This window comes from Lygodium microphyllum, chromosome 14 (genome assembly GCF_053477565.2).
Source record: "Lygodium microphyllum isolate KBCC chromosome 14, Lygodium_microphyllum_v1.1.10, whole genome shotgun sequence".
Classification (NCBI taxonomy): domain Eukaryota; kingdom Viridiplantae; phylum Streptophyta; class Polypodiopsida; order Schizaeales; family Lygodiaceae; genus Lygodium; species Lygodium microphyllum.
Window position 1 is genome coordinate 25,358,972 of NC_141148.1, and position 144,179 is coordinate 25,503,150.

At 39.4% G+C, this 144,179-nt stretch overlaps 2 protein-coding genes and 1 non-coding gene across 3 annotated transcripts; 1 reads left to right on the forward strand and 2 right to left on the reverse strand.

The window, feature by feature from the left end:
- Positions 1-19,522: 19,522 nt before the first annotated feature.
- TRNAR-CCU (transfer RNA arginine (anticodon CCU)) lies at positions 19,523-19,595 on the forward strand. The gene has a single exon. It is a non-coding gene; the product is annotated as a tRNA-Arg (tRNA).
- Positions 19,596-21,329: 1,734 nt separating this feature from the next.
- Positions 21,330-26,005, reverse strand: LOC148025428 (pentatricopeptide repeat-containing protein At5g27110-like). The gene has a single exon (XM_087692556.1). The coding sequence runs from the start codon at positions 25,879-25,881 to the stop codon at positions 22,765-22,767; it is 3,117 nt and encodes a 1,038-aa protein (XP_087548682.1). The 5' UTR covers positions 25,882-26,005; the 3' UTR covers positions 21,330-22,764.
- Positions 26,006-40,527: 14,522 nt separating this feature from the next.
- LOC148025429 (26S proteasome non-ATPase regulatory subunit 1 homolog A-like) lies at positions 40,528-77,305 on the reverse strand. The gene is made up of 14 exons (XM_087692557.1): positions 76,999-77,305; positions 59,828-59,891; positions 59,639-59,744; positions 59,065-59,176; positions 58,816-58,984; positions 58,489-58,623; positions 58,038-58,399; positions 57,655-57,790; positions 57,245-57,493; positions 56,932-57,152; positions 42,185-42,443; positions 41,863-42,095; positions 41,221-41,752; positions 40,528-41,134 (listed from the first exon to the last, which is right to left on the reverse strand). The coding sequence occupies exons 1-14, from the start codon at positions 77,142-77,144 to the stop codon at positions 40,814-40,816; spliced, it is 3,045 nt and encodes a 1,014-aa protein (XP_087548683.1). The 5' UTR covers positions 77,145-77,305; the 3' UTR covers positions 40,528-40,813.
- Positions 77,306-144,179: the final 66,874 nt, after the last annotated feature.

A 144,179-nucleotide genomic window follows, 5' to 3' on the forward strand; every position in this document is an offset into this window, starting at 1 on the left:
TAGGTGATCTCCCTACCCATTGGGGGGGGAGATGACAAGGTGGATGGTGGTGTCTCGATGATGTCGTGACATGGATTTGTGAGGTAGTCCTATCCCAAAGAGGGGATCTTTGTGCCCAATTTGAGATGGTTTGTGACATGATGCATGAGATCTGATCCCTGGGGATATATATAAAGTATATATACACATAAACATACATACATACACATTGTGATGTATTTTATATTTATACACACACATGCGCACACACAAACAAACATATATACATATTATGACATATCCAACAGGAAAACTAAGGAGTAATGTTTGCCCAGTTGCTCATCCTAAGCAACACTACCTAGGTCCCATGGAACCTACAAGCTTAGTCAGTTAGGCCCTTTTAGGGCTACCTTGTAAACGAAAGCACCTAGCTTGACCCACATGACCAACTTGGGGCTCCCAATGACTTAACTACAATTTCCTAACAGTAATCTAGCTTCAAGCTAAGAGAGACATTTTTTTATCAGACAAAGCTTGCAAGTTGATTCAGTTAGAGTGAGAAATGAGGGGGAGTAGAGCATCAACCCCTCTACCCATAAGGCATAGTCACACCCCAACCCCTTAAAATGATGTTGTGCTAGTTCTAAGATATGGATCCTAGGATGGTCACCATTTCAACTCTAATAAATTCATTATATTCAAGAAACACCTAACCAATCAAGTCCACCCATCCATAGGACACTCCTATCAAGGGAGTAGTCCACCTATTGCACTATGACAAGAAGACAATTGAATACATTCCTTTATTTCAAACAACAGGAAATACATTTTTTTTGTCTGCAAATGATTGATGACAAACAATGGGAATTACCTCTTTTAGGATCATTAGACACTAACCCTTCCTAGACATCACAGTAGTTCCTAGCTTTGTTAATCACTATGGTTCGTAGGGAATTGGTTGTGTTTGTAGAGAGACCTTTTGTCTAAGATGTTGACCCTAGCAACTAGGATCATTTCGGTGGAGAAACTAGTAGTATGCATGGAATAGCCATCATCACTTCTCATACCATCTATACAGTAACTTCTCATACAAGTCCAAGTCAGACAATGTTTTCTTTACCTTATGAAAATAATCCTTCGGGAAGATAGCCCTTCCCAAGCATGCTTTTCTTTAACCTTTTTTACATTATTATGAACCAAAACAAGTACTAAATATCTACTTAACTTAATTGAAAATTCCCCTTGTAAAGAAACCTTCTCTATTTGTAATGATTGTTGCAATAATTAAACAAGGCTTATACATATAATATACATGGTTGCATCACTTAGCCAAGTTGAAATTTTCTGGCAAAGTTTATTCTAGTTTCCTCCTTTAGAGATCAATGGATTGTCTACTTTACATTATATTCTTCTCATCATGAAAGGATTCTAAGTGCTTCAATTTCAAAATTAAGAACCCTTTTAAATATAACATTTTTTAAAACTTAATGTCATATCTTAGTGGCTCATTTTCTTATGGACTTAATTCGATTCAACTAAATACAATGTATCCTTAAATTGTTATGCTAACAAGGGTTAGCTATTATCATATGCATATTTTGAATCATTAGTTAAGATGACATCATTTTAACTACTTAGAGTTTTCATTCTTATCTATCAAGGATTAAGTCTAAACAATAGATGATAATTATACATGTCGCTATATGACTATTTTCCTATCAGTTGCATTATTACTCGATTAAATTCTATTATAGATGAGATACCTAATGAACTAAAGGTGGAGGTAGAAGTTGTATTAGCAATAGTTTGCTCCATTACCATTGTAGTCGAGACTTTCTCAACTATTATGACTCTTATTTTGGGTACCATAGCAAATTAAGCATTCCAAAATACACTCCCATTAGATGATTTACTCCAAAGGTCATAGAAGACTTGCTAATCCTAAGTGCATGCATATGGTACTTTTACGGGTTTGCTAGCTTGTATAAGAGATAAATGTGATGTTAAACACTCTAGGACCTTTCAAATTTACACTCTATTCACTCTAAAATAGGGTTGGGATTTAGAGATCAAATAGGGGGAAATCATGGGATGTATTAAAAACTTTTGGGTATACTACAAGTATGATGGACTAGTTGGATTGGACTAAGAAGGGGGCTAATTTTGAACCACAAGGCTTACTAGAAATAGAGGAGATTTAGAGGGTTTAGCAATGCAAAAAAGGATAGGTTGACACTTTTAGATATCATGTGAATAGACAAGTGATCAAGCAATATGGGTAGAGTTTTGAGGCAATACAACGCAAAATAATGGGGTATGGACTAAGTAGGACAACATAGGATTAAGTTTGACACTTGTATCCAACTATGGGGGCTGCCTTGTGCTTATATAGAAATGGGAAAACCCTCTTTTTATCCAGTTACAATAGTTCAAAGGTAGCTCTAAGTGCTAAGGACTGATTTAGATCACTCAAGTGAAGTTATGAGTGGTTATGCTTGGTCCACACCTGGGTATACTACTATATATTGTCGTTCACTACTGTGGACATCATGCTTCTCTTGTCTTTTAGACTCCAATTCATTTTGTTTCTCTCATGGAGCTACTCATTGGCCTATTTTGTGATCAATTTACTAACCTTGGAGGTGATCGAAAGTGGGAGAGGTGAGAGAAAATTAAGTTTGTGGTAGTCATGAAGGCCTTGAGAACCCTCCCCAAGCTTATTATGTTGTGTTTGGAGGAGATATAAGGTTATTACATTATGCATATACTTTTCTTTATTTAGTCAATCATTCTTTCTTTAAGGTTTAGAATTTATGTGGGATGCTTTCTAATACTTGCAAATATTAATATTTTATCATTAGACTATTCATGTTATTGGTATTTCACACACAATATTGAAATTACTATTAGTTTTCTAGTAGAAGATGAAATTAAACTATTGGAACAAAGTCATGCAAAAAATATAATAAATTCATGTGGCTATTACCATAGTCAAGTTTGGTTAGAATAAGTTTGGGTATATGTGGACAATGCATTCGTTGTTGGGGGTCTTTAAAGGCACCTCTGCCTAGCCCCCCATGTATTACTACACTGACAGTACCCGCTGTTGCACACTGCAGGTGGTGGGCGCTCGTCACCGTCACTTTATTCTTTATTCCTTTAGTGACAGTTTGAATAAAGGAAGGCATGTTCACACATTGTGACTGTAGGAGTTCCCATTTGGTCTCTCTCTCTTTCTTGCTCTTACTCTCCCATCATAGCTCTTCCAAGCAAGCTTCGATCCTTCTCACCTTTCAATTGGTATCAGAGCATGGATTCATGACTACTCGAGCTTGGTTCATGGCATCTTTAGGTTCCTAATGATTACCTACACTCATTGGGTCTCCTTCCTATCAGCCATAGCCGGCTCTCCCGAGCTCCTGTCACTCCTCGACTTCCCGAGCACCTACCTGGTCCATTTGGACACCCTCAAGGCATTCCTTCGAAGGTATTGGAGCCCTCTTTTTTGTTATTCTACTTCAGTCCACAAGTTTTTTGAAGCAGGGAATTCATGTCCTCTTGCTTCTTGTGATGCCTACTCTCTACCAGTGACTTTGCCCTTCAGGAGGGAGCTCCTGGGGGCCTTGACTACTCCCCCAACCTTGCCTTGACCTTGCCCAACCCTTCCACAGACCCCAGATCAGTTTGGGCTAGCTTGAAAACCTACAAAAAATTTTGCTTTTTACTTCAGCCCTCCCTTGGCACTCATTAGCAGCTTGAAAATACTTCAATTGGCACTTGAGAACACCCCCTTGATGCTCAACATTAGTGGTTATCATTGGGATTGATTTGTGGATTGATTTACCTCAATCTAGGATTTTTTTCCATGGTCCACATGCAGCCACAAATAGTGTTACATCGGCACTTTATATTTATGATTGGTTGGCATTTGACATTGGTTGCTCGATTTGGTCCCAAATGCTAGGGAAATGTATGATGTAATATGAAATGCTTTTGCAGTTGAATTTGCTTAGTCATTGGGATCTTCATCTCTAATGTACTTATGGCATGTACTTTGCTTATGTCTGACCGGTTTTGACATGCTTGGCCTATGCCACTACTACATGCCCGTTACATTGTTTAGAGTTGGATGCTACTGAGCCTTGTGCTCTCATTGTACCTGGCTATAAATTATTATAGCAAGCAGTTATGCATGGACTAATGTGGAATTTTCATGCTGGATCATCCTGATTTTATGTACTTTTGATGATACTTGGTAGGCAGCATCATTAGATGTCAGTTTCTGGTCATTTTGCCTTGGTTTTGGTGGTATTTTGGATGTTTAAAGTAGAAAACAACAAGCAGTTTTGAACTATCTGCACCATTTTGGACTGCAGTATGACATCTTCCATTGACAATGCTATCTTCAACGTCACTAAGCTTGATGGCACGAATTATGCCTATTGTAAGAGCTAAGTTTAGCAGGTATTGGTGCAGAAATCTCAAATCAAGCCACTAAGGATGTATGGCGAGTAGCTTGAAGCTATGACTGATGATGAATGGGATAAGCTTGATGAGTTATGCAAGTCCACCCTCATCTTGTCTCTCATTGAACAAGTGCACTACAATGTGGGATAAAATTAAGAACTTCTATGACAAGAAAAGTCCAGCAAGTCAGATGTATTGGCTGAAGCAGCTTATGGACCTATGCATGAAGGAGAATATGACAATGTCTGCTCATTTGAGCCAATTCCATGCTATTCTCAAAAACTTAACTTCGCAGGGCATTACCTTCAATGATGAGGTTACTCCATTGTTTTTCTTGGGACTCTGAGTGAGTCATGGGATGTATTCCGCATTGCCTTATGTGGTCCTGCTACTATTTTGAACTTGTCTGATGTAGAGAGTGCTCTTCTGCAAGAAGAGATCAACCGTAAGAACTTGGATGCCTCTCGTCTGCTGCATGCTTTGACTGTTAGAGGCAGAGATAGTAATGGAAAGAATGACTGTGGGTATGGATGTGGCAAAGACTCGCAGACGTTTAGGTCTAAGTGGTGTGGTAAGTCGCGCAGCAAGTCTCATGGGAGAAATGCTAATGTGACATGTCATCATTGCAGCAAGAAGGGTCATATGCGCCCACTATGTAATGAGTTGCACAATGAGAAGCGCAAAGAGAAGGGGAAAGACAAAGTACATGAAAATTCCTCTGATCATAGCATTATGCCTCCAAAATCTAGTGTGAAAATCGAGGAGATAAATGACATGCAAATTGATGACTCCGATGGGGAGTACATACTTGCAGGTAGTTCTTGTGATGCTACGCCATTGACCGAGGTTCACTCAATGTATGCGCAGTGCTGGCTTTTGGATTATGGTGCTTCATTTCATGTTACACCATGTTGTGAGTGGTTCCATTCCTACCGCATTGTCTCTGGTTGAGTTCACTTGGGTGATGACAGGTCACTTGCTATTGTTGCCATTGGGGATGTACAGAAGCAATTCTCTACTGGCAGTACTTTTCTGTTACAAGATGTACGTCATGTACCTATGCTTACCCGCAGTCTTATGTCTGTAGGAGGGCAACTTGATGATGTTGGATTTCGTGTTTCATTTGGACATTCTACCTGGAAGATCACCCATGGTAGACTTGTGCTTGCTAGAGGTACCAAGATTAGTAGCCTCTATCCTCTTGTAGTTGATGGATCCCCTGTTGACCATGTTTTGTCAGTCAGTTCCATCCCACATGTATCTCTTTGGCATGCCCGTTTGGGCCATATGTCCTTGAAGGGAATGAAAATATCTCTTTGGGCCATATGTCCTTGAAGCGAATGAAAATGTTTTTTGGTTTTGCAGTACTTACCGTCTCTTAACTATGCATGTTTTGATTCATGTGACCATTGTCTTTATGGCAGACAGACTAGGAATACGCATAAGAAGTCTGATAGGACATGCATGAGTGAGCCCCTAGCATTGGTACATTCGGATGTCTGTGGACCCATGCCCTGTCAGTCTATGGGTGGTGTAAAGTATTTTGTGACATTCATTGACAATTTTTCACGTAAAGTCTTGGCTTACCCCATTAAGCTTAAGTCAGATGTCTTGGTTGTGTTTCAGAGATGGCCTACATTGGTTGAGAACCAGACTGGGCATAGGCTGAAATGCCTTAGGATTGACAATGGGGGAGAATATGTGTCATGTGCCTTTGAGCAGCTGTGTGACAAGAGGGGTATTAAGTGTCACTTGACCGTCCCCCTACACCCCATGAGAATGGTTTGATTGAGTGGATGAATAGAAACATCCAAGAGCGTGTACGCAGCATGCTTAGCCATGCAAGCCTACCACAGAGCTTTTGGGCTAAGGCAATCATCAATACAACTATGCATGTCATAAATAGATCACATTCCAGTGGTTTGGATTTCTAGCTTGCAAAGGAGGTATGGACCGAGAAACCTTTATCTTATGCACATCTACATGTCTTTGGATGTGAGGCATTCTGCCATGTGTCCAAGGACAAGCAGACTAAGTTGGATCCTAAGAATGACAAATGCATTTTCCTTGGCTATGGAGATGAAGGCGAGATGGGTTACCACCACTGAGATCCGCAAGCACGAAAAGTCATCAATATCCATGAAGTAGTCTTCCATGAAGACAAGATGCATCGGCAGCCTGAGAAGGTGGTAGAGATATGCATGGTTATATTCCAGGAGGAGCCACGTGCTCCCGCACAACCAGTTGCACAGCCTACAGTAGCAGTTGGTACACATGGCTAGGGTGTTGGACAGGCAATAGAGCCTACAGTGAGATGGTCTACTAGAGCTAGACATACACCTGATAGATTTGAGCCTTTGATGCATTATGTCTTAGTTATAGATGCAGGAGAGCATGTCACCTATGATGAGGCTATACGTAGGGGTGACAGTCACTCCTGGGAGAGGTCTATGCAATCTAAGATGGACTCCTTGCATAAGAATATGACTTGGGATTTGGTTTCACTACCTCACAACATGAAATCTTTGCCATGCAAATGGGTGTACAAGTTGAAAAGTACCCTTGGGCACCCCAAGATGGCTTATAAGACAAGACTTATTGCTAAGGGTTTTAAACATGAGCATAGAGTTAACTTTGATGAAGTATGTTCTCCTATGGTCAAGATGACCACCCTACACTTGGTTTTGGCCTTAGTCGCACAACTTGACTTGGGCATGTATCAGATGGATGTCAAGGCTGCACTCTTGCATATATCACATGGATGTCAAGACTGCATTCTTGCATGTATCAGCTTGACCTAGACATGTATCAGACGAATGTCAAGACTGCATTCTTGCATGGGGATTTGCATGATGAGATTTACATGAAGCAACCTAAGGGCTTTGCAGAACCTGACAGGAAGCACCTAGTGTGCAAGTTGAAGAAAAGTCTTTATGGCTTGAAGCAAGCACCTAGGAAGTGGTATCATAATTTTGATGCCTTTATGCAGTCACAAGGCTACAGCAGGAGCGCTATGAATCCGTGTCTTTAAACTAAGACAATTTGTGATATCTCATTGCTTATTTTTTTACTTTATGTGGATGATATGCTAATATCAGGGAAAGCTCATGATGAGTTGGATGCTCTTAAATCTCAGCTAAAGAAGAGCTTTGAGATTAAGGATTTGGGACAAACCTTTCACGTTCTTGGTATGCGCATTAACCATGATAAGCATCAAGGACTACTCTGCCTCTCACAAAGGGAGTACATTCATAAAGTCCTTGAGCGTTTCTGCATGCTGGACGTAAAGTCTATTGGCTATGCATTACCTTCTTATGTGAAGGTTTCACATGTCGATTATCCACAGATAGATGAGCATAGGGCTGAGATGGCTAAGTTCCCTTATGCATCGGTTGTGGGTAGTTTGATGTATGCCATGATAGCCACTTGACCAGATATTGCCTTTGCAGTTGGTGTTATGGCACGCTATATGGCTACACCTGGCAAGAAACATTGGGATGTCGTGAAGGGTATCATGAGATACACAGCAGATATGTATATTTTCTATGGCAGCCAAGATACATGAGTTGTGGGGTACACAAACTTCGATTATGCACAACATGTGGATAGTAGGAAGTCCACTTCTGGCTATGTATTCGCCTATGTTGGAGGTGCTATCTCTTGGATGTCCAGGGTTCAAAAGTGTACGACTCTCTCTACCACTGAGGCTGAGTATGTTGTAGCCAATGAGGCTTGCAAGGAGGCTATATGGTTGGGCCATTTGGTTCATGACCTTGGGATTCATTCTATACCTACGTTGCATTCGGATTCTATGAGTGCTATTCAACTAGCCAAGAATCCGATCTTCCATGTGAAGAAGAAACACATTGAGGTGAGGTATCACTTCATACGTGAGGTCGTGGAGGACAAGTCTGTTGACTTTTCCAAGATCTCCACTAACAAAAATCATGCCGACCTACTTACGAAAAGCCTCACTACTGAGCGATTTGCCTTCCTCGGGAGATTGATGGGCATTGGATGAGATGACATTTTTCCTCATCATGTTGTACATGTATACATTGTATTGTCTTTTCTTTTTCTTTTTCACTCCTCACTAGGGCATATTCGTCTTTAAGTGGCAGGTTGTTGGGGGTAAAGGCGCCTCTACCTAGCTGCCCGTGTATTACTACACTGACAGTACCTGTCACGGCACACTACAGGTGGCGAGCACCCGTCACCGTCACTTTATTCTTTATTCTTTTAGTGACAGTTTGAATAAATGAAGGCCCAGTCACACATTGTGAGTGTAGGAGTTCACATGTGGTCTCTCCCTCTTTCTTGGTCTTGCTCGTTCTTACTCTCCTGCCATAGCTCTTCCAAGCAAGCTTCAATCCTTCTTACCTCTCATTCATGGCACCAAAAGGCATAATGACCCATTCATATTGTTTTCTAAATCTAGTCTTGAATACATTAGCAGTACCCATTCTAATTTGGTAGTACCTAGACTTTATATATAGCTTGCTAAAGATTTTAGCTCCCTTTAGCTTGTTTAAGAGGTCATCTACCCAAGGAATAATATATATATTCTTAGTAGTAACTTTATTTAATGTCCTATAGTCAATGCATATGCAGTATATTTTATTATTATTCTTTACTAATAGTATGTGTGCACCAAAGGGTGATAAGATGGGAAAAATTAAGCATTTGTTCAATATTTGAGTGACTTGAGTTGAGATTTCATTTTAATGTAAGGGAAATAACTTATGACTAATGATTTGGTCCTTCTTGACTTGTTAACCATCGAAGTTGCCTCATAGAATACAAGCAATGCAGTCATCCTCAAGTTGCAAAGCTTGATATGATGTTCTCACTCTTGAATGACTTTACTTTCTAACAAATTCCATCGGAGTAGATCAATTCTTTATTGGAGTGAGATATTAATGGGATAAGGAAATTCCATGTGAATGATTTGGCTTCCATGGCTTTTGAATCTTAGTATGCCCTAAAGAATCTTTTGTAGAAATTTGTGTCTTGCTAAAGAAAAAAATTGTAGAGAATTAATGCAATGTAGGAGTTGTAATGTTAGTTCTCCCATTTTGTAGAAATAAGAGCTATCAATATATCAAATGAGACCTCCCTCTAATTCGAAAAACATGTGTCAATTTGTTGTAATATTTTCTTAGGATGAACAAATAGAAGGAAGAGCTTAAGAGATTAAGCTTAAAATCTTAAGTATAAGCTTTGTATGCAACCATGGATGGAAACAATGGTGGAGGGCAACAACAAACTAACATCACCCCTGTCAAATGGACAGGCAAAGATCGCAGTGATGTCCAAAGAGGAGGACAATTCCAATGAGATGATGCCAATATGAATCAACCTTTACCCTCCAATTTTATTCTCTCCCTTCATGTTGCAAACCCACTCTTTGGCCCAAACCCACTTGGTTAGTGGTTATGGCTTGTGGTCTCATGGTTTTGTGGGAAGGAGGGTGGTATCAAAGTTGTTGGAGGTTTGTACATTGTCTAGTATTTAATAAAGGAGAGTTCTTGGACTACAAACTAGTGGGGATGTTGTAGTTTCTCAAGAGAAGCTCAAAAGACAAGCCTGATGCTTGATGTAGTGATGATAATGACTCTAAGAATGGATGTAAGGCTCTTCTCTAATGTTGATATATAGACCAATCACCTTGCTTTGATACCAATATTGAAGCCTTCACTATACAATAGCGAGTAGTTCATTGAAATTTGAGAGAAAAAAATTCCACTAGAGAGAAATTAGAGGTATAATTTTCCCCCATGCAAGAGTACGCACCTCCCTCATGCATGTATTTATGGATTTACATTTCTTAGTTTTTTTGCTCAGAAATTGTGAAAAACATCCATTTGAACTTTTTGCTTTCCTTGCATGAATAACATGTTTTTCACTAATAATTTTATTTATCTCTTACTTAATAAATCTAATGTTATAAAAATATTTAACTTGCCCTTAGGCCTCATACAAAGTCAACAATTGTAATAAATAAATTTGTGCATGAGCACACAATCAATCCATGCAATAGAAGTATCTAAAAATAATCATAATTCTTATGCACCAAAAAGTGATCCTTTGAATGTAAAAATAATTATTCATAACTTTATCTAATATTCTCCTTTACTAGAAATTAAAAAACATTAAATTCTTGTCATCTATCAGTGAGGCACAATACGACCAACATTACACATGATGCCACCCTTAGCAAGTCAATATCATGTGGAAATTAAACAAATGAAAGCCTCTAAAATAAATAGTAAATAACATCTTATTTTTATAAAATTAAAATTATATAATATTATAAATTAATTAATATTATTTTATTTTAAATATATTTTAATAACTATATTAATATAACAACATAGTATTAGTAATTTAATATGTATATCTATAGTAATGCATATGTAACAATGTTAATATATTATTATACTTTAATATTAATATTAATGAAATATTTAATATTAAAGATATCATTATCGTGTATTTTTATTAATTTCTTTTTATATTTATTATACTTATAATAGTTAATATTAACATAGTTACTAATATTGATAATTATTTTTTTGTATTAATAATATAATATATATATCTATTATCATTTTATGTATTGTCAGAGAGAGAACTGGAGAGAGAGAAAGAGGAGAGAGAAGACTGCAAAAGAGAGAGAAAGACTGCAAGAAGAGAGAGAAAGAGTGACGAGGAGAGAGAAATACTAGATTTGGAGAGAGAAAGATAGGAAAGAGAGAGAAGCCATGGAAGTTGTGAGCAAGATGAGAGAGAAGGACAGTAATTGTATTAATGTGTCAAAAAGATATGAAAATTTGCATGTCCTCTCCTTTTATACCAATGTCAGTGTGACATGGCATAATATCAATATTATTTTACACTAAGTCCTTATTCCCAGCTTCTTACAATCCATCCCTTCCCAAAAGTTTTTGTCCTCAAAAATAAACCTGAAAGACTAGAAAAGGATGGATAGAACAGAGTACTACTCTGTTTTTACAGCTTTACAAATGGAAAAATGAATTAAGTATGACCAACCATATGGACTAAAATCGAAGAACAAGAGTAGGCCTCAGCTATATACATGATTTGTGATACTTCAAAAGTATATGGAGCCATAAAATCTTCAACAGATAATCTCAAAATGAAGTAAACAGCTTGCTGTGTAAACAGATGTATAAACAAACCCTGCTGGACCAAATCTACTATAACTTCTAGTAGAAGTATCCAAATGAGGCGTGCCATATATCAAAACAAAGCTCTTGAAGAGTACTTTAAGCTCATGTAGATAGCTTAATTCTAAAAATTAGGCACGATAAAAACTGTTCTAAAATAGCGTCATATCCTGATCATGTTTACATCATCACTAGCTCCATAATGAATAGGCTTCAGCCCCACCAATGTATCCCTTAAGGAAGGAAATTCATCCAATATAGAATCAAGCCTCCAATAAGCTTCTTTAGGTGGTAAACCTCTCCATTTGATCAAATATTCCACGATAGAATGAGATCGAAGCTTCTTCTCACGCTGACCTATAACAGCCTCTAGGATGTACTGAACAAGACATTCTTCATCAATAGGTGGCAGCTCATCAACTATATCTACTGGATCACCATAAAAAGGCTTGAGCTGAATAACATGGAAAACATTGTGAATCTTTGTGGAAGAGGGAAGCTCTAATCTGTATGCCAAGTCTCTAATTCACTTAAGGATCCGGTAAGGGCCATAAAACTTGTGGGCAATGTAGAGTACCTGGACTTGGGCACCTTCAGTAAGACCAACTCTTCTTCTTGGAACTCTAAAGGCCGCCTCTTCTCATTAGCATACATCTTCATTCGGTCTTGAGCTTTCCTAAGATTCATCTTGCATTGCTGAAGAAGGGTTTGCATTATTTCTAACTCTCCCTTCCCATGAGGATTGATCCTTTCATTAAAGATGACTGTGGGTAAGGGCACCTTGTAACCATACAAAGCCTCGAAGGGTGAAACTCCAATACTAGCGTGGGTGGAATCGTTATAAGCAAACTCAATCAAGTATAACCAAGAATCCCATGAAGTTTGGACCTCATAGCAAAAATGGCAAAGATAAGTCTCCAACCATTTATTAACTCTTTTTGTTTGTCCATCAATTTGTGGATGATAGGCCGTAGATGGAGCCAATTTACTGCCCATAGATGTAAATACCGCCTGCCAAAAGTTACTCATAAACTTTAAGTCTCTATCGTGAACAATCACCTGCGGTAATCCATGTAGTCTAAAAATCTGCTCCATAAACTGACTGGCCACTTGACAAGCAGTAAACTGAATCTTAGTTGGAATAAAATGGGCTGCCTTAGTGAGTCTATCTACCACCACATATATACTATTCCATCCCTTATTGGTAATAGGCAAGCCAATAATGAAATCCATAGTAGTATGAGTCCATTTACCTGTAGGAATAGGTGATGGTTGTAACAAACTCCTGGCTTATGGGTAATGTCCTTATTCTGCTGACAAGGCATACACTTCATGACAAAGTGTCAAGCCTTGACATCTTTCCACAGTCCTTTCCAATAGAAACTTTTGTTGATCCTGTCATAGGTCTTGAAAACTCCTAAATGTCCAGCTAAAGGCGAAGAATGTAGTTCCTCCATAATTTTTTGTATAAAAGAAGAGGTAAAAGGAATAGCAATCTTGCCTTTCAACCAAATAAGGCCATTTTTGAACTGATAATGCGAGTTTTCTTCCATAAGACCTTGCTGTAATTTCTGAAAAATATGGCTGAATTCTTCATCCAAAAGATAAGCCTCCTATAATTCTTCAATCCAATCATTATTCAATTCAGTCATAGCTGAAACTTTGCAAGCCCACATACGAGAAAGAGAATCAGTCACTATATTGTTTTTACCCCTCATATGAGTGATATCAAAATCATAATTCTATACTGTAGCTACCCAATGACGCTGCTTAGAAGTAAGATTGGACTAAGTAAGGAAATACTCAAGAACCCTGTGATCACTGTGTACTCTAAATCGGCTCCCATACAAGTAATGGTGCCACTTCTTACTTGCATGCAAGATAGCCAACATCTCCTGGTCATAAACATTCATGGCCATTTCTTTATCTGTAAGCTTACGGCTCTCAAAGGCAATCAATCCATGCTCTTGTAACAAAACAGCCCCAATGCCACGGCCACTAGCATCACACTGTATAGAAAATTCTTTGGAGAAGTCTGGGCATACTAAGATAGGAGCAGAGGTAAGGAGTCCCTTTAACTAGTTGAAGCTACTATATGCAAGAGCATCCTAAAAGAAAGCCTCCTTCTTCAACCTATCAGTCAAAAGAGCTACAATGGCCACATAATGCTTAATGAATCGGCGATAGAATGAAGATAAACCAAGGAATCCTGTAAGAGAAGTAGTAGTAGTTGTTGTTGTTGTTGTTGTTGTTGTTGTTGTTGTTGTTGTTGTTGGTCAATCTTTTATACAATGCACCTTCTTGGGATCAGCCTATATTCCTTTTTCACTGACAATATGTCCCAAGTATTCCACTTCAGTCTACATGAAAGAACACTTCTTCTCCTTAGCAAAAAGCATGTGATGTCTCAATACATCAAAACCCCTCCTCATATGTGCCAAGTGATCCTATAAATTCTTGTTGTAGATCAGAATGGCATCAAAGAATACCAAGACAAACTGAAAGAGGAAAGGTTGTAAAATCTTATTCATCTGGCTCTAGAAGGTAGCTAGAGTATTTATAAGCCCAAATGGTATCACTAAGAAATGATAGAGCCCTCGATCAGTCCTGAAAGCAGTCTTGACTTCATCACCCTCTCGCATGCGAATCTGATGATACCCTGATCTCAAATCAATCTTCGTAAAGAATCGAGCCCCCTTGAGCTCATCAAGCAAATCATCAATGGTGGGTATCGAATACATGTTCTTCACTGTGATCTTATTAAGATCCCTGTAGTCAATGCACATTTTGAAATATCCATCTTTCTTTTTGACTAACAGAACTAGAGATGCATAAGGTGAAGAACTTGGTTCAATGAATCCCATCTCAAGAAGTTCCTTGATTTGCTTGGCTACTTCCTCTCGTTCACACTTTGATAATCTGTAAGGTGGCTTATTGATTGTCTTTGAGTTGGGCTCTAAATCAATGGGGTGATCTACTGCTCTCTTAGGAGGCAATGAAGTAGGTACCTCAAACAAATCCCTATACTTCTCAAGAAGAGTTGTCAAGGCTAGAAGGTTTGCTGAATTATTGGGCTGATATTGCATCTCTTTATTCAAATGCAAAACAAATATTTGTGAGTGCCTCTTGTACTCCCTTTTGAGTTGTTGAATGGTAATAAGGTGAAAATATGATCTACTAGGAATTTCCTGTAAATGAATGAGCTATCCATTGAAGATAAACTCCATATACAACTGTGAGAAATCCATAGTGATCCTGCCTAATGTCATCAACCAATCACAACCAAGTACGATGCCTATAGGCCCCATTTCCAAAGTGATTAGGTTTACTTTTGCTTCAAAATTTTCAGCCAGCTGTAAAGAAACTTGTGGGCATATCTGTGTGTTGATTTTCTCTTCACCATTGGCCACTTGACCTCTAATGGGCTGCTATAAATCTATGGGAATACAATTCAGCTTGTCCATGATGGACTTATTCATAAAACTATGGGTACTGCCACTGTCTATCATAATGAACATTGACTTTTCATAAATGTTTCACTTCATACGGAGTGTATTAGGGCTCTTAGATCCTGTCCAAGCATCCATGAAAATAGAACAATTAGTGGCATCAAGTGCCTCATGACAAGTCCCACCTGGATCAAAAGGGACACTTCCACCTGAATCAAAAGGAAAAGAGTCGACTGGATCATAGAAATACTCTTGCCCAACTTCTTCCTCAAGATCTTCATTTTCAGCATTAAGTGCAATTGCATTAGCTTCAACCATCTCATCTTCAAAATCCTCAAAGACTAACATACTCTGAAGCTTGGGTTTAACATTTTTATATACACACTTTGAGGCATGATCAGGTGTATACTTTTCCCCACACTTGAAATATAAGCCTTTCTCCTTTCTTTCTTTATAAAGATCCATAGGAATAGACTTAGGATTCATTTTGGCTGAAATGGATTTAGGCTTGGTGTCCCCTTGTTTGAAATCAACTCTAGGATTATTTGCTGTCCTGAAATTACTTTGAGGTCTAGAAACATTGAATGGTGGATAAGTTGGTACCCGTAAGCTCCCATTTGGCACATGATTGCTGCCATAAGTGTTACCAACATTCCCCTGTTTAAAAACAATCCTTGGCTATCCAAAACTTGGCTGAAATGAAGATTCTCTTCTATATTTTCTTCCATAGCGCTCCGCAAGCTCAATAGCCTTAAAGAGGGAAGTAGGGTTTTGTGCCATGACATCAGCTGATAAAGATGGCTCTAAACCATACATGTACTTGTGAAGCTTAGCCTCATCACTGATACTTTCTACATACATGATTAGGTTGAGAAATTGGTTAGTGTACTCTCTTACACTTAGGCCTCTTTATTCCAAACCATAACATCTTCATGCCAATTTCTCTTTTTCAAGAGAGGAGACAAATAGTTCAGCCATAAGTGCCTTGAAAGCTTCCCAATTCTCTACAATTATGTTTTCCTTTTTAATATACCTCCACCAAGTATGGGCAAATCCCTCCAAATGCAAAGAAGAAAAATGAATCTTCATGTCATTAGTTTTAGGGAATATGTCAAAGTAGGATTCCATCTTAGAGATCCACTCCTCTAAATCAGATGGTGAAGATGACTGACCATTAAATTTGGCTAAAACAATCTTGTCCTTTAGCTCTCTTTCATGGAATGGTTGCTGTCCCAAAATAGACTGTTCATGAGTACCATGCATTGAACCCCCAAATTGAGATGGAAATCTCCCAATAGGTAGCTGAGAACCACTATGCAATCTTCCTGTTGGGAGAGGCCCCTAGGAATTTGAGTATTCAGCCCAAAAGCTTGAGAGTTAGCTCCATTCAAACTGCCCAAATAGTCATCATACCTTTGTGAAGCCTCACCTACTTCATATTGGCTATTTGGGATGCCTCTTCTTCCAATAATCCCATGACCATGACCATTTTGATTAGATGGCTGAAGTGGGACTGAAGGCTCACTATTTGAATAAGCTTTCTCCTTAGCTTCTTTAGATCCCATTTGCATCTGCATCCATTGGAAAAATTGTGCCATCATTGAGCATTAGATGCCACCAACTTGTCAATAGAAGCCTTTGTTCGAGTCGTTGAATCTACTAACTTCTCAATGGAAGACTTGGTTTGATCAATAGACAAAACCATTTGCTCCATTCTTGATAATAGGGCCTCATGACATTCTTTATATCTTTGTTCATGTATGCACAAGGTATTATTAAGTATATTAACTTCCCCTTGTTGTTGAGGCTCTTCAGGGCTCTCTTGAGGTGCATTATCCAACATGGAATCTCTGATTTGCTGAGCATAATCATCCTGGACCTTATTTTTACCCTTATGTCCTACCATAATAGTGCAGTGCTTTGACATGGTTGATGATGACTTGATCAATTTTCATGTGCTTGATAAAGCCTCAGGTAGTCCAATGTTGCCAAAATAATCTTCAAGTCTTGTGCATTCAATGCTTAAGAACAATCTTGAAGCTTCAGATGCTTGAGATTGAAGCATTAAACCCGTTTCCCCCAAATTTTGGGTCCATGGAAGCTCTTGAGCTTCAATATTTGACCATTCGTGCTTAATCCTTGCAATTTGTTGAAGAATCCTTACTGAAATGATCCCACGGGTTGAAAAGATGAAGAATCTTCAAGAAATTGTTGAGAAATGAAAGCTTGGGCTGAAGCTTTCATGGCTGCCCATGGACTGTTCATGTAGGGTTTCAAGACAATGAAAGGATGAAGAATATAGCCTCATTTGAGAGTTTACACATGAGAAAGTTGAAGTAGACCATGCCAAAGATCATTGAGAAGCACTAGTGCTAAATATTTGTTAAAGATTGATGAAGAACAGGGCTAGAAAATTCAGTGCAAAATTTGAGTTACTGTCATGCACATGTGGCTGTCCATACAGTCATGAAATTGGTGCTCTACATATTACATTTGATGCCTAGAAGGCCATTATGCATGCCATTGTTGAAGAGAAGCAAGGATCGATGAAAGAAGAGAAGATCTCTGCTGAAAACTCCATGGAAGCTTGGCCAAAGCTTGGAGAAAGAGAAAAGGAATACCTCTTGAAAAGTAACCATAGCTTAACCCCAAACTAAGCCCGGTTAACTCTTATTTACCCTAGTTACCTCCAATTTTGCATGAAATTTGATGACGACCTGCCACTTTAGCCATCCTCCGCCATATCTGACCTTGGAGATCTCCAGATGTAGTCTCTTACTAAGTGTAGATGGTCTGCGGTACTCCACCAATCACTGTCTTGTACAATTCTTGCCTGAAATTGATCTTAATGGAAGAAAATAGGACTAAAAATAGAAGGAAAAAATGGATCAAAGACCAATGCTCTAATACTACTTGTCAGAGAGAGAAAGAAAGAGGAAAGAGAAATACCGCAAGAAGAGAGAGAAAGAGAGTGACGAGGAGAGAGAAATACTAGATTTGGAGAGAGAAAGATAGGAAAGAGAGAGAAGCCATGGAAGCTGTGAGCAAGATGAGAGAGAATGACAGTAATTATATTAATGTGTCAAAAAGATATGAAAAATTACATGTCCTCTCCTTTTATACCAATGTCAGTGTGGCATGGCATAATATCAATATTATTTTACACTAAGTCCTTATTCCTAGCTTCTTACATGTATATTATGTGGAGACTTTCAAGAGCACCAAACGGCATGGGTAGTACCCCCCCTAAGCCCTAAAAGGGTCCAAAGTGACTCTACTTTTGTAACATCTCACTTTGTGCAATGTAGGTGTGGAGCACCTAATACACACACATATATATATGAGAGAGAGAGAGAGAGAGAGAGAGAGAGAGAGGTCCCCCAACGGTCTAATTCATCATTACCTAGAACATTCTCATTAACACTATGAATCATCATATGCGGCCAATTAACTCCATGAATCATTGTATGGATAAACAAATAAAATTTATCTGGTAAGTGTAAAAAATGGATTTAAAAATGTTATGCCCAAAATTTGTAACAACAAGTGGATCCCTAACGCCTAAAAGATCAAGCAAACACTATGGCCTCAATGAGTCATTGTGTGTCAAAGAAATGAAGAAAAATTATTTGAAAAATGAAGTAAAAATATTAGTGGCAAAAAGCAAGCAGATCCCTAAGGCCTTGCTAAGGAACAAACACTACGATCTTGTCTTTATTAGCCCCCAACCCCTCCCCAAAAAAAGTTGGCAAACAATTGCTTGATAAATGAGGGTGAGGATAAAATTTTTATTTGTTTAGTATTGAGATTAGGTTCGGCAATGTCTTGGTGCTAGGAGAGCACCTTAGCCACAATGAAGAGGATCATTTAGTGTAGATAGATAGATAGATAGATAATACGTGTATCATTTGTAATGATAGCATTTGGCATGCCACTTATCAATATGTGGCATGTTACAATGCATGAAGCAAGTTCCATTTGGTAGCCTATGTTCATGAAAATAGGGAGTTTAATGTAAAATGAATTGCAAAATTTAGAAGGGGGGGGAGAAAAGGCTTTCGAAATTAACGCAATAAGGTTTAACGCCTCGAACTTTACAAAATTCGCAGTTATAAAAAACGGCAAGTGCACCTACCTTATTCAAAAACCCTCCAAGTTTTGGAAGGTTTTTTGTATATGCTGGGAAAAAGGAGTTTCATGGACGTATATAAGTAAAACTATTGGTGTACGAGGGATCATCCGTGCGAGCATTCCAGTATAGAATCGTTAGTCATACGTGCAAAACATGTCCCAGAGAGTCGAGGTAACAAATCCCTCTTCTACTATATCTGGCATGCACATATGAAAAAATTGGCTATGAACAGTCACTCAGAGAATGTGAACAGTGGTTTTTTTATATTGTTAAGTTGAATTAATAAGTAATAATTGCATCGAAGAGCGCCTGTAGCTCAGTGGATAGAGCGTCTGTTTCCTAAGTAGAAAGTCGTAGGTTCGATCCCTACCTGGCGCGGCAAGCCCTTTATGTCTGGAATGATTGGGATTTGCTGAGAAGCAGTGTTTTCCTTGCCCACCGAAAATTGGGTGGTTTTTTGGATAAAGTTCCCATGCGACAGTGTCGCGCGCCCTTATTCTCTTTTGTTGCAAAAAGTACAAGCTCACAAGACATGTATCTGCAGAGCAATGTCGATGGATAACCATAAGAATGACCGACGATGCCAAAAAGGCCCATCCTATCTTGTATAGTGTGTGACAAGGCATGTGGAGGGGAAGAAAGAAACAAAAGGGTGGGATCCTATGTTGTGTAGTGTGTGACAAGGCTTGCGGAGAGGTAGAATCAAAAGGGCTATCCTACCTTGGATGGTATGTGATGAGACTTGTACAGAGCAAGAAGCATTAGAGAGGTTAAGAAGAAAAGGATTCAAACACTTGGGCCAACATTTGGTATTGGAGCTGGGGATTCTTGGTGCCCCTAGAACCTGGAAGTTTGGAGCAGGAATTAGTAGTAGATAGAGGTCGAGGTGTCGCCACTCATCATGTTTCGCAAATGGCTTTGGTCTCTGAAGGTAACCATTCTGAAGCAACAAAAATACTACCATTTTGGGATATCACGCTCTGGTATCATGAAGCTTATTGAGTAACTATAAAATAGGTCATAACATGCTGAAATGCAAAAGGATCCATACTAAAATCAATGGTACTAAGTAGGTGTAGTCAATATGGACATAACACATGTGAATGCAGCAAAGAAAGCGTCAAATATTGGTAGCTTGCTAGTAACGAGTGTGGTGAATTGAACAATTGATTGAGTTCATAGTAAGAGGAAGACATCAAGAAGGAAAAGAACATCTAACACGTTTAGAAAACAAATCGTGACCTGAGGGTGTAAAAATGTGGCACAGACTAAGGGGCTTCAGGAGAAGAGTTGGTTAATCGAATCTTCATGGGTTATAGCACAGCCTTCATATAGAACAGTTAAGGCTCTTGATTGGTGTTACTTATGGAGATATGTTTGTTTGCTTGGGTGATATTTTATTGTAATAGTTCTAGTGGTGACCCAATTGCCTCGGGCACCCTAAGATGTTTTGGACTACGTGTTGAAAATTAAGCATGAAAGAGAGCCATGGTGAGAAAATTAGAGAGAGCTGATCACATACACACTCACGTTGCATTAAACCATGGTACCTTTAAATAAGCTTTGGGTACAGCTCATGTGGCTGAAAGGCCGTCCACCTCTCCTATGAATTGGAATGCATTGGTATATTCACTCCAGCTCCTTTTATTGAAATGCAACTAACGTCCTTGCTCACTTTTTACTAAGACATCGCTACTTAAATGAACTGACAAGTGCTAGTCAGCATGCCTACATGATCTACCGTTGTTTCTCAGCACTCCGAGGGTGGGCTGTCTTGAGTTAGTTGCATTGCATAGTAGTAACCCCCCTTAATTCTGAATTAGAAGCTACAGAATAGACTTATGGCTTATTGGCTTTTGTAGAATCTTGTGGATTTTTAGAGTTGGAAGGGCTTAAAAAATATGATTTGAAGTCTAACGAAGTTGCAAGCTTTAAGCCTTCTTACTTAGTGATATTGGCTGGCTTGCTCCAGTACTCCTTCATGGTGCATCCGATTTTATGTGGAGCACCTGTCCTCCATGTCCAACTCTGCCACAATGGGTGCAGGTGACTTCTTACCCTTTTCGGATGGTGGCTTTCTGGAAAGGAAACAAAATCTCTCATAGGAGTCATTGTAATAGCTTACTGCGCCTGGGAGTTCTTTCTTGCTAATTAACAAAGAAGCCACATGATGTTCCAATGTAACATTTACCATATCCCAAATGTATCTGTCATTAGTGGACTCATATCCTAAATGTATCTATCATTAGTGGACTCATATTTGATGGAAGATCAAACAGTACATCACAATCATGGCACAGATGAGAACACAGTACATGTTCAATGAGGATGCATGAAGAGGTTTAACGAAAGAGGATGAAGATGGAATGGCCAATAACCAAAAAACTCATCACGATTTTCTTCATAATGAGCTTTACAGAACATACATGTAATACATATCTTTCAATGTCGAATTGTTTTTAACAAAACACATAAGAATATCAGTATCAGCATGTTAATCCCGTACATTGGAACCAAACATCTGTAAAGCACGGAAGTATCACTTAAACTTGTAAGCTGGTTGCCCAACAAGCCTCACATCCATGCACAGGCGTCATTTGTAGTGAGGATTTCTCCAGCCTCTTCAGGTTTTTTACTGAAATTTGGCTGTTTCTCTGCTAGAGGCACAACGGAATTGCAATCAGGCAAATAGAGATGCAAATATGATCATAACATATCTAAAACTGCATTACAGCCCAGTAATTTTATAAAATACGCCATTCCAACCAGGACAGCAGACTGGAACTGGTATAGGATGACCCCTTTTCACCGCACCACAGCAGAGCTGGTATAGGATGACTGTTCTTTCACCAATTCATTGTATTTTCTTCATTGTATAGGTTGCAGCACACTAGGGTTCACTACATGCCATCTACTTTATCAGTTCTCTTCTCTAGTCCTGCAATCCTTTAGTTTCTTGCCCTCCAATACCTGTCCACAATATTCTTCAGAAGAAGAATCCAACTCCGACCTGTGCCACACTTTGCAACTCCAAGATGCACTTGGGATATGAATCCTGAATACTTTGCCACTCCAAGCTGTAGCATGAGATATGATTTTGATCAGTCCTGTGCAATCAAAAGAGAGGTGCCGTGAGTAACTTTCCCATTTGAATATGGAAAACCTGTATGGAATCCCACAGACCTTGCACATGCAGGCCAGTAACCTTCAGGCAATGGCTCAGACTGGATCAAACTAGCTCCTCCAATACCTGTCTACAAATGTTCTTCAGAAGAAGAAACCAACTCCGGCCTTTTAAAACTCCAAGATGCACTTGAGATATGAATCCTGAGTCCTTTGCCACTCTGAGCTGTGGCATGAGATATGATTTTGATCAGTCCTTTGCAATAAAAGAGTGGTGTCATTAGCAACTTTCCCATTTGAATATGGAATACCTGTATGGAATCTTGCAGACCTTGTACATGCGGGCCAGTAACCTTTGGACATTGGCTCAAACTGGATCAAACCAGAACCACCACAGTGGAACAGAAAAGATCTAAGCTCATGTTTACTCTGTATCTGCCCACATACTCAAATCTTGTAGAGCATTCTCAAAAGACCCAGCATCAGCACAAATGTTTGACATGACCACATATGCAGCAGCATCCTTTGGATTTGAGTTCACTGCACAATCAAATGCCTGTAATGCCAACTCTTTATTCCCATGTGTACGGCACACACCTAACAAGGAGAGCCATATGACCAAATCAGGCTCCTCTATCATCCCCAAAAGCAGGTTTGACACCCTCTGGAAGTCTCCTGCACGACCAAGGAGGTCTATCACTGCAACATGATGCTGCAAGTCTGGAGATACACTGTAGCATTGATACATGTCTTCAAAGTATTTCAGACCCTCATCAACAAGGCCAGTATGACTGCACGCAGAAAGGAGGTGGAGAAATGTGATATCCTCCCATGTTGCACCTGCTAATTGCATTTCAGTTAAAACTCTCAGGCTTGACATGCTATCTCCTTGTTGGGCATAACCAGCTATGCATGCATTCCAAGATGAGGGACTTGGCTGGCACATGCCATCAAATATAGCCTTAACATCTACCATACTTTCACAACTTCCATAAGCACGAATAAGAGTGTTTGTGAGGCAAAGGTTGTCATCATGTCCAGCAGAGACAATGTTAAAATGAAGCTCCATACAGAGCTCCACACTTCCTACTTCAGTGCAGGCTTGCAAAACACACATAAACGTAACATAACTCATTGGAATATCTGCCTGCTGCATCTGCTTATATAACACTACAGCTTTTTCTCCGTTCTCCTGGTCAACATAAACTGAGAGCATTGCATTCCACAAGACAGTATTACGCTTATACAATCCATTGAATACATTTTCTGCTTCTCCAACACTTCCACATTTGCCATAGATATTCACAAGCGTGCTAGCAACAAAGACATCTGAATCAAATCCTTTACGTTTTGCATCAGCATGTAATGCTTGTCCAATATCTCGAGACATAAGCATCAGCTGCCCATCTTGACTAATTGCAGATTGCTCCAGAAGAGTGCCACAAGCTTGAAGAGCAAGTACCATTGTGGGCTCATCAGGGTTCACACCTTCCTCCTGCATCTGTGTGTACAGTTGCAATGCTTTTGCTTCTTGGCACTGCTCACCATACACTGAAAGCAAAGCACTCCAAGACACAACATTACGCTTGGAGAGGTCCATAAAAATGTTCTCTACAAGCAGAATACTCCCACACTTACCGTACAAACTTGCAAGAGTGTTACATACAAACGAATCAGAAGTGAGGCCATTTTTCCTGGCATCAGCATGTAAAGCCTGTGCAATATCCAAAGACATCAGTTTAACTTGCTGGCTGCTGTCAAGAGAATACTCTTCATTCCCCAAGAGTGCACTACATGCTAGAAGAGCAATAGCAACTGTATTCTGATTAGCCTGAACACCACCTTCTTGCATTTGTCTGTACAACAACAGAGCTGTCTCTCCTTGACCTTGCTCTATATATGCTGACAGCATTGCATTCCAAGAGACATTGTCCTGCACTAACATATGAGTGAATACATTCTCTGCTTCAACAATGCGTCCATACCTGCCATACATGCTCACAAGAGTGTTACCTACGAACAAATCCTTTGCCAAATTTGTCCTCCAGGCATCGATATGCAATGCTTTCCCGATGCTGAAGAACACATCTTTGGATACTGTTCCCTTTTCTCCTGATGCTTCTTCATGAGCGAGAGTGTAGCATGCTTGAATAGCAATTGTAAGTGTCTTTTCATTAGGAATCACCCCATCTTCTTGCATTTTCACATACAGCTGTAATGCTCTCTCCCCTTGTCCCTGGTCAACATATCCTGAGAGTAGAGCATTCCAAGCGACAACTCTAGGTTTAGACAACCTGACAAACACATTTTCTGCATCCACCATGCTACTGCATTTGCCATACATACTCACTAGACTAGTGCCAACAAACTCATCTGAGCTCAGTCTTTTCATCCGCACATCTGCATGCACAGCCCGCACAATTTCCAAACACACAAACCAAATTGGCTGGTGTCCTTGACCAAAAACTTCTTCCTTGGTTACAAAGCTGCGGCAAGCCTGAAGAACAGTGACAAAGGTCTGCTGGTCCGGACTGAAACCTTCCTCGTGCATCTGTCTGTATAGTTGTAAAGCAGTCTCTGCTTGACCCTGCTCAGCGTATGCAGTGAGCATGGAAGTCCAAGAAATCAAATTGTGCTCCAAGATTCCTGAGAACACGTGCTCTGCTTGTGTAATGCTGCCACACTTCCCATATGTATTTACAAGCGTACATCCAACAAAGACATCTGAAGTGAAACCACTTTCCTGAGCAATTACATGCAACCTTTTGGCCTTGCAAATGTCTAAAGTCTTAGTGCAAGCTTTAAAAAGAGCAACAAAAGTATACTGGTTTGGCTCCACACCATCATCAAGCATCTGCTGATGCATTTCAAGTGCTTCCAGGCCTTGCCCATGCTCAGTATACCCGGATATTATGACTGTCCACATAAAGACATTGCGCTTTGGCAAGGAAAGAAATATGCACGAGGCCTCCTCGAGGGCGCCACGCTTGACCAAGTCAGCCACCAAGTAGCTGCTCATGGATGCGGCAAAATCTGGGTCACGGTGGGCGAAGTGCGCATGCACTTGCCTGGCATGTGAGAGGGCATGAGCCTTTCCGCATTCCCACAAGAGGGAGAGGAACAAGTGCTTTGGTGAAAGACTCGTCTGGGAAAGCACATCCAAGGCCGCAGCAAACCGTCCTTGTTGGCAGAGCCTCTGAATTTGTTGGAAGGCAGGCTCCTCCGGTGATGACCATGCCGAAGATCGACCCGAGGCCGTTGCATGGGCTGCTGGTAAGCTGAGAGGCTGCAGCTGCAACTGGTGCAGATTCTTGGCCCGCGCGCGGTTCCGCAGGCGGCTGCGCGGGCCAGAGGACAGCAGCAGAGGCCGCTGGGTCTGTGCAGGCTGTGACTGTTGTAGCTGAGACTGCTGCTCCGCAGGCCATGGTCTCCTGAGGACGTCCCACGGGATCGAAAACAGATCCTCCCGTAATCCCCGATTGCCTTTGTTGCTGCTGTTGACCGGTGACTGCGACTGCCTTCGAGCTCTCAGAGCAGACATAGGCAGAAACCATTTTGCCTCCCAAGGAAATTCCTAAAACCCAAGGAGTTAATGGGTAGCATTTCAGTAGGGAATAAGGCCTTGGTATTGGCCTTCGGACCTCAGTGCCTCAATGAGCCCTCAAACTCTCCTAGGCGGAGGCGAGGAACAAATCAACCCATGGGTAACTTATAGAGCATTGCGAGATGTAATTATTTTACATTTCCATAATATAATGCATTACCCAAAAAAACTTGTAGAGCATTGCCGATTCTCTCTACTTATCCTCTCTTCATTGGAGTACCTACAGATCTGATCGGTTGCATAGGAGTTATGGGAGCAAATCTAGCAGCAATGTTTGAATCATGACATCGTCGCTAAATCATCAAAGGCATTCAAACTGCAATGCTTAAAATTGATGTATTGATCGAGTGCCTAGATGTTGCCACTTTTTGTGGCACTCTCACAACTATTCCTCTTGTGTTTTTTCTTCACTCAAGTGCCACATGCGAGTGGGAGTTCACTTTTGGTAAGTGCCTAGTATTGTTTTCGTCTCTTCTGAGTGCAAAGTGGCTAAAGCTCTCTAGTTACACTAGAATGTGATTTGAACTTGAGAGCTAAGATTATAATTAGAACTCGAGTGCTCCTTGTTTTGTAATTATCAACTTCAATTAAATTGAGTGCTGCATACTTTAATTAAAGCTCAATTTGGTCCCAACTTTAAAGTGCCGCTTTTACTAAACCTCCCTAACAAGGTTAGAACCCCCTTTTTAGCTTCAGTTTAGGAGCAAAGATGGTTATCCATTTGACATAGCTACATGTTGGTTATTTTTCTTTGAGCAAGCATAATGATTTCCTTTTTCTATTCTATTCCACATTTGTGCTCATTGAAGGCCTATTGAATTTCTCTATCTCTTGATTGGAATGTTGAGTGGGTATCACCTCTCTCTATCCTTTCTCTCATTTTCTCAATCAAGTTGTAATTGAGTGCTCCTCCCCTTGAGTATTCCCATAGGGTGGTTATCTAGAGACTAGGAAACCTTCACCAATTTTATCTTAACATAGACCAACGTTTGCAAATGGATCAATCATAAAACACACTAATCAATCGAAACGATTGATCAATCTAGCAACTTCCACATGCTATAGAAGATTAGAGGGTACTATTTTTAAAAGTTTTTTCAATATTTTTGGTCTACTCAATATCCTACCTAATCTACTTTCTAACAATCAAAACACAAAGTTCGAACTGATCCCTCACTAATACGATTTCCTAATCTAATCCACATGTTTCAGAGTTACCAAGGTGTGAATATGGGAGATCAATTTTTCTCACCTCTCCACCTCATTCTCAAGTACACAAGTTTTCTATTTTGTTGCACAATGTGGGATTGCAAGTACCATTGAGCGATTGATTCCGTTTTATGTTCCAACAAAAGGAAACAAAAAATGTTGGTGCCAACACTCAATGTTGGGACATTGGACGAACTTTTATTGTTTCAAGAGTTTCAAATGCTCATCAACACAACCATCTCTCACATAGTTGGTTCACATTCCAATCTCAAAGCCATTTGCTCTCTCCTCATTATCCCAAGCAAGTAAGAAAACTAACCACTAAGAGCTTGTAGTAGACTTACTACCCAAATCGATACTAATAAGCAATCAAGTCCTAAAAGCACATGAGTAACTAGCCTGCATTCAAGTACTCAAAGCATTCCACTAACTAGCCAATGCTCAAGTGCTACTAGCAACACTTAAGTGACCACTCTCTAATTGACACCCCGTAGTCATCACTAACTCTTGACCTAGCACACTACTTTACTACAAGCATGCACAATGGCTGCTTGATCCTATTTATGCCACTTCCATTAACTATCCTCCCATCTCAAACCCAGCTACTATCACCCTTGCTACTTGATCAATGACAACATCTACAATATGTTCAAGTTGATAACTTCATTCAATTACGAGTCATTGAGTGCAGCTATCAACTCTATATACTCTTGACCATGATCAACCACTTGACTCAAGTACCCTCATCCACTCGACTCGAGTAGGCTCTCATCCAGTAGGCTCTCATCCGATTAATTGGGCCTATAGCACTCAGCCCCTTGATTAGCGTCACATGGCGCAGACACTTAACACCCGACAAAACCCACTACTCAAGTACCCACCTCCAAATCGACCCTCCAAATCAAATTCGTGTAATATTGGGATGTACTCAAAACCAATACCCTAAAATCAAACCCCTTGTCATTATCTTGTTTCTCTCTTTATTACATTCAATTGGCTATGCCAAGAAGTTCTCATTTGCCCATTGGCCCTTCTATTTTTATAGGCCAACTGTTGGCTATTATTCTCTACCACTTGTCTACACTACTAGACCTGTAGACACTGCCCTACTACTAACCTGATTTGAGGGTGCCATCTTGTCAATGTGGTTGAAGGGGCCATCACAGCTCCCCCCTAAAAAGGGGTATGAACTAAACTTGATGACTTTGGCATGTGGATCATGTGAGTAGTTCTACTTTGCATGTCTTTACCCAGGAGTTTTCCCACCTTGCCTTGGGTGTTTGGGTTGGTTTGGATACTTGTTCTATGATTTTTTCTTGTGTTTTCTTTTTTCATCTATGCTTCTATATATTCTTGACGTTGATTTGTGTTCCTCTCAGTCTGTCTCATGGTGGTTCTCTCTTTTGTCTAGTTTGGTGCTATTGTTATGGGTGAGGTGCTAACATTGTTCATGTTGTGGATGGCTTTCTGTGTTGTTTCTCTTTCTTTTGTGTGACATGTTCCTACCTTTGTTGGCTAGCCTAACTCTTTGCTTGTTGTTGTTTGTAGGGCATCCCTTGTTCCTTGATTATGGGCCGGTGATTTGCTATACGTGTCATTATTGTTTGTAGGCTTATGCTCTCTATACTTTGATATTCTTTTAGGTTATTGAATATTGAAGGTCCTTGCCCTTGTTGAGCTTCATTGTTATTTTGTTGCTTTGTTGTATTTGCTATATTGTCAGTTTGAGGCTTTATTCTTTACACATGAGCTGTTAATTTTTGTTCCTCTTTCTATGTGTTGAGATTTGTATATGTATTTCTTTACCTTGTTGATGATTTTATAAGGTCCCAGCTAGTGGTGAATGATTCTATGAGTCCTTGCTCTCTTACGTGAAAACATAAACCAAATAGATCTCCCTCTTTGTGTTCAACATGTTTCATGTGTTGATCATATTGTCCTTTTTGTCTCTCTTATGCATGTTTTAGGTTCTTCAATATTGTTGACCAAATCATCAATCAACTACGTCTATATGTTTTGATTTGATGTTTGTTGTAGCCAATTTTGGAAGCAATACACGATCTTGGGCAAATAGATGTATGAATGGGCTTATCCTTGTTGATGTCTGCAGCACTGATATGTGGTATGCTTGTGTGACAAATGGTAATATTTCATCCCATATTTGTTGTAAAGGATCAATGTATATTACCAACAATTACTTTATTGTTTTATTGAGCCTCTTTGTGAGTTCATTAGTTTCAAGGTGGTAAAGGAGATGTAAAAATGCCCTTTCTTAATATGCGCATGAATTCACTTTTGAATTGTTGTCCTTGATTGAAGAGTATCATTTTGGGGTATGAATGATGTAAGATGACCTTTTGTACTAGAAATTGGGCTATGCTATTTTTCCGTGCAATCTAGGAGAGTTTATGTCTTACACCATCTTATCAGGTAGATGATTAAGACCATTATGTACTTATTTCCTACCACTAATTCAGGGAACGGACCTATTAGGTCCCATTTGACTACTTCAAGAGGTGTGCTCGTTGTGATGAGTTGCACGAAACCATGATTCCTTGGAGGAATTTCTATTGGCATATATGCATTGATGAGAGTTGAGGATACATAGAAGCATGGCTATTGACCTTGTTGTATATAATAAAGTAAATTGTTTAAAAGTTGGAAATCCTTTGTGTCTACATGAGAAGGTCTTCTTGTGATGTTTCTGGATATTTCTTCAATCTTTGGATCTTTTTGTTGGTGTGGCTAATGTACTGATTTCTATTGGCACATCACATTCCTATACATTTTGTAACTCTGTCATTTAAGATAGGCTATTTGTTATTTTGTTGTTTTGTCCCTTTATCTATTGTATTGTGAAATTGTACTCTTGCAATGCTAGAATCCATTGCAGTAGTCACTGTAGCGGATAAGCCTTCTGCATTGTTGGTATGATGGGTTGGTGATCAGTTTCAATGAGGAATTTTGCACCATGTGGGTATGATGTAGATTTGATATTGCTCATACTATATCTAAGAGTTCCTTTTTAGTTGTGTTGCAAATTCTTCTGACTTGGTTAATTCCCTCCTTATACATATTGATATAGGATACCATTGTCCATCTTCTTTTTATTGTAACAAGATTACTCGCAACCTTGCATTTGATGCATCTATTTGAATCTTAAATGGTTTTGTGAACTCATGGTAATTAAGCTAGGTTATCTCTTGTAATTATTTCTTTAGCTAAATGAAGCTATGCTCACATGTTGCTATCCATTTGTATTTATTTTCTTTCTTTAGTACTCAATGGTTTTGTCTTTGTTGCTAGGCTTGGAATGAATCATGTGGAGAATGTGATCAATCCTAGAAAGCTTTGTAATTATTTAATGGTTATTAGTCACGAAAGCTTTTGTAATGTATTTATTTTGGTAGGATCTATACTTATTCTAGCTCTAGTGAAATGATTTATTCTAGGAATTTCAGGCAAATGGCCCCCACTTACATTTTCTTGGCTACAATTCTAAGTTATATTGATGTATTCTTTTCAGCACCTCTTTTACAATCGCCTTAGACTCTTCCTAGCTCTTGTTATGGATCAATATATCATCCAAATTGATTGCCACGACATGTTTCTCTCTTAAATCTACAAATATTTTATTATCCATTCTCTACAATGTGCTTCTTGCATCCTAATGCCAAAAGTCATTCTTGAGAATTGGTAGAGACTTATTGTGGTTCTAAATTTTCTTTTGTGTGCATCAGCTTAAGGCTGGTGATAATGGTATTTGCCAATACCTTGAGGCAAGGTCAAGTGAAGTAAAGTATGTGGAGTGTCCCAATCTGTCAAGTAGATAATCTCATAATTGGCAAAGGATAGACATCATGTTGTGTAATCTTGTTCAATGGTTTGAAGTTGATGCAGAAGCGATATGTCCCATCATCGTTTTTGACTAGTTGTGACTCAAATTTCTAGTCACTAGGGACTATGACTCATTTGGCAAGCATTTCCTATTGCTTCATTGATATAGTGATTCTTCTATGGTGACCTACACTACATAGCCATTTTTATTGGGCGTGTTGTCCTTGTTCTAATTTTGTGAAAATTTCAAAGATTGACTCAATTAGTTGAATCTTTATTTTTGAATAGCATGGGAAAGTCTTATAGGATCTCTCGAATTTCTTTTGTGTGTGTCATGTGGAATTATGGATTGTGTTTTTGTGTTGCACTACCTTTTCTTTTGAGCATACTAAACATTTTGCACATCTTTGACCATCACTAGTGTAGGCTGATCAAACTATTGTTTTTGTGTAGCTAGCTATCTTTGATATGATGTATATGCATGGATGTTTGCTTCTATCCTTTGTACTATCCGGATTGCATGATAAAATGTTGCAAGTCCTTGATCTCAAACTCTTCTTAACATATCTTGTAGTAGGGCCACAAAAAAAAAAAGAGCTTCATCTTTTCAAGCATAGTCAAATCTACTCATAGAAGTAGTTGGTTTAATTTGATGGCAAATTGCATTACAAGCTCATTTAGTTTTTGCTTTAAGTTTTCAATCTACTGTAAAGTAGTTTAGGTTTACATTTTGTTGAGCAAAGTCTCTTGATAATGCCTTCTTCATCATAAACCAACTTGCTTTGGTTTGGACTTGTTGTTGCATGAACCAAGTTGCCAGCAATTCCTTCTAGTAGAGTTTGTATTTCCAATTTCTTACATTCTTCATTGCAACCATGGTAGCTAAAAACATTCTCGAAGTGATCAATCCGTCTAAGGACATCCTATGTTGGCAATCCATTGATGGATTTTGGTCTAGCTTTTGGATTTGTTTTTAGTTGTTGTGAAGATTTGCTAATGTTTGATTTGTGTGATTAATTTACAGCATGAGGGACGATATTGCATGGAACATTTCCTTCATACATTTGTGGTTGTGGGTGAACATGTGGGGAAGATTATATACTCATTGTGGCTTGTTTTTGTTTTTGTAGCTTGGCTATTAAAGTAATGAAAGGTAAATGAACAGTAGAAGAAGAATGAGTTGATGAAGTTGTGTTGCAAAGAGTTGGTATTTTAGATGTTGCTACTAACGGATATTAATGCAAAGACCCCACCGTCTCCACCAATGCAATGTACTCAAAACCAATACCTTAAAATTGAAACCCTTCTCATTATCTTGTTTCTATCTGCCACTTGTCTACCCTACTAGACCTATAGACGTCGCCCTACTAACTTGGACTTATGGGTGCCATTTTATTGACGTGGCTGAATGGGCCTTCACAATGTGATTGAATTTTTGGCCCATCAAGATCAACACTAGACACACACATACACCCATCAGCCACCATCAAATCAACTCGAGCAACATCTATGCATAATCAACTATTGGTTGACAGGCAACTCGTGTAGCCAAGTAGGCTCATGCACATCCCACATGCACTCAATAGATCACAAGCCCTCCTAAACACTGGATCAATGACTTGTAGCTCTGGACTCAAAAAAAACCCTCACCTTATTGGACCTGCAATTGAGTCATCATCCAATTTTGACCACTCAAGCTCTTTCCTCAATCACTATTTGACTTCACTTGTTGTTTAAGTTTACAAGTTTATAGGTTTTTTGGCTTTCAGATTTTCAACATAAACAATTCATTTACAGAATGAAAATTAAGCTCGTTATTCCATCATATGCTAAGACATTTTACATATCATTCAAGACAATAAAATCCCTACAACAGTATTCCTACAACCTTTTTCTCGTGATGCTAATGATAAAAACTCAACATGTACCCTCTCTAACTCTTCTTATTGCTCTACAAGCTCTTACAACAATCAATCCTCTTCTAAATTATAGCTTTTTTATAAAAGCATATGGATTTGAATGTGGCCCTCATCCTCTTTCATATCCCCTAAATTCCTTATTGCAAATCTTCAATTTACTAATGTTGCTCCTACACAAATGCATGTCAATTATCTTTCATTGAAAAACCCTTATTATTGCTCCCTTAAACTCTTGTTAATTCATTACTACTTGTTACAGATTCAAGATCATCTGCCCAAAATCCTAAGATTAGTTTCCTTAAAACCTCAATCCTAATTGCAATTCAAACTGAGCTAACATTCCCATACGAAGAAAAGAAGATAACCTCTATCTCTGAGTTCAAAACTTGCAATTGTTAAAACTTTTCACTTACAATTTTCATCCATGATTTCCTCTTTCACTTACACTTTCCCTCCACAACTTCCTCTTTTTGCACACAAAAGCATTGCCTTTTTGCCTCTCTTTTTTTTGCTTTAAAGAGAGCTTGAAGCAAGTTGATTTTGCCGTCTTTGAAAAGCTAGGGTGGTGCCTATTGAGACAAAAGAAGTGAATACATCTAACCATGTTATCTCAATTTGAGAATAACAATGAAAATAAAATGAAAACAACTAATGATAGTAATGTTCATATTCCTAGGGGTTGCCAACGTGGGCTAATGTTATGTACCAAGAAAGTTATAAATAGCCCTCTTTGTAAATGTTGTACTCTCCTCAAGGCAAGAATATCTATCATGGGGTTGATCCAAGACGAGTATACTAAGAGAGAGAGAGAGTGTGTGTGTGTGTGTGTGAGAGAGAGAGAGAGAGAGAGAGTGAGAGAGAGAGCTAAGAATCAAAGCCATTTAGTTTACTTTTGACTTTTTTACTTCTCTAGTGATTAATACAATTACCCTTTACTTCTCTAGTGATTAATACAATTACCCTCTCTTCCACATTCGACCACTCATTCCCCTACACTTGGGCATGCAACACCCTCTACACACATCCACATAGGCCAATTGACTCATTTACATAAGCCACCACCCACTCGCCTACATAAAATAGTAGCACTCACCTACTTAGAATAAAAAGCACTTGTTCACATGGTGAAGCCCTAGCTCTCAAACACACCACCACTTGTTGTACACAAAACAAGTAGCACTCGTGCATACTAGGCCCTCAACTCCTACATGTAACCTTAAGAGTGCTTTTGCACACAACACTGATAGTATAGTGCACATAGATTAATGCACATTGGGACTCATGTACTTGCATGTAGTAGAATACTCCAGCACAAAAAATTATATTACCACCATTGCATAGCATGACACCTAATACTCTATCCATAATCACCACAAGGGCACTCAAACAAACAACTTAGAGTACTAATGCACATAAGATAATCCACATTAGGACTCGTGCACGCATGCTCTAGCACTCGTACCACTTTGAGACCACTCTTGCACATGGAATACGAAGCACACATTCTAATTGCATAGCATACTAAGGCCACATAGGAAATAATGCACTCTTATTTGAGCAATTGTGCACAATAGACACTTGGACACATTAGGTGCCTGCACACACAGCCCTTAGGCAATTATATGCACACAAACCCTAAATCCCACTTGCTTGTATAGACCCCACCACTTGGATGTTGGGGGTAAAGGCACCTCTGCCTAGCCGCCTGTGTATTACTATACTGACAGTACCCGCCACTGCACACTACAGGTGGGAGGCGCCCATCACCATCACTTTATTCTTTATTCTTTTAGTGATAGTTTGAATAAAGGAAGGCCCAATCACACATTGTGACTGTTGGAGTTCCCATTTGTGTCTCTCTCTCTTCTTGCTCTTGCTCTCCACCATAGCTCACTTCCAAGCAAGCTTCGATCCTTCTCACTTTTCAACTGGTATCAGAGCTTTGGATTAGAGCTTGATCATGGATTACTTCAACCCGGATTGAAGACCTAGAGCTTGGAGCTTCAATGCTAGCCATGGCTTCTTCCCCCCGAGGTAAGATTTCATCTCCCGCCTCTCCCTGGCCCTCATAGGCTCTTTGCAGGTGTTCCTTGGCTTCATTGGGCACCTTGTATGCCCCCATTTGCCCCTTTATCCTCAACATAACCAGTAGGCCCCACACTCAGCTCGCGTTTTTTTTGCGCTTGTTTCAAAATCTGGCTCAAAAATCCCATTTTTTCTTATATCTCGGGCATCCAGAACCCGATTTAGGCAAGTTAAGAGTCTAACTTCGGGTTTTTGGCACACTCCAGACGCAATGGCAATGTCAAATCTTCCAAATTCTAATCACAACATTTTCTACAACAGATCTGAGTTGATTTACAGCAAGAAAATGTTACGCTCTTAGCTTATGTGATACTCCCGAGGCTTGGTATTTAATGCCCAGATACTTTGGGGATGTTTACCTAATGTTTTGAGATGCTTTGAGACTTGGTTTGAGCTTCCATAGCTTGATTTGTGCAGGGATTTATTGATGTGCATTGTTTGGGCAGCAAGGTTTTATTAGGACAACTTACGCATAATGCTCTTTGTTGACATTCAAGTGTCCTATTGGATGTATTGATGCTTGGTCATCATGGTTTATGCCCGGATATGCTATTTGAGAGCAATTGAGCCTTGATTTGGATGGGGACACTTCGTTGTTGGTTGGGATTTATGCCACCTTGGTTGACAGGTTATTTTACCTCCGGTTTGGTTATGCCTATTGATTTCGTGCTATGTCTTTGGGATATGCAATGAAGTATTGACCTTTGGGGTACAACATCGAGCTTGTCTTTGGTTCTGGATCTTCATTTGAGCTTGAGCTCAGCTTTGGAATGCATTTGATGCTCCGTCTTGGATGTACATATGACATGTATGTTACCTATGTCTCATTGGTCTTGACATGCTTGGCCTATGCCACTACTACATGCTACTTACATTGTTTGGAGCTGATTGCCACTAGTATCTTGTCTTGGCTTGCATCTGGCTTCTTGGAACTTACTTGGGATATTTCTTGGTTTGCCAGAGTTTTATTTGGGATACAGTTGATGTCTATGGATGCTCTAATTGGAGGCTATAGAGCCTATATGCTCATGATGTCTTATTGATGTCTGGTCTTGGATCTTTCGTTACTAGTGCTCTCATATCCCCTTCTTGAGCTTCTTGGCTTGATCCATATGGCTTTTGTGCTAGTGGAAGCATCATTGGATATTTGACAAACATTGAGTAGGTGGTTTATGCTATTGAGCTTTGAGTCTTCTGAGACTGGGATCCTCTTCACTCGAACGTTGCATGGTTGATATGCCGTGGTCTGCATACATGTACTTGGGCTAATTCACGCTTCGCACTCCCTAAGAATACACCTCTTTGTGCCAGGTCTTGCCAATGTTGTGTACACTTTGCTCTACTACAGAGGGGATGTGCCAGCTTATTGACGGATTCGTTTGGCATGCTTAAGTGTTTGCTCGATGTCCGTATGACTGTTATATGCTAATTTATGCCCGCTTGGTGCTGGTTATACTTTGACAGTCAGTGGGGCTGACTTGGTGTATTGATTTTACCTACACTTTGCTCTCATTGTACCTAGACGTAATTTATTACAAGCTGTTATGTATGGACTGATGTGAAATTTTCATGCTGAATCATCCTGATTTTATGTACTTTTGATAATACTTGGTGGGCAGCATCATCAGCTATCAGTTCGTGGTCATTTTGCCTTGGTTTTGGTGGTATTTTTGATTGTTTACAGTAGAAAACAACAAGCAATTTTGAACTGTCTGCACCATTTTGGACTACAGTATGACATCTTTCACTAATAGTGCTATCTTCAACATCACTAAGCTTGATGGTACGAATTATGCCTATTGGAAGAGCCAAGTTTGACAGGTATTGGTGCAAAAATCATAGATAAAGCCACTCACGATGCATGGCGAGCAACCTAAAACTATGACTGATGACGAATGGGATGAGCTTGATGAGTTATGCAAGTCCACCCTCATCTTGTCTCTCACTGAATAGGTGCATTACAATGTGGCTGAGGAAGCACAGAGTGCTTGTCCACTTTGGGATAAAATTAAGAACCTCTATAACAAGAAAAGTCCAGCAAGTCAAATGTATTGGTTGAAGCAGCTTATGGACCTGCGCATGAAGGAGAATATGACAATGTCTACTCATTTGAGCCAGTTCCATGCTATTCTCAAAAACTTGACTTTGCAGGGTATTACCTTTAATGATGAGGTTACTCCATTGTTTTTTATTGGGACTCTAAGTGAGTCATGGGATGTATTCCGCACTGCCTTATGTCCTACTGCTACCATTTTGAACTTGCCTGATGTAGAGAGTGCTCTTCTACAGGAGAGACCAACCGTAAAAACTTGGATACCTCTCGTGTGTCACATGCTTTGATTATTAGAGGTAGAGATAGTAATGGCAAGAATGACCGTGGGAATGGCCGTGGCAGAGACTTGCAAAAGTCTAGGTCTAAGCCACGTGCTAAGTCATGTAGCGAGTCTCGTGGGAGAAATGCTAATGTGGCATGTCATCATTGCAGCAAAAAGGGTCATATATGCCCAGAGTGTCATGAGTTGCGCAATGAAAAGCGCAAAGAGAAGGGAAAAGACAAAGTACAAGAAAAGTCCTCTGATCGCATCATTATGCCTACAAAATCTAGTGTGAAAATGGAGGAGATAAATGTCATGCAGACTCATGACTCTGATGAGTACATACTTGCAGCTAGTTCATGTGATACGTCGTTGACCCAAGCTCACTCTATGTATGCGCAGTGCTGGATTTTAAATTCTAGTGCTTCATTTCATATTACACTATGCCATGAGTCGTTCCACTCCTACCGCACTGTCTCTGATTCAATTTGCTTAGGTGATGACATGTCACTTGCTATTGTTGGCATTGGGGATGTACGGCTGCAGTTCTCTATTGGCAGCACTTTTTTGATACAGGATGTATGTCATGTCCCTGCATTTACACGCAGTCTTATGTATGCAAGGCAGCTTGATGATGTTGGGCTTCATGTTTCATATGGAAATTCTGCCTGGAAAATCACCCGTGGTAGACTTGTGCTTGCTAGAGGTGCCAAAGCTGGCAACCTCTATCCTCTTGTAGTTGATGGATTCTTTGTTGACCATGTTTTGCCAGTGGGTTCCATCCCACATGTATCTCTTTGGCATGCCCGTTTGGGCCATATGTCCTTAAAGGGAATGAAAATGCTTTCTGGTTTGGCGTACTTACCGCCCCTTGACTACACATGTTTTAATTCATGTGAATATTGTCTTTATGACAGACAGACTATGAATACACATAAGAAGTCTGGTAGGACACGCATGAGTGAGCCCCTGGCATTGGTAACATTCGGATGTCTATGGACCCATGCCCTGTCAGTCTATGGGTGGTTCAAAGTATTTTGTGATGTTCATTGATGATTTTTCGCGTAAAGTCTGGGCTTACCCCATTAAGCTTAAGTCCAATGTCTTGGCTATATTTCAGAGATGGCTTGCATTTGTTGAAAACCAGACTGAGCATAGGCTCAAATGCCTTAGGATTGACAATGGTAGAGAATATGTGTCACGTGCTTTTGAGCAACTATGTGAGGAGAGGGGTATTAAGCATCAATTGACTACCCCCTATACTCCACCCCAAAATGGTTTGGCTGAGCGGATGAATAGAATCATCCAAAAGCGTGTACGCAATATGCTTAGCCATGTAGGCTTACCATAAAGCTTTAGAGCTGAGATAGTCAATACAGTTGTGCATATCATAGTTGAGAAGTGTGATTTATTCTTTCAAATGAAACAGATGGTAGGGGAGGCTTTGTATCAGGATACAAAAGGTAAGAGGATGGATGAGATCCTTGTGAGCCGGAGTGGTGTTGCCCTTTGCGATATAAGATAATCTCCTCTTGCTTCTTCGTTTCACTCCCTCTTTTTCTTCACCCTCTTCCTCTCTATCCTCTTCTTTTCGTCTACTTCTTTTCTTCTCTATTTTCTCTCTTTCTCTCCTCCTCTTCTTTTCGTTTGAATTTCCAGGTTGCAGAGGAGGTATGGACTGGAAAACCTCCATCTTATGCATATCTACGTGTCTTTGGATATGAGACATTCTGCTATGTGCCCAAAGACAAGCGCACTAAGTTGGATCCTAAGAGTGTCAAATGCATTTTCCTTGGCTATGGAGATGCAGGCGAGATGGGTTACCGCCTCTAGGATCCGCAAGCGCAAAAAGTCATCCGCAGCCATGATGTAGTCTTCCATGAAGACAAGATGCATAAGAAGCCTGAGAAGGTGGTAGATACGCAAGGTTATATAATAACATGGAATCATGTATTCCATACATGTATTAAAACATTGAGATGCACTATCATTATATCAAGGAGATACTCTTTACAAGAGAGATTAGCTTGGCCCATGTACTAACATATGACCACCTCGCAAGTCTTTTCACAAAGGATTTGTCTCGTGAAAATTTGAAAGCTTTTCGCAAAACCATGCAATCACTTGCCTTTGTGCATTGATCTAGTCCACCATGCATAGCACTTTCTTAAATACGTCTTGTTCACTATATCACTTCCAAGAGATATTGCTTTCATATTTCGATAGTGATATTTGTGAAACTCCCCTTTATACCTTGATCTAGTCCACCATATATAACACTTTCTTATATGGAAGTCTCGTTCATTGCATCACTCCCGAGAGGAAATTGGCTCTATATTTCAATAGTGATGTTTGTGAACACTTGCGATGACCAAATCATTCCTCTTTTAGGAGGTTTTTTTCTTGACTTTCTCTATTGATACCTCTCAATACACTTTGAGTTTTGCTCTCTCAAGCTTCTTCTCCAAGCTGTGTACTTGCATTCCAAACCTAAATCAAACTTAGATTAATATTAATTTATAGCATAAGGTGTCAAATTAATGTAATAATTGCTCATCTAAGAAATTAAAGATGTTAGAAGAATATTCATCAATTATATTATCATTAGGTTCTATCATGAGTTAATAATAAAATTTTATTTTCTTAGAAGTTTGCCTCTACATAAGCTCTATCACTGAAGAGCAAGTGGTGTAACATTCACGACCACAATCTTGGTTTTATTTCTTCTACAAGCTAGCACCGATCATACTTCTAAACTCATAAGCCAAAAGTATATTTTCACCACATTTTTATACGGAAGTATATTCTTGATTGTGGATCCCATAACTCTAAAGGTGAAGACCTAAAGGTGAAGACATCAAACCTAGCGGAACTTTGAAGAAGAATTCCGAAGTGAAAGAGCCTTGTAATACCTTCCCTCTCCTCCATATTTTGATGACCGATCCATCGATGCTGGTATTTGTTTTTGAGTTCGACCATCAAAGTCTTACAAAGATTGAGATCATGTCATGCCAAAATAGGCCAAGCAAGATGTATGGCCAAAGCTACCATAATCCATGATTAGTACAAGAGGCAAGCCCAACAAGGCAATATTTGAAATTTGTCATCTTTCAATACTACACTAACCTGAAAACAAAATGCAAAGCCCCAACATGAATAAACAATCAGAAGGTTATCTGAAGGGAAGCGAAAAAAGTGCAACAGATGAATTGTAGACATACTTATAATTTACCACTCTGTTAGACACTTCTTGCAACGATAACCATGGTAAAAAGGCCCAGAAATCAAAAACCAGTGCTTCTGAAAATGAAGCATATGTAAAGAATACAAGAAAATATGAAAAATTGGTTAATATCCTGCAATTTAACCTCTTCGCAACAGTTGCAATGGGTTGTTCAATGATAACAGATTTTCCTATTTGGCACCTAAAGATTGTTTGATGATTATAACTTTTCCTCTTGGCCCCTTCACCTGTCACACACTGTAGATTATACAGACAAAGGGTCATGACACGTATTCAAATGGTTGAGGTGGTTGAGGCTCCACTTCATCTCCCATCATATTTGATTGTCCTGCTTGTGCAGTCGATGTACTGGCAGGAGCTGAGGAGGCAGGCGCATCTGTTGATACCAGAACCTCTGGCTGTGATGGTTCTAGATCTTTTAGCATTACGAAGCCAGAAGGAACTGGCTTTATTGGGACATACCGACACCCCTCAGGAAACTTGATAACTTTCTCTTGTGCAGGAACCACCCTTGCAGGATTATACAAGACTTCTCCAGACTGCTGTTCAACCTCGGGTTTTTTCTCCACAGAAGCTTCCACCTGGACACATGTAAAACAGTTCACTAATAAGCTGCAAGCTTTACACCTTAATTGAATGACATTTTTTGACATTAACAGTAAATTACCTGCATTGCATCACTATCCTTTCCCTCTTCCTTTGTAGACTTGATGGATTTATGGGTTCCATTCACTTGGTTTAGCAGGGAGTCCTCAACAGGTAATTTCTCATTTGCCTGTTTCAATTCAGCTTCTTTTTTGGCTCTGGCCTTTGCACGAGCAGATGTTGACAAAACTGCTGTTGGTAATTTTATTGCTGATGTGGTTACAGGTAGAGTGGTGGGTGGAGGATACCCAAACATGGAAGGCTTGGCATCAGAATAGAAGGCAAACTTTGGCATGTTCAGCTCGTGGTTAAGCCCTATAAAAGCTGTGGGGGCAAAAGATAGACTCAAAAAGTAGATCAATGGGTACCAATACCAGAACTGGCTAAAAACTGCCATGCCAACCACAGCAGTTATCCTGTCATGCTTTGTTCTTGATTGTAGTGCAATTGTTACGTTGCGACCACCAGCATCAAGAATTCCAGACGCCAAAATGGCACCCATTTTACTCATTGTGTCTTCATGCTTGTCCAAGATTATCTTCTCCAATTGACGCCTGTTGTTCAGACAAAATCAGGCCCTCAGCTGGACAGAACTAGAAAACTGCAAATGCCAAATCTCACGCAAACTGCCAAATAAGAAAAAAACAACAAATGCAGAACCTACCGAAAGCTGCCAACCCGAGGTTCCCGAGCTTCTGTAGTTTGAATAAGGACCATAGCCATTGCAATCAATGCCCCTTGTCGAACAAAATCAACCACATCAGATGTGAGAGGCTCCAATAAAGAGATGGCTTCTGAGGAAGCAGTGCCAGCACATGAGATACCCACTGCTAGGGCAGCTCCATATCTAACATGTGCATTGTAAGACTCAGATAATAGAGACACTATCCGTGGAGTCTGCTTGAGGAGAGAAAAAAATCATATCAAGTCCATATAAACTGTCCCTAAACTTAAATAACTGAATCTCTTGAGAATGCACTTGTTACCTGCTCAGGTTCAGAATACAATACAAAACCAAGGGCTAGCACTGCTGTTCTCCGCACATCATCGCTGACATCTGACACGGCAAAATGCAAAAGACGACGTATAGCCTTGTTGTTTGCTGTCCCTCTATATGCGAGGGCTAGAGCATACATACCCCCGTAACGGAGGATGGGATCTTGATCTCGAGTCATTTGTTCAATAAGGGTATCTGCCTCCTCCTCTCTTCCATATACAATAAGAGCTATCCCCAAAGCAAGGCCCCTGTAAATCATGCAACAGCAATGAACATGATGCAATTAAGAAACATACCAGTTTCATTCTAGCTTCACATGTCAGATTTTCTTAGGAGAAGCTACACACTAAAGCTTCATACAAACTGCTTGCATTCAAATAGCTCACATGTTAACATACTTCCAGTGATGTAAACACATAAAATGTTGTGAATGCTGATACATCTGTGCATACACAAGCATATATGCAATACTCTAACAAAATTAATTATCGAATTTGTTTTCTTTGTAATTAATAGATATTTAGAAAACTGCATTAGAACTGACCACTGACGAGTGGTCACAATTTAAGTTGGATCCACAAAAAGAATTACAAGAAAGATACCATACACTTCCACCTATATGACCCACTTAGGCACCTAAAACCAGAACTCATGCGTATCAATGGGCACCTAAAACCAAAACTCAAGTGTATCAAGGTCAAACTCACATATAGAAAGGATAAATGTATTGGAGTGTAGGTTTGATCCCCCAAAATAGACAGTTACAATCACCAAGATGGCAAGATCATAAAAAATGTGTAATGTACATATGTAGATTGAAAGTTTAAAATACATGTATTTTTACAAAGAAAAACTCACCTAAGAATTGTTTTTATAATGTGCTCGAAAAGAGTTTACGTGATACCTATATTGGCGGATCCCTAAATTTCATGAGCCTCAAATTGATCTAAAAATACTAATCTCAAACAATAGAAATAGCATTCAACAAATAGTAAATATGTGTTCTGATAGTTCTTACTAACTTTGGTAGTTTTTCATCCTTCATAGTTCTCAGCCAAATTAGAAAATCCATAAAGAAGAGACGAGTGACACGACTTGTCACTTGCACTTTTAAGTATCTGAACAGTTGCCCCACTTCAAGACATGTGGTTGGACACCAAATCAAGCTGGTGATGGATGGAAGCATCGGATAATGGAGAAATGTCACTAGAAGTTGGAGTGCTGCAATCTACAAAGAATGAATGACCAATCATTGCAACTATTATGGGCATGGCAAGTGCTCTTTGAGAGCCAAGTGATTGCTCTCACAACTTACAAGAGAAATTTTTGAAAGAAAATTTGAACTAGAACTTGATTGCGAGATAACTCAATTAAAAGAGAATTGCTCACAAGAGTGTGGCTTGATTACAAGACAAGACTCCATACAAGACAAGGCTAGGACAAGACAAGAGTTGGAAGAGAACTTACCTCGCAAGAGCCTCACAACTAGTGTTGGCAAGATTTAAAGGCCTTGTAGCCCATGACCCCTATTTATACTAAATCCTAAGGAGGTCAAGGGGGGGACATGTCATTACAAGAAGATGCCACATGGCCTGACATGCACATTGGCACATGGCATGACATGCATACTGATAGAAAAGATTTGGGTTCCTAAAATCGGATGGGTCTCTTAGCAACTAGCTAGCGTTAGTAATTTCGAGTCTCTCTTTTTAGGGGGCCGCAATCACAAACAATATTATCAGCTAGCCCGTGGTGCCGATATACTGGTTCCAATAAGAGCCTTGTTGTCCCTTCTCCATTGACACTCTTGCTTGTTGGGATAAAGTGTCATTTTTGTGAATCAATCAACCACCACCAAGATATAATCGTAACCTTTGGAAAAAGGTAGTTCAACAATGAAGTCCATGGATAAGGATAACCATGGGTTACTTGGAATAGGTAATGGTTGAAAAAGGCCATGAGGTCAATGATGAGGGGCTTTAACTCAATTGCACATGTCACAAGAATGCACAAAGTCCTTGCCTAGTTTCCACATCTGCAGCTATCAAAAATCCCTTGAAACAAGCTTGATTGTCTTGTTAACCCCAAAATGCACTATCAAGAAAAGATCATGTCTCTTCTCAAGTATATCCACTTGCAAAGAACTAGGAGGAATGTAGAGGAGTTCTTTATAATAGAGCAGCCCATCATTATCCTAAAAATCCCTTTGAGTTTGTTCTTGACCTTGATGTAATTACCTCTTTATGTCCTTCACAAATGAGTCTCTTGTAATTTCCTCTCGACCTTTAATAAGAACATAGTTGACAAGTACGAAAGATACAATGTGATACGGCACAATAAAATATGGTACTAAATGATACATTATGATTTTATAAGGTTTGGTACTATATTAGTATGAAAAAAAATTAATGTGTTTTTTTAAAAAAAACCATAAATCATTAAATGATAGAACACAATACACATGTTTAAAGTGGAAATAGCCATTTCATTACAAAATAAGATGAATATATGAGTGGCCATCTGGCATCGCAATCACATGGGCTACGCACAATATGCGATACAGCTAGAGTCTAGTACATACACGGTCCATGGATGATGCATCATAGTGCATGTGCATACAATGATAGTAGATACAAAAAAGAGAGACCTATGAATCTATGATGAGGCATCACTATCATCATCATCAAAACCATCTGCATGCTCATCAAGAGAATCTGAATATGACTCCTTAGTATCGGATGATGAGACATTCTCATACACACCCTCGCTAATGAGACTACCATCATCATCAAATGATGGCTCCCTAGATGCCAGCTATTAAGGCAAGGGGACAATGTCATCATGAGGCACAAGATGTGGGCTACTAGAGCCCCGCCTTTCATATATCTAGTAGCCCCGCCTTACATATATCTACAAGCCACTTAAACCACCCCTCCTCAATGTCGGAGACGAACGACCATGCCCCTGCTACCAACTCGAACTCCTCACCCACAAGCACGCTAACTGCAAGTGTCACAAGTATCTGCTGCTATAAGCTCTCTATAGAGCTCTGCAAAAATCTCCTCCTCCTTATCCACCTACTCATGTACACTCAAAAAAGTGTTGCCCGTCAACTTGAATGTATGAGCATTCTCCTACACAATGCATATAAGATTGTAAATGCTAAAGGCTAAATTGTTAAGTATAAACTTTAAAGTTTAAAACAACAAAGTTTAAATTATATATGATTAAGTGTTTATCTGCTTTGGACCACCTATACTCATCATAGCCCTCATCATGCATATGTTAGTGCCGCAATAGACTAGCCAATCTAATTGTCGTATACTAAGCCGATTGCAAATCTTCGTGTAAATGAGAGAATAGGTACTCAAGTTTCTCTCACATGCACCAAAAAAACAATTCTAAGCAAGAACTCTCATGGCTAAGAGCTAATAGATCTGCAATGCATATCCAAAGTTTTACCACTGAAATAAAGACTTCACAATTCTGTCTCTCCTTCAACAAGTGGAAGAAACAAAGGCCGCATGTCCTCTCTAATCCACATAGCATCCCAGCTCCTCCACCACTCCATTGTGGTCATCCACAAGAACCACACGACTCAAATAAGCAAGCTGATACATATGGAGCTCTTTATTATCCATTACCGCCACAACTTGTAGACCAGATATATCAAAGCGGCAAAAGCATGGATCGGCTTATGCATGCATATCCATCTCCTCTCTACTACCTCTAGAATATGTGCACACTATCTCTGAGATCACCGTGTAAGCACGTGCCTCCACCAATACTGCTTTAAAGAAGTCAACGAGAAGGCCCATGGTGGACCCCTCGCAATCACTCATATATGACACCCTATAAAAGGGAGTCATAACAATGACAACAACATGGACTTTCTGACAAAACTACTCATTAAGGCACAAGAGCTACATGGCTTTGGCCTTTGTCTCATGCTCATCCCACTCATTTCATAGAGTGAACGCCGCTATCTAGTGCAAAGTGGATCACACCTCATAAAGGCGCTCGAGCAACAACCACATGTAAGCAAACCAAGAAGATTTCTTTGACTTGAGTGTGCTATGTTCACCGTATATCGCAAGCACCTTTATCTTTACCTTGAAGAAGGTGACAACTCATGTAGCTTTGTCGACCATCCTCTCAACCTACTTGAGCCTCCCAATGTCCTCCATGAGCAAGCCTAAGCAATGACTTGCACATGGAATCCACACTATCGTGGAAAACTCGGCCTCAAGCAAACGGCCCATACGCCAATAATTGTCCGTAATAACTTGCACCACATTCGAGGGGCCCACCTACAAACACATTACAAGTAACAATACTTGGAAATTAGAGAGAGAGAGAGAGAGAGAGAGAGAGAGAGAGAAAGTTGAGCCTTTTAAGTTTCAACTTTCAAGATTCAAGAATGAAGAGAGATAGGGATTGGAGGAAAAGAGAGAATCAAGATAGATATTAGAGAGAATAGGAAGATAGTTAGTTATGCAAAAATTATAATGAAAGAAAGTGAAACAAATTTAAAAGGCAATGAAAGCTTGCCGAATGTGGCGCTAGATAAATGCACTTGTTGTTTTCCTCCCCCTCTTGCCAATATCTACAACCCGCAAAAAGTAAGTGCCGAGTGGACATGAGACAAATATATTAATGATATACCATTTCTTATAATCACTCCATCCGTCAATGAGAATGGAGCAACCATATTTTATCCATGCGGCCCAAATAGGATCAAGGGCTCTATCAATCCTCTCCTTCTCTTCGTCAATCTTTTTCGTCCTCACGTCGTTGTATATGATACCGGTCCATCCTTCACATAGACCCACATTGGCAATGGCTTTTACCATCTTCTATTGCTCTTACTTTAGAACATTGGATGCAAAATTACACTCACTCACCGTGCATGCAATTTCAATGTGCGCAAGTCGTTGCTTTTCTCTAAAAATGACAACCAATCCACACACATGAGCAAGAGCTTGAGAGAGAAAGGATTATCTATCCAGTGCCGTATGAGCCTCCACCTTCTGTCTTTTTCCGAAGCCGAATGCAGATATGGAGCCTCCGCTACCAATGATAGAGGTCTCTCCCCTATAGATTGAAGATACACCCACATTCGATACTTCCTAGTTAGTAGCCATAGGAGTTGATGCCAATACACTACTTCCTTCTCTTATTGTGGATCCCCCTCTCATCTTGGCGAAAATCTCATCCGCGATGTAATGAAGAGACAAGTGTCTCTACACTTGTCATTTTCATCTAACACTTGTCATTTGTAACCTATATTTTTCACTTTTTAAGCATCTAAGCCCAACAACTATATATTGAAAATCTCTCTCTTCATTTAAAACAAACTCTCATGTTGAAATTTCAACCGCGTGCTTTTTAAGCATCCAAGCCTCACAACTATATATTGGAGGTCTCTCTCTTCATTTAAAACAAACTCTCATGTTGAAATTTCAACCGCACGCTTTGTACTCTTCCATCGCTCTCTCATCCGAGAAACACTTTCTACTCAATGGTGGTTGAATCTCCAAATATGCTTTTAACAAAGAAAAACAATGCTAAAAGAGACTTCAAGCCTAGAGAGAAGAGTGTCAAGTTTGATGTTTTCTATGGTAAGACAAATTCTCACAATGATGTGTCTTTTACTAGAAATTTGATGGTGAAGATTATACAGAAAATGCATCTGATGGATGCGACTTTGAATTGGTGGCTCAAAGTTGTTCAAGAGGAAAATAAACCCCCAAGTCTTGGAAAGAGTTTAAGGAAATGTTCAACAAAAAGTTTTGCCTTCATAATTTAAAGCTGGTGTGCAACAAGAATGGGATGAGCTGAAGAAAAGCCATAGAGACAATGTTGAAACATATATCAACAAGTTTACAGCTATTTCTCTTAAGTTTGCATCTCTTAATTAAATATCTTTCAATATGTAGATGAGAAAGTTTGTCCATGGATTATATCCGACGATACAGTGAGTTGTCAAGATGACAAAGCTTGATACTTTGGAAGTAGCCCAAGATGCAACATTAGAAGCTGAAGAAATGCATATATCATGGGTGCTTAGTAAAGTCTCAAAAAAAGAATCACAAAGAAAAAAGATCAAGAATGTTCGACCAAAACAAGGTAGATAAACAAGAACCAACGCATAAGGATGGAGGTAGACTACTTTTGTCATCCAAAAAGAAGCTAGCACATTAGCAGTTAGTAGAATATACAAGAGAATGACGATGTTTCTCTTGTGAAAAAAAAAGGCACATGGTTGGCCAATGCCCTAATAAGGCAAAGAAGAAAAACTAGTCAATGCCCTAATAAGGCAATAAAGAAAAACCAGCCCCAAAAGACTTATTAAGCAAATGTTGTACCAAAGGAATCCTTGCAATAGGATGAAACTCCGTCAGAGAAAAGAAAGCTTTTTATGGCTTGGGATAAGATTGCTAATCAACTTATTCTCATACATTTTGATACAAGGGCTACATATCATTATATCCATCCTCGATTGTTGAAGCTCTACATCTACCGAAGGAGAAGTTTTGAAGACCAAAAATGTCAAGTGCTGCTTTTCAAGAAATGGAGTCTAAAGTTACTCCCATTCTTGGGAAACTACAAATTGAGATAGGAGATTATGTAGATCATGAGAGTTTTGTCGTGGGAGGTCTTGGTCATTGTGATGTTATATTAGAAATAGCTTGGCACAAAAGAATAGATCTAGCCATTGATTGGAATCAAAATAAGTTTAGATTCCCTTTCAAGGGTAAAAATGTATCTTTTGATGTGGGGGTGAAAGGAAACTCTATTCCCATCTTATTCCATATACAAATTTGTAAAGCAATGAAAAAGTCTATTTTCGAATACATGATTTTGTTGAGAAGGCTGTACGTGAGCTGAGCTGAGAGTGAAGGTGCAGAGAGTTGAGAGCAGTAGAGTGAGAGAGTGAACACGACACTTGATGTTTGGTACAAAGATTTGCGTACCACATTTTAGGTTTTGAATATATATAAAGTACAAAAGTGAAAGGGTGTGTTCACACCCGAACAATGTAAAAGGCATCGTGTGCCTTTATTCCCAACAGACTTTTATCAAAGATTCTAACAAAGAGTCTACAATTGAAGAATCTATTTCAAATATGAATAAGGACGGAATGAGTTTCTTAAAGGAGTATGAAGATTCTTTTCCAAATACTTTACTTGATGAGTTACCACCAGAGAGACCAAAAGATAACACATAGATCTCATTCCTAGAAGCTCATCTCCAAATAGAGCACCCTATCATGTGAGTCCAACATAACAAGAGAAAATTATGAAGCAAGTGAATGAGCTCCTGGAAAGCATCTAATAAGATCAAGTTTCTCACCTTTTTTATCTGCAGTTTTCTTGGTGCAGAAGAAAGATGAATCTTGGTGCATGTGTATTGACTACAAGGTCCTTGACAAAATTACTATTCGAAGTAAATTTTCCATTCCAAGAACTAATGATATCTTGAATAGATTGGATTGATCCAAAGTATTCAGCCGGATTGACTTAAAGAGTAGCTGCCATTAGATAAGGATCGCTCCTCAAGATATTTATAAAACAACATTCAGGACAACTTTTGGTTTGTATGAGTTTCTTGTGCTACCATTTGGTCTCACCAATGCTCCAGGCAACCTTTAATAGAATGATTAAAAAAATCTTTAGTACACATTAAAAGTTTACATGTACTTTCTTTGATGATATTTTGGTTCATTCAAAAGATGAGGAAGAGTATACGCAACACTTAAAAATATTTTTTAAAAACTCCGCAAACACAAACTTTATGTAAATGGCAAAAAGAGTGAATTTTTCCCAGAAGAGATTCCCTACTTTGGCCAAATTGTATCCAAACATGAGATTCGGATGAAAGACTATTGCAGAATGGCCAAAATTGACTAGTGTTCATAAAGTTTGAAGTTTCTTGGAATTATGCTCTTAATGCAATAGATTCATTAAATGGTTTACAGCAGTTGCTGGACCATTACATAATTTAACTAAGAAAGTAATGGCATTCCGATAGACCAAACTAAAAAAGAAAGCTTTTGAAGCTCTAAAGTTGTATATAGGCAAAGAACATGTTTTGATTATACCTAATTTATAGAAAACTTTCTTTGTGAAATGTGATGCTTCAAGAGACTGCATTCTTATAATCTTAAACCAAAAAGGACATGCAGTTACTTATGCAAGCAGAAGGGTGCAAAACGCAAAAAGAAATGCTACTACCTACAAAAAGAAGTTAATGGCCATCATTCAAGCTTTAAAATATTTAAGATACTATCTTTTAGATTGAGAATTTCTCATCAAGATGGACCATGACAGTTTGAGACATTTTCTAAACCAACCAAAGATTTCTAAAAAGCATATTCGATGGGCCAATTATTTTACTCAATTTAACTTTTAAATACTACATATTCCTAGAAAACAAAATAAAGAAATAGATGCCCCGTCAAGAAGACCTCAAACTCATGCTGTGTCCATGACTCATCATACAAATTTCACTAGTATGAGGAACATGTATGCTTCTGATAAAGATTTTAAAATCAATTGAAAAAACTTACAACTTTTTAAAAGGATAAACTCTTATGTTATTAAACATTATTTATTTATTATGGAGAATAAGCTATGTATTACTAAAGATTTCACGCCTAAAGTAATGGAAATTCGAATATCATGTGGCGCCTTACATGGCTCATCGTGGCACTTTGATCATAACCAAGACACTTGAAATGTATTTCTTTTGGCCAAGTCTTTGATGAGACATTGAGCAATTTGTCAAAGAATATCTTATGTGCCAAAAAGATTAAGTTTGATCATAAAAAGCATGTATGACTTTTGCAACCATCAACGATTCCAAGCTAACATTGTGAAAGCACTACTATGGATTTTGTTTTTGGCTTATCAAAATCAACAAACGGCAGTGAATCAAGAAGACTATCAAGTCTCGACATATGGCTAAAATATTTATTCAACAAATCTTTAAGTATAATGGGTTACCACAATCCATTGTGAGTAATAGAGATCCATGAACCGCTAGTCTCTCTCTTGGCGAGCTTTTTTTGAAAATTTGGATACAAAGCTTACATTTTCTTCTTATTATAATCCTTAAACAGATAGTCAAAGTGAGATAGTCAATCTCACAATATTGGATATTTGAAGTGCTATTACCATGAAGCCAACTAACAATGTGAGAAGTATATACCTTTGGTAGATATACATATAACAATACAATTCCTATTTCTACAAGTAAAGCACCATTTGAGATCATATACAGGAAACCACTCTTTACCTATTCTCAAAACCAAGAAGGAGAGATTTCATGCAGATAGTTCGTGTGTGATATGGATATAGCTTTCGTCGAAGTTAGACGAGCTATCCAAAGATCTTAAGAAAAACAAAAGAAAATAACAAATAAGCATCGAAGACAACTGATTTTACAAGAAGGAGATTGGGTGTAGCTGAGATTTGACAAAGCTCATCCAAGAAGCTCTGACAAGCCTTCATCCCAAGTCATTCAACTCACAACAAGAAATTATAAATCATTTCAAGTCACTGAAAAGATTAATGATGTTTGTTAGAGGTTACAACTTTTAAAGCATTGGAGAATATATCGTGCTTTTCATATCCATCTTTTGAAATCTTATAAAGGACCTTCACCATTTGAACATGTAATAAAAAATCTACCTTAAGTAGATAAACAAGAGGAGATACTTCAACCAGAGCAAATAGTTTTTTATATGATCAAGAAACAAGGAAGAAATATTTCTAAAAATTTTCATTTAGATTCTAAATGAATGCCAAAAGAGTATTTTAAAGACTATCTAAAAATACTTACAACTTATGAAAAAGTCGTAGGATCAAAAATACTTCAAGAAACGTTTTAAGGACAAGATTGATTTCAAGAGGAAGAGATGTAATAAATCATTTGTATATCAATTGTTACCAAGACATATTGGCTCAATGATTTCAAATTAATTTTATACTCGTGTACTTTGAAAGAAGATGGGAATTTTTATTTTTTAAGTGTTTTAAAATATAGTTAAATGTTCATCTTTCTACTTAAGGATGGCCAATGGCCAGAACACCCTATAATTATACTTAGGTCATCATTGACGATATGCCCAAGAGAAATTAAAAGTTTAGTCGGATGGGCAAATTGACCAAAAAGCTAAGATGAATAAGACTTTTACACTCATAGTCACATTGACTAAAAGCCTATATAATGAGTGATTTCAAAAAATAAAACCAGATGCTCATAATCGAAGAAACAAACTATGAACCAGTGAACCTATATAATGAAACTCTCCAAAAGCTAAATTCAATAACTCCTAAAATTTTGGAGATTACTATTTTTAAAAGTCACTTAAATGAAAATTATGTTCACGACAAAGGCTTTTAAATTTTGCAAGAAACAATTTTGTCTTCAGCAACTATCTCAAATTCTTAACTATTTCAAAGATTTTTAAAATAAAAGGTTTAAAAGCTTATTTCTCTAGAAAAGTATCATGTGACATCTAAAAGAGGACATGTGTTGTTTTGAAGAGAGAAGTGACCATACACTTGTCATTTTCAACAAACACTTGTTCTTTATAGTCTCTATTTTCTACTTTTTAAGTACTCAAACCCCACACCTATATATCGAAGGTCTCTTTCTTCATTTGAAACAAGCTCTCATGCTGAAATTTCAACCATATGCTTTGTACTCTCCTATCTATCTCTCATCCAAGAAACACTTTTTACTTAGCTTGATTTAATGCAAGCACTAAAAAGAAAATTTACTTATAGCCCGAAGTTTGCAAAAATCACAACTCTAATTAGAGTTTCAAATCCCTAATTCTCATTGTAGTAAATCAGCCCTTTGGTATATGGTTCAAGCACTTGATGCATGTGGTTTTGTTTCAATAAATTTTCGAAAAGGAGAAGGGCTAAGGCCTAGTTCTCCTCTCAACATGATATCAACTCTCTCTCTCTCTCTCTCTCTCTCTCTCTCTCTCTCTCTTTTCTAATTTTCATGGTGATAATTAACCAAGTTGATTAAGTTCAAAGTATTATCATCTCACATTCTTCCCCGCACTTACAGTTTTAAAATCAAGAAAATAGAGTATAAATTTTTTATAGTAATCTTATTCAATCCTCTATGATCGACACACATATAGAGAGATACATCTTTCTTCTTGCAAATAGAATTAGAGCACTTGCTAGAGATATTGAATGACGTATAAATCCCTTAGCAAGATTCTCATCAATATATTTCTTGAGTCCTACTAATTTATCTTTGAATAGCTTATAGATGGTGCTAAAAGAAGATTGAGCTCTTTCTTGTACATCTATTGCACAATCATAAGGTTGGTATTCCAGTAGCATATTCGCATTATTCTTTTCAAACACATCCTTAAACTCGGCATATTGAGTTGGGAGTATGTCCAAGCTTTTATCCTTTGGCTTCTCCATTCGATTTGTATAAATAAAAAAGGATAGATTCTTCTTTGCTTGACGCATGAAAGTCTTTGCCTCAACGTATATTGATCGAGAATTCTTCCTTTTATTATGTTGCACTCACCTTGGTTCAACCATTCTAGACCTCCAACTGATGTCGAGATCATGTAATTCTAACCAATGTAGCCCAATAACAATGGAACTATTTGGGCGATGGATTACATTGAAGACTATATCTAATACAAAACTCCCTAGGGTAACTTTCATGGTTTAAGTCTCATACCTAAAGTCTCCTAAAGCAAAAGGTCACATTCAATTACTTGAGAGAAAAAGTGAACGTATCTTTAGCATAGTGAGCAAAAAATCTTTGACATCATCATTCAATCTCCAACAAAATTGACCAATAAAATAATCCTCATGCCATGTTAAATTACATGTGAGTTGTCAAAATTCTAATGCATATACCAAGGCGGATCTCAACCCTTGGTGTAGATTTCTAATCTTTGTTTCAACAACTCTAGTTCTGTTTACTTTACCAAAAGTAGTAGAGAACTCTTGTACGAAAGTCTCAAAATTAAATAGTAATGGGGATTCCTTCTCAAGCAAGGGGACAAAGGACTTACAAGCAAAGAGGATTAATACGGACTAAATCCACCAAAATAACAAATATAATCAACCATATCACATGATCATAAAAAGTCTGTAAAATGTGCATATATAGGCTCAAAGTTTAAAATGCACATATATTTGCATAGAAGACTTATATAAGGATTCTAAAACTATATTTCTAGTATAGTCAAAAAGACCTTTTATATGATAGTCATATTAGGAACCCCTAAACTTTACAAAATTCCTATATTTTAGGAAATCCCTAAATTTAGGGAGCCTCAAATTGGCCTAAAAATGCTAATACTAATAAATTAAATAGGATGTCACTCTAAAAATAGTAAGTCTCTGTTCTAACTTTCTTATTGGTTTTTTCTAATGCTTAACAAGTCTCAGTCTAAAAAGGATAGCAAAAAAGAAAATGCAAGTATTGAGACACTTGCCATTCAAGCTTCCAATCGCTCCACTTCATGACATGTGACCGGACACTCGACTTATGCTACTCCACTTTCTCTCTTTGCATCAAGCCTACCTTTTTTTGTCTAAAAGAGCTCATTTCCTCTTATCCAAAATCAGATTCCATTACTCTAAATTCATGTATAGCAGCTGAAAATAGTCCCAACCCATCTCAACTATCATGTTTCACTTCTTCATCATCAAATCTAATACTTTTCCTCTTCTATTACCATTGTAAACCTATAAATATACTATAGCACGTCTTTCAAAGCTCTTCTTCTACTTTGCATCAAGAAGGAAGCCATGTCAATGTACTCTGGATCAACCATGAAGGCTGATTTTTTTCCTACTTGTGTCTATATGTTTTATGTACTCATTGCATTAATCTTCTAAATAATTGTCATATTGAGCTTCAAATATCCGTCCTTTCCATTTTCTTCGAATGTTAACTCTCCAAAATAAGCAAATATTATAATTATTGAGCATACCACATTTCAAAAAAGTACTCACATCTCCATGCTAGTACAATAAATCACAATGGATTGTAAATTTTCTACATAGATGAATATTCTATTTTACAATATGCAAAGTAAATCTACTGAAATATAGAACTAGCTAGTTATTTCCTTCTTGATACTAACAATGAGGGGAGGAGTTAGTAGCTCAGTTCTCTAGCTCTCGCTATTCAATATGGATGACCTCCCAAAAAAGGCAAATGAGCTTGTAAGTGTTACAACCAGTGCAATTTATCCTCATACTTAGCCCGCCAGCATTGCAAATTGTTGTTCTAAAACAAAGAAGGTTATTCTGCCTAGAATGCCCAGCATTATACATAAACCATTGCCATACCTCCATAACATTCAAATTCACACTAGCTAGACCAAATGGAGCTCAATGCCAAAGTTGTTTGCAGTGTAGCATGATGAAGTCACTATGCCAACCACCTTGAATCAAGAGAAGGTATAATGCGTAGTTATTCTACTATGGGGTGTCCAACATTATACATAAACCATTGCCATATCTCCATAGCATTCAAATTCACACTAGCTGGACCAAATGGAGCTCAATGCCAAAGTTGTTTGCAGTATAGCATGATGAAGTTACTATGCCAACCCCCTTGAATCAGGAGAAGGTATTACGCCTTGTGCCCAGTATTGAACATAAACCATTGTAATACCTCCATAGCATTCAAATCTACATTGGCTGGACCGATTGAAGCTCAATACCCACGTTATTTTTCATGCAGCATGACGAAAGTACTATATCATCCTATGGAAAACAAGTAGCATGCTGAATTAGCCTCTTGAACAACCCCAAAAATGCTTCATTAATGAAAAAACCCTAAAGGGAGAGCGGTTCGAGAGAGTTAAATAAGGAGAGGTTAGAGGTCGTGAAACTTTCCATAAATAGACAAGCTACCCTCCATTCAGCCCTATCTCATTTCTATAGATTTCAGGTGATCTACCTTCACTAACCACACCCCATTCGTGAACATCTCAGCCAAGGCTGCCCAACACTATCTACATCCATCCGGCACATGTTTCCAGCCTTTTCCACGCAGTCTACAACCTTCACTGCTGTGAACAACTAGGCAGACCTCTCCTACTGCTGCATTTGCTGCAGCCAGCTGGCTCCCTGCTGTCCACGACCCTTAGGAGGCTGTGTTTGCTGCTCCCAACTGACACCACCCTCCTACTACTGCATTTTGCCGCTGCTACTACCACTTGGCAGTCCTATACTCTCCCTGGGCTGCATTTTGCAGATTTCACTCTCTTCTGCCTGTCCAACAGTGATGTGGCATCACTATTTGCTGCATTTGCTGCTGTCCAACAGGCTGCCTTGCTGCATTCCAGGATCCATCAGGAGTACAACGCACTCTACAACTCGTTGCCTCTGCCTGGGTCCTCGAGACATGAGAGTTCAGGGTACAGTTTTCCTTCCCTGCATGGTTTGTTTGCCGCATGAGCATTGTATTATATTTATTCATTCATTCAGATCATCACTATGCTCATTGTCCCTGAGTTACCCTAACCCTAACTGTGTCCTATTGAGTTTATGCTTTGTCATATGCTTTCATTTATGTTTCTGTGATAGGATGTTTCTTTACGCATACAATGTGTACTCTCGCTCAATAATTGAAAAGAGAATGAAGTATGAAACTGGAAAGTATAGAACTGCTCAATTACAAGGTGCATTCACACCAGAACGGCCAAGAGAAATACGACACCTGATTATTTTTTCATGTTGGGTGTCGTGAGCATATGCAAGCATCTCCCCTGCTTTTTCACTTGCAGTCCCAACCATAAGAAGACCCATGCTTATTCCAGCTGCCTCACCAGCTACAGCATTATCAGTGTACAGGACACTCTTAACATCATCATAAATATCTTCATCTGCAGTTCCAAGGGCAGCAAGACCCAAACCTAGGCAAGCACCATGTTGTATCACCTGCAACAGACAATTAAACATAATATGAATATGATTCTGTTGCACATCTTGACCTGGCAGAAGAGCAAAACCCATTAGAGCAGACTATGTACATCATTATTTGTACTTCTCAAGCTGTCAGTCAAAAACTGTTGGATGCCTTCCCCATGATTTGCATGTATTAGACCCAGAGCATAAAGTGCCCCTCCTTCTGAGTAAGGGCTCCCACCACTTGTTGCTCCATTCTGAGGCAAATAAGGAGCCATTAGTGATCGCCCTTGTTGCAAATGACCTCTATGGATCACACCTAATCCAGCTGTAGCACTGAACTTTGCCCAATTGGTGGCACGACTCAGCCAGTCCTGAAAAAGCAGGGAAAAAATACTTGTCACTACATACTCTATATGTTACAGATATAAGTCTAGAAACAAGATAGTTGTTTCAAACTGCCTTCTAAGAGGCATAATTCAAACAAACAAAACAACAACTAACGTGTAGCCCTGTAAAGGCATGAAGGACCAACCAAGTTCTCTCGCAGAAAAGTGTCTACAGTTGTTCCAGCATGCATAAGCGCGTTAGCATATATTGTGGCACTGTGGCAAACACTATTCCTCATCTCCACAGACTGTTTAATAGTTTTTAGAATAAGAATATCAGACCTGCAATAAAAACAAACTAGATCAATGAACCCAAGGACCAGCAAACAGATGGATGGTGTTGACCATGTCATGTCTTGGCTACAGAATACTGATACACCTGAGATATGAAATGAAGCTCAGTCATACTAAACTTTGTTTAACACCCTCCCAACGTAAAATTAGTGACTAAATCATTACTCACACTACCAAATGAATATCTATATTCATTTTCAATGTAGTTCTGCACCACAGATAGATATGCTCTCACCTGTTATGACCATACAAAAATTGCAGGGTCAAATCTATCGATGTTTCTCCAGTTAAAATCTTTTTCAACTTTGATAGCCTTTCAGCATATTTTACATTTTCATCATCTACAGTGTTGCCACTTCCAGGTGATCTCACAGCATCATGTTGCTGATTTTCCTCTGAGGTATCCATGATCGTATGCACCTGATCTGAAACGTTAGTGCCATTATCAGCAGCTTGTGCCACATCTGGACCTCCTTCAGGAACTTCAGATGAAGAAACTCGTGGCTCAGGTAGCAAATCCCTGACCTTCAACAGGAAAGGTTGCCTCCCATTCTCAAACAGATCAAAGGCCACTTGAAACCCTAATAATAAAGCATCCTAGCAACAAATAAAATCATGAAAATGTAAGACAAGGCAATGAAAAATAAGGCAGTATGAGCATTGCAATCACTCAACAAGAAAAGGACCTGGTCACCCTTCATGAGTATTTCCAGAATAGATGCAACAGTTCCAGGGTCGTCAAGGAACATGAGGCATTGGCTGATACTCAAGTAATCTGGAGATTGCAATCTCTGGTATATTTTGACTAAAAGTTTGAGAACCTGCTCAAAGGACACAAAACACACAGAGCAACACAAATTCAGAAGCTGATACACTTGCCAAAGGATTCAAAAGGTCTACCCACATCTCAAGTTGTTCTCTATTTATGTGACCACTATATGATGTCTAAATCTAAACTGTTTCAAACCTTCAAGAGCAAGATGACTAATTTAGCATCCAAAAGACAAAGCTACCTCATGGCGGTACTCTCTTCTATTCACAAAAGTCTGTGAAATGTTCATGCAGTAAGCAAGCATTCCCATCACATTATCGCTTTTTAAGATAGACTCCTCCAGCTTATCCAGTCTTCGACACTCAAGTGCAATACCAAGAGCCTGCTGGAATTTCCCATCTACTATACATCTGAAAAGCACAGTCATAAGTAGCTGCAGATTCCATTACCTGAACCCATACAACTCAAAGAAAGGTACAGCTCAACTTACTTATCAAGCATCCGTTCGACTATCGCTTCTAGCCTTGGATCCACAGGATCTGATGAATTGTGAGACTCTGCAGCTTTGGTTCGCAAAGAGGCATACTCATCTATAGCTTTCGCTGTCCAAAGAAAAAGTCCCAAAAAAAACCACTTAAATGAATGTAAAAAACGAAAGCAATGCCTTATCTAGAAACAACTTTGACATCCTTTTAGAAAACAAAAATTTCTTTTTGCTCAACCTTTCAAGGTTAGCAAACATCCTATCATATAGCAAACACGTTCACAAAAATGATGCGTCCGCCTATTTTAAGTATCACAAGGGGCTCCACTTTCCATGTCTTTGCTGACATTATGAGAAAGTGCTCTAGTAGAGTTGCTAATCTCCAAGTACTGCTACTATCACATGATTAGACAACTACATCAAACTTGACTAATGAACTGCAGCAAATGAAGCTTTTGAATGATACTCAATTCAATTTGAACATATGTGTCAATAAACTTAGCCTAATGTCCTCACAGAACTCACAAGCCTGAAGTAGCCTCTTTTTACTTCAATGGCAACCGCAATGGTAAAAGCTTACCCAAAAGTGTATGAGCATAGTCTGAGTCTTCCGAGACATCAAACAGGTTCTGAGCCCTCAATGCATACAGTAACGACTCATTTGGCTCGCCTAAATAGTAGAATACCTGAACGTGTTAAATGCACGATGATTATTCACCTTCTTAAAAAACAACACAATCAGAAAAAACAAAAAGTCAAGAAACTCCACCTTGGAGACAACTAGCGCAGCGAGCTGCCGCTGATCAAATGTGTCATCCTCATATAGGCTCTCTCTGCAAAAAAATCAAAACTCAATCATTCCCTACAAGTAAGTCAAAGCTCCTTTCCAAGTCAATCACATCAAGAAGAATGCAACCTGAACCATAGCACAACAGGAAGAAGTCTCAAACTATGAGCAGACCAAACAAAAAAAGCACCTAGAGGTTCTTCTTGTGGAGATATTGAACGGTACATCCTTGTATGAGGTTATTAAATCATGCTCAGCTCCTTCTTGCAAAAATGTGGTCCTCAAAGGAGTTTTTATTATGAATCATACTGTCAACCAAAAGTGTGCTTTGCAACTATCAGTGATAGTACAGTTCAACAGAGGTAATAAGGAGTGGTTTTACAAATAAAAGTGCTGACTTACTGAGGTCTAAACAGCACTGACACATCCCGAGGTTTGAAACTGGTATCAACTAGATTTGTAAATCATACTGGAAACTCTTTAATAAACTTTCCTTTAACCTGGCCTAATCATGCCCAACTGTACATAAGTGGACGGGATTGGGGAGCTATGAATCAGTCTTACAAGTCAGTCAGACAAATACTTTGCACTTAGAGAAGTTCATACCTTAAACCTATAGATTTTCTAAGGACTAAATCCTGCTAAACCATATGATGAAGTCAAGGTTGTCTATGTCCAATGCACAGGACCTCTAGTATGATCTGTCCTGCCTCATCCATTTACTCCAATCCCATCTTATCTAGTCCAATGGCATCCAATGGCCATCGGCAAGCATGGGTAAAATAGTGGCCATCTAGAAGTTTGGGTGATTCTTTGTGTGTGTAATTTGGGGGCTTTGGGTGGGTGCTCTCTCTCTTTCATAATGAGTAATTATATTATTTCAAATGACTAAAAGAGTACAAAAGTCACAGCAAAGCAGCAGCAGAAAGCCCCCCCCCCCTTCTCTCTCTCTCTCTCTCTCTCTCTCTCTCTCTCTCTCTCTCAGTTCTTTCAGACAGACAGAGTGAGAGCTACTGTACCAGCCTCTAGCCAGACCTCCGGGCTCACACTACAACAGGCTGAGGACCAACATACCCGACGCCGCACGAGGATCCGTGGGTTTCGGACTCCACAGCCACACCGACAGGAGATCCGGAGGATTCTTGATCTACATCGACAGCAGACTGAGATCCGACGACACTCGACACATTGGATCTCAGATCTCCAGTTTGCTCTTTCTCCACCGCCGATGTACCACATCCTACATCCAGGAGGGATCACCTGCTATTAGCGACTTTGATGACTGCTACTACATCCCAGGATAGTATATCTCCCTGCATCTGTTACATATACACATCGCACCACTTTATCACAACCGACAGCTGTTCCCCTATCACAGCCGACATTTGTTCCCCTTTTGTAGCCATTATCTAGAGTACCAGAGCTACATACGCACATACACATACACGACACTCATCACACTCACAGCACCGTATTTTCAGTTTTCAGTTTTTAGCTTTTCATTCAGCACTTTTATTTTGGATAGCTGGACCTCATCAATTGTATCACAGTTTGTCTCATAGGCCAGTTTTGGTCTTTAGAAGACGTTAATATAACTTTCTTTCTTTTCTCTCTCTCATTGTGTGTGACATTTTTGCATTGAATGTGGCTTTGGACGTATGTCCAAGATTTTTTAGTTTGATTAGCACAATATTAGCATCAGACAATACTGATACAACACCATCAAAGTCCACACATGATAAACCTTGGATGAGGTTTAAAGACAACGTTGAGCTTATTTATTATGCTTGATGTAAGATATATGAGTGCACAGCAGAAAAGAACAAGAACTCAGGGTGAGAAGAGAAGATGGAGACAAGAAAAACGTACTGGAATCGAAGGAACAAAACTGACTGAAACTGAAAGTGCAAGGTTGGACCTGTTCAAACCCTACATGCAGCATAGAGCATCAATGAGGGTGCAAAGGAAGACAACAAGAAATGATGACAGAATGACTTGCAAGCTTTGATGACTCGGATGAGAAGCTTCTCTACCCACACTCCTCCGAGAGGCGACGAGATTATTGCAATGATCATGATTACCGTGAAGACCAAAGGCCAAAAACTTAAGATGTTCTCAAGGCCAAGTCTACCAACCTTAAGATGCTCCCTAAGGCACCCCTTGTTCAAGTGCCTATTCTCCCTCCAACTGGTCCCTTTGGTCCTGCAAAGTGGAGTGTATTTTGAATACCTTTGACTTATGGGACTTCATCACCCACCCCATTCGTTGTCCGAAGGAGGATCCGACAATGGGATCTACCATGGATCGTGCAACTCTTTGGGTCTCACTCAACCCTCAAGCCAAGTCCTTCCTTTTTATGAGTTTGAGACATCCGCACAACTAACAACAGCAAGTTTTGCTCTAACATTTTCTCGAGTTTGCAAGGATCACAGCATTTGGTGGAGTATTCCCTTCTGAACACACCATCAAATAAATGGTGTGGTGGAGCACACCAATTGGACCATGCTTCAAATGGTCTGATCGATGCTAGAGCATCCCGGTCTTTCAAATTTCCTTTGGGATGAGGCAGTGGCTGCTACAGAGTTCACATTTGCAACCAGTCCCCTACTTCGGCTTTACAGGACATGACTCTCTTTGAGGCTTTCTTTGGATGGAAGCCTTCCATATCTCACTTTTGCATCTTTGGGTATGATGCCTATGTCCATGTGGACAAGAAGAAGAGAGGGAGAAAACTCAACCCCAAGTCGAACAAGCTTCTCTTCATGGGCTACAACACACGACCACGAAGGTCTATTGACTTTACGATAGGAAAAAACGCAAGATCAAACCTCAAGGTGAGCAAGGATATTATCTTCAATGACGCTGCAATCTCCAAGGATCTTGTTGATGGTTCTTCTCTTACATGTAGTTCTTCATCAACATCGACTGACCCCCCCACACCATTAGCCCCTCCCCTCCCCTTCCTTCCAAGTTGCCTCCTCACACCCCTCTTATGGATTTACCACTTAGCAAGAAGGCCATTGGTACAAAATGGGTTTTTAAACCGAAACACTTGGCTGATGGTACCATTGACAAGCACAAAGCACTATTGGTAGCAAAAGGCTATGCACAGAAGAATGACATAGATTATGAAGAGACCTTTGCTCCTACGGGACGCTCCTACATCCCGTATGAGTACAATAAGATGTGTAATTGCTATGGCTGCAAATTATGGTTGGAAGGTACATTAGTTAGACATTAAGACAACATTCTTGAATGGGGACTTGCATGAGGATGTTTATGTGTCACAATCTCCAAGGTTTGTGGTGAAGGTGATAACGTATAGAGAGGGAGCCACTCTTTCTAGCCGAAGTGACTCTGATTGGGTAAGTGATGTGGTAGGAGACGGCTCACTATAAGTTATACTTTCTCCCTTGGATCAAGAGCTCTCTTGGAGCAATAAGAAGCGGCCTATTGTGGCACTTTCTTCTATAGAGGTTGAGTATCACACCCTTCGTTCTACAACTATGGAGGCAATTTCACTATCAGTGGCAAAGATTGGCTTTTCACAAACCGGACCCACGAAGTTGTGCATGGATAACCAAAGTGCCCTAGCTCTAGCAAAGAACCATGTGTTTCATGCTCACACAAAGTACATAGAGATTCAATATATAGGAGCGGATCATGGAATCCGAGATAGTGATGGCCTACCATGCAACGGAGGACAACACCTCGGATTTCTTCACGAAGCTTTTACCCAAGGCTTCCATGCTTCATCATATGAGATTGTTGGGTCTTCAAACACTCCCAGTATCTGAGAGGCAATATTGGCCTACATCGTTTCATGTATGTCAATCTGTCATCTCCTAGTTGTGAGCTCCTAGCAAAGTTTAACAAAGACATGGAGCTCTAACAATTTCGTGTGCATTTCTTGTGTTTACCAACCACGTGCCAATTTGTATTGCCTTGTCACGCAACAATTTTGCTCCAGGATACTCTGATTTTATCCAAGAAGACCACATCAACTTTCTTGCATTTTAATGCTACTACCAACCATAATTAATATAGGTTGACCACATTTTCGACAACCCCAAACAATCAACCAAATTTAGAGGCCTTCAACTATTTATAGCTAGCTAGCAAGCAAGGGCACCTCTCTTCTACACGTTGCTAATTTGCACACTCCATCTCCGACACACTCCAACTCCAATGCTACCATCATTCTCACTTTGACTCAATGCCCTCACTGACATTGTGGGCTGCACGAAATGACTAATCAATCCTTTCCTTTGTATTCAGCATTCTTCTTCAGTCAAGGCAGATTTCTTTCCTTCATCTCACAAAATGAACCTGACCACTTTGCCAAATGGCACCTACACCTGAAAGACTATGTATGTCTTCATTTGACTCAAACTGAGGCCCACACGCAAGAGATGACAATACAAGACACATGACTCTTAAAGCCCCCCCTCAAATCCTAGATGTGATGGAAGGCCAAAGGAGATGGAATGGATTCGAGGGTGGCAAGAAAAATACCACTACTAAATCCCAATGAAGTCCACCAATGATGAATGCCAACCAAGGAGTTTGACCACCTCTCAAGATGAAAACCTGATGCAACAAGATGCCATCGTAGACCAATGGGAGTGGAGAGGCCTTGAATAAATCACTAGTGTGATTTCCAATCGAGAATGGGTGAGCCAAGTCTCCGACTTAATTGAGAGATAATAGTAAGTAGCGATCAAAGGTGTCGAAACCTGCCAAAAAAAAAACATATAGGACCAAGGGCCATAGGATAGTTGTGGTACCAGCAAAAGGAATGGCGGCTCAATGACAAAGGAAAGAGACCATCGTGTCATAGAAAGGCTTGATGAAGACTATAGTCCTTGAAGAAGCCATTCACAATCCTGCGAATCCCCCTTTGAAACAAGAAAGACCAAAATCCACAACCATATCTCTGAGATTGTCCCCCTCTAAAAGGGATGGAGGTTACAAGGAAACCACCAAAGAAGATGATGGGAATGGGAGGTGCACTTATGAAAACGGGTGCAACAAGAAAATGAAACCAACCTTCCTTTCGGAGAAAGGGTAATAATGACCTGATTAAATAATAGCTACAACAAGCATGAAATTCAAATCAACTAAAATAAAATTACTGCCAATCAATCTGAGACAATGGATACCTGATTGACTCCAAAAATTGGTGCCCCTTGAGGCATTTCTTTAGCTTGAATTAAAATTAATTGAAGTACACTAGGATTGCTCTCTCATGTCCTTCAGTTTCCAATGCCCCTTGTGTCAGAAATGGAATAGCAATGGAAGTATAAACATTTGTTGTAGTAAACTATTGAAACACAAGACAAAAGAGAAAAAGAGAGAAAAAACACTGAAGAACACAATACAAATGAGAACTCAGAAATCGCTCGGGAAATGGAATCCATATATCCAACATGAGACTGTTGCATACAACAGTGAATCGTTGGCTGCGTGGGCACCGGCCTTGGCTCCTTTCTCCCCAGAGTCTCCACACATGTGATGGCAGATGAGTGTTTGAGTGAGGAGGAGCTTGAATATATAGGACAAAAATATGTCATCAATATAATCAGATCAGCCAGCATTTAATGCTAGTCGGCCAGCAATAAATGCTCAATATGAGCAAAATAAAGACCACAAAAAATGCCTAAAATATCGTAAATAATGTGCCCAGTCTTTGCATGCACAGACTCACACATGAGCTGATATATCTTCTAGCACCCTCTCTCAAGTCATGGGTGATCTAATAAAATACAATGGTACAATGAGAATGAATCATAAACCATACAACATAGAACCACCAAGTAGAACCATGGATACCCAAGCAATGGGTAATCAAGCCACCACCAAGGCGCCACGAAGAGAACCTGATGTCGATGTCGAATGTACCAACTCCTAAAAATAGAGATCATAGAATATCTCTATATTTATCCCCATGTCTCTTAGTAGCATACATGACCATCCTATCAAAAATCCCTCTAGAACATATGTGACCATGGATTCCCCACCTTTGGCCAGATCACCAAAGTGTCCCCTCATGTAAGCTCAAGACTAGGAGCCAAGCCCACTCTCTGTCAGATAACAGCCCGTCATGAACCTAAATGTCAATCCTCGCTCCAAGATTTGAACATGCTAGACTTCAATCGATGCGTCAGGGTAGTCCCTCTCTGGATCCTGTGCATTTGTATAGATGTATAGATGAGGCGCAGCTATCCCATTTCACCACCCTCTCACACTCCCTCTTTGGCACTAGAGAGTTGTGAGGGGTGCCATCATCACCACCACTAGAAAGCAGCTAAGGAAGGGGCCATCAATCCCTTCCCACAATCCAAAGAAACTAATCCTTTCTGTGCCTTGGACTTCTCCTTGTTCGGAGAATCAAAGTCAAGTCTAAAGCAAATGATGACTCATTGGAGGAGTCCACTCCGCGCTTCGTCTCCCTTTCCTTCTTCTTCCTGGAAGCCGCTAACTCTTTGCAATCCTTTCGTAAATGACCTTTCTTCCCGCAGTGGTAACACTGGGTCTTGGACTTCTTCTTCTTCGAACCCCTCTCTAAAGCTGCAAGAGCCTCACTACAATCTCCATGGAACTTATCATCAATGGATGTGCACGAAGAAGCCATCTGTAGAGAATTTAGAAAAGAAGTAGAGAAAAGAAGGTACTTGGAGAGGGAACACACCAAAACCACAAGCATAGACTGCAAAAAATGAGAGTTCGCATACAATATTCACCAAAATCTAACCAAAACAAAAAGAAATCTGCTACAAAAGGACAAAAACTCAGCCAAAAATTGCGCCTGATAATGCAGAAGCCCAGCCAGGAGGAAATGCAAAGACACCAGAACGCAGTCTGGAACTAACATGCAAGCAATAGAGGGGCTAACGTAGGCGGTATAGATGCTAACGTTAACAAAAACGCAAGAAAAACAGGTCGCCTAGTTGGAGCAACAGTCGCCTGATCAGCAATGGTCAAAACAGTCCTAAAATCAGCAAAGAAAACACGAGGACAAAACCTGAGCTCTAATACCATGTCAGAAGTGGAGCAGCAATGGAAGCGTAAACATCTACTGTAATAAATTGTTGAAACACAAGACAAAAGAGAAAGGAAAAGAAAGAACACGATATAGATGAGAACTTAGAAGTATGCTCAGGGAATGGAATCCATATATCCAACATGAGACAGTTGCATACAACATTGAGTCGCATACAATAGTGAGTCGTTGGCTGTGTGCACAAGCACTCGCTCCTCTCTCCACAGAGTCTCCACACGTGTGATGGCAAATGAGTATCTAAGTGAAGAGGAGCCTAAATACATAGGACAAAAATATGTCCTCAATATGATTAGGTCGACCAGCATTTAATGCTAGTCAACCAACAATAAATGCTCAATATGACCAAAATAAAGACCACAAAAAATGCCTAAAATATCCTAAATAATGTGCCCAGCCTTTGCATACACAAACTCACACATGAGCTGATATATCTTCTAATACCTTGCTGCCCAAGATGGAGAGCAAGTCTTCAATTCAATTTGCACATTGATTTTGAAGGGGAATGGCCTCCAATTCACTCCTTGGGTGAGAAATTTGGCCCCAAAATCAATTATGGCTAGCTGGCCTCTTGGAATTCTCTAAAATTCCCCAATTTCAGCAATTGCCTTCCAAATCTAAGGTCTTAATTTTTTAGCACACTTTTTGAGGTGACTGTCAAACGATAATTCCTGCTGTAGATTAGGGTTTAGCAACAAAAATTCTTCACTTGTACCCTCTTGGGACTCAATTTGATTGAGATCTCTTGAAGGAAGCTGTGAATTTCCTGAGAGAACAGAGAGGAGCTCAAGAGAGAGAAAACTCGGAGTTTCATCATCGAAATAGACTAAGATTCAAAGTTGCCCTGTTGTGAATTTTTGTTAAGCAGTAGTAGTTGAATCCAATCTAAAGCTCAAAATGTTGTCGGCTACTGCAAACTCTCCTACAACTGTTGTATAATCTCTAGAAATTGCAAAATGCAAACAATTGAGAAATGGTGTTCTCCGGCAAAGGTTGACCTTTGAACAGCAGTCAGCAAGCAGCAAAGACCTCTTCCTCAACAGCCCACAATTGAAAATCAGCCTCTCTCTCTCTCTCTCTCTCTCTCTCTCTCTCTCTCTCTCTCTCTCTCAGCCCCAAACAACCTCTACCTTTTGCATGGGAGATTTTGCCAATTGGTAACCTTCCTTATCCATTTCCACCAATTTTCAGCCGAATTAATTAATTCTCAAAAGATTTCTACTCAAAAAAATAACAATGCCAACCAATAATTAAATAGGCCATGCCAATTTGTCGCCAAAGTTGTCCTAAGCTTTTACTAGCCCTTGATTTGGCATTAATTGATCAATTAATACCTAGTTCCTAATGTCACCACCACTGACATTAATGGCTAATAAATTGTCCTAGGCCAACAATTGTCACCAAATACCACCTAGTACCTAAACAATACAACTACTACAATTTTTGACTTTGACATCCACTAAATTCTTAGGGTCCTTGGCTAACATTGTGAATTAATTATCTTGCACATCACATGTGCACCTCCCATTTGCACTTTTGATTAATAACTTAATCAAATGCTAAGGAAAGCATCTAAATTTCACATCATATCGTTGACAGGAAACATACCTAGAAGGGTCCATCATGCTGGAAGGGGAACAGATCTAATATAGCCTCCTCTCCTTCCAATCTAATGCAAAAAATGGCTCCTAATGTAGAATCCTCAACAAAACGCAACTTAGTCGAAGAGAACAATCACAGTAGCTACTCAATAACGGTCATGAACAAAGAAGATGGAAACCTAAGTCATCTCGAACATGGACAACTTCCAATATAGATATCTAAGATGGACAATAGGAAAACAAAGGTGTCAGCACTCCAATGAATCATCACCTATAGTGACTATACCCTCATCAAAATGAAAATCCTAAAGCCAATCTCCTTAAGGAGTCATGTGACACGTAGCATCGCTATTGCTTAGCTAGGCCCTCTTTAAGGATGAGATAGTTGAAGGAGACTCCAACTAATGAATGTGAAGGAAGATTGACTCTCGTGATGGTGGATGAAACTAGTCTTCCTTATTAGAAAAGTGTGATGAAACCCTCAATTACACTGATTACAACAAGTGTAAAGTCATAAAATAAAAGACAATTAAAAATTCAACACTCTACCACTTTGGGCTAGATTGCCATTAAGAAATTAAAGCAAGCCAAGACCCGATTGGCCCCAAAAACACCAGTCCCCCTTCAGTATTTTGTACAACTGAGATTTAGCTCAAATCCTCAGGAAGATGGCAAGTCTTGCCTCAAACTCCAAAGAGACACCCTCGAGTTTCCAACTCCCAATATTGACCAAGCCAATTCTCTGTAACCAGCAACCATAAAATCCATTTTGCCCCCTGATCCCACAATCAAAGAACTTCAAAATTGAATCCTCTTATAGTTGCATGCAATTCAACCTTCCTATGGACCTCCTTTATCCCACCCATTCTACTATTCACAATGATGGAATTTACTTCAGCAGCCTTCCTTAATCATTGAGGCCAGCATGCATGCATCCCAACACACCCATGCAAACCCTAGACCTTGTTGGTTTCAAACTAAGATCCGCAATACATCAAGTTCAAATTCAAGGCTTAATTCTTTAATTTCCACTCCCAGATTGCACATGCATCTAACCAAGATGTGAGAGAATTAATAAGTAGGAGAGAGAAAATTCTGCATTTCAGCTCTGATTTCTCCTTGAACAGCAGTCATCAGCAGCACTTAATGTTTCCACATCCGATGCCTAGAGCCATAAATGCTCTACATGCTGTTACCTGATCCAAAATGTAACTGCCAGCCCAAAACAATGCCTAAAACCAGTCGCCTTCTATCAGATTGCCCCAAAAGCATGCCGAAAACAAGTTGCCGGCATTTAATAAGCCCGTAGCTGCCATTGCCAGCTCAAATGCTGTATTCTACCCTTATAAGAGCTCCAAATGCTGTCGCCTATTGCTGGTTGGCCTCCAGATCAAGTTGCTGGAGGAAATCATTGTCTCTCTGTTTTTAGTCCCAAAATCCCTTCCTGAACACCTTGTCCTACTGCCATAGAACTTCAGCTGCTGTCTTCCTACCCCAACCTCTGTTCTCAAAACTCAAATCTGCCCCAAAACAAGTCTCACACAACCTTGCATGGCTCCTAAACTTAGCCAACTGCCAAGTTCAAACCTGCCCATCCAAATACAGCCTCCAGACATAATTTCCAGCCAAGAATAATTGATTAAATTGGGAAATACATGGCCCTCCCAAAGTTGGCCATGCCCAGCCCCAAATTTAAATTCCTAAACCCCTTGAACCTTTGAGTGTTGAAACTTTCTGCGAAACTTAGCAGAGACATTAAATCGTTTAAATCCCTAGCCCCACGACACCAAAAGTCATTCCAAGGGAATATTCGACGTCCATGACCAAGGTACCCTGCTAGCACTTGTTCACAAAACTTTTGCCAATGTCCCCACTATCCATGCTAGGATTATTTATCACCATGACATGCACTCAACTTGATATCACAAGTGCACAACATAGTATCTCAAGAGCATTAAGTTAAAGATTCACGTCCTTGTTGTAGCGGAAGTAGAGGTAGAGATAGATGTAGATGGAGGCTCCGTTGCTCCTTCCTTTGCACCAAGGCCAAGGGTGAGGATATTTCTTCTAGCACTTCTACTCGAGATATAAGGTGTTTCCACTAGGTGGACAAATTGGAATATACTTTATCCATTCCATGTGTCTATATCAAAGTCAAAAAATGACTCTAAACTCTCTGACTTTTTCATCCCTCTCCGACTTCTTCATCCCTTTCTTCTACTTAGGCTATCCTTTACCCTACAAAGATGCCACAATAACCTTGTGTACTAGCGTCCATGAGAATCTCTCCTTGTAACATGCATATTGCTCTAGCACCATACAAACTAACTCCTCCCAAGTGATAGTATCTTGTGTGCGAGCGATGAGAAGGCTCATAGAGTGTCATACTTAAATGACGAGATGAGACAAAAGCATCACTACAAGGTCTTTCAAGCCACAATCTTCCCTAGGAATGTAAGTCATCCCAAATCTCCTCCATCTAGTTGTTATGGCCCTTTATCGCGGGGGAATCTTTGACAAAGAGATGTTGCAGCTTCAACTCAAGGGTCATCCCATGCCTCAATATCCAAATTTGAGAAGAGGATGCTAATTTGATTCGAACCTTTGCAGTAGTGAGAATGCATCTTACATGTATGAGGACAAAATCTATACAACTCAAAAGGAGAAATGAGCAAGCTCTGCCATTGAATCAATCCCATAAAGTCATTCAGTTGATGATCACTCTAACCTGAGGATCCAAGGTAGGTCGATAATGAGGGAATACGACCAACACCCATGAGTCAGAAGTGTGGAGGATATAGATGGTGCCACAATAGCTAATGGTAAACTCGTGGCCATACAAAAAGGAATAGAAATAGAATTGTATGAAGAGGGTTGGGAGTTGGCTTGGTCAAGGTCTACCTATTGATCAGTGTCACAATCTCAATTATAATCTTAACAAACTTCACAATGATCCTCACAATCATGGTGATTAAAACAATGTTCGTCTTGATCTCAATCATCACTTGGACAATCTTTGTGGTCTTGATCCACACAATCCTACTAATAGTTATAGTCTATCATCTAAGTCCTTTAAAAGTCCCTACAAAACACAAGAAAATAGTGATTGTTGTTCTAGGCAATCTACAAAAATAATGACATCAGCTTGAAATATCTCTCATCTACTTGTTGTACGGCTTGGAATGCAGTATCCATGATTCATTATACAAATTTCATTAGTATGAGACACGTATGCTTTTAATGAAGATTTTAAAGTCATTTGGAAAGTTTACAGCTTGGTAAAAAGATCAACTCTTATGCTATTAAAGATTAATTTCTTTCCATGGAGAATAGGTATTTTGGCCACAACCTAGGCACTTAAAATCTATTTGTTTTTGCCAAAGTCTTCAAAGAGAGATTAAGCAATTCATTAAAGAATGTCTTGTGTGCCAAAAGAAAAAGTTTGATTGCCAAAAGTCTGTTAAGGCTTTTGCAACCATTACCTAACTCAACAGAAGGCTAGAATATTTATTCAATATAGCTTCAAGCATCATAGGTTCCCATGATCCGTTGTGGACCATGGAGATCCACAAGCCACTACTTTCTTTTGGTCAATTCTCTTTGAAAATTTCGGTATGGAGCCTATTTTTTCTTTGTCTTATCATCCTCAAACAAATCATCAAAGTGAGATAGGCAATCTCACAATATTGAATATGCTAAAGTGTTATTGCCATAAACCCAAACAACAATGGAAAAAGGATTTCCCTCTAGTACAGTATGCCTACAACAACACAATTCATACTTCTACAAGTAAAGCACCCTTCGAGATAAGCCACTCATACTACCTATTCTCAAAACAACGAAATGAATTCGTACGTGATATGCATACAACCGTTGCCGACTCAAACGAGTTATTCAAAGATCTCAAGAAAAAACAAAATAAAGCAACAAATAAGCAAAGAAGACACACTTTCAGGGTGGCTGAAATTTGACAAAGCTCATTTAAAAAACTCTTAACAAGCCATAATCACAAGTCACTAAGTTGGCATCAAGAAATCATGGGTCACTTTAAGTCAGTGAAAATATTAATGATATCGTTATAAGTTACCACTTTCAAAGCATTGAAAGATTCACAATGCTTTTCATATTCATCTTTTTAATTCTTATGAAAGGCCTCTATCATTGGAACTTGTAGTAGATGATCCACCTGAAGCAGATGAACATAGAGAGATACTTCAACAAGAACAAATAGTTTTCGCATTGTCTAAAAATGAGAAGCAACCCTTAAACAAATTTTCTTTTGAAATTTAAAAGTGACTCTCATTTAGATTCTAAATGGATGTCAAAAGAGCATTTCAAAGAATAAATCAAAAACTAGTTTACACTTATAAAGAAACTCTAGGACCATACATATTTCAATCAACATCTCAAGGACAAGATAAATTTCATGATGGAGAAAATGTAACCAACCGATTATATATCAACTATTATCAAGATGTATTGGCTCAATGGTTTGTATATTCTTTCGAATTTTTTTTAGCTCGATCAACTGCTCATATTATCATTCAATGGTGGCTAACAGCCAAATCACCTTGCAATGGCAATTGGGTCATTATGGACGAGATGCCAAGAGAAAGTAAAAGTTTAATCGAATGGTCAAATTTACTAAAAAGCCTAGGCGACTAAGACTAAGATGGTCAAATGAACTGGAAGCCCACATAAGTGCTTTTAAAAGGTGAAACCAAAAGCTTATGATCAAAGAAACAAACCATGAACCAATAAGCCTATACAATGAATCTCTTTAGAATCCAAATTTAATGACTATCAAACTTTGAGAGATTACTATTTTGGAGTTACTACGATGGAATTCTGTTCGTATAAAAGTCTCCAAAATTTTTCAAGAACAATTCTATCTTCACCAACTGTATCAAATTCTCGGAAATTGAGATTCTTTTACAATAGAAAAGGTTTCAAAGCTTCTTTCTCTATAAAATTAACATGTGAAAATTAAAATAAGACGTGTTATTTATAAAGTGACAAGTATATCTAGACTTGTCATTTTGCTTAATACTATCATTTTCAACAGATACTTGTCTTTCTCTATTAAATTAACATGTGAAATTTAGAATAGGACGTGTTATTTGTAAGTGACAAGCATCTCTACACTTGTCATTTTGCTTAACACTAGCATTTTCAGTAAATACTTGTCTTTTGTAGCCTCCTCATTTGACTTTAGAACACCCAAGTCTCACATCTATACATTGGAAGTCTCTCTCTTCACTTGCACAAGTTCTACCACTAAAATTTCAACCACATGATATATATACACCTATCTAATACTCATCCAAGGAGCATTCTCTACTCAAATTGATCAAATTAAAGCACAAAAGAAGAAAATCAACTTAATGCTAGTAGTGTGCAAAAAATTAGATTTTCAAAAATCCTAACTTTTTTATTTATAGCAAACCGACCCCATTGTATACGGTTAAAGCACTTTGTGCATATGGTTTGTTTTAATAAATATTGTAAAAGAGGAGAGTGTAGTTTCCCCCTCATTGCACGAGCATACACTCTGTGTGTGTGTGTGTGTGTGTGTGTGTGTGTGTGTGTGGATTTCATGCTGATAACTAATCAAGTTAGATAGTTCAAACTATTGTCATTTTCACGTTCTTCTTAGTGTTTACAGCTGATCCATAAAACACACCTAGCAGAGGACCAACTCGGGGGAAATGCAACAAGAGAACCCTTCATAAAGTACTTACAACAATTTCTACACTCAAGATGATGTTGCCCACATTCTACATCACGTGCAACTACTCGATGTTAATCACCTCTCCAACTCCCCCCTTAGCAAATGATAGTATGTGATTGTGTAACAAAAAGTGCAAGGACTTGGGGCAAGGAGAAGATGGAGATGAGAAACGCAAGAATAAAACTCATTGAAACTGAAAATATAAGGCTGGACTCAATCAAACCCTCTACATGCACCATAGAGCATCAATGAAAACACCAACAAAGACAAAAAGAAATAATGGCAAAACAATGAGGAGGGTTGGCAATGATGATTTGAATGAATTGACTGACTAAGACGATGGAAAGAGCAATAAATACGAACATGCCCACAAAGCTAGCAGACCATTAACCTGACCAACATGCATTAACTACAAGTCAATTTGTCCAAAATAACCACCTGCCCAAAATGGAGTCGCCCAACACTACCCACCCAAAATGAACCTATCTTCCTTACCACATGGCACCTATGCCTACCTAACTATCGGTAAAACAAGCTACCAAGTCACGCCTACGAGTAGACCTCTAACTATTGTGCCTCGAGAGAGAGACAAAGAAATAAAGGCAATGTCAAAGCTCCTAATGTCCTTAGTTGATCAAATTGAGACTCACGAGCAAGAGGTGACCATAGAAGACACACATTTGCTAACAAGATATAAAGTGAAAAGGTTACTCGATGTACTACATCACCTTGCTCAAGTAAACCAACTTATATTACAAACAACCAAAGCAACTCATATAGTAAACAAATGTTTGTCTAAGGACTCAATCCAACCATTACCCATACCATATCCACATAAGAAATCTAAGATACTAGACCCTCACCACAACCCAAGACGACAAGAACCCAAATATCAAAATGATCCTCTACTCGTATATTAAAGCAATGTCATGGATAAGTAAAAGGCTTCGGGCCTCAACTACCAAAAGTACATTCACATCGTATTTCCCACATTGGATAATGCAACACACTCATGCATACTATCTCCATAATACATCCCTGCCCAATCCAAGATAGTCCCCAATAAGTCATGATCACTGTTCCTTACTCTTGCACAACCACAAACACTCCTACTTGCACTCACCGAGCCTCTCCCTCACCTCTCACATAAGTACTCATGATCATGTTATAGACTAACTAAGAGCAAATTACAATCAAACCCCCCATCTCTATATAGCTCTCGCACCATTACCTGTGAGCCGTGATCTTGTGATAGACTCACCAAGATAAGATCACAATCAAACCCCAATCTTGATGTCGCTAAAGATTAAGCTCCTCACCTTGCAGATGACAATCACCACGATGCATGTTGGAAACAAAGATAGTCCAATCACAACTTTAGTAAGATGTGCATTTTAACCTACCCAACCAACATTAAAACGTAGCATAACAATGTTGACTTCTAAATGCATCAATTAATTGCAAATGCACTAAATTTCCCAATACAACTGCAGCTAACCTCAATTGTATTGCAATCATCAAAATCCAAATACATGCAACCAACCCCTTGGAGAAGGCCACAAGACTCTAGCTCATGTAAAGTGATATTTGAGCTCTCCTAACTTTGTCTTCTCTCTTTAAGTGACCTCATTTTTTAATGCTTATCGATGTTACTATGACGGTAATCTTGTTCTAACTTGAATAGTGACAATGTCATAACCACAAATCACAAAATCACGAACTTAGAACTTTATGGATCACCATTGTGATCGCTCACAAGAATGATCTACCATGAATTGAGTCAACGTAACCACCAAAAATTGACCCACCATCAAACTTGTGTCTAATCGCCCCCACTGAGGACATAAATGACACCTATAACCCTTTTGCTTGCACATGGAATGCATATTCTCCTCCCTCTTACTACAAGTAGCTACCTGCTGGAAGCCTCTCTCTCACTACACATGAACTTGCTCTTCTCTTTGGCCTTTGCAATAAAATAATTGGTTAGGCTATCTAGCCTTGCAACACATTCTCTTGCCTCTCGAAAAGGTGGTAGCCAATATTCACGGCCCACTCCAAAGCATCCAACCAATAGAAACTTGTTGAAGCGAGTTAAGTATGCATCCATGTCCTCCACTTGCTTTTGTCGAGAGGATTCCCACTCGTTCCTTTGTTCCAACAGCTTCAAAATAGGTAGAAAAGCTACATTCTGGAAGACAGGAAACGACGTAGCACTGTGAAATGCCATTTTCACCCAATTTTGCTTCACTTTGTATTCGAAGTTGACCCCCAAAACATGGAAAGGTGATGCTAAAGGACTCCTTGAATGATGTAACGGTGAACCAGTAAGGCAACGCAGGACAATGATTTAGAGGAATATAATGCCAAAAAGAATGGGTGCTTGAGCGAGACAACGGAAAGCACAGACGGGTTGTATTGAGATGTGACAATGAACCTCAAGCTGCTTTTACTCGATCCACCGTCCAAACAGCTTTTGTAGCCACGGGATCCATAATGTGTACTCCAATGCCGAAACCTGAAGCCGATGCTCAATCTCTGTTTTTCAAATGCATTTTTAGAACTTCCCGCACTGGCAAAACCCTAACCGAGCGCTTGCCGAACGGACTTAAAGCTCAAAGAGCCGGATGCCGAAATGCAAGCGATCCGGCAGCTTCAGACATAGACAGGAGAGGGACACTTTGAAAGACAGGAAACTGACATAGAGCGACGAGAGAGAGAGAGAGAGAGAGAGAGAGAGAGAGAGAGAGAGAGCGCATACAAGTTAGAGATGTCGGTGGAGACCTCCGGCCAGTAGTAGTCGACGTATCTGTTAATGTTGGAGAGGGCGTGGAGCTTCAGTAGAGGGTGGGGCTCCTGAAGCATGGCCAGGAGCCCGCTGGCGGTGGACACGAGCGCAGTCGCCATTGTTCGTCTGCCTTCTTTTCTGTGTTTCTCTTTGCCTGTGTCTGTGTCTGTCTGTCTGTCTGTCTGTCTGGCCCTCTGAGTATAGCGTGGACAATGGGAAACGTTAAGTCCCCCTTTCACGCTTCGGAGAAACAAAATTGTTCCTCTCGTTTGCTAAGGAAGGGTTTTCTTCCTCGCGAGAAAAACATTTGTCAATTTGGAATGAAAATAATAACCGAGAAAATGTTTCAATGTGACATTTATAGCCTAAAAACATATCAGTCTACTTAACATTTTACACACAAAAAACATAATTTAGTTACTAAATCTCAAATACACAAACGTGTGGCTAACCGTCCAAGACTAGTTTTGGTACCTTTTTTTAATATTCGTTCTAATGCTATGGAATGAACTTTTTTGTGCACAATAAAAAGTACGAAATCATATATTCATTAGAAAACTGAATCATGTTTGGTTATATTTGGTCTCTTTTTTGGGGATACTAATATGCTCTAAAATGTGTCAAATGCCCATACAGGATATTGTATTGGCTAGTGCAATAGTATTGTATCTATGATATATTCTTGTTCTAGTTGCCTTGCGACGTGTATTTTGTTGCACATTTGCAATTGTTCAAACTCAAAACCCTCTTCAAATGGTGTGTAATTTTTGGCATCTTCCCTCATTTTTGTTGGTGGATTTTTTATGTGCACCACTCATTTGTTCTCATAGTTGTCTGTGATGCATGTATATCTGCTTTAGTTTTCTTGGCATCTTTCTAAGTAGATCGTGAGCCTATCATTCTTTATCTTTTGCTTCTTTGTCTACCTTGTGTGAGTTGAAGTCTTTGTGGTCTCTCCTCCTGTTCTTCATGGGGAGAGAATACATTTTGTTAGAGAATGCATGATGTAAGGTTTGTATTTATTGTTGAGCTAGTTTTCTGTTATTGAGCATTATGTATACCTATACATTCTTATTATTGCTTTGTGTTCATTATAGTGCCAAGTGGGGAACATTATCAAACACAGAGCACTCGTTGTATATTTCATTGGCATGATGCAAAGTCACCCTTTAATCTATGAACTTTGGGTCATGTTCTTCATGTTTTATGGGACAAAAATATCATTCTACATCTCTACTTCACTTATGAGCTCAAAAGGTTCCACCCTATCATGATATCAAATAATTTCTAGGGTATTTACCATATATGGCCAAAAGTCACAAAGACTCAAGTAATAAGAGCTAGAAGTACAAATAGAGAAACACTCATAGAAGAAGAAGGTTTGAAAATAATAGAAATCGAGTATATGTAAGAATCCCAACTTTAGATTATGACTGTGGTATGAAAGCTTGTGCCTTAACCACGTATGGTATATAAATTAGTGTATAACTATGAACTAGGGCTATGGCTCAATACAAACATGTTTATATTCAGCCCATATGGTTTATAATCCACCATACATGAGTTTAGATGCCAAACAATGTATTTGTGGCTAAAAAGCAAGCCCATACACTCATACAAATAGTTTGAAACCTATGCAGCCCATACAACATGTAAATCCCTATTTTGGGTTCCCAAATTACTATTCTTTCATCCCAAAACAACTATCTTGCATCTTATTATATTGTAGAGTAATAGATATCAAAAATATCTACAAAAACTCTTTATTCAAGAAAGCCAAGAGTAACCTTCAAACATAGATCAAAGTGAGAACTCTATGAATAGCAATATTACTCTATTCCCCTGTGTATATAACAATAAAAAAGCTTCAGGAACAATCCATAAGCATCAAGGGTTTTCTTTCCCTCCTTCTCCCTTCATACTAGATCAGTATACCATGTGATATGCCTAAAAAAGCCCTATATCAATATAGTCAAAAGCCTTCATCAAGCATAGATCCGAGATAGATCACAGAGAAAACTTTATGAATAGCAATGATGCCATGTTTCTATGCAAAAACAATAGTGAATCTAAGCATACATCAACCCCAAACACTAGTCTTGCGTTCCATGACAACAGTGAACCAAGAGGCATCAAAATAGTCCACTTTTTTCCTTGTTTCAGGACAGTCAAGAGCAACCTTCCAGCATAAATGAGAGAGAGAACTCTATGGATAGCAGTGTTGCCCTATTTTCTTGCATATACAACACTACATTTTAGTATACAATAGATTTCAGAGTAGCCCTTGCTCAACTGTGAAGTATCTCTCAATATTCAGCTTCATATATGTAGAGTATGCATTATAGAATGCTTATTTCTTTTGTCCTAACCAAGAACAATCATCTCACATGCAAGTTCACCACAAAATCCACCTTCCTACTACCATGAAACATGTGCAAAACAACCCTAAATTGGTGTCCATTTTTTTTCCTCCAAAATAATTCAAAATAGCCCTAGAAAGCATGCCTAACTCAAGTAAAGTCCTCTTTTTGTCTAAGTATGGGCACTATGCCTATCAATAGATTGATACATGTAAAAGACTTAATGTTTTCTTTGCATGCTTGGACACTTGGCCAAGACTCTCCCACAAGTTAAATAATTGACTTAACACTTCATGTAGACAAGTAGCTAGTGTCCCATATGCATACCTGTAAAATACTAATATAAATGGACATTTCCATTGCTTTCCTATATTGGACCTATGACCGCATGGCAATGTATGCCCAAGCACTTGTGTGACCTTTCAATTGGCATATGTCATTTTGCAATGACATTATATTATAAGGTGTAATCTAATATGTCAACAATCGTAGAACTCATAACCTATTGCTTCATTTAGGCACTTACATCGGTTGTTGTCCATTTATATTAGCAGATTTTCCAACAACGGCCTATTTTCAAGGGTACCATGGGTAATATCATTTATAGTTCTGCTAACACTGCTTGATATGTTAGTAACACCAAGTAGCTGCATGGGATTGATTTGAAGTCATGAGGCATGGGATGTAGTATGGGAATGGATGAGGATATATAATTATTGGCGATTGTTGTTAGTGCATGATGGACAAGTTTCCCATCTTGTTTGTACATTGTATTGATATGCATCATCCAACAAGAGTGCTAGATGTAAGAGAAAGCGACATGGAAGGAATTGCAGATGGTAGGTTACTATTTCCCTTCTTTGTAGTAGGTAACAAATTGGGCATAAATCTAGATTGTGAGTGAGAAATTGGCATTGGTTGAGTAAGTTTTGATAAAGTGTTGTATTGTCAAACATATCCTTATACAAGGCTGATGTGCTCATATATAAGCAAGCATAACATTTTTTTAATATTCAGGATGTGTTTCATTGTTTTGATTTTTTGGATACATTGCTTTCTTTATCCAAGCATTGATTTGGCTGCTTTCTTGGTGCACAATATTGATTTGAATGCTTCTAGCTTTTGAGTAGAGCTTTCAAGTATTGAATCTTTAATCACTTTCAATTTTGGTGTTTCTTTAAACCTACAGATCTTCCTTGAGATAAAGCAAACTTTTGCATCGACAAGTGCATAATTTACATTCCAAAAAGTAGCATCGTCTATTTGAATCAAAGGGCATCATTTGCACTCTAAAAGGCGTCATCATTTGTTGGCACCATTTGTATTCTAAAAATGTAATGTCTCCATATTTCATTGATTACAATGCCATCCTTGTTAAATTTTTATGGCACTTTGACAAGTTGGTTCCAACCTCAACAAAATCATATTTCCATCTCTAGTTTAAAACTTAGCCCTTTGAGTGTATAACTAGATCACTAAATAGATTATTCCAACTCTTGGCTCTGAATATTAGCCTTATTTTAAAAAATGTGTATGCTTTATCCCCAAATAAAGGGTTAAAACCTTAGTATTAAAATAAGCTTTAAGATAGTCTTTGCTTATAATTAATGACTAGAGGGAAAAAGTGTTGCATGAAAAGGACAAAGGCATCAGAAGTTACCATTACACCAAATTGAGTCTATATTTAGATCGCCATGCTTTGCTACTAGTCCATATGACTCAACAATCAAATTGAAGGAGCAAATCATCCCCCCCTCCCCTTCCCCAACCTTAGAGCCCAAAATTAACTATGGTATAACCCACCAACTAGAATAAAAAGCTAGCCATTTCCTTCAAGGGACATTCAACACCTGAGAGAGAGAGAGAGAGAGAGAGAGAGAGAGAGAGAGAGAGAGAGAGAGAGAGAGAGAGAGAGAGAGAGAGAGAGAGAGAGAGAGAGAGAGAGAGAGAGAGAGAGGGAGAGAGGGAGGGAGGGAGGGAGGGAGGGAGGGAGGGAGGGAGGGAGGGAGGGAGGGGGCAAGGTCCTTCTTTCTCACCCACATTTTTGTGGAGATGAGGTGATGCCATGCCAAGAAGACGAGTTGAGGAGCCAACATGCCCTTATATTAACACCCTACCTCAAAAACCCTAAATCTCTACTCTTTTTTCCTAGCCAAAACTTTGTCCAAAGGCGAAGTATTCTTCCTCATCATGCCATCAAAGCAAGTTGCACACATCAATTAAGGAGATATCATGCACCATGTTGCAATTCAAGTGCCACCATTGTGTGTTCTTTTGCAACTAAAATTTGTATTAATGAAGGGGATTGAGAGGAGAGAGGAAGAGGGGAGAGAAGACTATAAAAGAGAGAAAAAGAGAGTGCAAAGAAGAGAGAAAGACTAGAAGAAGAGAGAGAGATGGTTGGTAGCCATGAAAGGACAATGAGAAGCTTGAGAATGTTAAAGGACAATGTTTTATTATTCAAATGGTGCCTACACAAGTGTCCTTCACACCTTTTATAGTCGAATTAATGTGACAATACGTACTTATTCAAATATGCCCCTAATGTAGTTCCTTACATTCCATCCCTACTCAAATGTTTTTTTCCTAAAAAACAAAGATGGAACTTATTACAATGTTTTTTTCAAGTGGTGGAAAGAGGCAGAGTGCTAAGCATATACCTTGTCAAGGATTTGCTAGAAGAATTACCACTATAGGGTTATAGATCAATTACAAGGTAGATAGATCCATTGGACAACATAAAAAGGCAATCTTGGGTCAAAATTATTCAATTTAGTGCTCCTCATGGATGTAGACACAATGTTGTCCATTGCAGATCCTATTGCACTAAATATGTAGTAACTTTTGATTGGCTGATCTGAATAAGAAATGCTATAGCTTTAAGCACTTTTAGTCATATTTCTCTTGCATCTCTATCATTAAATCAGAATAAAATATATCCCAAAACAAAGAGCTATCATGTAGTGAAACAAAGCTCACTAATTGGCATAGTCTTTCTCACAAAGAATGCTTGAAGTTAGGGACATCATTTCATAATTAGTGTCGGGCTACATAGAGGCTAATAGCAGTCTTCATCCTCGTAGAGATCAAAAGGAAAAGTGTCATCCCATCCATGCATTAAGTTCTTGTCCACCAAGATCATAGAAATATGAGATTTTCACTCTATCCTACTTTTGGTGTGTTGAGTTAGTTGCAATGGAGCTTTTGTGTATAGATGTAGAGGTTGAGAGAGAGAAGAGATAGAGACACACGATTTGTGGTATTGAGGAGTGTACCTTAATAATGATTTTAGATAGGTATATGTACTATGTACAACCTAGCCCTTACGGGCAGACACAAGCACTTCCCTCTATCCCAACAACCTCCCCCCTCCTAAAGGCAATGTGCCCAAAGGTAGAAAAAAAGAATCAACCAAGTCTAAGTATGTACAAAGCTGAAGAGACTATACCTATCCAATACCCCTGCCAGAAATAGGAAAACCTCTCTATTGGAAGAACTTTTGTGAGAAGGTCTACAAGATTATCATCATTATGCACCTTGACCAACTCAATGCTCTTGCTATCAAGTACCTCTCTGATGAAATGATACTTTACCTATATATGTTTTGTCTTTGCAAGCATGAAAGATAGGGTTTTGTGCTAACATGATAGCACTTTGACTATCACAGTGGAGGATAGAAACCTTAGTAATCCCAAGCTCAGCAACAAAAGGTGACAACATAAGGCCTCTTTGCATACCTCAGTGGGGCAACCACATACTTTGCCTCCGTAGTAGACAGTGCGACACACTTCTGTAGCCTGGATATCCAAGAGATAGATTCCCATGTGAAGTTAAACACATACCCTCTAGTGGACTTCCTACAATCCACATGTCCAACATAGTCTGCATCCGTAAAGCCAATGATAGATGTCTTTTGCTTACCAAAGCAGATGCACAAATCCTTTGTGCCCTTGAGGTATCTCATAATACATTTCAATGCTTCCCAATGCTTCTTGCCAGGGTTTGCCATATACCTGCTAACCACTCCCACTACAAAGGCAATGTCAAGATGTGTAGCAACCATAGCATACATCAAACTACCAACAACAACTGAAGCATATGAAATCTTGGCCATTTCAGCCTTCTTATCATCAGATGTAGGGCTATCCTCTGCATTGAGTTTCACATATGGAGGCAATGGAACTTTGATTGCTTTCCCCCCTTCCATATTGAAATGCTACAAAATCTTGGATACATACTCCTATTGAGATAGATAGAGTAACCCCTTCAGTCTATCTTCAAGTATCCGCATCCCAAGAATGTGATTGGCATCACCAAGATCCTTCATGTCAAAGTTGCCATGAAAACTTTGCTTTAGTGAATCCAAGGCATGAGTATCCCTGCTAGCAATCAGCATGTCATCAACATACAAAACCAAGATAATCAGGCTGCCATCTGCTGCCTTCTTGGTGTACAAGCAGTGATCAACTTGACTTCTTTGAAAGCCCTGAGACTGCATGAAAGTATCAACCCTATGATACCATTCCCTCGGTGCTTGTTTTAGTCCATACAAACTTCGTTTGAGCTTAGAGACCATCTTCTCTTTGCCTTTAGCAACAAAACCCTCAGGCTACTGCATATATATGTCCTCATGCAGATCACCATGTAAAAATGTAGTCTTTACATCCATCTATATGAGCTCCATATCTTCAATTGCAACCAAGCCCAAAATGGTTCTTACAGTAGTCATCTTGACTACAGGAGAGAAGATCTCATCAAAGTCAATTCCATGTTCCTGCTTGTACCCCTTTGCAATCAACCGTGCTTTGTACTTTGGCAAAGAACCAGAGGTGACCTTCATCTTGTAAACCCACTTACGTGGAAGAGTTTTCTACCCTTTAGGTAGCTGCACCAAGTCCCAAAGCACTATTTTTATCAAGTGATTCCATTTTCAACAACATGGCCTTGCACCACTTCTTGCTGTCTGATCTAGTCATTGCTTCCTTGAAGCATGACGGCTCACCACAGTCAGTGACCATGACATAATTTGCAACATACTACGCACCAAGAATAAACTTTTTTGGATGCCTTGAAGGTTGGGTTGACCTATATAGCGAAGGTTGTGCATTTGCTGGGTACTGGGCATGCAAATCTGCATTTACATCTTGCTGTCCTAAAATACAAGCCTGTAATTTTGCATGTATAGGTTGTTGTCTTGAAATTCCAACATGTTGTCCTAATAATTTAGGCTATCCTAACTACATGTTTTCAAGCTAAAACTGTGGGGTATCATGGGCAATACCTTGCAGGTCATTTGCAGCACCATTTCTTGCATTTTCAAGAGTATTTATAGCAGGTATACGCTATTGTCCGTTGGGCATAAACTGTTGTCCACCAGGTACATCCTCCCTGAAAACAATCCTCTTGACTTCCTCAATCTTTTCATGCTACTTATGCATGCGATCTTCAGGGAAGATGACATCATTATTGCGTACTATCTTTCTTTTCTCAAGATTCCAAAGTCTACACCCCATCTCACCCTCATCACCGTATCCTAGGAATATGCATTTATAGGACGTTGGTTCTAGTTTGCTGCGTTCTTCTTTCGGCATGTGCAGAAAAGCCTCATAGCTAGACACATGAGCATAAGAAGGTGACTTGTGACCACTCTTCCTGAGGAACTCTCCCCCCTCCCCCCCAAAGACCTATTCGGTAACCTACTAATCAGATGAACATCTGTCATAATAGCCTTTGCCCAAAAGCCATGAGGTAATGCATCATGAGACAGCATCGTACAGACCTTGTCCAATATGGTCCGATACATACGCTCTACAACTCCATTCTAGGGTGGATTATGAGGGGTAGTGAGCTCCCTCTTTATCCCCTTATTGTCACAAAATGCCTGAAAGGCCTTGGACACGTACTCCTCACCATTGTCAGAGCAAAGACATTTAAGTGTCTTATCAGTCTCATTCTCTACCAATACCAAGAATTTTTGAAACTTGTTAAGCACTTCGTCCTTGCTACGAATAGGATAAACCCATACCTTTCATGTAACATCATCGACATATGTGACAAAGTATTTCTTTCCTCCTAGAGATGATCCTAGAACATGATATATTATATTGAAATGTACTAACTTTAGAGGTTCAGATTTCAGTGAAAGAGACTTTTTATGAGATGTCAGTGCATGCTTACTATAAACACAATGATCACAGTGCTCAAAATTAGCATAACGAAGATAAGGCAAGTAACCTAAACGAGAAAGTACTTTCATTCCTATTTGACTCATGTGTCCCAACTGGCCATGCCACAAGGAAACACTTGGTTGCTCGGTCTCATAGCAACAACATGGTCACACACACTAAATACATGGAGAGGATATAAAGTATCACTATTTGAATCTCTGGCAATAACCCTAGATCCTCTGGAAATCTTCCATTTCCCATCACCAAAGTGGTATGAAATCCATTGTCATCTAGCTATCCAATACTAACCAAGCTCTTCTTAAGTTGAGGTATATGCCTTACATTCTGAAGAGTGAAGATAGATCCATGCTGAAACTGTAGTTGCACGACACTGCCAATACGTGCAATGTCACATTCATAATTGTCTCCAAGATGGACAACACCATGTTGACCTCCTGTATAGTCTGTAAACCACTCATGGTGAGGGGTGACATGAAAAGAGACATGTGAATCCAAAATCTAGGTGTGCATGTCATCATCCATATTAGCTATTAAAGCATGTGCACTGAAACATGAAAAGACAAAGAGTATATCATTCCCACTGTTGCTCTCATGGCTAACTACATTCACCTCTTCGATCTTTACACTACTCTTCTTAGTAGGCTGACTCTCTTTCTTATCTTCCTTGGTGTCATCCGTCTTCTTGCCCTTCCCTTTCTCTTTCTTCCATTTATAGCAGTCACGTTTGAAGTGACCTTTCTCGCCACAGTGATGGCATTCAACATCCTTATTACATGATTTACTGCATCCCTTGCTATCAGATTTGCCTTTCTGTTGTGATCTACCTCTAGTATGCAAAGCACTGGAAGGCTTACTGGATGCATTGTTTTGCCCATTCATTTCTTCCATGAGTAGAGCACTCTCTACATCAGCATATAAAAGCATAGTATTAGAATTGCTCATAACAGTTCTAAAGGTATCCCAGCTCTCTGATAGAGTGCAAAGCAAGAACCTAGCTTTGGACTCATCATCAATATTGAACTTTAGAGTGGCAAGCTGCTAAAAATGGAGTTAAAATCAATAAGGTAAATAGGCATTGCAGTACCCTATTTCATATGCAAATCCATGAGTTTCTTTAGCCAGTAGACTTTGCTTGCAGCACTCTTCTAGGCATACAATTCTTCCAATCGCTTCCAAATGTCATAAACAGAATCCAACCCTTCAATGTTAAATAGCAAGGCATAAAAAATCGATAGCTCAATGGTTGAGCGTACAATCTCATTTAGCTCATCCCAGTTGTCCTGCTCTGCATCAGCTAGTTTTGTTCCCTTTACTTTAATCGACTTTGCTTGCTTCTTCTGCAACAAGATATTATAGCACTGCTTTTGCCAAACTACAAAGTTGTGTACTCTTTCAAGTTTCTTGATATGCATAAGATGATTGTCACTACTACTAGCCATGATTCACAGCCAAATAATTGTATGATAGTAAATGACAACTAATGTCAAGCAATGGAAGCTCCAAAATCCTCTTAGTAGTATGTAAGGAATATCCCCAAGTATGTAGTAGCAAGAACATACATAAGTTCATTGCCCAAAATTCCTCAAAAGTATTCAATGATAGTAAACATACAAATTTTTCGAAAAAAATTGAGTGCAGTCCTAAAATTCTTGACAATACAGGTGGTTGTCCTGCAATTCAGGAGTGCAGTCTTGAAATTCCTAATAATACAGGTGGTTGTCCTGCAACTCAGGAATGCAGTCCTCACATTTACGAAAAATCTATCTTGAAAATTCAGAATTGAAATAACCTCTTAGACTGACTGAGATTGAGCTCTAAAGATCATGCAAAGTTGTGCCTCAAAACATCACCATAATGTTCTTGCATAGAAACATATCAAATTTCTTGATAGTGAGGTATGTTGTCCTGAATATACAGGAAACTATCATGAATGTACAACAATAGACCTATAGGTAAAGCTAATCCAAAAATGAGCTTTAATCACTACTCAAATGCATTCCAGAATCAAATCTTAGCATGTAACATTAACTATAAGCATGAATACATGGTATAGAATGCCCAAGACTAAGTCTAGAAGTAAGACATAATGCATATGTAGTCAAAATGTTATTCAGCTCTGTTATTCCAACAGCCAAATCTCTATCAAAACCAAGCAAAATGATGACTCTAATCACCCCAAAATGATCTCTAATCATGGACATAACATCTCCAAGTCATGTAGCACCAAACGGGCATCAGATAGTCATTACATAAGTGAATAATAAGCATTATTCACTCAAGAAATAGCTGTTGCCTTGTCTCTAGCCACAAATATGTTTGCAAAATGAGCCAAGTCCTTGCCAAGATTAGCTCAAAATGGCCTTAAGACAATACCACATGGTTCCCAAAGCATCCAACATCAAGATACATCCAAATAGCTATCATATGAGCATCAATATCAAGAGAATAGGTACTGTCCTGTTTATTACATATTTGAATACTATGTATTTTAGACTTGAAGCTAAATGTATATCGGCCCCAAGTGTAATAACACACTTTAATGCTCAATGCTAAGCATTAGATGCAAACACTACAAGATATAGGCCTTATACTGATGTTAAAAGCGACGAAAATGTTCATAAAGAAATTTGCCCATGTCGTCGCAAAAAGCGTCGTTATTGGTGACGCTATAGAACAGTCGGTATCAGCATCGTTATTTGCATCGGTATAAATGCGACGCTGATACCGACGCAAATAACAATGTTGATAAGTCGTTATCAGCATCGCTGATATCGATGCTGATAACGACACTTTGCGACGCAACACGTGTAGTAAAATTTCGACGCTAATAGCGACGGTAATATGGATTTTTTTTTGTGGCAGGGCAGCAAGCTGCCCTATTACATATAGCAATATATGCTTTATTTGGGCTATACAAAATAGTTTTAGTAATGCGTACAATGCTTGTGTAAATAAAGGCAAAGTGTACTTAAATCATAATACTGATACATGAAATAAATACATAATCGCATAATGAAAGTGACCGGTACAATCATGGCAAGATACTACCACTACATACAAAATGTCTATACAGATCACGTGACCAAAAAAGAAGGGTATGTGAGCTCTAGGGATCAAGGGCAAGCTATAGGTCATCACCATCTAAAACCTCGTCCCGCCGCAAAGGAGCATCGAACGGACTCTGCAAAAAAAGAAGCAACTACACATCAATCCACCATACAATAATGCATTCTAATTAAACATGGTAACTATGGACAAGAAAGATTAGTGACTTACAAAGCCACCGCATCTATACAATCAGTTGATCAATGCAATGAGACTGTGCCTCTCTGCATATCGAGTCTCAAGGCCGGTGGGATCGGTAATGGAGTGCTGCAAAGAAAATAAAATACAACTGTTAGAAACACGATTGTCAATACAAAGGATATTACAAAAAAATAAGCAAGCAAAACAAAAGAAAAACTTACAAAGTCCTCCAGATATATCCTATGGCCGCCACTCCCAAGATGATGAACCACTCCATCCTCTAGTCGTGCCCTCATTGCCTCGCGTTGCTTTCTCCAACGTCATGGAGAATCTGTAGCATCCTCCTTGAGTCAGTGCTAGTCGTCCGTGTCTAGCCACTCGGGCCTTGAAGCCCCACTCTTGAGTGCCTTGCATGTGTTCGATCATATGTGTGACATATATGCATGGATGCACTCCATCATCCAATCCGTAGAAAACCTATATGCTGCGGCTGGTACCGAAAACTCCTCATGCAAGAATGCTACTATGTAGTCCTTGCTCCCCTCTGGTATGTTCTTCCAATGATCCAAGACGTTGTGCTGAAAAACTTGTTGGCATAACTCTCTCATGCGAGCCATTACCCTCCTCCCCTCACCATTCATGATGATGGCTCCTGACCTATCATCTACAAGGTAGGCATATCCCTCTGGGATATGCCTAAGATGGGTCCTCTCCCACCTGCGACCATACTCTTGGGCATATCTAGGAGACCCCTGTACATATGGTGTATCTACTGAGGTAGTATCTATGGGAGTAGCACCCATAGGGGTGCCACCTACGGACGGCTAAGAAAAAGTCTCAGTGAGTGGAGTAGACGTCCCCTTAGGTATGACAAATCCCGGAAGTGACATAACTCTAGCAGAACAACGAGATGGAGATATCGCGTTCGTATCTCCACAACAACTACCTGAGCCACGCTCTCTCGAACTGCCACCACGAGAGCAAGGAGTAGTACCTGTATCCCAAGCCGACCCCGGGATCACTACATCCAGATCTCTGCAACATCCCCTTGAACCACTCCCTCCGTTTGGCCCAAGTCTGGAGCATCCACCTCATCTACTAGAAATTGAAGCATCAAAGCGCGCCAAATAGATCTAATAGAGCGGCCTGACGGCGTTCGAGACAGCTCCTGGTCTGTTATATCTCTGAATCTCGCCATCTGATTTGGAGACATACGCATGAAGATCTCCTGTAGCTCCTCATCGCTCATCCCTCGACTCATCCTGATGATCTAAATATCCACAAAGGTCACCTGCACAGACAAAAAATGATGTTAGCATAATCAATATAAATAATACAAAGCACGGTAATATAAATCTTAAAAAAATGATCTTACTTAAAATGTATATCTTATGTATCCTTATAAGCGATTTGTCAAAGAATTGAGTAGGTGGATGCTCTAAGTATGAAGTACCCTATGGTTCCATGTCAATCTCCTGACACAACTCTGCATACACTGGAAGGTCGATAGACATGTCACCACAAAAGGATGAGTCCAACTCATTCTCAAATAATTCTTGGACTCCTATATTTCCATCATTGTTACCCAATGCTGGCTCCTCTACATGCTCCAAGCTTTCGGTGGCCTCCATCCCTTGCAATATCGACCCCTCTATTTGCATACTGTCCTCATCTATGCTCAGAACATCTCTTTGATCATATACTCTCGCACTTTGGGGAGCTGAAGGTATAACATACCACCATTGAGGTTGCCGGGGATTTGGATAGAAAATTACCTATTCACAATCACATACAAGAGAGATTTACCTATTGTGACATGTACCATGTCATAATACAATTAAAAAAGACATGAGTTCATGCACTTGTCCACAATGGGCCGGCAACACAAACATGTCGCGTAAATCTGTCCATTTTTTTTTCGGAATCTATTTCGAGAAATCTAGATGGACCTCATCGAACTATTGCTCCAGCTCCTTCAAGTACCACTTTGAACCATTGCACATTGAATAGGATCATGGAGAAGCTACAGTAATCCACTGTGACAATACTTTGTAAGTTTTCAAAATGCTCCATCTCATCTATAACTGTGTTTGGATCCGTTGCTCGTCATCGGCTGTCTTGCTCGAACCTTGCCATGATACCACAATTTGTTGTGGAGCGCATTTTGTCAATACGCTCCATGAGAAAATGCCGTCCGTGCGACCATGTTGCACTATATATTTTGAACTATACATTAAAACAATCAATTAGTTATTGCATATAAAATATAGATACGACAAACCCTAAACACGTCATCACCTTTGGACTACATCCCCTCAAGAATTCCCACTCCTCGATTAAGACCTCCAACCCTTCGCGAGACGTTGCAGTCAAAGCTCCATGCAACCATCGCGTTGACATAAAGCGCGACATCTCCTCCGTGCCCTCAGGATATTGAATCGGTCGATGGTGTGTACTATGTCAAAATTCAGATCGCGCTTCCTCTCGATCTTTCCTAGCTTGCTGGTACCTAGCGAGCCATGTCTCCATAGAGGCATAGTGCAACATACAAAAGCAATTCACTTTCTCCTCCATTGCAGTATCCATTCTTTTTTCTACCCCATTTCCAACCACCACATCTCCGGTTAGTCTATCATCATCCTTCACTGACCATAGCATACTATTGTCTGAATCCATTGTTGGTAGCCATTGTGAGATATGCACTAGCACCTCAGACACCAACCAACCTTCAGCCATGCTACCTTCTGGCCGAGCTCGTTGTCGCACAAAGCCTTTTAGGGTTTTCATAAAGCGCTCCAAGAAGAACATCCATCGCGTATGGACAGGTCCAACAATCTCCACTTCATCTACAAGATACACAAGAAGGTGGATTTGTATTGTGAGCATGCTAGTAGGTAGATATTTCTCAAAGAGACAGACCATCTCCACTGCTCTTCGCCTCGCGGATTCAATAGAGGACGGCTTAATCTCCTTCTATGAGATCCATTGCATTAAAGTCGATAACCTGTAAATTGCCCCGTGTATTTCTGGAGAAAGGCATCCTGCGATCACGATCGGTAGTACAAACTACCATAAACGAGAAAGCATTATGAACAACGACTACACTCCAAATAGCAAAATATACAGGCCACTTACAATCCATTTATAGTACAAACCTGACATATCTTATGCCAATCACGGGATTTTAGCCCTAATAATTGGTTGTCTTTAGAAAATGTTGACCTGAGAGAACGCATCATACTCATCGAAGTGCAGATAGACTTTTCTATTTGCTTCACAATGTGCTCTTCTTTAGTGAACAAAACCTAAGGAGGACGAGGTAGTTGCAAGCGACCATCATCACTCGACTGCGGCCAAAGCGCCTCCATCTTGCCTACCTCCTTCAAATCCATTCGTGCCTCTACAGTGTCTCTCTTTCCTGTGATGTGATCCCATAACAAGCTGCCCACGTTCTTGAAAATATGCATGGGATCCAACAAGTGGTTGATTTGTAAGTGGGTCAAATATGGTAACTTGTAGAAAACTGAGAATCGTCGCATTCCATTTGGATGTGACTCCGTGTGGACCATTTTTAGCTCATACCAGCTTTGGGCATTCATACGTGCTAGAGGTCGCCCAAGAAAACCTTCCCTAAGTTCATAACCCTCTAGTAAGAAAGCGACGTGTCCTTGATATATCATCTTCTTCATGGTTCATGACCTTTGAGAGTCTAACTGTGGCCCGCACAATGGACATGCATGATAACTTGAGGTAACTAGACATGTCCCAACACCTCTATCTAGTGAATACAAACTTGAACGAGCTATGATAGATATTACCAATGAGAACAGAAGCCTACTCACCTGAGCACTCTTCGAATCTCAGAAAGTCATGTATCATTCATATGAGAATGGCCTGAATATTGGCGGACTGTCGACCATCACGCTTGCTCATATCTTGCACAGCAACCCCCTCCTCCCACAAAATCTTAAGCTCATCGAAGATACATGTCCATATTTTTGACTTTGTAGAGGTCGGGAACGAGTAAGCTAAGGATGAGATGTCCTTTCTTCGTAGAAAGCCATGGAGGGATATTGTAGTTGACAAGGACTATAGACCACACACTGTAAGAAGTTGAGTGCATACCGAATGGGTTCATGCCATCCATAGCAAGACCGAGTCGAAGATTCCTTGGCTCTCAGGCAAAGCCTGGGAAGGTACAGTCAATGTGGCTCCATGCGCGTGAATCTGCTGATATTCGTTGAACTCCATTTGTGGACCTATTCTGTGCATGCCACCTTGTCAAGCTCGCCATATCGGATGACGTATGAAACATATGGTTTATATAGGGGATAAGAAAAAAGTGTCTAATAACTTTTTGAGGGATGGTTTGCCCTTGCAAGTCCTCTCAATGCCTGTGAGCACCACACTCTGGACATGTCTCCATAGTCTCATATTCTCCTCGAAACAGTATGCAATCATTTATACATGTATGGATGTTGTTGTAGTCCATGCCAAGCTTTCGTAAAACATGTCACACATCATCACGAGACTCAGGCATAGTATTTGCAAGTGCTAATATATGATACTTCAGTAACCTTTAAAAAAATCATAAAATACCTTGAAAAAGCATAAATGTTTTTTATGATAGTGCCGAAAAGAAATCAACGAAGCATACGTACAAGGCACCTGAATAACTCGGTCACACTCGCATCGCTCCACCTGTATTTTGCTCGCATACTTAGGAGTGCAAGCAGTGTCTTTCACACAAGATACTCGGCACCCATCATATAATGGTATGGATGATTTCTCTCTAAGCAGATCAAATGTCTCGACATCCATGGGCATCAATGCATTGATCATTGCCTCCATCTCAAGCTCCAAGATTGTAGGAAAGTCTAGAAGACTACCTATCTCCTTTGGTATTGATGGTATAGATTGGGTAGTACCTTCCAAGTGGTTGATTGGCTCAAGTACTCCATCCATTGCATGCCCACAAACTCTTCTAACTGGCCGCAAAGGGTGCACTCCTCCTTGGGACGAGATGTCACCTCCCTAGATAGAAAATTTGCCAGCCACACCCAATGTTTTTGTATATGATATTCAATTAGTTTGCGAATATAATGCATGATTGATATACACTTTTCTTACCATTTGCTCAAAATATGAGATTGCCTGATCAATGATCTCTGATTGCGAATACAATGCATGATTGATATACACTTTTCTTACCGTTTGCTCAAAATATGAGATCACTTGATCAATGATCTCTGATTGAAACTTGCCAAAGCGTCGTACGTGTTCTATAGACAATCAACGTTTTCGTCTAATTGCTAGCTTACATTGAGAGCAAGGACATGGGACATGCTGATTAAGATATGCCTCGCGATCTTGAACATCACAACCTTCATCGTTTTCCATTTGGTCTACGTTACAACAAACAATTTGTTTTTACTATTATTTGTTTTTTCTTTCTTAAATTGTTTGAAAATGGATTTCTTCTCTTGTAACTCAACAAAGTTAATGTATGTAAAGTCTCCATCCACCCACAAATTAACGTATATCAGAGTGTTTCCCGTCTCGTAGTATTGCACCAAACCTCACCGGACCTCGCCACCACTACTACCACTACCACTACCACCACCACCACCACCACCACTGCTACTACTTACAAACAAGAAAAGAAGAAGTTAAAGAACAAGATCTTACCCTTTGTTTTTTATCCATTCATTCTCTTCTCTCCCTCCATCTCTCTCTCTTTCTCTCTTTCTTTATTATGTTGTATGTTTATTCTCTCTCTCTCTCTCTCTCTCTCGTTCCTTCTTTCTTTTTCTCTTCCTCTCCCTCTCTCATTTCCTTTAACAAAACATCTCTCTCTCTACTACTACTACTACTACTACTATAAACATGAAAAGAAGAATAAACAACAACAACAACAACAACAACTACTACTACTACTATAAACATGAAAAGAAGAATAAACAACAACAACAACAACAACTACTACTACTACTACTACTACTACTACTACTACTACTACTACTACTACTACCACTACCACTACCACTACCACTACCACTACCACTACCACTACCACTACCACTACCACTACCACTACCACTACCACTACCACTACCACTACCACTACCACTACCACTACCACTACCACTACCACTACCACTACCACTACTACTACTACTATAAACATGAAAAGAAGAATAAACGACAACAACAACAACTACTACTACTACTACTATAAACATGAAAAGAAGAATAAACAACAACAATAACAACAACAACTACTACAACAGCAACAACAAACAAGAAAAGAAGAAAAATACTACCACCACTACTACAACAACAACAACAACAACAACAACAATAATAAACAAGAAAAGAAGAAAAAACAACAACAACAACAACAACTACTTCTACAACAGCAACAACAAACAAGAAAAGAAGAAAAAACAACAACAACAACAACAACAACAAACAAGAAAACAACAACAAACAAGAAAAGAAAGAAAAAAAAAAAACAACAACAACAACAAACAAGAAAACTACTACTACTACTACTACCACTACCACGACTACTACCACGACCACGATAACAATAAACAAGAAAAGAAAAAATTAAACAATGGCTACCACAACAACAACAAATAAGAAAAGAAGAAATTAAACAACAACAACAACAACAACAACAACAACAACAACAACAACAACAACAACAACAACTACAACTACCACTACCACTACCACTACCACACTGATATGAAGACAATATAAAATAGGATCAAACACTTTTTTAACTTATCTTCAGATTAATGTTTGTCTCATGCCCATACAGGAGAATTAAGTGTTCATTTCTGCCTCCGCAGAAAAATCCTTTCGTCTCCCGGCAATAAAACCCGAAGGTTTATCCTACCAAGATTCTGCCTTGTAACTAGTATCAAGGCCTCGAGATCCCATCTCGAGTCACGTAGAACACTTGTGTAGGGTCCAGAGGTATTGGGATTTATGGCCAGAGCCCCCACTGGCACCCAAGCATCCTCCTACGCCAGGTAATTTCCATGAAGAGACCTCTCGCGGTAGGTTCAGTCCACATTCCTAGCGCGGATTCATAACCCCCTTGGTTAGGGTTTGGCGGTTTGCAGGGGGTAGCTAGTGCCATCCTTCCTTAATTAACCCTTTAGGAAATCAACCACAGCTGAAGCAACCAGCCTAATAATATTTACTAGGGAAAACATCCCTTCTGTTCCCATGGCAAATTATCCTTATAGTTCCCACCATGAAAATATAATCACTTGGATATTCATCCAAAACCACAACCAATCCTTAAGTATCCTTTTGAGAATAATCAAGCTGAAACAACCACCCTAACATCCTTTAACTAGGAAAAAATCCTTTTGTTCCCATGGCAATCAATCATCACAGACCCAGCCATGAAATCATCAACCACACCCCACTTGGGTTAACATCCAAAACCACATTAACAAACAGTTGAATGCACAACCTCTTGCTTCAAGGCATTGCAATCCCATTGCATGCACAACCAGAATTTAGCTTGGATGTATCAAAACACTTGCTCAAGAGATTTACAACCTTTTCAAACAACCAAGCATAACTTGGGTCAATAATCCATTTAGGGTCAGGTCACTAGCTTCAATTAAGCTAGGAGTGTATCCATTTGCGATAGTCCATAGCAAGATCGATAAAACAATTCGCAGGCAATTATTCTTATTCCTAATGCATCGGATCTCATGAAGGTCTAGGTTTCTATCCATCGGTGCAATTGCATCCTATGAATGGAAACTAACATTCCGTGTGTTTAATTTTTATGCAGATGCAAATCGTGATTTTTATTGGTTAATTTAGGAATTGCTCTACGCGAAGGTCTATCATTTTATGTAAAATTTTATGAAAACCTTATCATTTCATGTGCGTCAATCCATGCAGATTCCATTCTATTTGTCCCCTTGACTCCCATGCAATCATCCCGTATTTGCAAGTTTTCGTGTAACAATATTTCATGTACTAGGCTAGTCAATATTTCATGCAACTCACGCACTTGAGTTTTCATAATCATGCACTTTAAGTATTGAAGAGAAACCATGAACAATAAGCAACAAGAATAGCGAGAGGGTTAGAGGACACCATTTTCGAGGGGGGTGGTCAATGTTGTCTTCTGATTTCCCTTCAAGTTCTCTTCTTTCTCACCTTCTTCTTCTTCTCCTCTCTCTCCCTCTTCTTCTCCTTCTCTCTCTCCCTTCCTCCTCTTCTTCTTCTTCTACCCTTCTTCTCCTTCTCTTTCTCTCCTCTTCTTCTTCTTTTTCCTCTTCTTCTTCTCTCTTCTCCTTCTCTCTCTCACTCTTCTTCTTCTTCTTCTCCTACTCCCTCTCCCTCTCCTTCTCTTCTTCTCTCTCTTCTCCTCTTCCTCTCCTTCCCTCTCTTCTTCTCCTCTCTCTCCCTCTTCTTCTCCTTCTTCTCCTTCTTCTCCTTCTCTCTCTCCCTTTCTCTTCTTCTTCTTCTTCTACTCTTCTCCTCCTTCTCTTTCTCTCCTCTTCTTCTTCTTCTTCTTCCTCTTCTTCTTCTCAAATAAAAGGTGAATGCTAGCGGAGATAGTGGGACAAAAGAGAGGTGACTCTCTCTCACTATCAAAGATCTCGAAGGGGTGCAACCAACAGACCCGGGGGGAACTTTGCCCACCTTCCGGTGATTCGGAACCCATGTAAGGAGCCTGTCATGCCGTTTTATCCCTCACACAGGTACAGTGAGTGGAGAATTGAAGATTGAAGAGTTTCCAAAGGCTCAAGTATCTTCAAGATCAAAACAGGGTACAGGGCACTACAAGGCATTTACAGGTTGTTACAGGTACACCCTTCATTACTGAAGTATAGATGCAGGTACTACAGGGTACCTCTACTCAGTCTTCTACAAGGTTTGGTAACCATTTGGGGTTACTAGTTTATCTTACAGGGTCAAAACAGGGCATTCACAGGTCAAAACAGGGTGCAAGCCTGAACAGTTCAGACTCAGAGATTGAGTTGCATAATTTTCTGTCCTAAATCTATTATAGCATGCTATAGCTGATCTCGAAGAGGGAATTCTTGGCTTCAATTTGAACTTAAAAAAATTTGAACTTGGATTTTCCTAGCAAAAGTTATAGCCATTTTTCTGACAGGGGGTACTGCAGGAGTGCACTATTATGGCAAGGCATAAGGGTAAAAATAAGGTCCGATATGATTATACTCAGAAAATCAGAGATTCCATGTTGGATAATTTACCTCAAGAGATCCTTGAAGAGCCTCAACAACAAGGAAAAATTAGTACACTCAATGATACCTTGTGTGTACATGAACAAAAGCATAGAGAACATTATGAGGCCCTACTATCAAGAATGGAGCAAATGGTTTTGTCTATTGATCAAACGAAGTCTTCCATTAAGAAGTTAGTAGATACAATGACTCAAATAAAGGCTTCTATTGACAAATTGGTGAAATCCAATGCTCAAATTATGGCTCAATTCTCCCAATGGATGCAGATGCAAATGGGATCTAAAGAAGCCAAGGAGAAAGCCAATTCAAACAGTAAGGCTTCAGTCCCACTTCAACCATCTAACCAAAATGGTCATGGTCATGGAATTATTGGACAACGAGGCATCCCGAATAGCCAATATGAAGTAGGTGAGACTTCACAAAGGCATGATGACTATTTGGACAGTTTGAATGGAGCCAACTCTCAAGCTTTTGGGCTGAATACTCAACTTCTTAGGGGTCCTCTACCAACAGGAAGATTGCATAGTGGTTCTTAGCCACCTATTGGGAGATTTCCATCTCTATTTGGGGGTTCAATGCATGGTACTCATGATCGGTCTATTTTGTAACATCAACCATTCCATGAAAGAGAGCTGGAGGACAAGATCATTTTAGCCAAATTTAATGATCGGTCATCTTCACCATCTAATTTAGAGAAGTGGACCTCTAAGATGAAATTTTACTTTGACATGTTTCCCAAAACTGATGACATGAAGATTCATTTTTCTTCTTTGCATTTGGAGGCATTTTCCCGTACTTGGTGGAGGTATAAAAAAAGGAAAAACATACTTGTAGAGAATTAGGAAGCTTTCAAGGCACTTATGTCTGAAGTATTTGTCTCCCCTCTTGAAAAAGAGAAATTGGCACGGAGATGGTATGGTTTGAAACAAAGAGGCCTAAGTGCAAGAGAGTACACTAACCAATTTCTTAACCTACCCATGTATGTAGAAAGCATCACTGATGAGGCTAAGCTCCACAAGTACATGTATGGTTTAGAGCCATCTTTATCAGCTTATTTCATGGCACAAAACCCTACTTCTCTCTTTAAGGCTATTGAGCTTGCGGAGCGCTATTGAAGAAAATATAGAAGAGAATCTTCATTTCAGCATGGTTTTGGACAGTCAAGGACTATTTTAAAACAAGGGCAAGTTGGTAACACGTATAGTAGCAATCATGTGCCAAATGGGAGCCTAATGGTGCCAACTTATCCACCATTCAATGCTTCTGGACCTCAAAGTAATTTCAGGATAGTAAACAGTCCTAGAGTTGACTTCAAACAAGGGGACATCAAGCCTAAATCCATTTCAACCAACATGAATCCTAAGTCTATTCCTATGGATCTTTACAAAGAAAGAAAGGAGAAAGCCTTATGTTTCAAGTGTGGGGAAAAGTATACACCTCATCATGCCTCAAAATGTGTATATATAAAAATGCCAAACCCAAGCTTCAAAGTATGTTAGTCTTTGAGGATCTTGAAGATGAGATGGATGAAGCTAATGCAATTGCACTCAATGCTGAAAATGAAGATCTTGAGGAAGAAGTTGGGCAAGAGTGTTTCTATGATCTAGCCGACTCTTTTCCTTTTGATCCAGGTGGAAGTGTTCCTTTTGATCCAAGTGGGACTTGTCATGAGCCACTTGCTGCCACTAGTTGTTCTATTTCCATGGATGCTTGGACAGGTTCTAAGAGCCCTAATACACTTCATATGAAGGGTAACATTCATAGAAAGGTTGTGTTCATTCTGATAGATAGTGGCAGCACCCATAGTTTCATGAATAAGTCCATTATGGACAAGATGAATTGTATTCCCACAGATTTACAGCAGCCCATTAGAGTTCAAGTGGCCAATGGTGAAGAAGAAATTAGCACACAGATATGCCCACAGGTTTCTTTACAATTGGCTGAAAATTTTGAAGCAAAAGTAAACCTGATTACTTTTGAAATGGGGCCTATAGACATTTTCCTCAGTTGTATATGGAGTTTATCTTCAATGGACAGCTCATCCATTTATAGGGAATTCCTAGTAGATCATATTTTCGAGCTTATTACCATTCAACAACTCAAAAGGGAGTACAAGAGGCACTCACAAATATTTGTTTTGCATTTGAATAAAGAGATGCAAGATCAGCCCAATAATTCAGCAAACCATCCAGGCTTGACAGCTCTTCTTGAGGAGTATAGGGATTTGTTTGAGGTGCCTACTTCATTGCCTCCCAAGAGAGCAGTAGATCACCCTATTGATTTGGAGCCCAACTCAAAGACAATCAGAACGAGAGGAAGTAGCAGACTTGGCATTGCACTTGGTTCAAAGAGAATGGGAGACGGAGGGGAGTGCAGTACGTCAACCCTCCTACCCATAGGGAAAAATCCCATTCCGACCCCCTAAAACAATGCAAGTCAGTTCTACCTGACTAGTTGGTCAATTTACCATCTTCCTATTTCTATTGCTGATTTAGAAAAGCTCCCAACTAACCGAGACCACCCTACCATTGGACGGACCCATCGGGGGTTACGCCCACCCTCTTTCCTCTGATGATGGGTCATCTTTAGTTTTTCAATTACCTACAACACATTTATTGGAACATATACAACCAGCTTCCTTAATTAGTCCATTAAGTCACAGGTTCCTTCACATAATTTATCTCACCAACACGCATACAATTCAAATAGTAAAGCAAACTTCTTTATTATATTGGAAGTTTATTACAATTTTCATCATTTTGTCCCAACGGAAGATACATAGAATTCCATACGGATGTTCTATCCACCAAGATTTCACCCTCATAACTAGTATTTAGGGTTCCAAGATCCCATCCTGGGTCACAAAGGGGCTCGTCAAATTCTTGGAACAATACAGGATTTACAGCCAAAGCTCCCTCTGGCACCTACATTTCCTACTGTCTGAGACTATCCCTACTGACAGACCTTTCGCCTACGGAGCTGGTCCAAGCCTCTCGTAGCGATAATCATGACTCCCTTGGAGTAGGGTCTCGCCGCTAGCTTGGGGGTAGCCTAGCTCAATCCTTCCTTTTATTCTGTCTGACAATATTTTCAATCAGAGATCTAGATTCTAGCAAACACAAACAATCCTTTCAAATGTGTATCAAATGATGCAATAACAATCACCCCAACATGTAATTCACAGCTTCACATAGCCAAGGTAGACCTTATCCTAAGGTAACCTTACATTCTAATGAGGATTCTCCTCCCCATAAAGAACTGTTGAGTACATCTCTTATAACATGTTAAGCAAGGCATGAATTTTCCATTTGGGTTCACTTATCCAACATAAGTAAAATCCCTTAAAGAAATATATTGTGCCAATAACTCAGCGAGATGACTTATTAGACTCCTACATAGACAATCAGTTTCTATAACCATCTCTAGTTAACTCTTAACTTGTCGCGTTTGACCATATTTATATCGAATGCACATAAAGACATGTACAAAATCCTTTCGCAATCAATTCTATCCTGATTCTATGACTTAGAATCTCAATTAATCTAGCTACAAATCATAGTGATTAATTGTTTATGCTTGTACTAATATGTTTTCTAGATGAGTTATCAATTTGTGTAAGTGAAGAATATGGAAACTAATATCTTATGTAATTATCTTATATAGCAAAATAATAATCTAGTAATGAATAACCTGGTTTGGTAGCATGATGACATTAGGAACTTCGTCTTTACTCGCACTTGCATTAGCCACACCCGATGTTCCGCTGGTAGTGGCAACTCCCACAACCTCGAGCACTCCCGTATCATTGGCAATACCCATTGCTTAACTGGTTGCGTTGGTCCCTATGGTTTTTCCACTTCGTCACTTTGGAGCCATCGTCCACGAGTGGTTCAAGAGATAGGGAAGGTGGAATAGATTTGAGATGAGAGAGTGTAAGAGAATATGGCTTAGTTAAAGATCAAGACAAGGGATTTGAGCTAACTCTCTTCCTCTGTGTGTGTGTGTGTGTGTAATGTGCCCGCTCCTCAAATCGCGGGACACGTCTTAGCACTCCATCGAGAGATATATGTAGAAGATGCCGCTCGCTAGCACTCCCAAGGAATGGCATGAGGTCTGCCAACTAGGGTCTCTCGAATCTGCTCCGCATCAAAACTTATCCGGCCGTTCCCACTAGTATCGACCTAGAGTCCGGGTTCCTTGTAATCGAGACTTCCTAACAGCCTTCTAGCGCCGGTCGACAGCCGCTCCACTTTGCATAAATACAACTGGACCCAAGCAGACTCATACCGCACTTGGTTCAAAGAGAATGGGAAACGAGAGGGAGGCATCGCTCGACCTCTCTGCTTGTAGGGCATAGTCCCATTCCGGTCTCCTAAAACGGTATGAATCAGGGTTTCAACTTACAAGTTCTAAGGTCCTTGACTAACTAACATTCACATCAAATAAATTCCATTGAGGAAAGCTCTCGGCTAACCGAGACCAGCCTCTGCCGTAGGATGGACCCGACGGTCACAGCCACCACGCTTCCCTCGGGGGCTGTTTTAGTTATCTAATTACCTACCACATTATGTTTGACACATAAAAGCGGCTTCCTTAATTAACCCGTTAATCACAAGTTCCTTTACGTAATTTAGGGCTTTGCTCATATATGGTGGAGGTACATAAAGTGGGAAAGTCAGCAGGTTGATAGTTAGAAGAAATTGAAAGCTAAGGTGGCTCAAGTATTTGTCTCTCCCATTGAGAAAGAAAAGTTGGCTACAAGATGGTATTAGCTGGACAAAAGAAGCCTATCAGTTAGAGAGTATACCAATTAGCTCTTAAATGTTACCATGTATATAGAGAATGTGAGCGATGATGCAAATTTGCATAAATACATTTATGCTATGGAGCCTAATTTGTTAGCTAATGTTGTGGCCCAAAAACTTGCCACACTATATTAGGCTCTTGAGCTAGTGGAGAGGTATGCTCGTAAGTATAGGAAGGATATTCCATGCAGTCTTCTTTTGGATAGCAAAGGGTTGTTGGTAAATAGAGAAACTTTGGTGGAAATTATGGAGGATCCAATACTTCATTTAGCAGTCCCAAAGTCCCTACATTGAGGATCAATCCAAAAATTCAACTGAGTATCCAACTTTGAAATCTCTACTTGAGGATTATAGAAATTTGTTTGAAGTGCCTACTTTCTTATCTCCCAAGAGAGCAATGGATCACCCTATAGATTTGGAGCCAAATTCAAAGCTAGTCAATAAGACATCTTATAGATTGTTTGAATGTGAGTGTGAAGAAGTGGCCAAGCAAATCAAGGAGCTTCTAGAGATGGGGTTCATTGAGTCTAGTTCCTCACCTTATGCATCTCTGATCTTTAGTGAAGTAGAAAGATGGATCCTCTAGGATGTATATTGACTACATGGATCTAAACAAGATCACAATAAAGAATAGGCATTTGATTCCTAGAGATGATGATTTGCTTGATGAGCTTAAGGGGGCTAGGTTATTTACCAAAATTGATATGAGATCAAGATATCATCAAATTTGTATGCAAGAGGGTGATGAAATTAAAATAGCCTCTAGGACTGATCATGGGTTGTACCATTTCTTAGTGATGCCATTTGGGCTTACCAATGCTCTAGCTACCTTTCAAAGATTGATGAACAAGATCTTATAACCTTCTCTCTTTTGGTTTGTCCTTGTCTTCTTTGATGACATACTGATTTACACCAAGACACTACATTATCATTTATTACATATAAGGAAGGTTTTTAATGTATTAAGGTAGTTCAAAATGTGTGCTAAGGAGAAGAAGTGTTCTTTTATGTAGACAAAAGTGGAGTACTTAGACTATATTGTTAGTGAAAAAGAGATATAAGCTGACCCTAAGAAGGTGCATTGTATTAGAGATTGTCAAACACCTACTACCACTACTTCATTTAGAAAATTTTATTGGCTTATCATCATTTGATCGTGGATTTATTAAGCATTATATGGCTATAGCAACTCCTTTGAGTGACAAATTGAAGAAGAAAGCCTTCTTTTGGGATGCACTTTTGTAGATTCTAGCTTTAACTAGTTAAAGAAACTTCTTACTTCTACTCCTATTTTGGTATACTCAGATTTCTCTAAAGAATTTACCATACAATGTAATGGCAGTGGTCATGACATAGGGGCTGTATTGCTACAAGATCATGGAATAATTTCCTTTGAGATTTGCAAGCTTACATATAAGGAAATTACTATGAATGTTTATGACCAAGAGATGTTAGGTATATTCTTCATGTGATAAAGAAGTGGCACCATTATTTCTATGGTAGCTGATTTAGAGGTTAGGGTGATCACAAGGTCCTAAAGTACTTCCTAGCCCAATCAAATCTTACTCTTAAGCAATGTAGGTGGGTAGCTACTTTGCAAAACTATGATTTTGACATCACTCATATAAGGGGTTTAAAGGACAATGTGGTAGTTGATTCCCTTTCCAGAATATGGGCATGAAAGATAATGATTGGATTGAGGAGATACAAGAGGTCTATTTGTTGGATGATGAGTTGAGCCATGTATTTTAAAAATCATAGCAAGGTCTCATGGAGGAAAAATCGCATTATCAATTTAAAAATAGCCTAATCTAGTTTAATGGTAATATTATTATTTTATCTATTATTCTTTCAGGTTGATATTTATAGAGGAGTTATATTTTCCACCTATAGTTGGACTTTTCAAAGTGTTTAAGACCTATGATAAGATGAGTAAAAGATTTCACTAGAAAGAATAGAGATGTTAAGGATTATACCATGAAGTGTATGCCTTGTTAGTACAACAAGGATAGCATCCATAAGCCAGGTGGTTTGTTGTAGCCATTGCCTATCCCTAAAGAAATATGGACACGTATTACCATGGATTTCATTAGTGGTTTACCTACTACCAAAAAGGGATGTAATAACATCTATGTAGTAGTGGATAGACTCACTAAGGCAACTCATTTCAATTCTACCAAGGCATGGTTTATTGCTTCACAGGCAGCTAATCAGTTCATGGACTAGATCTTTACATTACATGGATTACTATTGGTGATTATGCATGATAGGGATACCAAGTTTACGAGCAACTTTTGGGAGGTATTATTTAGCTCCATGGGTACTAAGCTGGCTCCTTTCATAGCCTATCATCCACAGAATTATGGCTAGATAGAAAGGGTTAATAAGTGATTGGAGACTTATGTCTGCCATTTCTGTCATGATGTGCAACATGGGTGGGATTCATGGTTGCCTTTGGCTGAGTCTACTTATAATAACTCCACTCATGCTAGTATTGGAGCTTCATCCTTTGAGGCTATGTATGGTTATAGGATGCCCTTGCTCACATCCATTTTCAATGATAAGATTAACCCTCATGGAAAAGAAGAATAAAAAAGAATGAGCAACACTTCTTCAATAGTATAAGATGAATCTTAGAAAATCTCAAGATCAAATGAATATGTATACTAATGAGAAGAGGAAACCTTTAGATTTCCATGAGGAGGATTTGGTTTTATTGAAAGTACCCAAGTCTTGTTGCTCAACTTTGAAGGATAGATCTAGTAACAAACTTTTTTATGGACCCTATAACATTCTAAAGTGTATCATAGATTTGGCATATAGAGTAAAACTACCATCTTCTACTAAGATTCATAATGTGTTTCATGTCAACCAACTCAAGCCCTTTTATGGTACTCAACTGAAAATAGTTGATGAGCTACCTCCTATGGATAAAGAAGGTCTTATTCAATATATCCATGAGGAGGTCATAGGCCAACATGAGAAGAAGCTTTGTTCTTGTTCTATCATCGAGTATTTGATCAAGTGGAAAGGTTTTTCACTTAAGGAAGCTTCTTAGAGGGCATATGATATATTAGATGAGCTTCCTCACCTATGGGATGTATTAGTGGGCTAAGATGTAGTCGGTAGTGGAGCCAGTGGTGCTGGTGCAAATAGGGTCTAGATAGTGGTCTCTTTTAAAATAGTTTTTATTCTTCCTAATTTTTAACCACCTACATATGGTCAAAGTACTCGTCAATATTTGTCTATTTTGATATGTAGCATGTTTCATTTGGATACTTCTATTATAAGTTATGGCAGATTTTGTTTAGGAGGGCCCACTTTAATAGCAAGTTGTCTATTCATTCCAGTGTTTATTTCTTGAAGATTCAAAAGCTCAAATTTCGTTTTGAAGACATCCAGATTAGGTATATGGTACAAGCTTCCCATTGGGTCTTCATTTAAGTCAATAGCCTTAATTTATTCATTCATTTCCCATATTTTGTATAGCTGAAATTAGAGTAGTACTCTATTTTATCCATCCTTTTTTGCCACTGTAAGTTTCTTTTTATGGGCAAAAACCGTTGGGAAGGGATAGATTATTAAAAGCTGGGAAGACATATGTTTTAGTGAGAGATTATTACTAATAACTTGTCACACTGGATTAGGTATAAAAGGTGTGAGACATATAATTTTGACATCTTTTTTTGGCCCTCTCAGTCCTCTCCTTGACACTATTGAGGCCTACCTTGGTAGGCTAGTTTCTAAGGTTGTGATTATTGTGCCTTCTTATTTCAACAATTCCTAGTACCACGCCACAAATGATGTAGGAAGAATAGTAGGATTGAATATTTCTCATTGTCAGTATTTGAATATCTTGGATACATTGTTTCCACTAATGGAATCTCAGTAGACCCTACCAAAGTAAAAGATATCCTAGAGTGTCCAATACCTAAGACAATAAAAGAAATTTGAGGATTTTTGGGACTGAAAGAATGGTACCAAATCTTCATGAAAGATTATTCTCTCATTGCTGCACCCTTGACAAATCTTTTGAAGAAAAATACAATAATCATTTGGATCATTGAGCATCAAGAAATCTTTGATAAGCTTAAAGAAGCTATAACCATTGCACCTATACTAAAACTTCCTGACTTTAGTCACACTGACTTCAGTCTACCATTTGAGGTGATCATCATTGATGCAAGTGGGCTTGCAATTGGTGGGGTGCTAGTACAAGAAGGAAGACCAGTGGCCTATACTTTTAGAAAATGAAGCCCTATGAGTCCAACTATGCCACTCATGACCTTGAGTTACTTGCAGTAATCCATGCCTTGAAACTATGGAGACACTATCTATTGGGAAGGAAATGGACTTTAGTGATAGATCATAAAAGTTTTAAAAGGATCTTCACACAACTGACCTAAACATGAGGCAAAGAAGATCGATATAGATACTGCAAGAGTTTGATATTGAAATCAAATATTGTCGAGGGAAGGACAATGTTGTTGTAGATGCCTTAAGCCAAAAAGCCTTTCTTAACAGCATTGTCGAAGTTTGAAGCTCAGGAACCGTATCCATACCTGATAACAACATTGTCAAAGTTTGAAGCTTAAGCCAAAAATCCTTTCTTAACATCATTGTTGAAGTTTGAAGCTTAAGAACATATCCATACCTGATAACCCTGTACTTGAGCTTGTACACCTAGCTATTTCTCAGGATAAGGAATATGAAGGACTCATGGCTAAGGTACTTCAAGGAGGAAGCTCTGACAAAGAAAGGTCTAAGATTAAGGATTATCGTACTAGCAATGGTTGTCTATATTACCATGATTGCCTTTGTGTCCCAGAAGGACCAGAAGTGAAGGCCAACATCTTATAAGAAGCACATGATAGCCCCATTGCAAGAAATACAGAGTATGCCAAGACACTCAACGTAGTTTGTAAGACCTATCATTGGCCAGTATTGAAAAGGGATGTATTAAAGTATGTAACTCTGTGCTTGACTTGTCAAAGAGTCAAGGCAAGAAGGATCAAGATGCTTGGAGAGTTACAACCCTTGGACATTCCACAAATGAAATGGGAATCAATAAGTATGGAATTTGTTATTGGATTACCTACTATTGGTGGTAGTGGATATGATTCCATCATGATAGTAGTTGATAGATTAACAAAAGTTGCACACTTGATCCCAATTAAAACAACCTAGAAGTCATATGACATTTCTCGAGTCTTTATCAAAGAAGTATTTAGGTTACATGGATTGCCAAAGAGCATAATTAGTGACCGAGACTCCAGGTTCACCTCTAAGTTTTGGACTTGCCGATTCCAAGAAATTGGAATGCCGCTATGCTTCAGTACTGTATATCATCCTCAAATTGAAGGCCAAACTAAGAGGGTGAACTAGACCATTGAAGATATTCTAAGGTCTTATTGTGGCAAATAACCGAGACGGTGGATTAAACACCTGCCTTTGATGGAGTTTGCTTATAACACTATCTTCCAACAAATAATCAAGATGTCGCCATTTCAAGCCTTGTATGGGCAAGAATGTTGTACATCTCTAAACTTCTCAGATCCCACTCTCAAGGTAGAGGCTTCTAAGGCTATGATTAAAGAGATGGACCAACAAATCTAATTGATCCGACATAACATTCAAGCTGCTCAAGATCAGCAAAAGTCCTATGCTGATCTATAAAGATCCATAAGAAAATTCAAGGAAGGTGACATGGTGTTTCTAAGGGTGAGGCGCTCGAAAAGAGCTCATTTTCCTTGGAGAAATACAAAAAGTTTAGTCCAAGGTATTGTGGACCATATGAAGTAATGAAAGCAATGGGAAGGCAAGCCTACAAGCTTAAATTGCCACCCCATCTCAAGTTTACAAATGTATTTCATGTAAGTCTACTGAAACCTTATGTACCAAACCCTGATCATGTGCTTAATGACAAACAAATAGTCATGCTTGCCCAAGGAAATTTGGAAATGCAACCCACGAAGATTCTAGATATAAGGGAGAAACCTCTAAGAAGCTGATAAGAGAACACCTAGTACAATGGAAGGACTATCATGAAGAGGATGCCACTTGGATCGATGAGGCAACCCTTATAAAAGAATACCCCCAATTTCTCTCGAGATGAGGACATCTCAAATTCTCTAAGGAAGGAATAATGTAACGTTCCCATTACTTAGTTTATTTTAATAAATAATATGTGTATACATTTCAAAATGTGATTTATTTTGAAAAGAAAATGATAAAGATTGCACATTTGAAGATAATTGATGATGTATTATATGCCAGTTCATGGAGGGAAGGCTTTGGAAGCCCTCCCAAGACAAGCTTATTAAAACTATGTTTGTAGTATAGAACAACAAAAAGAACTAGCCTACTGGATAGTCACTTGGTAGTTAAGTGCACTTGGGTGACGATATTGCTGGGATGGGTGACCTCTTGGGAAGCTTTTTCTACAACTAGTGGAAGCTTGTGATGCATAGCCAACGACGCTAATAACAAAGCCTTCATAGCATGTTGCTAAGTATGCTAAGGTCAAGATGCTAAGGTCTATGCCTTGGTCGCCACCTTAGTCGTTAGCCTTGGAGTGATGTCCACTCGACGACACAGTGCACGGTGCTCACCCATATATTATTAAATTTTTATCTTCACGCTACAAATAATGGAGCACTCTCTCTGACGTCATCGATGATATCATCAAAGATGCTAAAAGCAAGCGTTCTCTCTTTATCATTGACGATGTCATAAAAAATTCTAAAAAACAAGCGTTCTCTCTTCCCTCCCCCTTGATTACTATATAAACATGGGTAGAGTGTCACATTAGAGAACTACCCATGCAGAAGTCTCATTGCTGTTGAGGTGACAAAGCTCTGCTACAATCAGCGGAGCCTCTCTCTCTCCACACCTATGCGGAAGAGCTGGTGCTCAAATCTATCAAGCTTCTTCCATGGCTCCCAAGAGACATCGAGATGTTGATGACAGAGGTCATGCTCAGAGAGCTCCCCATTGTGAGGAAGTAGTCACTACTGAGGGAACTCAACACCAAGAGGAAGCGCAAGCGGAAGTTATTCCCAAATCCATTCAACTCAAAGGACCGGTTATTCCACAACAAACCAAGGTTGTGATCATAACTCATAATCACGATGGATGACTGAATGGAGATAATCAGGAAAGGATTACCATTTTCACCTACGCAGAAGTGCTACTACTCAAATCTATCAAGCTTCTTCCATGGCTCCCAAGAGACGTCGAGATGCTGAGGGAGGTCATTCATGGAGAGCTCCCCATCGTGAGTAAGTAGTCACTGCTGAGGGAACTTAACACGAAGTTGAAGCACAAGCAGAAGTTACCTCCGAGTCGGTTGAACCCGAAGGACCGGTTATTCCATAGCAAACCGAGATTATGATCATAACTCATAATCACGATGGATGGACGAATGGAGATAATAAGAAAATGATTAGTATTTTATGTTATTGCTTTTTTTGCATCTTATGATAAAATAAGAGATAAGTTAGTAATGTTAGAAAAGCCCATAGGATAATTCTATTACATAGATTACGATTAGTTAGAATGTACTTAAACTTACAAAAACATGCTAGTATTATCGATTGATTTTTACAAAAAAATGTTAGTATTATCAATTGCTTTTTAGGGAAGAACATGGGAATTGATGAGGGGGGATAGATTCTATGCATCGTATACATTAACAAGTGTGTTAAAAATGTTTTATGGTTATGTTAGCTTTTGGATTTATGAATGATGAATTATGTCTCTTATGATTCCATGCTTGCACAACTAGGATGATTCGTGGATTGTGGTGGTTTGAGACGTTGGGGTCCCCAACCCAAAGCTCCCTAACACTATGCGCAGTGAGGAAAAACTCACATGCGAGTGGGGGTCCTATGCTTGCGAGGGAGGTAGGTGTTTTTGGTTTTTGATCACTCAAGCATCGAAGAGGGAAAAAGGGCCGAGTGATAAGTGCCCCTGTTATATAGGACAGCTCTTGAGGCTCAGGGAAGCTTAGAGGGGCTTTGAGCCAATAAATTCCTTGTTGACCACGGATGGAGTGCAATGACATACAGCTTCATCCTGAGGGATTAGAAGGTCCTATACAATGTCTTTCTGCGAAAACATGGATTTTGTACCACTTTGCAGAGTGATGGTTTTACTTGTTATTATGAAATAAAGTATTTGATTTTCGAATTGTTTGTTATGTGCTAAAGATTGAGTTTAACAAATCTAGTTTAATGGAGTTATAAAAGGAAGATGTTTTTATATGTCCAAACAGTGTGGAAGTATGCTTTGCTAATTAGAAAACTAAAGCAAACCCAATTGAGGAAAGTGATAGGCTTCGATCCTAACCACTGAACATTTATGGTTGGCTGGACCCGATAAGTCGGGTAACTTTCCACTAACTTTCCAACCAACACTAGATAGAGCTGATGAAATCATGAATCTCTCACTATGGATAGGATTACTTACCAGGTTTAACACCATTTTAAGGGGCTGAAGCTGAGATTTTACGTTATGGGTAGGGAGATCAAGTTACACTCTCCCTCGTCTCTCACACTCTTTGAACCAAGTGCAGTGTTAACCTCATTCGTGCCTTTGATTAATTACAAAGTGAATCTTTCTTAGGTGGGCATTAGATTGCTATTAGGGGTGACTTGTCCACACTTCCCTTGTGAACTAGAATTGAGATTCTCATGTTCAACTAAGTCCTAGGTTTCCCGTGGGGAGATTGGATGGTGATGTGCATGGATATGAATTTCGGTTGACTACTAAGAGGACTCCTCTAGGTCTGTTGGAGGAGGCACCTCACAGAAGGCTTCCAGACTCGCACTTCTACTCTTGGACTTTTGCACTAGGGCTTCCACACTGACACTTTCACACTAGGACTTCCACACTCACACTTTTGCACTTGCACTTCTACACTCTCACTTTCACAGCTGCACTTTGGCACTAGGACTTCCACACTCACACTTCTGCACTAGGACTTCCCCCCTTGCACTTCCATGATGCTAGGAGTTCTACAGCACTTTGACAATTGGGCTTCCACACTTGGGCTTTCACACTTGTACTTATGCACTAGGACTTCCATGGTTGCACTTTCACACTAGGTCTTCTATACTTGTACTTCCACACTAGGACTTTCATGCTTGCACTTCCATACTCTCACTTTTGTACTACTTGCACTTCTAGACTTGGTCTTCCACACTTACACTTTCACATTTGCATTTCCACACTAGGACTTTTGCATTATCCTTGCTTCTGGACTTCCCACTTTTTGAAATTAGGTATTTGCATTGATTAAGGTTCAAGTTGACACATTGAAATTTGGATGTTTATAATTCTTTGTGGCTTTTGTTTGCACATAGGTACCTTGTTTTTAGGAAGGATGAAAGCTTAATTTTACATGGAATTCTTATATGTTTTTTAAATCAAACTATATCCAAGTGATATGAGAACTTGTATGCTGCTGTGAAATTGAAATACTAAAAGATACAACATAGTAACTTAAAAGCTCAACATGAAGTTTGTAACTGCCCAAACAACCAAAGAAACTTTCAATTGCATCCCCTCGATAGCCTGAATCCTCAACACACATAAAACTCCAAGGCCTAGGCTAAAAATCAAGATTGATTTTGTTGTATGCTCTTGCGAAATGGTAAGATGATCCACTCTCCTTTCAAATAAGTGGGGCCCTAGAACTGCATGAATCACTACAACATCAACATTTGACTATTCTCCCATCACTAGCTTAATTCTCAAGGCCACACCTCTTAAGGAGCTCATTGATCACTTAGTTTTAGGAGCTCACATGGCCCAAACATTTTTGACTAGGATGGGCAATACACCTACCTAATGAGACCAAGCCAAGTGCCCTTAATGGGCACTTGGTTAATAATACTTGGCTTGATCTCATTAGAGGTTTCGTATAAATAAAAAATAATAAGTCTTTTAGGGACACAATACCTTTATTGTACCCTCCTTGGTACATCTTGTACAAGGAAAACTCCAGCCACTTGACATTCCCCAGACGAAATAGGAATTTATTGGCATGGACTTTGTAGTTGGGTTACCTTCTGTACAAGGAGGATATAACTCAATAATGGTGATAGTAGACATGCTAACAAAGGTCTCTCATCTTATCCCAACAGAAACCAATTACAAAGCTTCAGATATTGCTAGAATTTTTGTAAAAGAGGTTTTTAGGTTACATGGGTTACCTAAAAGGATAATCAGTGATCGTGATTCTCTTTTCACATCACATTTTTGGAATAGTTTATTTGAGGCCATTGGAACCCAACTTTGTTTCAGTACTGCTTATCATCCACAAACTGATGGGCAGACAGAACAAGTTAATCAAGTAATTGAGGATATTCTACGTGCATATTGTAGCAAGGAACCTAAAAGGTGGGTTCAGTATCTATCCTTAGTGGAATTTGCCTATAATGCCTCCTATCATCGAAGTATTCAGATGACTCCATTTCATGCACTATATGGTCAAGATTGTTGTATGCCACTTAATTTTTTCGATCCTACTCTAAGGGTAGAAGCCTCGAGAAAAATGTTAGAAGAAATGGATGATCAAATCAAGAGTATCAGACACGATATTCAAGCTGCCAAGGACCGACAAAAGGCGTATACTGATCTAAGAAGGCAAGAACGAATCTTCAAAGAGGGAGACATGGTCTTCATCCGTGTCCATCCAAAAAAGAGTTCTATGTCTTTAGGAGAATTTAAGAAGCTAAGTCCAAGATATTGTGGACCCTATAAGATTCTCAAGTGCTTAGGACCAAGTGCTTACAAGATACAACTCCCTGAGAATATAAAAATCCACAATGTATTTCATGTTAGCATATTGAAAGCATACGTAGCTAACCACAACCATATCCTTGATGATCAACAAGTTGTAACACCTAGCCAAGGAGTCCTTGAGCTACAACCTGACAGAGTAATTGATGTAAGGGAAAGAAAATTGAGGAGTAGAACCCTTAGAGAATACCTTGTCCAATGGAAGGATTATCCTGAAGAAGATGCTTCATGGATAGATGAGGATGCTCTTCATCAACAGTACCCACGGTTTCTCTCTAGATGAGGACATCTCGATTTCTCTAAGGGGAGGAGGATGTAATATTCATAGGTAATAAAAGTTAGTTGGTTAGTTCAAAAGTTAGTTACTCAATTAATAAGTTAGTAAGGTTACTAACTAAAGAAAAAAATTAACTAACATTAATAACTAACTAATATTAAAAATAAATAAATAAATAAAACCAAGAGTTGTAACTCGATATTTCTTATGATTTAACAAGGATTGTAGCCCTCTTCATGGAAGTTATAACGTGAACAAGAAATATGAGCTATATTAATCACTAATGTTAATGTGCGTAGTAAGGATGGTTTAAGAATATTAGACTTTTGGATAAGACTAGAATATTTTAGATATTTTAGATATTATATTTTAAAACTTAAAAAAAAAGAGATATGGAGATTTCTAGAACTGGATATCATTTAAAAGAAAAGACAAGTGATGTGTTAGTTAGTTTGAAGATTTTATAAAAGGAAAAATAAAGAAAAGTGACTGGCGAAATCGGAGTGCCATGATCGCAGTCTATAGGCAGTAGACAGCACTTCGAACAAAGAAAAGAAGAAGGAGTGAACTGAGAGCTTTCTAAGCAAGTGTCTTAGAGTTTTACCCCCCTTTCGGAGCCAATGGAACCATCAGATTTATGATCCGAGCATCAGATCACTGATCTTGAGAGCTTTCTAAGCAAGTTTCTTGAAGTTTTAACCCCCTTTTGGAGCCAATGGAACCATCAGATTTATGATCTCAACATCAGATCACCAATCTTTCCAAGATCCCTCTCCACAAAGAGCTCCTCCTCTCAGCCACAACCCTTCTTCTCCAATTCACTATAAATAAGAGGCATGGGGGCCACTTAGGGAGACATAAGGAGACCCTGAGAGGCTACGAGAGAGAAGAAGAGAGAAAGAAGGATACTCCTTCAAGAGGCTACAAGAATAAGCTAGAGAGAGAGAGAGAGAGAGAGAGAGAGAGAGAGAGAGAGAGAGAGAGAGAGAGAGAGAGAGAGAGAGAGAGAGAGAGAGAGAGAGAGAGAGAGAGAGAGAGAGAGAGAGAGAGTGTGTGTGTGTGTGTGTAATATCTCCTCCCCCCAGTGACCCTCGTACTATCCCCCCCATAAGAACTTCCCCCCTCTTAATTGATTTTAAAAAAAAAAGTTTAGTTCAAAATTTTTTAACTGCCCCTCTCTCTCCCCAGCACATCGGGGAGAGAGAGAGAGGGAGTGATGTGATAGTTAAGGGGGCATGCATCCCCCAGGTAGAAGGGGTGGCGGCCATGCCACCCACCTCCTCCCCCTCCTATAAAAGGAGCTCTCCCCCCTACTGCAAGACGCCCCCCCCTCTGTCTTTTGTGCAGGTGCTGCCCCCCTGGCCGTGACGTACAGTGCCCCCCCTCCGCTGCAGACTGCAACAGCACCACTCCTAGGCTCCGACAGAGAACCCCCCCTCTTTGTCATCTGAAACCCCCTCGGCATCCTGATCGACAGCCCTCGTGGATCATCGTGAAGGAGAGGAAGAGAGAACAGAGAGAAGGAGAAAAGGAGGGAGAGAGAGAAGGAGAGGAAGAAGGAGAAGAAGAGGGAGAGAGAGGAGAAGAAGAAGAAGGATAAGAAGAGAGAGAGAGAAGGAGAAGAAGAGGAAGAGGAAGAAGAAGAAGAGGAAGAAGGAGGGAGAGAGGGAAGGAGAGGAAGAGGAGAGAGAGAGAAGAAGGAGAGGAGGAAGAGGAAGAAGGAGAGAAGAGAGGGAAGGAGAGGAAGAGGAGAGAGAGAGAGAAGAAGAGAAGGAGAGGGAGAGAGAGAAGGAGAAGAAGAAGACAAGAAGAAGAAGAAGAGGGAGAGAGAGTAGGAGAAGGAGAGAAGAAAAGAAGAAGAAGAAGAAGAAGAGGAAGAAGGAGAGAAGAGAAAGAAGGAGAGAAGAGAGGGAAGGAGAGGAAGAGGAGAAGAGAAGGAGAGGGAGAGGGAGTAGGAGAAGAACAAGATGAAGAAGAAGAAGAGGGAGAGAGAGAGTAGGAGAAGGAGAAGGAGAGAAGAAAAGAAGAAGAAGAGGGAGAGAGAGTTGAAGTTTGGAGTTTAAAACGAAGAATTCTTGAAAGTAATAACAACTACAAGTAACGAAGTAATACATAGCTATATTTTAGAGAGATTGTGAAGCAACTGCTTGTAAGGGTCTATTGTAAACGAATGCATAACTTCAATCTATATGTAAGCCTAATCAAATGAGGAAGAGAGAGAGCAATGTGCAAGTATAAATGGATGTGTCTATAGTTTGCTCGTGTATGCATAACCAAGTACTAACACATCAAGATGTAATTATAAAATATGTGCAAAGAAGAGAGGGGGGACGTGAATGTATATGTAGTCTGATATCTTACATGCATGCGTAATTGAACTATTAACATTGTGATAATATTATCAAAGATAATCACATAAGATTAATCTAGTGATATAAATAAGTTGAGAGAGAACTACTAATTTATTGAGAGAGAGAGAGAGAGAGAGAGAGAGAGAGAGAGAGAGAGAGAGAGAGAGAGAGAGAGAGAGAGAGAGAGAGAGAGAGAGAGAGAGAGAGAGAGAGAGAGAGGAATGTGTAAGTGCTTTTGGTTTTGCTTATATGTGCACAATAGAAGTACTAATACATCATGATGTAATTATAACATATATACAAATAATTGAGAGAGGTGAGATGTGAATGTATACAGAGTGTGATATCGCTTGTGTATGTGTAATTCAACCACTAACATTGTGATAATATTATAAAAAACAAACACACAAGCTTAATGTAGTGATGTAAAACAATTAAGGAGAGAACTAATAATGTGTTGTTAGAGAGAGAGAGAGGGTGTTATTGAGGGGAAGGAGGAGAGGGAGATGCATGTTGTGGGTCTCCGAGAGAGAGAGAGAGAGAGAGAGAGAGAGAGAGAGAGAGAGAGAGAGAGAGAGAGAGAGAGAGAGAGAATTGTGGTTCTGATAAGGAGAAGGAGAGTAGGATGTTGTGGTGTAGTGGCAATAGTAGTGGCAATGTTATTGAAGAGGAGTGAGATGTTAGTGGTTGGTCCCCAACATATGAGGAGAGAGAGAGGAGAATTGGTTGTGGCTTTAATGAGGAGGGCGAGAGTAAGATGTGGTGGTGGTGGTGGCGGCAATGCTAGTGCTAGTGGTGGTGGTGGCAGTGGTGGTGCTAGTGGTAGTGGTGGTGGTGGTGGCAATAATGGAGGAGCAGCACTGGTGCTTGATATATGCCCAAAAGAAAAAGAGGACCAAGTGGACTATGTGGAATAAAACTTGAGGTTGCCAAAAAAAGCTCGCTCCAAAATCTCGCTTCTCACATGCACTCATTACTCGGCCATGTAGTCAGAGTATATCTTACTGTAGAAAAATCATAAGTGGGATTTGGTTCCTTTGCCTTGTAGAAAATGTGCTTTGCCATACAAGTAGGTGTACAAGTTGAAGAGTACCCCTGGATACCCTAAGCTAGCCTATAAGGCTAGATTTGTTGTTAAGGGCTTTAAGTAGGAGCATGGTGTTGACTTCAATGAAGTCTTCTCTCCTATCATCAAGATGACTATCCTATGCTTGGTTTTGGCTTTGGTTGTGCAACATGATTAGAATTTCTCTCAGATGGATGCTAAGACAAATTTCTTACATGGGGACTTGCATGATGAGATTTATATGCAATAGTCTAAGGGCTTTGAGAAAAAAGGCAAGAAACACCTAGTATGCAATTTGAGAAACAACCTTTATGGCCTACCTAGGGAATGATACCACAAGTTTTATGCTTTCATGCATTTATAGGGATATAACCATAGTGATATGGATCCATGTTTATATAGGAAGAAGGCTTGTGATGGCAGCCTTATGATTTTGGTACTCTATGTGGATGATATGCTAATTGCTGGAAGCACTCATGATGAGCTGGATGCTCAGAAAGGTTAGCTCAAGAAGAGCTTTGAGATGAAGATATGGGACATGCCTCTTCTCACATATTCTTGGAATGCATATCACATGTGATCACTCTAATGGACTCCTCTAGTTGTCGCATAAGGAGTATATCCAAGAGGTCCTTGAGCGGTTTCATATGCATGATGTTAAGCCTATTGGCTGTCCTTTACCTTCTCATGGGAAGGTTAGGTATGCCAATTCTCCATAGTCTGATGAGTAGAAGGTTGAGATGGCAAAGATCCCTTATGCATTAGCAGTGGGTAGTTTGATGTATGCCATGATAACCACTCATCTTGATATAGCATTCATAGTGGGAGTTGTGGCACACTATATGGCTACACTTAGATTGGGATGCCATAAAGAGTATCACAAGGTACCTTAAGTGCAATGCAGATATGTGCATATGTTATGGTGGCTAGGATACAAGAGTCATAGGATACATACATTGACTTTGATTATGCAGGACATGCAGACAGTAATAGGAACTCTGCCTTTGGCTATGTGTTTACCTTTGTTGGAGGTGCTATTTCTTGGATGTTCAAGGTGTAGAAATGCATGATCCTCTCTACTATAGAGGTAGAGTATGTTGCAACCACTAAGGCTTGTAATGAGGCTCTTTGGTTAGGCCATCTGGTCGCAAACCTTGATATTAGTGATGTGGTCCCTACACTGAATTCAGATTCTATGAGTGTCATTCAATTGGCTAAGAATCTGGCCTTTCATGTGAAGACAAAGCACATTGAGGTGCATTATCACTTCATCAGCAGGACGTGGTGGAGGATACGTTTGTTGAGCTTGTCAAGATCTCTATTGATGAGAATCCTATAGATCTACTCACTAAAAGTCTCTTAGCAAAATATTATGTCTTTCTTAGGAAGATGATGGACATAAGATGAGATGATGTCTATTTCTTTTCTCATTGTACTTTATATATATTTGTACTTTGTTACATTTTTATTGCTTTCTCCTCACTAAGGGTATATTTGCATTTAAGTGGGAGGTTGTTGGAGGTAAATTGCTCATTTATTCATTGTACTAATAATACTTGCACACTTCTGCACTACAAATGATGGGCACCCACCATTATCACTTTATTCTTTATTATTTCAACGATATTTGAATAAGGAAAGGTGTAATGTTTCCATTACTTAGTTTATTTTAATAAACAATGTGCGTATACATTTCAAAAATTGATTTATGTTGAAAATAAAATGATAAACATTGCACATTTCAAGATAATTGATGAGGTATTGTATGTTAGTTCATGGAAGGAAGGGTTGGGAAACCCTCCTAAGATAAGCTTATTAAAACTATGTTTATAGTATAGAACAACAAAAAGAACTAGCCTAGTGGAGTGGAGCCCCAAGAGGAACACCAAGGAAAAATGGATTCTACTGCAAGAAAATATATCTCGTAATATCAATAAGCTTTTATTTCATTCTTTTGATCATCAAAACAAAGAAAACAACAAATCTTCATACATCATCATAGTAAATATCTCCCACGGATTTGATAGAATCAACCATAATCTTCAACATCTTCATATAATCCATCAATAGAACAAAGAACATAGAAGAATACACCATCTTTGAATGAAAATCAATCACATATTATTCATTTTCAATGTCTTCATAGTTTTCTCTCTCAATCTCTCATATATAGTTACACTGTTTTGATAGAATTGACTATCTCTGGCTCTCTCTCTCTCTCTCTCTCTCTCTCCAATAGGACATCGTCTCCTTACTACAATGCTCTCATAATAACTCTCAATAATCCTTCTTAGGTCGTGGATGCACCTCCCAAGAGGTATGTCTGATATGAAGATGCACCAGAGCCACTACAGTGTCTCTTCACAGCTCACTACTATCACTGTCACTCAGTCTTCTTTTCAGTCTTCAATAGCTGCTTCTTCCATTTATTGTAGCTTTTTGAACTTAGATTCATCCTTTCCAAAAGTTAGAAAACTTTCCCAAAGTCACACATACATTCTACAGAACACTTACAGAAGGTCTACAGAACAGTACAGTACAGTATCAGAGCAGATACAGAACAGTTACAGAGTAGAGACAGAGCAGAGATAGAGGCTCTTCAGAAGGTCTACAGAGGGTTACAGAAGGTCATCAAAACCTCATAACTTATACTCAAACCATTCCAAACTATAAAAAAATATTCAATAAGCTTTCAAAAGATCTCAATCTTCATCAATCATCAATCCATGCTTCATACAGAAGAAAATCAGAACAGAACAAAAGCTATACAGAAGGTTTACAGAACCAATCAGGACCTCAACAAAACCTATCAGAACATCACATAGCTTCATATGTCTACTAAAAATCATCATGAACATCCAAAAAATAATCAATATCATCCAAAACACTCTCAAGAATTTCCATTAACAACCATACATCACTCTAAATCCATAAAAAATCAATCATTCAAACCTCAAAAACAACAAAAATCAGTCAAAAATTCAGTCTTTTTCCACTCTCAACATATCGCTACACTTAAAAAGGAAGCGTCCTTGTGACCTAAGGAAAATAAGAATATAAGTTCACTAAAGAGCTCAATTTTATCTTCCTCAGTATCTTCAATAATCTCGCCAAACCACGATCCCAACTTATCACCTGTATTTGATAGAAAAAACTACTAAAGGAAAACTTCGTTATTCATTAACTCATTTGATAATCATTTAAAAGTCATAACAAATTTGTAAAGGATATAAGAGGTTCTTCTTCAGCTTTCCACTATAAGCATTCTATCCACCATCAATAGTTTGAAAAGAGCTCTCGAACGAATTATTCAACCAGCACGAACTCATCACATACAATTATGACAACACACACACAAAACACTAACACAACAATCTGAATGACACCTCCAAAAAGAGATATATATCATTAAGAATCATCCAAAATACATTGCAAATGCATCAATGAAGGTGATCCCTTTGAAAGGCTTGGTGGTTTAGAATTCGATCCATGGAGAAGGACTCATCCACAAATGTCTTGGGAGGATTTTGAAAAAACTGCAGGCAGCACATCCTTTCTAGCAAAACAAGGTATCTGCTAGGTAGACATAGGGCATGAAAATAGAGGACATCCAACTGTTGGGAATCAATGTTCACATTGAGATTCATACAAAGCTTTGGAATGGCCTTTTGATCATTATGGGAATGCCTATGCATATATGCTAGATACCAAGAAAAATGAGCTGTCAATCTCACTGAAGGATCTAGAGATTGTGAATATTGGTGAGCAAAATGAAGGTAATTCTAGTATGCTTGACTGGCAGTAGTCCAGTCCCCTGGAATTATTGGCCAGCTTATTTGGGGTCTTGTAAGAGAATCAGTCGAGCTCCATCCTCTTCTTCTTGGAATCTGCTGTTCAAATCCTTCATATTCACTAACCAACTGAGGGGGTTGAGAAATAGAAGTGGCAGGAGATGGAAGTGGAATAAGTAAAAGAGGATGAAGAGATGGATAGGCAAAATCATAAAAGGAGAAATATGATAAAGAAGGAGTGGTTGAAAATTTAAGCGAATCAGTTAGGAAAGGTGTTAATTGATAAACATGAAAAATAGAAGGTATATGAATAGATAGCGAAGGGCATGGTAGAGAAGGGGAAAAAACTCTATCTTCGATGAAGGAACAATAGGTAAATATGGAAATTTGAGGAAAACATTGAGGTTGGAAAAGAAGAGGTAAGATTGCTGCTGAATTGGTTTTATAAAGGGAAAAATAGGTTATCATAGCGATGAGCCATTTGTTGATAGTACAATAGGCTAGGAACAGAGGGACTTAAAACATATATTCTCTAATAGGCATAAAAAAAGGTTGAATCAAATGGATGGTTTTTGGAAAGATAAGCTAAGAGATCCACCCTCACTTGGTTAGTGCTCTGCACATAAGTAGAAGCTGTATTCTAACGTTGATTCAGGATCACAGAATCAATCATTGAGTGCCATGAATTGTCAAGGAAAGTAGCCACTTTTGAGAAATAACATTGGAACATGTCTTCTATCCGCAACTCCAAATAGTTGACATATAAAATAGCTTGCAAAACCACGTCCCCCACATACCAGACCATATCTATTTCATCTAAAATCAACAGATCACCTCGTAGATACATGTAAGATAGCAACATAGTATCCGTCATCACAGAAACTTCAAACACCATACAAACCACTTCTGTCAGCAGCTCAAGAGATCAAGCCCCACTCCAACCATCCTCTAGAAGAGGAAGATCCATCGTTGAAAGCTTCATATAGAAGGCCAACTTCTGCAACTGATAGTGGACAAAGAAAGAATGGTCCAGAGGAACATACTCCTGAAAGTGATCCAATGTAGACCATAAAAAATCCATCCTGGACTGCAATCTTTCCACTTTATCTTGGAACAAGGGACACAATGTGGCCTGTCTCTAGAGAACTGCCAAGTCCTGCTTAGAGATAGAAGGAATAATAGGAACATTGGGGCTTGGAGGAACAGACCTTGACTACGTCAGTTGGTCTTGCAACTGCTTGATCTGGGAAGCTTGTGATTCCATTGTGTTATGAGCAGTCTGTAAGGCTGATAGTTTTGCATCTAAAAGAGTTTGAAACTCTTGAGCTTCTTTGGACATCCTCTCTTTCTCCTCTGAGACTTTAGTAACCTGGACATCCTGGACTGCAATCTTTCCACTTTATCTTGGAACAAGGGACACAATGTGGCCTGTCTCTAGAGAACTACCAAGTCTTGCTTAGAGATAGAAGGAATAATAGGAACATTGGGGCTTGGAGGAACAGACCGTGACTACGTCAGTGGGTCTTGCAACTGCTTGATCTGGGAAGCTTGTGATTCCATTGTGTTATGAGCAGTCTGTAAGGCTAATAGTTTTGCATCTAAAAGAGTTTGAAACTCTTGAGCTTCTTTGGACATCCTCTCTTTCTCCTCTGAGACTTTAGTAACCTCTGATTGAGCTTTTGTTAATTGAATCTTCAAAGAAGATATTTCTTCTCTCTGGGTCTCAATCATTTGGGTCTGCTGCTCCATCTTCTTAAACAAATATGCAAGTGTGTCTTTAGCAGAAGCTAACTCTGAGGTTGCCTTATGCAACTAGTCTTTGGACTGCATCAATTCTTCATAGAAAGAAACATACAACTGTTGAACACAGGCTGTCACTGAAAGTTCAATAGAACTCTGGGTGTCATTACAAAGGAATGGAATAGCATCTCCTAATACTAAATTGTTCAGTGAAGGGACTGATATGTCCAAAGAACCCTCTCTATGTGCCCTGAACAAATTGTTACATGTGAGGTAAGTAGGGAGGTCATTGCCAGAAGTAGCAGGAATTGTGGCTGAAGGAATAATTGAGGGAGTTTTATTAGCCACACACTTCAAGCGCTTCCGCTGAATGACCAATGGAGGAGGGGAATCAAGATCCTCTATGTCAATAAGTTCTGACTCTTCTGAAGGTGGAGGGGGAGATACTGGATCTACTGGAGGAGGTGGTAGCACACCCTTCTTAAGGCCTGAGTATGTCAAGAAAGCATACAAGTAGGAACCATGAGTGACATTTGTGACATTTCCTCTGGTTACTTTGACAAAATGTTGGTCCATCTTTGTAAGCAGATAAGTACTCCAATCAATAGCCACCCCTTTTAACACCATCCTGGAAGCTGTGAAGAGTTCTTTGGACAAGTAATGAGATGGTGTTTTGATAGGCATAAACTTGTCTTGGAGGAACTGGCAGACTAACTTCCAAAGAGGATCAGTGATCATGGAAAAAGATACTCATGAAGTGTTTATCACTTGCTTGACATCCAGAATCTCCTTGGTCTGCTTCTGCAACACAGCTTGAAAATCTCATCGTTGGAGAATAATTTTCTAGCTGTAACAAAGGGCTTTCCTTTGTAGGGAAGAGACAAAGCCTTCCCTAACCCTCGGGGTGTCAATACCATGGAAGCAGCATGAACCAGGCCCGACTTCTTGCTGTATGATACAAGAAACTCATCACACATGGATGGATCATCTGGAATCAATGGGAATGAAACAATCACAAAAGTCGCAAGTCTTGCTTTCGCTATAGGCTCAAAAGCCAGTAGAGAAGAATAATCCCTACTACTGATCAGCGAGACATACTGGATAGAAGGAGGAGCGTGAGGCGCCATTCAGATGGAAAACACACACACCACAACACAGACAATCACAAAGAATGCCTGCAAAACAACCAAAGAGCTATCAAAAGAAATTAATCAAAAGAAGTACACACACACAAACGTAACTAACCAATTTACCACCCCAAACAACCCACATCCTAGGAAAAATTCGGCATGACCTCTACACATATGCGATTGAAAACTTCATACGATGCAACAAACATGCACCTAAAACCCCGTATCAGGCAAGAAAAGAAAAAAAAACTACAAACCGTACCCATAATCATAACACATAAACAAACCATAATACCATAAAAATCTAAATCAAGACCTGACCATAACTTTGACCAAAGAAAATTCTTCATCTGCACTTTCATAACCCGCTTCATTTTCTTTCTCATCATTTTCATCCTCTTCCTCTGAAGGCTTTGTTTCTGCTTCTATAGAGGCTCTGTAAGAGAAGAATAGATATTCTACCTCTGCATCTGCTTTTACTTCTGTCACAGCTTCTGACTCTGCTTCTGGCTCTAGCTCTGTGTCTGTTACTGTCTCTGTGATTACCTCTATATCTGCTCTATCTCTGTTGCCTCTACTCTGTATCTGTACTATCTATGTTCTGTCTCTGTATCTGTTCTGTCTCTGTTCTGTCTCTGCGACTGTCATGTAATAGGGAGAACAATACATCCATGCTTCTATTTCACTGTCAGAGGTGATTTCAGAAGTTAATTCTAGTTGAGGCAAGATGTATTTTCCCATGGACAAGGATTTTGCTTCTCTCGGTAGTTGGCTTACAGTGCCCACTGTTAGGGACCGTGCCTCTATTTTCTTAGGAAAGATCTGCCTAACAGCCTCTTCGTCTCCTGATGTACCATTTGTTACCTCGTTGGAGAAGTTAGTTATGATTTCGACGGATGTGGATCCATTGCCTTTTTGCGATCCATACAACTTCAACACCACTTTGTTGGATCCTCTGCCTAGGGTTAGGGTTCCTTTGAACTAGTCCATCTTGGCTCTTGTTTCAAAAAGCCAAGGTCTTCCCAACAGCAAAGAGTATGAGGTCCCATAAGAATTTGGTTTGACCACTGGATATGTCAACCAATAGTCTTTTCCTGCAAGGATTGTTTTGACGTATGGAAGGATGCCCAACGGTTTAATTCTGCTTTGGTCTGCCAATCTGATAAGCCACTGTGTAGGTTGAATTCCTTGCAACCCCAAGTCCTTCATTGTCACATCCGTCATTATATTTATTGATGAGCCTCCATCAATCAATGCATCTAAAATGAAGCATCCTTCTATCCATACACTAATTTTTGGGGTTCCAAGATCTAGGAAGGCGTTAGCTACATCGACTTCCTTTACAGTCTCTTCGGCCTTATTGGTCTTAGTCTTGCTGTTGAAGGAGCGATCCTTAGTCCACGTCTTCTTGTTAAGATACTTTTAAATTTATTTTGGTAGCTGGGAGACAACATCAACAACTGTCGGAATGTTAGGTTTGGTTTAAAGATACCTATTTAGGTCTTTGACCAAGTCATAATCTTTGATAGGATCCACAGGCTTCTCTAGTCGGTTGGAGAATGGGGCTACACCCATTTTCATCTTTCCTTTTTCTTCTAATAATTGCAGCATTGGCACTTCCTCTGTTTTTGAAAGTGCTTCTGTATCATCTATCTCCTGGGCCTCTGGTCCTGTTTCTGGGACTGTCTCTGTAACTCTCTGTGGCACTGCAGCGCTCTGTACTGCACTGTTCTATCATGTACTGCTCTGTCCCTCTGTTGGCGGGTTGAACTTCACAGTCTTGGCAGGAGAGTTATTTTCATTCTGAACAACTAGTTCCCTCTTCTTGGCATGCGTAATAGCGGCAACTTCCAATTCTACCAAATTGGAGGCAGGCTCTTGTACCTTCTATTGGCTATCAGTGGAATTGGCCTTTACAGGGATTGGACTTGGATAGTCCTTTGTAGTGTGGCCTTCTCCTTTGCATCGGCTGTATAAGGGCTTGTAATCCATAGATCGTTTAGGGTTTGGACAATTCGAGGAGATATGTCCCTTTTCTCCTCACCTGCAACATTCCACCTCTGATCTCTGGTCGTCCTCTGTAACTTTGAGAGGGAAACCTCCTAGGACCGAAATTAGGACCGAATTCCCTAGGCTTTGGTCTAATATCCTGTGTTGTCATTTTGGATTCTAGCAAGTTGAATCTTGCATTTTCATTCTTCTGTCTTCGTTCATGCGTCTCTTTCAGAGAGCAAATATCCTCTGTATGGTTCTTCTGCAAACAATAGGAACAGAATGCTCCAGGAATGGTTGGTTTTCGGATACATTCAGTGGCTAAATGTCTCGCTTGATGACACTTTCTGCACCATGTATTAGAGTGCATCACATCTCTTCCAGCTCCAGCAGGAGTGGATATATTGGCGGTATTCACCTTCAGCGTCTATAGCTACTCTGTAATCACATCTAGAAGCTCTTTCTTGATACTTGCAACTGAGTTGGATAAGTAGTCCTTCAGATTTTCACCTCCTAAAGTGCTTGTAGTAGGGCTTTGGGAAGCTTCTGTAATTATTGCATACACTGGTTGGATCAATCCAGAAGGTCCTCTGTTTTGGCTCTGATTCAGAGCTCCTGCTGAGACTTGGGGTTGTTGATTCCAGTTGGTAGGATTTCACTATTGTTGAGTCGCCATTGGACGAGCTGTTTGAGGCCATGTTGTTGTGGTTGAATCATCATTTTAGGCACTGTCGATTGTGGTGACCACAGTGCATTAGGTGCATTATACTACAGCACTGTTTGCATTTGGGGATAGGAGTAGAGAACTGTCCTTGGGATTGAATTTGGGGGGTATACCATTCCTGGCATGGGAGGAGGTAAAACTCCTCTTCTTGGGGTCATTGACAGCCTTGCTTCAACTTCATCATACAATCTTGTATCTTCCACTGCAGCTTGCAGATTGGCTGGTCTTCTCAATTCCACGAACTTGCAAACTTTTGGTTGTAGGCCTCTGAGAAACACTCCTTTTTGGATACCTTCGTCCAAATGATGGTTAGTCCATCTCTTCAAGATGGATTCCATTCGTGAGACATAAGCTTCTACTCTTTCTTCAGAGGACTGACTTGGGTTCATTAACTCCTCTTGCATCCGCTCTTCGAAACCTTCACGCCCGAATTTAGTGAGGAAGGCCAACTTCAGGTCGTCCTGTGTGCCAAAAGTTCTTGCTACTTGTCTCTCATACCATTGAAACGCTGTGCCCTTGAAAGTGGCGGGGAATATTGCTAACCAATGCTCAGGGGTTCTAGCATTGTTAGCCACACATGCTACCATAAATTCTACTACATGAAGATCAGGGTCTTCATTATACTCTCCCTTAAAAATTGGCAATGGGATTACATTTGCTGGCCTGTCATCAATATTTCTAGGAAGAATTTGATTAGGAAGGGGACCTTGAGTCGCCGTGGGGACTTCTGTAAAGAGTGCTTTTAGGGTGTCAAAGGAGGCTTCTGCTGCGAGCTCGTTCTTAGCTTTGATTTTTTCCTTCTCTCTTCTTACGTACCTCTGGACTCGTTCTAAAGCTTGCCTCTTGATTGCATCATTCATCAGGGGTTGGCTCCAACCAATTGGTTTGTACTCAACAGGATAGTATCAGAGAGGGCTTCAGTCTCTGGGGGATTCTCTGGCCAACATCTCTTCTACTTCCCTCTTTTTAACATCTCTAAATTCGGCTTTCAAACCACTACACAGAAGGGGAGATATTCCATTCTGAAAGTATCAAAACTCATTCTTCTTAGGATTGTTGTTGTGTCATTATAATAATGCTAGCTTCTGAGGGTTTCAACAGTGTATGTTGTGAAAAACACTCTGTCTACCAACTTCCAGTGGGTTGCTAATTGGACAAACAGAAGATTGTCAGTGCACCAAGCATCCCATGTATCTTGCTGTTGAGCATCCATGAACGAATTCCAACTCTTTTCCTTCTTGTTTTCGTGAACCTCCACAGACCACAACTCCTGAAGCTTCTTCACGATCTCCCACTTGATAATGTCTGGAAACTTCTCAATGAATGCCAAATCTTCCATGGATGGTCATTCTCTCTGTTTCTGCTCTTCAGTTTGTTCCCAAACAATTTTCCACCAAGATGCAAGTTTCTACTGCTTCAACAGGAAGAGGAAGCAGTCCACCACATAGAGGATGCATCATGATGGTAATATGTTTCCGCTAGTGTGGGATGAATTTCTTGTGGAAAGTGGCTTTGATAATGAGAATATCCAACTCTTCAGTGGAAGAAGGAACTTTGCAAACATCCACTGAATTCTCCTCTTCTTGGCAATGCCATTTCCTTCATTTTCAGTCTCTTCTGATGCTTGTTGATGGCAAGTTTCCCCGACTGCGCACCAAAAACATGGAGCCCCAAGAGGAACACCAAGGAAAAAGGGATTCTACTGCAAGAAAATCTATCTCGTAACATCAACAAGATTTTATTTCATTCTTTTGATAATCAAAACAAAGAAAAGAGCAAATCTTCACGCAACATCATAGTAAATATCTCCCACGGATTTGATAGAATCAACCATAATATTCAACATCTTCATAGAATCCATCAATAGAACAAAGAACATAGAGGAATACACCATCTTTGAATGGAAATAAATCACATATTATTCATCCTCAATGTCTTCATAGTTTTCTCTCTCAATCTCTCATATACAATTACACTGTTTTGATAGAATTGACTATCTCTGGCTCTCTCTCTCTCTCTCTCTCCAATAGGACATCGTCTCCTTACTACAATGCTCTCATAATAACTCTCAATAATCCTTCTTAGGTCATGGATGCACCTCCCAAGAGGTATGTCTAATATGAAGAGGCACCAGAGCCACTACAGTGTCTCTTCATAGCTCACTACTGTCACTGTCACTCAGTCTTCTTTTCAGACTTTAGCAGCTGCTTCTTCCATTTGTTGTAGCTCTTTTGAACTTAGATTCATCCTTTCCAAAAGTTAGAAAACTTTCCCAAAGTCACACATACATTCTACAGAACACTTACAGAAGGTCTACAGAACAATATAGTACAGTATCAGAGCAGATACAGAACAGTTACAGAGCAGAGACAGAGGCTCTTTAGAAGGTCTACAGAGGGTTACAGAAGGTCATTAGAACCTCATAACTCATACTCAAACCATTCCAAACTATCAAAAACTATTCAATAAGCTTTCAAAAGATCTCAATCTTCATCAATCAATCCATGCTTCATATAGAAGAAAATAAGAACAAAATAGAAGCTATACAAAAGGTTTACAGAACCAATCAAAACCTCAACAGAACCTATCAGAACATCACAGAGCTTCATATCTCTACTAAAAATCATCATGAACTTCCAAAACATAATCAATATCATCCAAAACACTCTCAAACACTTCCATTAACAACCATACATTACTCTAAATCCATAAAAAATCAATCATTCAGACCTCAAAAACAACAAAAATCAGTAAAAAATTCAGTCTTTTTCCACTCTCAACATGGATAGTCACTTGGGAGTTAAGTGCACTTAGGTGATGACACTGTCGGGATAGGTGAGCTCTCGAGAAGGCTTTTTCTACAAGTAGCAGGAGATTCTCACATGCAACCAATGGCACCAATGAAGCCTTTGTAGCCAGTTGCCATGTATGTTAGGTCCAAGATGCCAAGGTCTATGCCGGGTGCCACCTTAGTCATGAGCATTGGAGTGACGCCTACTCGGACGACACAACATGCGATGTTCACCCATATATTTGTAAATTTTTATCTTCACACTACAAAAAATGGAGCCCTCTCTTTGACATCATCGATGATGTCATTGAAAATGCTAAAAGTAAGTGTTCTCTCTTTATAATCGATGATATCATCAAAAATACTAAAAAGCAACTGTTCTCTCTTCCCTCCCCCTACCCCTCCCCGATTACTATATAGGTAGGGGTAGAGCATCATGTCAGAGAACAACCCATGGAGAAGTCTATCTGCTATTGATGCGATGAAGCTGTTCTTGAGATACCATCTTCTTCATGGACTGTTCATGTAGGGTTTCAAGAGAGAGAAAGGATGAAAAATAGGCAACTCCCTAGACCAAAGTATCCTCCAAAAGCAAGTGATTCATACCAGAGATTGATTAGAATGGGCAAGAGGAAGAAGATTAGCACCTCAGCAAGGTTTCCCAGGGCTGAAAATCAGTGTAAAATGCGCCAGCAAATTGGTGTCCATGTGGCATTAATCTCCAGCAACAATGGTAATCATTGTGACCTCTGAAGTAAGGGGAATCAAGAAAGAACCATGGTTGATGCTCTTGATGCCTAAGAAGAAAGATCTTGAAGGAATTCCACCATGAAAGCTGAATAAACTTGCAGGAAGCTCCAAGAAAGGGAAAGAGAATCCCTCTCTTTTCAAAGTAACCACAATTTAACCCTAAACTAAGCCCGGTTAACTCTCCTTTACCCTAGCTACCTCCAGTTTTGTATGAAATTTGATGACGACCTATCACTTGAGCCATCCTCCACCATATTTGACCTTGGAGAACTCCACATGTAGCCTCTTACTAACTCTAGATGGTCTGCAACACTCCACTAGTCACTGTCTTGTCCAATACTTGTTTGAAATTGATTTTGATGGAGGAAAATAGGACTGAAAATAGAAGGAAAAAAATGGATCAAAGACTAATGCTCTGATACCAGTTGTCAGAGAGAGAACTAGAGAGAGAGAAAGAGGAGAGAGAAAACTGCAAAAGAGAGAGAAAGACTGTAAGAAGAGAGAGAAAGAGAGTGACGAGGAGAAAGAAAGATAGGAAAGAGAAAAAAGCCATAGAAGCTATGAGCAAGATGGGAGAGGATAGTAATTGTATTAATGTGTCAAAAGATATGAAAAATTACATGTCCTCTCCTTTTATACTAATGTTAGTGTGACATGGCATAACATCAATATTATTTTTACACTGAATCCTTATTCCCAGCTTCTTACACACAATACTACCTTTGAACTTCTCCTATATTAATAGCTTTGGATCTTTATCAAAACACACACACACACACACACACACACACACACACACACACACACACACACACACACACACACACACACACTCTGTGTGTGTGTGTGTGTGTGTGTGGCTTCAAAAAATTCTTTTTTCTCTTACAATACTACATTTGGGCCTTTCCTATACATTAATAACTTTGGATCTTTATCAATACGCACATATAAAAACACACACACACACACACACACACACACACACACACACACACACACACACACACACACACACACACACACACACACACACACACACACACACGCATACATACACACTCTTAAAACAATTATAGCAACTCTCTCCTATAGTAATATAATACTACCTTTAGGCTTCTCTTACATTAATAACTTTGGACCTTTATCAAAACATACATACACATTCTCTCTCTCTCTCTCTCTCTCTCCAACTTAGATCAAATTCCTCTATTAAATTTTTTTAAGCACAAGTACAATTAGACTAAAAAGGCACATTTTGATTATAATTTCAATAGTATAAAACTTTTTTTAAAATCTTTGATAAAGTCTTTATTTTTCTAAATACACAATGCAAAAGACAATAGCCATTGTCCATTATGTTAATTATTAGTTCTCTATGTTGGGAGAAAAAAAAATTCCAAAAGAGAAGACTATTTTTTGTTCATAAGGTCTAAAATTTTCAATATAGTTCATTTAAAAAGTCTCAATTTACTATGTCTCACATTAAAACATATCATAAATATACACATAATTTGATCTTCCTAGCTAGTAATTATTTTTTATCTCTTCTCTCTCATCAAACATTATTTTAAAACTTTCTTCTACTTTTCTCTCTCATTAAAAATTATATATATATATATATATATATATATATATATATCCTAGCTAGTAATTATTTTTTATCTCTTCTCTCTCATCAAACATTATTTTAAAACTTTTTTCTCCTTTTCTCTCTCATTAAAAATTATATATATATATATATATATATATATACTTCTCTCTTAGCTCTATTGAGTCCTAATGACTCTAGCGAGAGAGAGAGAGAGAGAGAGAGAGAGAGAGAGAGAGAGAGAGAGAGAGAGAGAGATAATGAGAAATGAAGATAAGGACCATACACAAACACATACACATACACATAGAGAGAGACATGCACATACACACATGCACTACTTAATTTGTTTCTTAGTTGATAACTGAATTACTAATCATTTTTAGTTAATTACTAAATAGAAATATAAAGAGAGCGGAGAGAGAGACAAAGATGAGAGAGAGAGAGAGAGAGAGACTGTGTGTGTGTGTAACTTGCTTTGAATTTTTTTTTTTTGGTCAAGAAGGGAGTTGCTAGCAACTTATCTAGAAGAGGATTGCTTGCAACCCCTTTTTGAGATGAATTTTTTTTTCACAAGTCTCCTCCATCATTTCTTTGAGGGGACTTGTGTAAATTTTTTCCGCCGAACAAGGGTTTGCCGGCAACCCCTTCTTGGCGAATTTTTTTTTCCACAAGTCTTCTTAATTTTTTTTTCACTAAACATGGAGCTATCCTAGCCAATTTTTTTTTCATAAGTCCCTTTAGAGAGATGGAGGCAACTTCTGAATTTTTTTCATTGAGAAGGGGTTGCTGGCAACCCCTATTTGGCGACAAAAAATTTCATGTCCCCTTAGAGTGATGATGTAGGGGAGTTGTGATTCAAAGCTTTCTCTTTCTCTCTCTCTCTCTCTCTCTCTCTCTCTCATTGAGAAAGGGTTGCTAGCAGCCCCTGTTTGGAAAAAAAAATTTCACATCCCCTTAGAGAGATGATGATAAAGTCACATAATCTCTCTCTCTCTATCTCTCTCTGTCTCTCTGTCTCTCTGTCTCTCTCTCTCTCTCTCTCTCAATGAGAAGACTACTACAACATTCAAGTGGACAAAGATTTGTTCTTCTAGCTCACATAGGAGATACAGAGAATTTCAAACCAGATGATGATATTGAGTCATATCAGAAGTCATGCAAGTTAGTAGCATGGACACTTCTCTACTAGTATAACTTGGTACCCTTCTATAGAAGTATATTTACAATGGTATCTTGTCGATGTGTTCTCTATATGTAATACAACTATGAATGGTAGGTTCATATATAGGAAATTGGAGAAGGGGATGTTGCAAACTTTGCCAAGGAAATACAGGGATTAGGTGCACTTGAAGGAGGTGTAGCTCATATATAAGGATCACAAGATTGAGTAGTAGTGGAACAAGGAGGTGTACTGGAGATGTCATATCTTCCTCGACTACATAAAGGTAAAATTAACTCCAATGACAAGGCATTATATGAAAAATACTTGAAGAAAAAAGGTGCAAGAGACATAAGGATCTAGATTCTTGGTAAGTAATTCCACATATGTCCTTTAGAATCTGTCACACTTTTATGTCTTCTTCAAAAGAGAATATGGTTGATCATAGGAAAGTGATACCTGCAATTCATTTGTTATCGTAACTCATTCTTTCGTAAGGAGTCAGAGTGAAGCCACAATTTCTAAAATGTTTTGATGATATTGATTGGCCACACTTTAGTCCTACAATGATACTATTTGTGGATGATAGCATAAAGAAGATGCAATGTACCCCACCTAACTCCTTTACATATCCATTTACATTTCAAGAAATCCCATGCATACCATCCTCTTCAAATAAATGCTTCCCTATTTAACTAAGGAAAATCCCTTGAATACCATCCTCTTGAAATACATGCTTCCATATTTGAGTGAGCTAGTAAGTTTTCATGGGGGAGTCTAAGAGTTTGTTAGAGATCACCCATTTCACCCTCTGCAATGGAGCTAGATTGGTATTTAATGTTTGTAAAAAATATATTCATTTGCTTTGCATATAGTATTTCATTAACTTACAAATGCATTTGTGGATATAGAATTTTTTTGTAGTTTTTGTAATAAGTTCACGTAGTATAATGCAAAATATATTAGTATATTAAAATATTTAATTTTTGAAGTTTGGAGTTCAAAATGAAGAATTCTTGAAAGGAATAATGGCTACAAGTAATGAAGTATATTCATTTGCTTTGCATATAGTAGTTCACTAACTTGTAAATGCATTTGTGGATTTAGAAAATTTTTAAAAGTTTTTGTAGTAAGTTCATACAGTATAATGTGAAATATATTAGTATATTAAAATATTTGATTGTTGAAGTTTAGAGTTTAAAGCAAAGAATTCTTGAAAGGAATAACAACTACAAGTAATGAAGTAATACAGAGCTATATTTTACAAAGATTGTGAAGCAATTACTTGTAAGGGTCTATTGTAAACGAATGCATAACTTCAATCTATATGTAAGCCTAATCAAATGAGGAAGAGAGAGAGCAATGTGCAAGTATAAATGGATGTGTCTATAGTTTTCTCGTGTATGCATAACTAAGTACTAACACATCAATATGTAATTATAAAATATGTGCAAAGAAGAGAGGGGGGATGTGAATGTATATGTAGTGTGATATCTTACATGCATGCATAATTAAACTATTAACATTGTGATAATATTATCAAAGATAATCACAGAAGATTAATCTAGTGATATAAATAAGTTGAGAGAGAACTATTAATTTATTGAGAGAGAGAGAGAGAGAGAGAGAGAGAGAGAGAGAGAGAGAGAGAGAGAGAGAGAGAGAGAGAGAGAGAGAGAGAGAGAGAGAGAGAGAGAGAGAGAGAGAGATGTGTAAGTGTATTTGATTTTGGTTATGTGTGCACAATAGAAGTACTAATACATCATGATGTAATTATAACCTATATACAAATGATTGAGAGAGGGGAGATGTGAATGTATACAGAGTGTGATATGGCTTGTATATGTGTAATTCAACCACTAACATTGTGATAATATTATAAAAAATAATCACACAAGCTTAATGTAGTGATGTAAAGCAATTAAGGGGAGAGAACTAATAATGTGTTGTTAGAGAGAGAGAGGTTGTTATTGAGGGGGAGGAGGAGAGGGAGATGCATGTTGTGGGTCTCCAAGATGAGAGAGAGAGAGAGAGAGAGAGAGAGAGAGAGAGAGAGAGAGAGAGAGAGAGATGTGTAAGTGTATTTGGTTTTGCTTATGTGTGCACAATAGAAGTACTAATACATCATGATGTAATTATAACATATATACAAATAACTGATAGAGGGGAGAAGTGAATGTATACGGAGTGTGATATTGCTTGTATATGTGTAATTCAACCACTAACATTGTGATAATATTATAAAAAATAATCACACAAGCTTAATGTAGTGATGTAAAGCAATTAAGGAGAGAGAACTAATAATGTGTTGTTAGAGAGAGAGGGTGTTATTGAGGGGGAGGAGGAGAGGGAGATGCATGTTGTGGGTCTCCAAGATGAGAGAGAGAGAGAGAGAGAGAGAGAGAGAGAGAGAGAATCAATCAATTGTGGTTCTGATGAGGAGAAGGAGAGTAAGATGTGGTGGTGTAGTGGCAGTAGTAGTGGCAATGTTATTGAAGAGGAGTGAGATGTCAGTCCCCAACATATGAGGAGAGAGAGAAGAGAATTGGTTGTGGCTTTAATGAGGAGGGGGAGAGTAAGATGTGGTGGTGGTGGCGACGGCGGCGGGGCTAGTTGGTGGTGGTGGTGGCGGTGGCGGTGCTAGTGGTAGTGGTGCTAGTGGTGGTGGTGGTGGTGGCAACAATGGAGGAGTAGCACTGGTGCTTAATATATGCCCAAAAGAAAAAGAAGACTATAATGTGTCCACCTGTTCACTTGCAGGACACGTCTTAGTAGCCCATTGGGAAGAGAGTCTAGAAAGCGCCGCCCGGTAAATGTCACGGGGTTTGCGATCTAGGTTCTCCCGAGTCTGCCACAAAGCGGAAGCATTCCAGCCATTCCCACTTAGGACTGACCTGAATCAGGCTTTTCCTAATTTTCAAATTCCTAGAATGGCAGCTAGCGTCGAACCCCAGGCAAACTACTTTACGCAGAAATGTCAGGGTCGAAGCGGATTCATGCTGCACTTGGTTCAAGGAGAATGGGAAACGAGAGGGATGCGAAGCTTGACCTCTCTACCCATAAGGCATAGTCTCATTCCGTTCCCCTAAAACAACATAAATCAGGATTCTAGTAACCTAGACTCTAGGTCAACATTCCTTGCTGTTCATTTCCTTCGAGAAAAGTTCTCGGCCAACCGGGACCACCCATCCGTAGGACGGACCCATGGCCACGTCCACCGCACTTTCCTCGAGGTTGCTTTGGTTGTCTAATTACTTGTGAGAAATGCGTGATCTAGAGCATGGCAAAGGCGGAAGCTATGGAGGATGGAAGATGAAGCTACTACTCATGTTGACATTGACAAAGAAGACAACTGTTACACAAGTGAATTAGGTTTCAAGATTGAGACTTGAACTCATAAACACGATCTTGTGTAGGACTGACAATGACACAGGGACTTGACACAAAGAGACAAGTACTATTGCATTATCATCATATGAAAGTGATAGTCAAGTACATCATTATATAGGATTGCTTGGTAGCACATTTCATCACTGTGCCTATGGGATCTGTCTCTCTTCCTAGAATGAACTGCATCTTCCTAGCCTAGTTGTTCCATACAAAGGGGCATACATAGGGTGTGATTGGCAGATTCTCAACACCCCTCCTCAATCACAACTTGAAAGTACAAAGTGTGTAGAGGCTTTAGTGAGAGCTGCACCTGCAAAGTGTGGGCATACCACAAACATGGCAAAACACCAGAGGCTGTCGCAGAAAAGGCTAAGTGTGGGTACCATAAACATGGTGAACATCGAGAGGCTATAACAGGGGCCTCACAAAGTGTACAGAGATTGTAGTACAAGGCTACATGAGGAGTTTTTTTTTCAAGCTTATGAAAGGAACATTAAGGTAGGTACAATGCTTTTAAAACAGAAAATGAGAGACAAGGACCGATAGGCCCTTGTGGTATTTTTCAGCATATGATTTCTCTTTGTCAGCATGGAAAATCTTCTTGTCTTTCATCTTTGGTTCTTCAGCTTTGAATGATGTGGTCTTTTGGTCTTCATGGCTGATCTTCTTATTGTCCTTCTTCCTTTGCTCTTTGATCTTATGGTCTTCTTGGTCTGTTTGGTCTTCTTCGACTTTGCTTGCAACTTTAGTCTTCATGTCCATGTCTTTGTCCCCCTCAAGCAAAGACATCTCATTCTTCATGATGGCCAAGGTAACTGGAGTGTCTTCAAAAATTTTAGATGGAATCATTGATTGCACTTTAGTATGAGCAACTCCATGTCTCTCTGCAAGTAGATCACAAAAATCTTCTATGTAGTGTAGATAAGTCATGTTACTTTTCATAAAGTGTATCCACATATAAATCTTCTTGGTTATCATAGATATGACCAAGAATCTGCTTCAATTCTGTGAGTAAGTGGCAACCAAATTGATCTTCAATGTGTCAAAAAACAAAAGTGAAGATAGTGTTAAATCAACACTCTTAAGTATCAAGGGATACTAGAGTTGAAGATGGTGATTTTTGATGCTGATCCTTTGCTTGATGAACCCGTTGTTTGAGTCCCCTCCTTGATGTGTGGCACTGACTTGGTTAACTTGAGAAACTTAGAACTTGAAGTGAAGTTGAAGTTTTGGAGCTCAAGTCTATGAGAGGTCTTCAAATCTTCAATGGGTCTTTAAGTGCTTTAGAGATCTCCCCTCCTTGATTTGATGGACAAATGTTGTTGGAGACTAATCAAATCAGTGAATCAAAGTGGCAGAGGCTTGGGTTGAGTGTCAGGAGAGAGAAAATGAAGAATTTTTGAGTTTGAAGGATTTTGGCTATGGTGGATTTTAGGGTTTCTGAGATAGGAACCTGGTTTTTCTAACATTGCAGGAGCTATGGTGGACCATTTTCAAAACGTTTTTTATGGAAATGTAGCTTATGTGATGCTCTACCAAAGCCCTAATCTCCTCGTCTAGATCGCGGCCTGTACTGCACGCGCAAAGACGAATTCCGTGAACAGGCGCAGTTTTTACAGATTTCCGCGATTTCCGCAATGCTAGGCTTGATGATGAGCAATGTTGGACTGTGATGCATCAGGGAGCTTTGCCACGAGTAGAAGAATGTTTCTCCAGAAGGAATCGTGGGCTAGGGTGGCCTGTAGAGTAAGATATAGAAGCTCCAAGTGTTGTATGTCCTGTCTGGCTATGGCAGACACAGAGCAGAGATTGACAGTTTAAGCAATGCTGAGCTATGGAGTGGCCAATGTCAAGCTCTTAAGTGATAGAAAGAAGCCTTGGGAGTCAAGGAACAAATGTTTAGAAGAGAGCAGGTTCAGATATGACCTATGGAGAGAGATCCAGGAGCTTCAAGTTGACAGGGTGCTGCTGGCTATGGCTGCCATGGAAGCTTCAGTGAGGATAGAGGTAAGAAATAGAACCATGAGCTGGACTTGAGCTGACCTGAGGTTAAGAGGGACTGAGAGAGCAGATAAGGGAGTTATGCCATGCCCGACTGGGCTCTGATACCATGTGAGAAATGCGTGATCTAGAGCATGGCAAAGGCGGAAGCTATGGAGGATGGAAGATGAAGCTACTACTAATGTTGACATTGACAAAGAAGACAACTGTTACACAAGTGAATTAGGTTTCAAGCTTGAGACTTGAACTCATAAACACAATCTTGTGTAGGACTGACAATGACACAGGGACTTGACACAAAGAGACAAGTACTATTGCATTATCATCATATGAAAGTGATAGTCAAGTACATCATTATATAGGTTTACTTGGTAGCACATTTCATCACTGTGCCTATGGGATCTGTCTCTCTTCCTAGAATGAACTGCATCTTCCTAGCCTAGTTGTTCCATACAAAGGGGCATACATAGGGTGTGATTGGCAGATTCTCAACAATTACCTACCACATTTAGTTTGACACGCAAAAGCCAGCTTCCTTAATTAGCCTTTTAGTCACTGGTTCCTTCACGCAATCTTAGCACTGACATAGAAAAACAATGTCAAACAAGTTCCTTTACAACAATTGATCTTATTTATATTTGGAATACATCATATAATCCAGCCCGTAGCCTAATCCATAATCCGCCCCGAAGGCAATCCATCATCCGCCCGAAGGCAATCCAGCAATCCTCAGGTATTACTAAATCAAAGTTTCCGCCCGTAGACTAGTATGCGGGCCTCAAGATCCAATCTCGAGTCACGTTGGCCTCTTGTGCAGGACCCGGAAGGCAAGGGATTTACGGCCAGAGCCCCCCTGGCACCCAAGCATCCTCCTGCTCCAAGTAGCGCCCAACGGAGAGACCTCTCGCGACGGGTTTGGTCCACGTTCCCGGGGCGGCTAACAACCCCCTTGGTTAGGGTCAGGCAGTCAGTCAGGGGTAACTAATACTGCCTCTTCCTTCAGGCCTTCAACCTGAAGCATTAATTATTTTTCCATCTTTAGTTCTTTGAGCAAAGCAATACAAACAGTGCTCCTAACTTATACAAACACAGACAGTCCAGTGGTCGTTTATTTGGCCAACTGCTAAGGTATATTCCTTTTCTCCGAATGCATCCATCATTCGATCTGGGATCAATTTCGACTTGGCAAGAACCCTTGCAAGATCCCCAAGGGTTTGTTTGTTTACCCTTTTATCCTTGGGTTAGGGTTTATACCCTGTCAACCCAAAATTAACAACACCTTAGGTTTCTTAAAATAAGACAATAAATCCTGGCGACCTTGTCGCTCCAATTTGATTTGTCAATTACTTGCCAGACAATTCATCAAGACCCTATCTTGGAAAATCAGCCTAAGAAGGGTGATGTAGTAGGATGACTAATCCTCTTGCAATTTAGACTTGCACTAGAACTTGCCAACCTTGTTCTAAGGAGCGGCAAATCCATCTTGTGACTTAAACACAAAGCCATGCAACGTTGCAACTTGTTGCATAGGAGTCGCATCTAAACTCGTGGGATCAGTCTCCCATCAATGACGTTCCTTGGTCAAGAAGTATGTTTAGTCCAAATGTAGGGTTTGGTGTATCTTCTTACCCAACCCAATCCCTATCCTTATTAGGCCAATAACATTTGGCCCTAGGGATTCTAAACTTAATCGGAAGTTTAGTATTGGGTCGATCGATCCTTAGGGTAAAACCCTAGTTCATTATTTTATGGGCGTCAACTTAACCTAAATATTCCGTGAATGTGGGTAGGACCTTTGGGTTTGAGGGTCTCGACTTGGCGACCAAGTGCGATACTATGCAGAATTTCTAACGTGCTAAACCCTAGCTAGCACCTTGAGGTGTTCGTTGTACTAACTACTTATGCTTTTAAGAATCCCTTGAGGGTTATACCCTTACAAGTGATCTAGCCAAATCGGTCTACTTGTCTTGTGACAAGAAGTGATCTTTTCTTAAAGATGCTAACTTGTTCTAAAGGTGTAAATAGTTGCAAGACATCACATTACATGTAAATATGCGATTCATTACTTCTGTGCAATTATAAGGCTTGCAATTTCCATTTCTTTTCCTTTCTAAAATCATGATGATTGACGATTTGGGGAGTAACTTGCATAAAACCTACATAGATTTACATAAAGAGTTTTGCCTACAACCTTTTGTTTAATGCAATTGAATTTTGGGCTATGACATGCAACCTTTTCTAGATGCAACTTCGATAAATGAAGTTCATGCATGACGAATATGTGACATGCAACCTATAAGTCCATGTTTTCATTTCCATGCCATGCAATTCTTTGGACAACATCTAACTGATGTTAACGATTTTTCCTCATGCGAATCACAACAAGGAAGTTATTGCCTAAATGCAATATACGCTTGTTCTTTTTCATGCGAGGAAGACAAGGATGCATTTAAACAAATTTCCATCCTTTTAACCTATGCAATATGCAATTGGGGATTGTCACTTTGGAAATGCAAGCAACCCAATTGCACGGCATGCACTACCTCATGTAAGTTGTTCAAGGAGACAATTTCCCAAATGTATTTTAACTAGGCTATGTGAATTAGAAACATGCATAAATGCATTCTTCCCATGAAATTAAACATGCATAATGCATTTCTTTTATGCAAAATTAAGCTCATAGAACATGGGCTTGAGGGCTTGTAGGGATGTCCACGCGTATGCTTGGGTTGGAGACTTTCGCGTGTGTGCCTTGCATCTTTTGTATTGGAGCCATTGATGATGTTGTGGAATTTGGACTCCACGGTTTGTCCTTGCCTCTATGCGATTTCTGAACTTCCTCCAAGCTTTGGAAAAACAACCTCAAAATCTTCCTATTTTCCCCTCGTGCAGTAATTCCCTTTACAGATGTGGGTTTTAAGAAACGGGGAAAAGGCCGCGTGCACAAGGCCTATGGGAGCTTATCTTAAGAAGCTTCTAAGAAGCTTCTGCTTCTTACAGAATGACATGGAGGGGAGGGGTAATGATTGGAAGGGGGGGGGGGAGATGACGACGAAGGAGGTGGTTATGACGGTGAAGGCAAAGGAGATGAGGTGGCAGTAGGTTAGCGCAACAATGGCAGGTTCTGGCATGGCAGCAATCTGGCAGCTGCAGCACGACGCTTCTTCTCCCTCTTCGTGCCTCCCCCCGAAACTCCAGGGGGGAGGTTTTATAGTGTGTAAGGGGGGGGGGGGGGGGGAGATCCACACACATGGAGGCTTTCATGCCTTCCCTCCCTCATGCATCCCCACACCACACTCCTCCCTCTCTCCACTTAACTCACTCCTCCACACACTCCCTTTCCGCCTGCCATGCATCGGCTGAGGGGAGGGGTAATTAATAAAAAAATTTGCACTACTTTAATCATTTATCCATTTTTCTTTATGTAAGGGGTGTTTCTCGTGCGGCTTGCGGTCTTTAAGCCCCGGCCTTATTTGCACAATGCGGATGGGATTCATTATTGCGCGTGCGGGGTAAGGACTTTGTCACCATCATTATTCCATTGCGGGAGATGACTTTGCACAGCTTTTTCCACGGGCATGTGGTGATCAAGGTTCTTTAATATTTTGAGCAAAAATATTACAAAGACTAAGTGGACTATGTGGAATAAAACTTGAGTTTGCCAAAAAAAGCTCGCTCCAAAAGCTTTCTTCTCGCATCACTGATTACTCGGCCATGTAGTCAGAGTATGTCTTACTCTAGAAAAATCATTAATGGGATTTGGTTCCTTTCCCTTGTAGAAAATGTGCTTTGCCATACAAGTAGGTGTACAAGTTGAAGAGTACCCCTCGATACCCTAAGCTAGACTATAAGGTGAGATTGGTTGTTAAGGGCTTTAAGTAGGAGCATGGTGTTGACTTCAATGAAGTATTCTCTCCTATCATCAAGATGACTATCCTATGCTTGGTTTTGGCTTTGGCTGCACAACATGATTAGAATCTCTCTCAGATGGATGCTAAGACAACTTTCTTACATGGGGAATTGCATGATGATATTTATATGTAATAATCTAAGGGCTTTGAGAAAAAAGGCAAGAAACACCTAGTGTGCAATTTGAGAAACAACCTTTATGGCCTTATGCAGGCACCTAGGGAATGATACCACAAGTTTTATGTTTTCATGAATATAATATAACCATAGTGATATGGATCCATGTTTATATAGGAAGAAGGCTTGTGATGGCAGCCTTATGATTTTGGTACTTTATGTGGATGATATGCTAATTGTTGGAAGCACTCATGATGAGCTGGATGCTCATAAATGTTAGCTCAAGAAGAGCTTTGAGATAAAGATATGGGACATGCCTCTTCTCACATATTCTTGGGATGCATATCACATGCGATCACTCTAAGGGACTCCTTTAGTTGTCGCATAAGGAGTATATCCAAGAGGTCCTTGAGCGGTTTCATATGCATGATGTCAAGCCTATTGGCTGTCCTTTACCTTCTCATGGGAAGGTTAGGCATGCCAATTGTCCATAGTCTGATGAGTAGAAGGTTGAGATGGAAAAGATTCCTTATGCATTAGCAGTGGATAGTTTGATGTATGCCATGATAACCACTCATCGTGATATAGCATTCATAGTGGGAGTTGTGGCACACTATATGGCTATGCTTAGAAGGTGTCATTGGGATGCCATAAAGAGTATCACGAGGTACCTTAAGGGCAATGCAGATATGTGCATATGTTATGGTGGCTAGGATACAAGAGTCATAGGATACATACATTGACTTTGATTATGCAAGACATGTAGACAGTAGGAACTCCACCTTTGGCTATGTGTTCACCTTTGTTGGAGGTGCTATTTCTTGGATGTCCAAGGTGTAGAAATGCATGACCCTCTCTACTATAGAGGTAGAGTATGTTCCAACCACTAAGGCTTGTAACGAGGATCTTTGGTTAGGCCATCTTGTCGCATACCTTGATATTAGTGATGTGGTCCCTACACTGCATTCAGATTCTATGAGTGTCATTCAATTGGCTAAGAATCTGGCCTTTCATGTGAAGAAAAAGCACATTGAGATGCATTATAACTTCATCAGGGATGTGGTGGAGGACACATTTGTTGAGCTTGTCAAGATCTTTATTGATGAGAATCCTATAGATCTACTCACTAAAAGTCTCTTAGCAAAATATTATGTCTTTCTTAGGAAGATGATGGACATAAGATGAGATGATGTCTATTTCTTTTCTGGTTGTACTTTATATATATTTGTACTTTGTCACTTTTGTAAATTTTCTCCTCACTAAGGGTATATTTGCCTTTAAGTGGGAGGTTACTGGAGGTAAATTGCTCATTTATTTATTACACTGATAATACTCACACACTTGTGCACTACAAGTGATGGGCACCCACCACTATCACTTTTTTCTTTATTCTTTCAATGATATTTGAATAAGGAAAGGTGTAATGTCCCCATTACTTAGTTTATTTTAATAAACAATGTGTGTATACATTTTGTAAATTGATTTATGTTGAAAATAAAATGATAAAGATTGCACATTTCAAGATAATTGATGAGGTATTATATGCTAGTTCATGGAAGGAAGGCTTGGGAAATCCTCCTAAGATAAGCTTATTAAAACTATGTTTATAGTATAGAACAACAAAAAGAACTAGCCTAGTGGATAGTCACTTGGGAGTTAAGTGCACTTGGGTGATGACACTGCCGGGATAGGTGAGCTCTCGAGAAGCTTTTT

Bases quoted from the DNA above. Each gene is read 5' to 3' on its own strand.
- LOC148025428 (XM_087692556.1), bottom strand. From the start codon at position 25,881: ATGTCTGCTCTGAGAGCTCGAAGGCAGTCGCAGTCACCGGTCAACAGC.
- LOC148025429 (XM_087692557.1), bottom strand. From the start codon at position 77,144: ATGGCGACTGCGCTCGTGTCCACCGCCAGCGGGCTCCTGGCCATGCTT. The intron at 59,745-59,827 runs GTGGAGTTTCTT...TAACACGTTCAG, and splicing joins CTGCGCTAGTTGTCTCCAAG to GTATTCTACTATTTAGGCGA. The intron at 58,985-59,064 runs GTAAGTTGAGCT...TGTGCTTTTCAG, and splicing joins GTCGAACGGATGCTTGATAA to ATGTATAGTAGATGGGAAAT.